The 115,794-nt window shown below is 43.8% G+C and overlaps 2 protein-coding genes and 1 long non-coding RNA gene across 7 annotated transcripts; 1 reads left to right on the forward strand and 2 right to left on the reverse strand.

Moving 5' to 3' along the window:
- Positions 1-11,015: 11,015 nt before the first annotated feature.
- On the reverse strand, positions 11,016-31,491 carry GORASP1 (golgi reassembly stacking protein 1). Its single transcript, XM_048837512.2, has 9 exons — positions 31,331-31,491; positions 23,443-23,523; positions 21,007-21,210; positions 18,020-18,106; positions 17,532-17,662; positions 15,768-15,915; positions 14,917-15,067; positions 14,310-14,465; positions 11,016-13,223 (listed from the first exon to the last, which is right to left on the reverse strand). Exons 1-9 carry the CDS (start codon positions 31,391-31,393, stop codon positions 12,967-12,969), a joined length of 1,278 nt encoding a protein of 425 aa, XP_048693469.1. The 5' UTR covers positions 31,394-31,491; the 3' UTR covers positions 11,016-12,966.
- A 94-nt stretch (positions 31,492-31,585) lies between these two features.
- On the forward strand, positions 31,586-93,258 carry TTC21A (tetratricopeptide repeat domain 21A). Of its 5 annotated transcripts, XR_007354876.2 has the most exons (30): positions 31,586-31,769; positions 33,624-33,753; positions 35,037-35,150; positions 41,563-41,729; positions 43,380-43,502; positions 44,076-44,233; positions 45,036-45,120; positions 46,033-46,131; positions 47,418-47,613; positions 53,678-53,775; positions 54,757-54,957; positions 55,216-55,345; positions 57,135-57,292; positions 57,976-58,191; positions 60,592-60,830; positions 64,803-64,875; positions 65,076-65,186; positions 65,362-65,500; positions 65,817-65,920; positions 70,888-71,076; positions 73,661-73,771; positions 77,640-77,721; positions 78,215-78,365; positions 81,078-81,239; positions 81,773-81,968; positions 83,863-84,087; positions 84,734-84,854; positions 85,240-85,301; positions 91,896-91,963; positions 92,048-92,087. XR_007354876.2 is itself a non-coding variant. In XM_075126023.1 (29 exons), the coding sequence occupies exons 1-28, from the start codon at positions 31,743-31,745 to the stop codon at positions 85,287-85,289; spliced, it is 3,855 nt and encodes a 1,284-aa protein (XP_074982124.1). In that variant the 5' UTR covers positions 31,586-31,742; the 3' UTR covers positions 85,290-85,313; positions 91,896-91,939. The 5 variants fall into 5 exon arrangements, 4 of the variants coding, with proteins under 4 accessions (XP_074982124.1, XP_048693468.1, XP_048693466.1 ...); XM_075126023.1 differs by lacking the exon at positions 92,048-92,087 and having other exon boundaries at positions 85,240-85,313; positions 91,896-91,939; XM_048837509.2 differs by lacking the exon at positions 85,240-85,301 and having other exon boundaries at positions 31,587-31,769; positions 92,048-93,258.
- A 1,405-nt stretch (positions 93,259-94,663) lies between these two features.
- LOC142071230 (uncharacterized) lies at positions 94,664-102,247 on the reverse strand. Its single transcript, XR_012667307.1, has 5 exons — positions 102,173-102,247; positions 98,196-98,268; positions 97,885-97,995; positions 97,571-97,709; positions 94,664-97,254 (listed from the first exon to the last, which is right to left on the reverse strand). It is a non-coding gene; the product is annotated as an uncharacterized LOC142071230 (long non-coding RNA).
- Between the last annotated feature and the right edge of the window lie 13,547 nt (positions 102,248-115,794).

Consider the following 115,794-nt stretch of genomic DNA (forward strand, 5'->3'; position numbering starts at 1 on the left):
GCACCTCGGGCCCAGTGGTCCTCGAGGGCCCGGAGCTCCTCCCGCTTCTCCTGGCACACTCCGCAGAGGGACGGGTCCTCGGGGTTGGCGTCCAGGTGCCTCTCCATCTCTAAGACCTCCCGTTCCAACTGCTCTATCACCGCATTTCTCCGTCGGCTGGTGCCCCGAGTGTAGTCACAGCAGAAGAGCTTGGCGCGCACCTTCCCGAGATCCCACCATCGCCTCACCGAGGGAAAGGCATGCCACTGCTCTCGCCAGGCCAGCCAAAACTCCTGGAAGGATGTCACGAAGCTCTCGTCCTCCAACAGGCTGTTGTTAAAGTGCTAATAGGGCGGCCCCAGTCTCTCTGCACGGAGGGAGACCGTTATGGTGACTAAATGATGGTTGGAGAATGGGGCCGGCCGAATGGCGGAGGAGTGAGCCTGTGAGAGATGGAAACGGGATAAGTAAATACGGTCCAACCGAGAGTGGTGTGACCGATGGGCCTCTACCCGGACAAAAGTGAACGTGGAAGTGTCATCTGGGTGATGGTCATGCCAGACGTCCACTAGGGAGTGATGTTCAACCATTCCTCGGAGAATGTTCGCAGCGGCCGGGCTCGGCTCGGCCCCTGAGTGGTCCCGTTCCTCGAGGGTGGTGTTAAAGTCCCCTCCCAGGACCAGGCACTCGTGCGAATCTAGGGTGCCGAGGAAGTCGGACACCCGCTGATAGAATTGTGGCCGCTTTGGGCTCGTTTGCGGGGCATAAATGTTAACAAGGTTGACCACGAGCCCCTCCATACGGACTCGAAGGTGCAGCAGGTGGCCCGGCACGGCCTCAGTGACCCCTAGCACCTCGGGCCGTAGGGTGGGGGAGAACAGGGTCGCCACTCCAGCTTGCCAAGTCGTGAAATGGCTAAAGTATACCCCGTCCCCCAACTCCAGCCGCCACCTGGCCTCGACGGTTGGGTCCGTATGGGTCTCCTGCAGGAAAGCAACAGAGTACCTCCCTTCCCGAAGGTAAGAGAGCACCTGGGACCTGCGGAGAGCCATCCTACAGCCCCTGGTATTCAAGGTTGCAATAATGAGAGGCGTCATGCGGAGGGCTGGGGGGTTCTTATTGGTGGGGGTGTTCGTGGCCCCTGCAGGTTGCGCAGCAACCCGTGACCCATCCCGTGGATGAGTAAATCTTTTCAGAAGCCGCGGGCCCGCTCGTAGGCCGCAGCACTGAGCTTTCCTTGCCACCTGCCCTCCTTTATAAGGGCCCTTGTGGCCTGAAGAATTTGATCAAAGTCCCCCCATAGCTGAAGAGCCAGCTGTGCCCTATTGCGGGCGCCACGGGTGTGTTCTAGGAACTTCCGTAGTGCATGCCGCAGCTCATGGGGGGGTGGGGTTACGATTTCCAGGGTGTTCCCTGGTGGGGCTCTTAATGCAGCCTCGTGGTCCTCTAAGGCAGGTAGGCAGGGTGTGGACCACCGGCGGGGCGTCTGACAGGCTGGGGTTATTAAATCCATTTCACGCCTTTTGGTGGAAGGGGATGGCGGGGGAAAAATTGCAACTCCTAATGGGTCGCAACTAGAAAGTGCAAAGACTGCTCCCTGGGGGGAATCTGCGGAAGGCAGGAAAGAAATAACCCCAGGGGCAGCAATAGCATTGCAGGAGGAGGTGAATTGGGCAGGGACAGGGGTGGGGGCAGGGGCAGAGGTAAGGCTCTGGGCTTCAGGAGGCGAGCAGCTAAAAGAAGGTGCCTCCTGAGCAGAGTTGAGGGTTAAGGGGTAAGGGAGGGGGCTCCCAGTGACGCTAGGCGCTGGCTCCATGGTGGTCTTGGCGGCCATGGCATCAGGTGGTGGACCACCTTCTGCGGGGCGCTTGCCCGCGAAGGCAATTGGGGGAGGGAGCATGGGGAAAGGGGGGCTGGGGTGAGGTTACCCAGATCAAGGCCAGCCGGCAGTAGATCATCCTCTCCCTGGGTGACCGGGGTCAAATCTAGGGCCTCAATCTCCGCATACACGGAGGAGAGGCCAACTCCCGCTACCCAGGGGGCCTCTCCTCTAGGGCCCGCCTCAACGGTCGCCTCGGGGTTCGCGGGGGGGTTGGGTGGTATCCGGGCAGAAGGAGCTTCCTCAGGGGTCTTGGAGGGGAGGGTCTCTCGTGGAGGGGGGATTCTGCCCTCCAATGCCAGTCTGTCTTCCCCTCCCGACACCAGCGGATGGATCTCGCTCGTAGCCGTGGCAGGAGGCTCGATAGCAGTGCCTCCCTTCCTGGTCTTCTGGGGGGCTTCCACATTGGATGGGTGCAGCGGAGCTTGAGTCTTCCGCTTGCCTCGCTTCCCCTGGACTAGGGTCCAGCCCTCCATAGTGTCGTCTGGGGGTTGGTTAGCAGGGGTCGTGTCGGGGGGCGGAGGCGATTGTTCAGGGGTTCGGGGGGGTAACGGTGAGGCAGCATGAGGGGTGGGGGGTTCTCCTTGGGGCGGGCCCTCTCCTATACCCGGTAATATCTTGGCCACACCCTCCTCCATAGGCTCTGCCGGATTGGTAATAGCAGGGGTGGGACTCCCTTGCTCACCTGGGCGTTGTAGGGGAGGTGTTTCTTGGGCCCAGACGGGAGCAGCGGCGGGTCGAGTAGGAGGAGGGTTGGTTTCAGGTGCCGGGCGGCCAGGGCCGTCGGCAACAACGGGGCCGATGTCCTGCCGGGTCTCGGGTGCCCCTCCCCCCTGGACCAAAGGGCAGTCTCTGCAGACATGCCCCGCTGAGCGGCAGAGGTAGCACCGGGCCTCTCCGGTGGAATAAAAGACCCGCTAGTGGGCTCCTTGGTAAGGGACTAGGAAGGACCCCTCGAGCGCCTCTGCATCACGCACCGCCGCCAGCGGTAGAAACTGCACTTGCCGGCGGAATGAAAGGACGTGACGGAGGGTGGGGTCCTTGCAGCCCAACGGGAGAGGGCTGATGACAGAGACAAGTTTCCCCAGGGTGGAGAGAGCGGGTAACAGGGCAGCATTGGGTAAAAAGGGAGGAACGGAGGTGAGGACGAGGCGAACGCCCAGGTCTTCTAGCGGCTCTAGGGGGACAAACATCCCCCCCCCCCACGGCCAGGCCCTTCTCCACCGCCTCCTGGGCGGCAGCCTCTGAAGCTAAGAAAAAAACGACCTTCCCATACATTTTGCAGGCCGCCACAATAGCCGTGGGTCCTACCACCTTCGCCAACGCCTGCACGTATGCCTCCACGTGGGGCGAGGCAGGCACCAGGAGGCAACGAACACCGTGCCTCCTGGTCAAGGTGGGGAAGGGGCCCCGGCTGCTGGTGATGGTAGCAGAGGCAGTGGGTGGACGAGATGACGAGGCGGCAGGCAGGGGGGAGCCTGCCACCGCCCGGGCATATGTCCTGGGGGCCGGGGGAGGGACGTTCACAGAGCTGGTGGAGGGAGCAGCAGGGAGGGACACCATGGTCAATGACGAGGCCACAGCGGTGGGGGCAGCCCCTGCCATGGAGGGCCTAGTGGTTTTAGCGAGGCCCTTTCCTTTCTTCCCGCCCTGGCCTTTCCGGCCAGCTGGGGGGGGGGGTTCCTAGAATCTGGGGGGGCGGTGGACATAGCAGTGGCAGTAATCGCCCCGGTGCCTCCTGCTGCCGGTGCCCCAGCGGGGGCGGTGGCAGGTGTTTTGACAGTGGTGGTGGGGGGGGGGCCTTGGGGGTTGGGCAGGGGGCGTGGGGGAAGGACAACTGATTTTGTTGGAAGGGCCTCGCCCCTCTCATTCCCCATCATTGTGAGCAGGGAGAGACGGGGAGACACCAGAAGGAGGAGGGGGGAGGGGGAAGCAGATTAACCGCTCCTCCCTGCTGGGCTGCAGGCGGGGGGGGAAATGCCGAAGGGGTTGGACTGGGGGGGGGGGGAAACAAATCGGGGTCTGGTAATAGGGGCAAGCTGTGGGATAAGCAATCCGGGGGGGGGGGGGGGTGCGGACCCACGCATGTTTGTCCAAAGAGTCTTGGTTGGTCGGCTGTTATGTCCGGTCCGAAAGGCAAAGTTCAAAGCGAACAGCTGGATCCGAAGATAGATGGCAGGTTGCCAGCAGGGACGGATGGCGGGGGGGGGCCGTAACAGTTGTAGTAATGGTGGGGGGGTTAGGGGCACCGATGGATCGGGGGGGGGGCTCCTTGCCACACCCCCTATGCCGCCACAAATGCAAGTAAAACACAGTCAAACTCCCCCCCACGAGAGTATAATTCAGAAAATCACTCAGTCTTACGGCCCCCTTCACGATGATTTGTAGCTTCCCTGGGTTATTTTTCCTGTCTTCTGAAATCTTCTTCTCCAGCTGCGTTGGCTGTGTTCCAAGGCTTCCGGCCAGCCAAGAAAAATTACAAAAATAAGCTGACAGCAAAATGGCTGGGTCTGGGGGCTTCCACTCCCCTCTCCGGATAGCAGGTCGGCAATCTTCCCCCCCTCCTCCAGGGATTTCAGCTGATGCAAATAGCTGCACCCGGGAGCAGGCATGGGGGCGGGGGGGTGCTGGCGGCAATTTGGCAGCTGACCAGCACTCAGCAGCAACAGAGAAACGGCAGAAAGATGAAACAAAACAAAAAAGCATCTGGCCCAGTCGGGGTGGGGGGAAACTAAGGCAGGGTCCAAAAGTAAGAAAAATCCAGGCCAGGGGGCTTTAGGAAAGAATAGAAAGCAGATAGCTGAGGAGCAAGCAAAGGACGTTCCGTTTCCCAACAGGGAAGGTTCCAGAACAATCAGGAACCTTCTAGAGACAATTAAGACAGGCTGATTAGAACACCTGCAGCCAATCAAGAAGCTGCTTGAATCAATTAAGGCAGGCTAATCAGGGCACCTGGGTTTAAAAAGCTCACTGCAGTTTGTGGTGCATGTGTAAGGAGTTGGGAGTAAGAAGTGCTAGGAGCTAAGAGTGAGAATGCATACTGTTGGAGAACTGAGGAGTACAAGCATTATTGGACACAAGGAGGAAGGTCCTATGGTGAGGATAAAGAAGGTGTTTTTGGAGGAGGCCATGGGGAAGTAGCCCAGGGAGTTGTAGCTGTCACACAGCTGTTCCAGGAGGCACTCTAGACAGCTGCATTCCACAAGGCTCTGGGCTGGAACCCGGAGTAGAGGGCAGGCCCAGGTTTCTCCCAAATCCTCCCAACTCCTGGTCAGACACAGGAGGAGTCAACCTGGACTGTGGGTTCAGAAAAACGGCCAAGCTGAGGGCTGCCGTGAAGCTCCAAGGCGAGCAAATCCACCAATAAGCGCAAGACCCACCAAGGTAGAGGAGGAACTTTGTCACAGTACTCCAACAAGTTTAAGTCTCAGTACAATGTTTTTATACCCAAGATGACCCCCTACTTTTATCACCCTGATTCATTATATGGTAAATTATGACCAAATATGAAAATCCACATTACATGCTAGATTATATAAAATATTTATCTACTTACTAGCAATAACAAGCTAATCCCATTATCTGACAGGGACTTTCCTTGTTTATCCACACTGTATCTGGCAGGTCATAGTAACTTCATCCTTGTCCTGTACCCAAAGCCGGGATATTCCAAAAACTGAACAGCAGCGTATCTTGTAAACCAAAAAGATTTTGTTTGCACTCCTTTCCCCAACCATTATTCAAAGGTCTTATTAACCACACTAAAAACCGGCTAACAATTATATTGCTTATGGATTACTAGCTAATATGTGATATACATAATCCACTAAATACACTAGGTCCTTACCACCTTACATGAGGTAAGTTCACCTAGTCACTGTTTCACTTCCTTACACACCTCAATGTCATCAGCACAAAATTACTTGAGTGTGTACAAATTAAATACACAGAGCAAATGTGGGGAGGGAAGGAAGATGCTTCTCTCCACTGAAGTAGACCTTTATGTTTGCTTCTACAAGCAGAGATTATTACGGTTGGATTCCCTGCCTCCTGGTTCTTGTGCACTGGCACTGTACAATAACATGTTCCAAGATATTGCAGCAGAATAACTGGGTATATGTTTCAGAAGTTTAAATTTATACAACTTAAACACTGAACCAAATTCACGTGAATGTCTTCCCCATCCCCTTTAAAAAAAAAAAAAAAAAAAAAAAGCTGGTTTTGGATTCTTCAGGCTTAGGACACAGACTTATACTTTGAAATCATTACTTATTGTAACAACTTTTTCTGCCTTCATAATGAGTTTTAAAACAGACCACTTGCCCCAAAGTACTGTGAATTTGAAAATATATTCCAAGCAAATGATCAAAACTGCAGCTCCACCTCTCTGCAGTCTTCCTAGATTGGTTTCGTTTCACACCTCCTCCTAAAACACTGCAACGCAGAAAGAGTTACCCATACTAATTTAGTAACACAAGGCATTTGAACAAATCAGTGACATGAAACAGACATTTATAAAGGTTTTACAAGAACATGAAAAAAAATTCTAACCAAAACAGGAGAAAAAAAGTGAATATTTTATACTGTTTAAGATGTGCATTATAGCAAGTTTAAGCCACCAACCACTCCAGGTGTCATACTTTGATTTTTAGCATCCATATGAAAGCCATTCCCCATTAGTGCTTCCATACACTTAAAAAATTCAGAAGATTAAAACACTCCACTGTTCTTTGATCCAGCTCACACAGTAGGGGAATACACTCATGAATATGTGTGGTGTTTGCTTATCCATGTTATTCAATATCTGGAAGGAACTGCTGTTGTCCTTACGTTAGTTGCTGTTGGAGCAGGTATGTCTGAGGTTTCCCTGAAGTCTGATTCCACTGCAGAGCCCCGTTTACCTCCCCACCTTAGAGTCCTGCTAATGCTGCAGACGGCCATGGAAACTCCCAACAGCTAAACAGGGACTAAGGTGCTGGGAGATGGGAATTATGAGTGTGAGAGGTGGCAAATACTAGGAGTAGGAAACATTGGTGCTTGTATGAGGATGGACCAGAGTGCTTTAGGACATATAATACAGCGGGAGGAGAAATAGGTTTAGCCCCGCTGATTGAAGAGTCTGAAGGAAAGTGACATAGAATCATAGAATATCAGGGTTGGAAGGGACCTCAGGAGGTCATCTAGTCCAACCCCCTGCTCAGAGCAGGACCAACCCCAACTAAATGATCCCAGCCAGGGCTTTGTCAAGCCTGACCTTAAAAACCTCAAAGGAAGGAGATTCCACCACCTCCCTAGGTAACGCATTCCAGTGTTTCACCACCCTCCTAGTGAAAAAGTTTTTCCTAATATCCAACCTAAACCTCCCCCACTGCAACTTGAGACCATTACTCCTTGTCCCGTCATCTTCTACCACTGAGAATAGTCTAGAACCATCCTCTTTGGAACCCCCTTTCAGGTAGTTGAAAGCAGCTATCAAATCCCCCCTCATTCTTCTCTTCTGCAGACTAAACAATCCCAGTTCCCTCAGCCTCTCCTCATAAGTCATGTGTTCCAGACCCCTAATCATTTTTGTTGCCCTTCGCTGGACTCTCTCCAATTTTTCCACATCCTTCTTGTAGTGTGGGGCCCAAAACTGGACACAGTACTCCAGATGAACAGAGGGGAACGATCACGTCCCTCGATCTGCTGGCTATGCCCCTACTTATACATCCCAAAATGCCATTGGCCTTCTTGGCAACAAGGGCACACTGTTGACTCATATCCAGCTTCTCGTCCACTGTCACCCCAGATCCTTCTCCGCAGAACTGCTGCCAAGCCATTCGGTCCCTAGTCTGTAGCGGTGCATTGGATTCTTCCGTCCTAATGACATGTAGTCTGGGCAAGTAGTAATGGAGTACAATAAAAGAGGTGTTTTGGTTACATCTCACACTATATATTTGGATTCTGTGGTTTCCCCAGACATTTCACAAATGTGGAAACATAATTGGTTAAACAACTGCACACAGTGTAACTATTAATGGAATGATGTCAGATTGGAAAGGGGTCTCAAGTGGGATTCTACAGGGGTCTGTTCTGGGTCTGGTATTATTTAACATCTTTATTAATGATATGTATGTAGGAAGAGAGCGCATACCGATCAAATCTGCAAATGACACAAAGCTGAGGTGGGGGGTGTTTGCAAACACTTTGGAGGATACAATGAAAATTCAAAGATAAATTGGAGAACTGGGCTATAGACAACAAAGTGAAATTCAACAAAGACAAATGTAAGGTTGTCAAGGTTCCTTCCCCACTCTGAACTCTAGGGTACAGATGTGGGGACCTGTATGAAAAACCCCCTAAGCTTATTTTTACCAGCTTAGGTTAAAACTTCCCTAAGGTACAAACTATTTTACCTTTTGCCTTTGGACTTTATTGCTGCCACCACCAAGCATCTAACAAATATATAACAGGGAAAGAGCTCGCTTGGAAGTGTCTTTCCCCCCAAAATCCTCCCAAACCCTACATCCCCTTTCCTGGGGAAGGCTTGATAAAAATCCTTACCAATTTGCATCGAAGTGAACACAGACTCAAACCCTTGGATCTTAAGAACAATGACAGGTTTCAGAGAAACAGCCGTGTTAGTCTGTATTCGCAAAAAGAAAAGGAGTACTTGTGACACCTTAGAGACTAACCAATTTATTTGAGCATAAGCTTTCGTGAGCTACAGCTCACACGAAAGCTTATGCTCAAATAAATTGGTTAGTCTCTAAGGTGCCACAAGTACTCCTTTTCTTTTTAAGAACAATGAAAAAGCAATCAGGTTCTTAAAAGAAGAATTTTAATTGAAGTAAAAGAATCACCTCTGTAAAATCAGGATGGTAAATACCTTACAGGGTAATCAGATTCAAAACACAGAGTATCCCTCTAGGCAAAACCTTAAGTTACAAAAAGACACAAAAACAGGAATATACATTCCATTCAGCACAGCTATTTTACCAGCCATTTAAACAAAACAGAAATCTAATGCATATCTAGCTAGATTACTTACTAAGTTCTAAGACTCCATTCCTTTTCTGTTCCCGGCAAGAGCATCACACAGACAGAGAGAACGTTTGTTTCTCGCCCCCCCCCCCCAGCTTTGAAAGTATCTTGTCTCCTCATTGGTCATTTTGGTCAGGTGCCAGCAAGGTTATCCTAGCTTCTTAACCCTTTACAAGTGAAAGGGTTTTTCCTCTAGCCAGGAGGGATTTAAAGGTGTTTACCCTTCCCTTTATATTTATGACAAAGGTGCTAAACTTAGGGAGGAAAAACCAAATGCACAAATACAGAATGGGGGATAACTGGCTTGGCAGCAGCACTGCTGAGAAGGATCTGGGAGTTGTGGTGGATCACAGCCTCAACATGAGTCAATTATCCGATGCTATTGCAAAAAAAGCAAATGTAATTTTGAGTTGCATTAACAGAGGTAGAGCATGCAAGTCAGAGGAGGTGATAGTACTGTTCTACTTGGCGCTGGTTAGGCTTCAGCCGAAGTACTGTGTTCAATTTTGGTCACCACTGTATAGGAAGGATGTAGAGAAACTGGAAAGGATCCAGAGATGAACAACAAGATGATCAAAGGGATGGAATGTGAACCATATGAGAAAAGGCTGAAGGAACTGGATATGTTTAGTTTGAAAAAGAGGAGGTTAAGGGGGCATATCGGTCTTCAAATACTTGAAAGGCTGCCATAAGAAAGATGGAGAAAAAATGTTCTCTTTTGCCACAGAGGACAGGACAAGATACAATAGCAGATTTAGGAAGTTTTTTCTGAGATTTAATCTAACTGTAAGAACAGTAGGACAATGGAACAGACTGCCTAGGGAGGTTATGGAAGCTCCTTCACTGGAGGTTTTCAAAAAGAGGCTGGATAGCCAGCTGTCTTGGATGGCTTAGACATAACAAATCCTGCATCTTGGCAGAGGGTTAGGCTAGACAACCCTTGTGGTCCCTTCTAACCCTATGATTCTATGTCAAGTCCTGTCCAGGTGTTTTTCAGCATGGTAATCCTGCCAGGCAGGGCAGTGGGATGAGTAAATGTTTGGCAAGGAACTCTTCTACTGTTACAGAAAAGAGCACTAGAGACGCCCCCAGCTAGCACATCCTACTAGCTCCAGCATTTGTATTAGCCAGGCGGACACATCTTCTATCTGACAGACCACGTGCCCTTGGGACTTGATAGAGCAACAATATAGTATTTTTCAAACTTGATACTTAGACTGCTAAGCCATGCTTCCATCTTTGTGTACCTTAAGGAAGTTTCCAAGTATTAAGGTCAGAGGAACTTAGGTTCTTGTCTCTCAAATTAAATTCTTCTATGCTGGAAGAGTTAAAATTTTGAAGTCATATTCACAAATATCAATTTAATTTATCTTGCACGAATGTTAGCAGTCTAAATGGTGTTCAGCTGTTCTCAAGAACATAATTCACAGCTTACCTGTTATAAGGAAATCACAAAAACAAGACTTCACATCAGATCTTTCAGCATAAGTGCTTTACAAACAGTGAATGTAGCTTCAACCCACAAATTCTTACAGATGAAGTGCCTGAGGCAGGGGCTAAGATAATCAGTCATTCAGAATGCTAGGGGCTACAGTCCTCTACAGTCAAAGAAAAGTTTGGAGTAGGTCAGAAATTTTCAAAATTCACATTTTTCATCAAATTTCATCAAAATTTTTGATAATTTTTCATCAAAAATGAGAAGAATGACAAGATCTTTGTAATTATCACAAAAAGTTTAAATTCTGTTTTTCAACCAATCCTAGGTTAGCTAATGTTAAATGCTGTGAACACCCAAAACACCATATAAGTAGCTAAGCTATTTATTACTGTTACATTTGAAATTTAAGATTGGGGTTGATATTTCCTGTTCTGTTTTGGAATTCTTAAAAAGGGGCCTCTTTCTATATCTGGGTGCTAAACAGTAGCTCCAGGTTTGTGAAGGACCTTAAATCCCCACCACTCCTTTAGCTGAACTGCAATTAGCTTAAAAAAAAAAAAACCAAAACAACTACAACCTGTTAATGAGAATATGATGCTTGCCTAACTAGATCCTCCTTTACATAAGGGTGGCTAGTTCTTTCACCATGCTCTGAAAACAGAAGGACTGAACAAGAAAAATAAATTGACCAGTAGCTTAAGTTGTATGATCTTTTCTTTATGAACATTGAATATTCACTCATGTGAGCTTTCACTTTGCACATACAGTATTCTGCTAATATAATGTAGTGAGAAACAAATTACTATCATATCAAATTGTAACTGCAAACATTTTAATTGCAAATCCCCTGTACTTAATGCTTGATATATTCTTCTCTATAAAGGGTAAAAATATGTTGGCCATCCTGTTTATACAGATACCATATGTCCTGTCAAACTAGAGTTTAATAAGAAATTGCACAGTGATCTAAGGGACCTTGCAGAGGACCTTCAGCTGATGCAAGCTGTCAGCTCCATTGTGGCTATGACAACCCACACCAGCTCAGAATCTGCCTCCTTGTGTTGTGGCTTCATCTACAACACTCTTCTAAATCCTGATTACTACATGCGAGGACTACAGACAAAGCCATCTGACTAAGACAGCCTGGCTCAAAGACATTATCCTAAATATACTGAAGCCTATGAAATATACAATATCTTATGTAGGATGGTGGAAAAATGCCAGTTAACATTTTCCATTGCTACAAACCGTTTTCCAACTAGGATGCATTTTAGACCTCACTGGACCTCATTCTCTTCATATATATTGGATTTACATCAGCATAAATGACCACAGTGAAGTTATTCCTGATCAACACCTGTATGAGAAGAAGACTGGAACCACTGCATTGTACTTAAAAATGTCAAAGGAGTTGCCACCTAAGTAATGAGAAGGATCCCATGCTGGTAGCTTGACAATTGGCTGAACAGTAATAGCAAATATTCATAAAGTAAAATAAGTGTTTAAAAATATAGGAAGTGTTTGAAAACAAAACAAATCTATAAAAGCAGTATAGATCATTACACTACATATTCTATTCCAGTGTTTTAAACCTATAGATTTATATCTAAAATCGTTAAGAAATGGGAAAATACACAATAGATTAATAAAAACCAGTACCAAGGCTATTCACTGTCAGCCCATTACCTCTAACAGAATATTCATTTAAAATTTTAGTCATCCCAGAATCAAACCACATGCTTCATCTTAAAACCATAGTCTGATTAAACAGAAATCAACTTAGTTAATTTTTAACTCCACAAAAACATTTCCCTTACAACTTCATTTAAAAAAGTTCTTTGTAAAAGACCACGATCCAGACCAATGAACAATCTATTGAATGCCAATCACAGCCACTTGCAGTTCTGTATCACCCAGTATATGTTGCACTGTCTAATGTGCACTATTTCCTGCAAAAATAACTTTATGGCAACCAGTAAATTTACTCCCATTGACTCCCTAAATGAAAGGCAGTGGAACACTTAGTCAGTTCCAATATATAAAGTTTGCATTACTTTCATGTTAATTAAGAAGTCTGTATAAAACAGTTTATTTTGGAACTACATGATCTACAAATACGGTGTGTGTGTTCAGGAAAATTGGGTCAAGATGTAAAAATTGTTTTCCGGGAAGTCAAAATTATGACTAGCATTTTTCTTAAACACTGTAAAAGATACCAGGGAAATAGTCATTAAAATGTAGCTTAATCTTTACATAAGGCAATTATGCCTTTGGATCAACAAATTAAAAACAATTGTAATAATGCTTGTTAATAGAAGAAAAATTAGTGAGTTTTTCCAATCTCCAGCAGATCTTTCAAAAAATATCAATTTTTAAAAATTGAATAGACAAATAGATGCATGATCAATAGACTAATCTGAGTTTGCATAACATTTAAATAAGTTCCATCTATCAAACAATGCTGAGAAGAGATAACAAGAGAACAAGTGCTGCGTACGGGACCTGTATACTCTTACAGCATTGCCTATGCTAACAAAATAGAATAATTGTAATTATCTCTAGAGATCAAAAAGTCAACATTTGAGATGTAGCATGACAGCATATGGCAGACTGCAGATTGACGACATAAGGAAGTGTCCTTTTAGTGCTAGTCTTGTATAGCTTCTTTCAGTTCATGTGTCTTTTCATCGCTGTCAAGTTTCAATGGGTTAGTGGGTGGTGAGCTCTCAAGTAGTTCAGTTTCTTGAGAATCAGAATCTTTTCTTAGTGTTGACTTTGAAGAAATATCATTAGGAAGAGCAAAGGATGGTAAAGGGGACAGTGAAGGCATTAAATGGTCCGACTGTGTAACTGAGCCCTCAGCGTACGTGGTTAGATCTGCAGAGACTGAAGCCGTGGCATGCTCTGAGAAAATAAAAGAGTAAGTTAAACAAACAAACCAAAACTTGTCAGACACCTAGCAGAGACTAATTGTGTGGCTGTATTTCTATAGCATAAGCTTGGGTGCGATGCAGCTGACGGACTACTCTAATACAGAGCAATACAGTGGGTTCCTGATCTATGACTAGAACTCCTCGGCACCAAGGTAATATACAAGGATTGCTTAATGATTCTTCTAAAGCTTTATCATCATCCTTTACAAATTAACAGCTTTTTGTGTTCAGATGTTTAGCACCCACAACTCCCATTAAAGACAAGTGAGCTGTGAAGGCTCGTATTTCTGAAATTCAGACACTCAGAAAGTACATCTCAATATTTTAGGATTAGAAGATGAGCTAAATTAAATATTTTAGTTTACTTTTTTGACATTTCAGCCTCACTACAAAGGGCCCAATTTTGTTTTTGTAAGCTAAAATATTGTCTTTATTCTTGGAATGTTCCCCCCCACCTTAAAAAAGGGAACAGTGTCTTCCTACAAAGAAATTTTCCTTTAAAATAAAAAGTGAAATACTCCTGAATATTTTGAGTTACATTTTCTGTCATTATAAATAGACAGCAGCCTTGCTAAAACATCAGTTTTCCAGCTCTGTGAAAACTGGGCTGCGTAGTATGAAAATCTCCTTGCAGCAAAATTTACAAGATCTGTATGTTCATTCTTGCATCTGGAGGACCTAAGCGCTTGAATGGGGATCCTCACATTTACCACATTCTGCACATAAATATCTCAAAGAGCAAACCATATTCCGGATATTAAAAAACAAAAATAAAAAAACCTTATGACATTGGCCTTATCAAATTTGGAATCCATTAGCTTTAGCTAACCCATTCATTCTTGGCTACCATTTTCCTTGCCTTTTAAATCCTAATTCTACCTCCGTCTCATTTTAACTGTGCTTTCTGTGTGATTTTTCAACTAGCAGGAGGTTTTCCTATGAATAATATACAACACATCCCCAAAAGCATGACTCTGTAGTTCAGTCATGAACCCCACAATCAACTGAGTTGTTACCAATACCAAGCCAACAGGCTAACAACGTTAAACAAACTCACCAAAGTAAGTAGTAGTTCCATCATTAGGTATTAAACTTTCAGTCCCCGCTAAAGATTCTGCAGCTGACATGTTGAAGGGGGCAGAGGAAGTTAAGTTAGGCATTTTCGTTAAGTCAACAATTTCAGGAAATGAAACACCAGACTCATCTAGAAAACCTGAAGGAGGAATCAACAGTGTTGCTTTAAACACAGTATGAAACTCTAGACCATCAAGAAAAATGATACCCAAATTCCTGGAATCAGTGGATTTCTTCCCTCCATACCTCTCTCCCCCCTCCTCTCCCCCCAGCCACAGTAATTGCAAGCAATAGAGCTATTAAAGCACCAAGAAAGAATTCACAGAAGACACCATTCTGATATAGGGCTTGCTCCAAAGTCCACTGAAGTCAATGCAGAAACTCCCATTGATTTCAGTGGATTTTGGATCAGGCCCATAATCAACACCTGAGTGTTAAAGTTCTGCCAGATTTCGAGTAAGAACATCAAAAGCCACACTTATTCTATATTTAAATAAAAAATGGTGGACTGGTGGCTAGGGGAAGTGAGAATTAAACTGCAATCACAAATTTAACTGTATGTTCTGAAGATGAATAACTGAAGTGCTTACCTGGATCCATAACTCTCTGGACAGGAGGGGGAGGAGGAGGGAGAAGTGCGTTTTCCATTGAATATATATTCATTTCTTGACCTGTGGATTCATCCAAGTTCATAACTTCTTCAGAGCTGTCCCTTTGGGAATTAGGTGCCAACAATGGAGCCTAAAATAACAGATAAGTATCCCGTTCATACCATCTCTGGTCAATCTGACAAAGGCTTGTCACTGTGAATGCTCTGCCCCGCTGTTCCCAAAAATACAAATTCAGGGGGTGCCAGCTTGAGCATCCCAGCAGCTCTAACTGCTGAGTGATAAAAGAGGAGAGAGATGGGTTCCAACATGCCCCAAAACCATAAAGGGCATTAAATAATCATGATCAGCACCTTGGAGTGCGTTTAGAAACCAACTGGAAGCCAGTGTATTCTCTGGAGAACAGGTATAATATGTAGCACACAAGAAGCATTGCTAAGTGGGCTGAAATTTCTGACAGAATGGTCTTCAGGGGTAGACCCATGTGAAGCACATTAGCCTCAGTTAGATGGATAACTGATTATGTTTATACCCATAAAGAAAGCTCGCAACCTCTTCACCAACTGCAGATGAAACATGAAGTATTCATAGTACGGTGAATCCAAGAGGATCTCAGCTTGCAATCTTGAGTGATAAAAGGCACAGCTCGATGGAATCTCCTCTGTTGTCATATCCCCCATTCTAGCAGTATCACCTCTCATTTGGCTTGGCCTTCACCAAGCCCACTTTTACTCAAGCCCTTAGCTCATGGAACCTCACCTGTTAGACATTCATAAAAACCCCAAAATAACCTCAAAAGGTACCCTGCAGATATGAACAAATTTCTTACATACCTCTATGTAGCCATTTGTAGATGGCACAGGGGATCTGTCTTCCGACGGCAAAGGTGAAGGTGGTTTGATTTCCTCTTGCTGCTTCTTTGGCATAACAGGCTGTGTTGGAATTCTATGCAAATAGCCATATCCAATACCACATCCTAAACTGCACAACAAAAGCAAAGTAAAAGAAACCTGACAGACTATAGTGTACTTTTCTGCAGCTGACTCTGTAAGTGTTTTAAGTTAGGAATCTCTAAGCAGAAGCCTGGTAGAAATTTAGTTTTCTTGACCTATGGGAAGAAATATGGCATTGCAGGAATTGTAGTCATGATTAAGGCCAGATCCACACTACAAACTTACATTGGCGCAGCTGCACTGCTGTAGCACATCTGGTGAAGATGTACGGGGAGATGTCTGCAAACCAGTAAAGTGCCTGAAACCACTACGGCTTATTTCTAAAAGCAGCCAAGTCAGCAGGCTGTAGATTGGCCAAGTCAGCAGGCTTAGCTTAACCAAGGCAGGAGGGGAGGGGGTCTTTGGGTGCCACAGAAAGGGCAGCTTGACCCCTCGTCCTTCCTGATAAGAACTGTGTTGAAATTGCTGATACATGCATTTTAGAAGAGCAGGATGTGCCCCAGGAACATATATTGGGGCCTCAAGGCTGCAAACTCTGGAAAAACCCACACCTGGTTAATCGATAATCAGAAGGAACCTCTTGCTTGACCATTGAAACTGCTTACTTAACAAGTTTGCTTTAAGGGACGTGTCATTCTATTACTAATGTATAAACAAAGGGAAAAGTTTGAGGTAGTTGGATTCTTTTTGGACTCTTTCTGGATACATCTTGCAGTCCCCATCAGCAGATGGAAGATTTGGCAGACGAAGTCTACCGCTGTGTCACTTGAGAGCCACGCTCAGCTTTGGTAATTATCAAGGGTTGGGGTGTTTTGTGTAAGTGCTTGAGACTAAGTAAAGTTTAGCTTTAAGTGAAGGCACTCTTGTGTTGTCCTGTTTGTGCCAGCCATCTATCAGTCAGACAGCCATGTCTCCCCTGATTTATTTTCTGACACCACCTCGCACAGAGTAAATGTTACCAAGAGCTTTGGGTTGAAAGAACCCCGGGTAACAAAGACACTCTGAGCAGATGGGAGAGAGGTCTCCTGTCGGATTAATAACTCCACCTCTGCAAGAGGCAGTAGCTATGTCAGCGGGAGATGCTCTCCCGCCAACATAGCACTGTCTACTCAGGGGGTTACGGTTGGTATAACTGTGTCCCTCAGGATGTGGATTTTTCACACCAACCGGGGCGATATAGTTATACCCAAATTACTATGTAGTGTAGACCAAACCTAACTGTAGCAATACTGAGGCCACGAAGTACTTCGCAGTTCAGCTTTAGCCTTGTGTGACTCAAAAACTTCAAGAGCTTCATTTCCACCATCCTTACAAAATGCAGGAAAAACCCCAAATTAATTCCAAATGAGAGACACTATTGCAGGGCATAAAGGGTCCACTCCTGCTACTACTGAAGTCAATGGGAATTTTATCATTGGCTTCTATGGGAGCAGGATTAGACCTACATTATGCCAAATTCACACTCCACAGCTGCTCTCCATTATTTAAAACCTCAGAGCAGAGAAATTTTATGTGAGAATGTTGAGGAAAATAAGACTCAACTGAAAAGTGGAAAGCTATAACAACTGGTGATGTTATTTTACAGAAGAATTTATTTACAAAACATACCCTATAATCAGGCAAAGACTAATCACAAATCAATACCTTCCTTCTCCACCCCAGGCTCCATTGGGAGTGACGAATACCTCTCGGCAGGAATCGGTTTCCGTGTTATACACCATCAGCTTCAATGGCTTCCCCTCATGGGATTCAATCAGTGAGAAGAAATCCTCTGACTGATCAAACAAAGATAGTGTGTTAGCCCTTAAAATATGTTATTTTATCCCAGCTCCCTACTTTACAGATATAAGCAGCTTTCAACGAAGAGAACGATCACATTCACTACTCCAAAGGATTAAAGACGACTACTAAATTGCTGGTGACATTTGATCTTGAAAGGCAGCTAATTTCATTGTCTGGTATAAAGAGGTAATGACTAAGTTGGTCATAAAGAGGTGGCTATCATTGCCTCCTCCCGGAGCTACGTAAATTTGGGGGATGTATACCCAATTAAAGCAGTTACAATTCATACTTCACAGCATACACAAAAAACTGCAATAGTTAAATAAAAAAAAAGGAAAACTATGTTCTACCTCCTGAAGTATCTGATCTGATCCAACAATGTAGTCCGTGTGGGGCTGCAGACCAGCTAGAGCTGCAGGGGAAGCGGGTTCTACGTCCTGTAAAGGAATGATTCAGGTCACCTGCATTCACAGCTGAATAAACTGTCCAACAATTAGAGAGTGAAAAATTTAACTCAAGAAAAATGCAAGGTAAAATGATTTGTGTTTAGATTAGAAAAATATCTGAGAACGCTGCATTTGAGTAGTTCTTTGTACTCTTGAGTACTCAAGATTCATAAATAAAGACCAAACTTAAATTTCACCAGTTCACAACCCAATCCTTGTTTTAATCCAAGTGCAATCTCTTGCTAACCCTCAACAGACATCTCACCAAGAGAAGTCAAAGATTATGAGATGAAACTAGCTTTTGCTGGGGACCCTTCCCAGTCTCTTTTGGCCTACTCCCTAAACCAATATTAACATTTACTTTAAAAATAAAGCTTTTCTGTGCTCTTCCATCTCCATATTATTTTAATGAAGATCAGTCAAGCTAAAGAGACCAATCCAACTGGAATGCATTTACTTTGCCAGGAATTCTTTACCTGCCAATAAAGAGACAAACAAGGCGGGGGTGGGGGGGGGAAATGTTCAGCATCCAGAAAGAGGATCTTGGGCTAAGACATTAATAACTGCCTACATTCGTGATCCCGAGCTCAAAAGAAGTCCCTCTTACTGAAAAATTATATTTGCATAGGCAAATCCTTAGGACAGTTCCTGTTCTTCTCTTAGCTGACTTCAATGGTGTTACTGCTTTGGCATGCAAAAATGAACAGTAAATTAAATGCTCCATGTATCGGGAGTACTAAGACACTAATTGGCAACTCCAGCATCTCGAGGCTTCACTCTCCGAACGATAGTTCTATGGTCGTGAGCATATTTTACTGCATCTTTCAGGTTGACAATGACACTCACATTCCCATCCAGAGAATGCTCATGAAGAAGCTCCTAACATTTATCAGAAAAAGCATTCACTAGGCCCCTAGAAATCAAAGTGGCACGTTTTATCTGAAAGTAAATGAGAAATGATATCACTGCTTTAAAGCAATTCCAGGGATTTGCCATCAGGAAATTAACTCCATTGATGTGAGGAGGGAAACGGACTATGTCAGTGTCTTGCAGAAAGCTTTAAGGCAAAGGTTCTTTAAACTGTGGTACATGAACTTGTAGGAACTGATAGACTGCCCTCTTACAGTGTCTCTCCTTTAAGGGGCTCTGGGACCTAGAGCTGACCAATCTGTGTTCTATAGCATGGCCCCTTTAAGGAAACAGGAATTCAATGGAGCAGTAGGCTAGCTGGTGTTAATCAGGTAGCTACCTCCTTAAAAGGATAAAACCCAGCTGATAGGTGACTCCCAGGAAAAAAAGACAGACTGGAGAGGGAATTACAGGGGAGTATCAAGTCAGGAGAGAGGTTCCCTGCGGTGTAAACTAGAACAGAGACTGGTGGGCTGGGGAAGCCTGCCTGAATTACAGCCCAGCCCCAGGAAGGAGGGCTGAGGAGCCCTGGAACCAAGGAGAAGAAGTGTGTGAGTCCAAGGATCAAGGGAGGCTCCATGGAATCAGAACATAAGAATTGCTATACTGGGTCAGACCAATGGTCCATCTAGCCTAGTATCCTGCCTTCTGACAGTAGCCAGTACAAGAGTTTCAGGGAGAGTGTACACACAGGGCAGTTAAGAGTGATCCACCCCTGTCTTCCCCTTCTGGCTTCTAGCAAACAGATTTAGGGTCACCTGGAAGCATGGGGTTGCATCCCTGACCATCCTAATAGCCATTAATGGACCTGTACTAGGTAATTTTATGGAGGACTTTTTTGAACCCAGTTACACTTTTGTCCATCACAACATCTCATGGCAATGAGTTCCACAAGTTAATTGTGCATTATGTGAAAGAGAATGGAGCAAGAACTTGGATTCTGGTGGTCTGGGCTGGCGAAACCTGCTTGAATCATGGCACAGACCCATGAAAGGGCTGCGGAATCCCTTAATCAAGAGGAAAGAGTTGTGAGTCCAGGGGCCGAGGCAGGAAGAGTCCTGTGAGAAAGACTCTCCAGAGGCAAGGGGGTTGCAGTGGGAGTAGTCCCCTGGCTCAGAGGAAACGGGAAGGGCACTGGCAACAAGGGTGAGTTGGTCCTGCTTTGAGCAGGAGGTTGGACTAGATGACCTCCTGAGATCTCTTCCAATCCTAATCTTCTATGAGATTACGAATTGGAGCTGCCTGGTGCACAAGTTAATCCCCACCCCCATGCAGGAAACGGTTTTTATGTCTCATGAAACTTCTGCAACAGGACAAAATGGAGACATAATTTTTTCCACATGGGGAAAAGGGGCGTGTGCGTGTGAGCGCGCACGTTCGTGCATTCGTTCCGAAGCAGGCACAGCAAGGACTTGAATCCATGTCTCTTAAAGCTGGCATGTTCCAGTTTCAAATCAGCATTTTCTGATGAAAACCAGTTTAGTTGAAAAATTCCCACCCTGCTTTAAATATCACGTCCTCTAACCTTCCCACCAAGATTTTCCCAACCAGATTCCCTTCTCTTCTAACTCCCCCAGGCAAAACTCCACCAGCCAAATTCAAAAAACTTATTTTATTCTGAGTCCATAAATACTTAAGTCTATTAAGGCCTAAAATAAATATGCACAAAAAGGAGAAATATGCATGAGGTACTTCAAACATTAATAGCATCTGGGAACTGCTGCATTAAGGTACCAAGTTTATATGCTGAATTGTTTTCATAAAGTAAGTTTTTCAAATGAGTGCACATATCCATTCCACTTCAAGCATGTGTGTGCCCAGTGTACCTGTGCTGGTCTACACTGGTGCACTGGGCGTGCGCACACCTGAAGTGGAATGGACATGCACAACACATCTCGAAGAACAAGTGACAGAACAGGTTAGTAACCATTTTTACTAAGCTAAAGCACACAGCCTGAGTACACAGATGTTTCTTTGCTCACCAGAACATGCCACACGTGTTCATTGGCTCCTTGGAAAGTGCAGAACCTCACACTGGCTCCGAGAAGCCCTTGTCCTCCCCACATGTTGCTAGGGATCACCTCCACCTCGCGCACTTTCATCGTTTTGATGTTGTACACCTCCAGCTTCACTGCCTTCTCGGCATTTGCCTTCAGCAGATCTTTCAACATGGTGTTTTCTTTATTCTGTGAAACACAGGAAAGGAAAGATTTGTTTCTGACAGTGTGTAGCTGGATCTGGAATGCAAAAACATCAATGAAGAGGCAGATTTTCAATATCTAGAACCAACAAAGGTGGGGACCTAACTTCTACCCTCCATAACAACCCCATCAGCACTACTTCGTTTGGATGCATGAACTAGTGTAACCGATTCTAATCCTGGGTAAGGTTATTCACTACTCACATCCATCAGTATCACTCCCGCCACCCCCTTCTTTTATAATGCTGTTATAACAATTTTGGTCAATTATACTAGTTCTGAACTATGTCTACATTACAATAAATAGCAATACTTTATATGGTGACCTTGATCTTTTTCCTTACCTCACTAATGCAACCATTTTGCAAGTCTTGAAGTAGAATTCTTAAAACAAATTAGTAGTGACTAGTTATAACTTAGCTAAATGTTTACTAAATGTTTACAGATGGGCTTTTTAAGAACAGTTTTTAGAAATATCTACCACAATTTCACTATTTCCACATGTTTAATGCAGTACTTGCCCCTCACTGGAAACAGCCATTGTACTGACAGTTTCCAATAGAAGATCCAGTCTGATATAGGTAAGACAGACTTAAAAAGCCCCTCAGCTTCTATCTGAATACAAGAAAGCAAAGGATCTTCAAAATTGTGAGGGATTTATTTAAACTTATTTGTTGATTTTAATGGTAAAACTGATTTTAAAAATAGAATTGTCCCCACCACAGCTTTGAAAGTCTCCTCTTTCCTCAGGCATTCAAACAGGAACTGCACTCCCTGCATGAGACTGGCCACATGGCAGCTTCCCACTTGTTAATGATTCATTTTCATGTTCATATGTAACCAAGTGTTTACATTTGTTCAAACAAGTGTCGAGTTCTAACAACCTAAAAACCGGGACTTTCATCTCGTGCCAGAAAAACGCTAGAGGAAATGCCAGAGGATACTCTACCAGTCCTTCAGGGAGTCAAGAGGCATAGAAGTTGGACGACACAGGATCCAAGGGGACAGCTAGAATGTCACATGGGGAAGATTTTTAAATGTTATTTTAACTTTTATGTAGGCTCAGGTTTACAATGTAGGGACTTTGTTAAACAGTTTACTACAGAGGCAGTTAGCATTAGTGACTTATGGGACTTATAGTACAATGAACCACAACTCTATCTCATAAAGACCCCAGGGTGGAAGGACTCAATAGACACCAAATACACACACCATGGAGCCAGAGTCCTATAAAATAGGGAAGGGAACAAGAGTAGGAGGCTCTCCTGAGAAGTTATTTTTCTTCATTGTTTTAGAAATATCTGACAGCCTGATCCAAGTCCCATTAAAGTCAAAGGAAAGGGTCCCCTGATTTCAACAGGAGTTTGATCAGGCCTTAACTAAGGCCTGGGTTTGCCTCATGTAGTTCTTCTGACAGTCACTAGGAAAAATAGAGGTTTCTATAAAAAACAGCATGACAAAATAATTCAGGCAAAACCACCCAGTTCCTCTCCTGTTCGCAACTCTAGCAAAAATACACAAACATTTTCGTTGGTTTCTCTTCTGCTCGAGTGAGGATTGCTCAGTGGAGGAACAGTGATAACTCCTCCAGCATCAGCACATTCATTTACTTCCCAGTGCAAGAAAGATTTCACACCTATCACTACGGTGCACCTCAAAACCACTCTGTTAGAAAAGGCAACAGAGATCTGTTCTTTCAAAACAGGAGTTTTTAGGTTCTATCCCTATTGCTGACATCAAGTTTCAGGCAGCCATAAAATATGTAGCCTGGAGGGAAGTGGGAAGTCCAAGGTGATCATAGATTTCTTACAATATTTTCACCCTGCGATTCAGGCTGTATGAGATATTCGCATCAGTGTTACAGAAGACACTAATGAATTCAGAAGAAATGAGCTGGATGGTCTCAATCTAGCTTCCCATGGACATGTGTCCACACTGTGAAAAGCAAACATATTTGCATCAGTTGGCACGCTCAGCATGAAGGCCAAGGATGGAATGAGCCTTCAGACCACAAAATAACTTCACCCACAGCTGATCCCTCTGGGTCAGGGTTTTGGCACACTGGCAAGAAAGTGTAGGGAAGCTTGCATGGCTGCCATTCTGACTAAAGACAGCATCAATCTCCCAGAGCTAAGTAGGCCAGCACCTTTCAAGAGCACAAAATTAAAATAAAACAATTAATTTCTTCTTTGAAAATAACTTGTCTTTAGCCACTTACTAGCCTGGTATGTCCTATTGTGATGATAAAGTCAAAGAAAGGTTCCAACCCGGCCTGCTGAGCGGGAGAGTTTTCTTGAACCTGCAAAATTACATATTTTAAATTACAATAAGAAAAATCTACAATAAATATCACCAAGTGACAGTGTTATAAATACTGGATTCACGAATAAATACATTCGGGATTGAACCAAATGTGGGACACCACTTAAGAGACCTTGGAAGCGTTCTCAGAAATTTGAATTCCCTTTCCTCAATTGTTTGAGCCATGACACCCATATGGGCCATCTGTGGAATAGTCCTACTAGACAACAGGTGTCAATTAAACTTCAGCAGGTGAAACTGAAACATTGTATTTTCTGCAACTTTAATGGCATTGCAGCTGACAAAGTGCAGGTATATTCTGGCCAGCATTCTTCTACGGTGCACACTTTAAACCAGGGGTGGGCAAACTTTTTGGCCCGAGGGCCACATCTGGATACGAAAATTGTATGGCGGGCCATGAATGCTCACGAAATTGGGGGTTGGGGTGTGGGAGGGGGTGCAGGCTTCGACTGGGGGTGCGGGCTCTGGGGTGGGGCTGGGAATGAGGGGTTGGGGGTACAGGAGGGTACTCTGGGCTGGGACCGAGGGGTTTGGAGGGCGGGAGCGGGATCAGGACTGGGGCAGTGGTGTAGGAGGAGGTCAAGGATGTAGGCTCCGGGCGGCACTTATCTCAAGCAGCTCCCAGAAGCAACGGCATGTCCTCTCTCCAGCTCCTATGTGGAGGCGCAGCCAGGCGGCTGTGCGCGCTGCCCCATCTGCAGGTGCTGCCCCATCAGCTCCCATTGGCTGTGGTTGCCAGCTAATGGGAGCTGCAGGGACAGTGTGTGGAGTCCCCCTGGCTGCCCCTACATGTAGGAGGTGTGTGGGGGTGGGGGACACGAGCTGTTGCTTCTGGGAGCCGAGCGGAACCCCGGCATGTGCAGAGTGAGGCAAGCCCCTGACCCCACACCCTGGCTGGAGCGGGGCAAACCCTTGACCCCACTCCCTAGCTGGAGCTCAGGGGCAATATTAGAGTGTCTGAAGGGCCAGATGCGGCCCCTGGGGCCATAGTTTGCCCACCTCTGCTTTAAACCAAGGGAATGAGAAGATAGTACCAGGTGCATTCAGGAAACATTATCCAGTGCTGGAAAGTACCTGGTGTATCTGCTGTTTGCTGTGAAATGGTTAACAAAGTGCTGAATACAGTGGTGTACACACTACTAAATGAATCCAGTTCTTTAGCTTGTGTTGAGCAGGTCAGACAAGAGGATCTACATTCCTTTTGGTCTTAACATCTATGAATTAAATAATCTTGTTGTAGTATTGATATCTCCACTCACTCAGTGCTTAGGACAACTACATGTTAAGAACTGCATAACCGACATCAATATGTTTAAGTACTGTTAGCTGTCTGTGGTGCTTTCCAGTTGGGTAACATGTCATACAAATGACAGAAACCCTGCCCTAAGAAACTTACAAACTAAGGCCCTGATTCTGCAACTGGATCCATGCAGGGACCCACTGAAGGCAAGGGAGCTCTCAACAGGGGTTTGTCTGCATGGAGCAGGTTGCAGGATCAGCACCTAAGAGCCACTCCTCCAGCCTCTACAGATACCAAGAGCAGGCCCTTTAAGGGCTAACAATACAGTATACAGAAGTGCCGCAAAGGGGAATGAGTGGTACATGGTCACTGAACACTTCACAGAATAAGTTGATGTTCAGTAGTTTTTTTGCAATTAATAGCTTGTGCGTATTAAAAAGTAAGAAAGTCATTAGATCATGTTCATTCAGCTTTAGATTAGAAACATATGGATAAAGATCAGAGGGGCAGTCGTGTTAGTCTGGATCTGTAAAAGCGGCAAAGAGTCCTGTGGCACCTTATAGACTAACAGACGTCTGTTAGCCTATAAGGTGCCACAGGACTCTTTGCCGCTTTTATGGATAAAGAGATTATCATGGATACATAAGTGCTTATAAGTTCTGACCCACAGAAGTTAATGAATTGCTGTAAGCTATATTAATGAAAGCATGAAAGAAGTCACAGCGTGTTGATTTTCAACAGCTGTACATGTGAGAGAACAAATGTATAATATAAACCAAAAACGGTATAGAATATTTATCAAAATGCAGTTCAGACAAGGATACAAAAGAGCACAAATTGACATTAAACACAGCATCAAAACCTAGAATATACAGGTACATCAGATAGAAAAAATGTTTCTACTTAGATGTATGATTAGTTCAAGGTAAAAATGCAGTGCCATATCAAGGTTGCCATGCCAACATTGCTTATAAGTGAACAGAAAAGTAAACAGACAGATAAGTCACATGCCCTGTTGATTGTGAGGTCACAATTCCCCTGGAACAAAAATAACTGCCAGCCTCCTTACTTTACTTTACATCGAAGGCCTGTGAAACCATGATAGCTCTATTTCCTCCCTAAAACAAACACTACCAGGCTGCTTAAAGTAAAACTTAGCTCTAGTCCAGAGGTTCTCAAGCTGTGGTCCGTGAGCTCCATTCAAGTGGTCCAAGGATAGTTCCCTCTAAGGTGCACGCCTGGGCGGCCACACGCGAGAGTGAATGAAGGGCCACCCACCTAATTAGTGGAGCCGCGCAGGCATGGCTCCACTAATTAGGTGCCTGGACCCTGGAGAAGACGCACATGTAAGGTGAGGTGGTGGCCTTGGGGGGGAATAGGGAGTAGGTGGGAGGGGGCAGTGTTGAGAGGAGGGGGTGGGGGGAATTTGGGATGAGCAGGGCTGCAGTGGCCAGAGAAAGAGGTGAATTTCCCCAGCTCCAGGGCTGCGGCTGCCGGGGAGAGACGGCCCTCCTTCCCAGCCCCAGCTCAGGAGCTGCCGCGGTGGGGGAGAGAGGGCACATCCATCGCATTACAAAGGCAAGACAACTGATATTAAAATATGAGTCGTGTGCTTTTATTTGTAGAACAAAAAAGATTATTATTATTATTAAGGGTTTTTTTTATATAGCGCTTTTATCCAAAGTGCTTTACAATAGTTAGCTAACGGTACAAACAACATTTGGAAAGATCATTAAGTGGTCCGCCGAGACCCTCAGCAATTTTCAAGTGGTCTGTGGAAAAAAAAGTTTGAGAACCACTGCTCTCATCTACACTTAAAAGTTTTTCAGCTTTAATTCTGCTAGCATAGTAGATGCAGTGATACCACTCAGAAGGTACAGCTTATTCCGGTTCTGTATAACAAAATAAGCTGTACTGATATAAAAGCGCCTTATGTAACTGGGATAAGTGAGTCTACACCAGGGCTTTTACTGGCATAAGTGTCACTAAAAAAAGCAAGCCATTAGAAACATATTTTGAATTGATGGCACATTTGTTGGCAGATAGACAACTCAGAGCTGCATCCCCTAGTCTCTGTGGATCAGCTCTCTCATGCCTCTGAGAACACCCACATGAACCAAAAGATCCATCAGTTACAACAGGATATGTTGTGGTCACAGGCAGTTTAACTTACATTTTTACCATTGGGGCTTTTTGGGCTCCCAATCCTGCCTCTGAGGTGCTCAAGAACAAACAGCGAGCTATCTGGTTATGGATCGTCCTCTTTAACGTCTTGACGGTGGATGTATATTCTTGATGTTTCCGGTGGATGCTGCTGTGGTAGAGTGGCTACATCATTTACCTGGCATCTAATTCATTGCTCGTGCTGTCAGTAGCCATATACCAGAAACAGCAGCAACACAATTATGCAGTAAAACTTTGTAAGCGTAGTTCCCAGCCTTACAAATATGCAATAATTAGCCAAGGTATGTCACTTTTAGCCACCATGACAGCAGAGGAACTAGAAGCCTTCACAATAACGGCAGGGTTTGTTTTCTGCTGAAGTGGGCATGAGGGGTTTCAGCTGTAAATACAGTATAAGGAGTCTTTCAATTAAGGCCCATTCAGCTGGTGTCATATGCTAGCTATTTAACAGTACAGTAAACGTTAAGATGTGCACAGAAGTGCGTAAATGGAAATTTACACATTTCAAGATGCACTGTTCAGCCTGTCACAATGACAAAACTCTACAATATTTATGGGTCAAAAAGGTGCCATTGTAAAATACGTGCCTGTCTTTTTGCTAAAGTTCTGTATGTCCAGCTAGTAGCAGTCACATCAGTACACAGACCAGTGGCGGCTGGTGAACTTTGGGGCCAGTGGGGTGATTTATCAGATCAGCAGGGAGGAGCTGGGGGGATAATAGGAGGAGCTGGGAGGAAGATCTAGGCATTAGAGGAGCTGGGGGAGGCCCAGAAGAGCAGGGACCACCCTACAGAGCCCATCCTATTCCCATCCCCTCCTCCCTGTGGGGGGGCCCACTATCTGGTTTCAGCTCCACACCAGCAGTTTTGGCCCCCATATTCCCCTTCCTAGTCCGGGCTCCCTCTGCACTGACCCTCCAGTGAGCGCCCTCTGCCAGGCCCAGCACCAGGGCCTGGGGGAGTTCCCAGTCAGCCCAAGCCTCTCCAGTGGAAGGAGAGAGGAGAGGGGAGGGTGAAGTCCCATCTGGGTCCTTTCCCATCAGAAAGACCAGGATTGGATGAGACCTCCACCCTGCCCCCATGCCTGCTATAGCCAAGGAGGGGTCTGCCTCACTACCTTTGTTGTACCACTAGACGCACCCGGGCCATGAAGTCTGTGCTGGTGATTGGACTGTGTACATTATTTACTCCTGAGGGAATTCTTCACCAAAAAAATATAAATTCTGCACACAATATTTTAAAATTCTGCAAATTTTATTTGTCAATAAATAAATGTGGAGGCTCCAGCATGGCAGTAGGTAGCACAGGCCACTGGTTGCACTGAGGTGGGAGATCACCCTGCACCCTTGGGACATGGACTCGGTAGTGAAGCTGTACCCAATCCTGACACAGCGCAAAGGCCAGGTCTGTCTCAGAAACACCCCAGGGCCCTATCCCTCTGCACCAGGAATACTACGTGTGAGCTAGCAGGCTTAGGCCAGCAGGATCCAAGTGTAGAGCGGCTTAGTGTGGGGGGACCTATGTGTGGGGTGAGAGGGTTCTGTGTGGGGTAATCTGGGTGTGGGAAGCTCAGTGTGGGGTTCCAGGTACACGGACAATGGGACTCTGCGGGGCGGGGGAGTGTCACGGTGAAGGTGACTGGAGCTCAGTAGGAGGGGGTCTGGGTATGGGGGGATTGGGCTCTACAAGGGGTCTGGGTGCTGGGGAAGTGGAGCTTAGTGGGGTGGGGGTCTGAGTGCAGCTGGTTGTAGCTCATTAGGGTGCCGGGGGACTCAGCAGGGGGTGGTCTGGGTACAAGGGGGCCTGGTGCATGGTGGTAGGGCTCAAAAAGGGGGGGGGCTGGAGGTGTGACGTGGGGCTTGGCAGGGGTGTGTGTATTTAGGAATGGGGGGTCCAGATCCACAGGATTTGGGCAGATGGGGGAGCAGCTTCCCATAGTGACCCCTCCCTCCTGTGGCTGAGGAGTGATGGGGCAAGAAGGAGGGGGGGTGCAGAGCCAGGGGAGGTTTCTGGGGGGTGGTCTGAGGGGTGGCCCCTCCGTGCAGGGAAGTGCACTCCTTCACCAACCCCAGTCCAGCCAGGACTAGCAGCTGAGTCCGGCGCAGGATAGGAACCACTGGCCTAGACATCCCCAGCCCTGCGTGGGGACATTTTAGCATGTGCTACATTCACCACAGCCTGCAGCTTGGGGTGAGGAATTCTGCCTGTGCCACAAGAACGTCCTGCTGTTAAATATGAATTGCAGCATACTTAGTCTTGCGCTGTCACTCTATAGATAAAGTGTATATGAGAGAATGTGTATGTCACTAAATACGCTGGTGATTCACATGTACACACACACATCCATGTATAAATAAATTAAAAAAATACAAAGTGTGTACTTGCCTACTTTGTTGGGGGCAGTGCCATAACACTCTCTACACACCAGTCGCCACTGACACAGACTATTCACAGTAAGGAGCCCTTCTCTTTACCTGCTCTTGATGGTAAAACAACATTGAAAGTTCTGCTCTATTTGTTTCTTGGCATAGGGACTGCTTTCGTCTCCTCTACAGGGGACAGCACTTTGTTAACAATTAATAAATGATAAACACGTTTGAGATTAGGAGGATAAGAATCACGTTATTCCTCATATAAGGAGGGGTTGAATAAATATACATTTGTGTTATTCCATCCAGAAATGTGCTTCAGGAGCCAAGGCCTCTCCAGACTCCATAAACACAGCAGAGAACAAAGGCAAAGCAGATTACATACAGATAATTGATGCACTGGCCTAAAATTGTACCCTATTCCTGTTGATACTGTACAGCTTCTTTATTGAGACACATGAACAGCTGATTAACTGTAAAGAAGCATGTAGCAATAATATGTGAACTCTTATATTGTGAGGTTGCCATATACCAATAGTTAAAAGACAGGTGCATTGTTATGCAAATTAGCCTGACATCTATGCTCCAAGACACACATTCAAAACAACCCATGTGCCAGCATCATGCCATACAAAAAGAAAAGGAGTACTTGTGGCACCTTAGAGACTAACCAATTTATTTGAGCATAAGCTTTCGTGAGCTACAGCTCACTTCATCGGATGCATACAATAAATTGGTTAGTCTCTAAGGTGCCACAAGTACTCCTTTTCTTTTTGCGAATACAGACTAACACGGCTGTTACTCTGAAACATGCCATACAAAATAATTGTTAAGGACTGCCGGGAGAAACCAATCTCCTCAAATGTATTATCTTATGGTCTGAGCAGAGATTAATTCCTGTCTAGAATGATGCATCTTTGTAATGTTAAAAATCACCAGACAGAAGTCAAAGCTCATATCAAGGTAATTTTTAAGATTACCTGTAACTCAGAAACCATTTGAAAAAATTTAATCAAAATTTACGTAAACATTCTCCTTCACTTTCAGTGTAAATCCAACAAATTTCAGGCCAAGCCTATTTTCCAATCCATAGTTATAGGGAAGCAAAACCAGCCTTTTATAATTGAAGTTGATTGCAAGGATAATGGGGAGATGTTACTGCCCCTCGGTATGTAGAGCAACAGATGTGTATGGTGCTTCACAAAACAATTAAGATGTCCTAACTTTGCCAGGAGAGTTAAATAGGAAGATCAGGCCAAACCCCTCCTTTAACTCCAATAAATTTAAGGTGTACAAACATCCAGCTGATGCCTTAAAATTGAGTTAAATGATTGCCATGCTGTTCTTCCTCTTCCTCTGTGTCCTGGCACTTCCAGAGGAAGAAGGGAACAGGTGGAGGGTTGGAAGATGAGGAGGAGACACCAGCACAAGCCAGCAAATATTTAATACGTATGCAAAGTCTGACAACGTTTAATGCTCAGTAGCATTTTGGGGTGGAACCTGCCTGGGGTATTTCCATCGTCCCCCCGCAGGGGCAGGGCTTATTCCCCATGAACCCTTAATGCGGGGCTGAGCCTTCCTGATACAGAACGTATGTCCAAAAGGGCACTGCATGTCAGGGCGGTCGGACCCTGAAGCCTCGGGGGCGGTGAAGCGGGGACATTTCCCAAAGATCCCGACCATCGAAGCCAGGGAGACTCCTCATCTCCTTCACCCCTGCCCAGGGGCTGCACAATGGGAGGGACGTGTCACAGCGCTGATCTCCCTCCCCTCGATGGGGCTGTGTCCCCGGCCCATCAGCCCCAGGGCGGAACCGTGCTCCTCTAGTCTCCCAAGGATCTCGCCTTGGGATGGGTCCCGTCCCAGTCCCCCCCTTAGCCCCTCCCCGGGGCCAGATCCCGGGTCCCCCCTGGCCCCTCCCCGGTGCGAGATCCCGGGGGACTAGATCCCGGCGCCCTCCCAGGTCCCCGGGGCAGATCCCCCGAGCCTTACCCCGTGCACATGAAAGCCCTCAGCGCCCCCGGCGGGGATCTCAGAGCTAGAGCCCAGCCCCATCGCCGCACTCCGGGAGCGGCGGCCGCTCAAGGCTCCGGGGCCGCCACCTCCGCTCTGCCAGCACCACAGACCCGATCAAACGAGTGCCGAACCGACCGCTCTGAGCGGCTGCTCAAGCCTGGGTAAGGGGTGGGGCTATGCTCTGGTAGTTGATAGGCTACGCGCCCGTCACGTGACAGGAGACGCGCTTAGTAACGGGGCGGGGCTCCTTGTAACTCAGGACGCGGCGGGTGTCCGTTGGAGCCGTTGAGGTTCAACTAGTCTCATGCGCCCCGCCGCCCCCCGCGGTTGCCCCAGCCAGGAGCCCGAGCGGCCCCGCCCCCGGCAGTGAGGCGCCCGAGCCGCCGCCATGACCGAGCGCGACCCCCAGCCCATGGTACAGACCGCGCCGCGGGCGAGGCAGGGGGTACGGGGGCGGGGGGCGCACTGGGCCGCGAGCGATGGGGACACGGGAGGGGGCCCGAAGGTGGGCCGGGAGCCGGCAACCGGGGAGGCGGCGCTTGCTCTGGGGCACGAGCGAGGCGCGGCTGAGAACGGGAGACAGGCAGGGGCGCGGGTGGTGCTGAGCCCGGTGACGGGGCGGGTGTGGTACGTGGGGCATCGGGCGGGGGCTCGCCCCCGCCGGGCTCTTCCTCCCTCCCCCATCCTAGCTTCTTCCTCCCCCCGTCTCACCTGACCTGCCCGGCCCGGCCCGGCCCGGCCCGGCCCTGCTGGTGTGTGCTCCGCACCCGTGTCACGCCGGCCTTGACTCCCCTCCCTGGCAAACTCCCCCTCACATTCACGTTCCTCACCCCCACCTCTAAACCGGCATAACCCTGCGTCCTGCCCCGCCCCGCCCCACTCCTCCATCCTGCTTCCGCGGGGCTCTCCTTTTCTTTCTCTTCCCTCCCCCTGCCAGCCCGCAGCTGCAGGCTTTCCACCCCGCTGCCCCCAGGGCCGGAGAGAGTGGCTCTGTTCCTGCCGGCGAAATGCTGCTGTCTTCTCTTCCAAACCCCTTCCTAGTGTGCATTTCAGCCGGATTCTTCTCCGCTTAGCCCGGTGTATGTAATCATAGAAACATAAAGTGTAGCGCTGGAAGGGACATCAACAGGTCATCTAGTCCAATCCCCTGCAACCAAGGCAGGACTATGTAATAACAGACCATCCCTGGCAGGTGTCCAACCTGTTCTTGGAAAAGCTTCCAGTGATGGAGATTCCACAACCTACTTAGGTAATTTGTTCCAGGGCTTAACTACCCAGACATTTTTTTTTTGAAGATTTTCCTAATATCACACCTAAAGGTCCCTTGTTTCAATTCAAACCCATTGCTTCTTGTCCTATCCTCATAGGTTAGGGAGAACAATTTTGCACCCTTCTCTTTGTAACAACCTTTTACATAGTTGAAAACTGTTGTCAAAACCCCCCTCAGTCTTTTCTCCAGATTAAACAAACCCAGTTTTTTCCATCTCTCCTCATAGGTCATGTTTTCTAGACCTTCAATCATTTTTGTTGCTCTTCTCTGGACTTTCTCCAATTTGTCCACATCTTTCCTGAAATGTGATGCCCAGAACTGGACACACTACTACCGTTGTGGATTTATCAGTGTGGAGTAGAGTGGAAGAATTAATAAGTAATTCCATTTACACGCTGAGAGCTGATTAGCTAGTCAACAGAGGAAACTGATGACTTCAGTAGAAATAAATTCAGTGGTTTCTGTCTGGCTTCCAATTGACAGGTGTCATGAAAACCCATTTACACTGTTAGGCTCCTTTTTTGTCAGTCTGATCGGAAACATCAGGGATTAGATGGGCCTGGAGACTCAAATATATCCTCATCCTGGAGAAGGTTTATAATCTGAGAGCCTGATCCAGCATCCACTAAAGTAGATGGAAGGACTCATGTTGGCTTCAGCAGAGCTAGATCAGGCTTTAAGCCCACAAACTGGAAGAAAAAAAACACAGAGCAATAAGTGTTTTTTGGGTTAGCATTTAGAGTTTCTTGTGTTAATGAATTATGTAAAGTATGACTTTTACAAATATTCTGTGCCCTTTGTAGCCATCTCTCTGCTGTCATACTGATATCTTAATATCTGGCTTTCAGTTTATGAAATAAGGATCATAATATGATCAACAATCAGCAGCAACTCCCTTTCTTTAGTGAAAGAATTTCCTCATTTCACATATTTTTCAAATTAAAAAGAGTACACTTACTTAAATAAAAATTAATTTTCCTGCTCTCTTCCTCCCTCCAGGCTTATATTATATATTATGCTCAAGAAAAATATTTCAACCATGTAAGGCAATTTGCAAATTTAGAATTGGACAAATACATCAATGATCCAGTGTTTCAGTTTTTCAAGGCATATGGAACCTTACATTTAGGTAAATAAAAAGAAGAGATGATTGTTATATTGGTAAGGAAAAGCAACAATTGAATTTACTTTACTTTCCACCTGTGTTTTTTATTCTCTTGTTTAAAACGGATTATTTTACTTCTGCCTTTTACTTTTACTTTTCAATAACAGATATGTTCAGGAAGAGATAGATGGCCCACTGGGTTTAGCTTAAATCACTTCCAAAGTGATAAAGTAAACTAGAAAAAGGTACTATTTATACCGGAATAAGAGTGTCCACACAGGGAGTTATAGAAGTATAACTCTAGTGGCTTAAATTCACACATTGCCTTATATTGCCTTCCTGTGCAGACAATCCCTAAACCTCAAATTCTGTTTCCAGCACAGTCCCAAGCTGGTGTCACTGGGCTGGGCATGTCAGTGGGGTAAGGAGAGAGAACATCTCCTCCCAAGGCAGTCAGTCTGCAGTTGCTACTTCAGCCTTACGGCTGAACAAGGCTCTGTGGTTTCATATATGCGTGGTTTGAATACCAGTTTGTCCATATGGCTCCTACTGTTTCATACGGTACATAATAAAGATCAGATAGAAAAGAGAGATACTATCCCCAATCAGTATTAAACATATCCTCCCCAGCCCCCAACCATGGGGTCTCCCCGACCTAGATACCCACACCCCTTCTCCCCAAGAGCCCGGGTGTGAGCCCCCGCCATCTCTTGCCCAGACACCCATCCCCCTTCCTACCCAGAGAAACAGCTTCAGGCTGGGTCCCAGGCTTTCACAAAGTTTCCTGTGAGCTGCTCTCACCTTCCCTCTGGGCATGCTGGGAACTGCAGCTGCCACAAACCATCTAGCTGCTTTTCCCTCCCCCCAGCAGTGTCTTCTATAGTATGTGTAAGCTAAGCTCTGCCAGGTCCAGTGGCCCATAATGGCAGCTAGCAGCACTGCAGCCCGTTTCTGTAGGGGAAAGGAAATTTGGTGCATACAATGTTAATTTCTGCAAATTCTGCATTGCACAGTGGCGCAGAATTCCCCCAGGAGTAAACAGCAAATCAGGCTAGTAATGAGACACCTGAACCTGGATCACAAAATATATCTCCATAGTACCATATTCCTCAGTGTTCCAATGTTCCCAAAGCTAGTATACATACTAAATATACAGATATAAACAGGGTAGCTCCAGTTCCAAGGACATGTAATTGAAATGTACTGCTCAGTTAGCCTGAGTCTTTGAGCTGGGTATACAGCGAATTCTTTGAGTGATCATTAAAATGTGAAAATTAGTGAATCTGCTATCTGCATTGTCTTTTCAGGTCAAATACAAGATGCTATCTTACAGCTCGAGAATGCCAGGAAATGCCACTCTGATGTTTCATTATGCTGCCTTTTAGCACTCATTTATGCACATAAAATATGTGAAAATGTTGGTGAGTTTTTCTTATCTGTTAAATGTCATTCATCACAAACTTACAAAAATCAGAAAGTTGACCAAATCAGTGGTCTTGTGCTGCATTCACATATTTAGGTCAAATGAAGACCAGAGGGGGAAAGTAGCCTGAGAGTATTTTTATGGAAATATATGCGCTCTAACTGATGTCTATTAAAAGGATTCTAACTGATTGTTAAATGGAATAGCACCAAAAAGAAATATTGCTGCATTAATTGCTAAACTTACTGACAAGGGCAACCTGTCCCCAGCCACTCATTATCTGCCTGACAGGCTGTTTTGAGAATTAATTAATTAGTTTTTACAGCACTTTGAACTTGTAAAGCGTTATATATTGCTAGGTATTGGAGAACTTGGGGATTTCACAACCGAACAAGGTGTGTCTTTTGAGATAACTATCTCATTATAAAATCCTCATGAAGACAAGGCAAACAGTAGTTTTACCATGATGTAGCTAGCCGAGATATACCCTAGATCAGGAGTGGGCAAAAGTTTTGGCCCGAGGACCATATCCAGATATGGAAATTTTATGGGAAGGCCATGAATGCTCACGAAACAGGGGGTTGGGGTGCGGGAGGTGGTGAGGTCTCTGGCTGAGAGTGTGGGCTCTGGGGTGGGGCCAGAAATGAGTTCAGGGTGCGGGAAGGGGCTCTGGGCTGGGACAGGGGGTTGGTGTGTGTGTGTGAGGGCTCTGGCTGGGGATGGGGATGAGGGGTTGGAGGTGCAGGAGGGTGCTCCGGACTGGGACCGAGGGGTTCGGAGGGCAGGAAGGGGATCAGGGCTGGGGTAGGGGGTTGGGGCCCAGGGAGGGGGTCAAGGGTGCAGGCTCCGAGCGGCACTTACCTCAAGCAGCTCCCAGAAGCAGTGTCATGTCCCCTCTCTGGCTCCTACGTGGAGGTGCAGGCAGGCCCGTTTGCAGGTGCCACCCCTGCAGCTCCGATTGGCCATGGTTCCCGGCCACTGGGAGTTGTAGGGGTGGCACTTGGGCATGGGGCAGCATGTAGAGCCCCCTGGCTGCCCCTACATGTAGGAGCCAGAGGGGGACATGTTGCTGCTTCCGGGAGCTGCATGGAGCCACAGAACGCGCGGAGCGGGGCAAGCCCCCAACCCTGCTCTCTGGCTGGAGCACCAGAGCGGGGCAAGCCCCAGATCCTGTTCCCTGGAGGGAGTTCAAGGGCCAGATTAAAACGTCTGAAGGGCTGGATTCGGCTCCCGGGCCATAGTTTGCCCACCCCTGCCCTAGACAAACCTCCTATGGTATGCCTTGACCAGTTACTTGCCTTGAATTAGCTATCTTATTGTGAACAACACATCTTTTTTTACTATTGACAACACATCTTTCAGGACTGGTCTTCTGAGTTCATGGTGATCTGGTTGTTTAAGCATTAGGCTGGAAATAATTAGACTCTCCAAGAAACACCTAGAAGTTCCCTACATTAAATCCTGCCTAGTTTGACTATACCTTTCACCCTTGCAAATTAGGTGAGTACTTGCAGTTTTTGAGGTGTGGATCTTTCGGATGAAATCTTAAAACCTATATTCTGTCTGCTCTTGTGGACATTACCAGTCCCACGGTACCTTTGCAAGAGTGGGTGGTTGCCTTGGTTTCATTTGCCAGAATAATCCCTCCCTTCTCTCCACACACACACATCCCAGCTTCTGTGCAGCATATTGTGCACTCATTATCTGACTAGTAGCTGACCTCTGACCTTAGAAATAGGCTATATAATTGCTATATGAATGTAGTTAATAAAGCACGTTGGGATCCTTGGGGATAAAAAGTGCTATATCAATCTTATAGTAGAACCTCACTAATTCGCAGTTTATTAATATGCAAAACTAATAATTATCCTCCAAATCATAATTTTCATCTGACATCTCAGCAGAGATTTCATAGCAGAATGCAGTAAGGTGACCTCATATTACTATAGCTATTATTACTATAGCTATGTTACTTTATAAAGCACATTGCTGAATATTTTAATATTGATTATTTGCATTATTGCATGCCTGGGAGTCCCAGTCATGGACCAAGACCCCATTGTGCTAGGTGCTGTACAAACACAGAACAAAATACAGTCCCTACCCCTAAGAGTTTACTATCTAAATATAAGACAAGAAACAACAGATGGACAGACAGACAGGGGAGTTCAAAGAAACAATGAGACAATATTGGTCAGCATCATGGGCAGTGGTCTTAGCACACCAGCAACCTAACCACTGTCAAGTTTTTATAGGTCTCACAGGAAAGGAGAGGAGGGGTTTGAATGAGTTAGCTTTGTAGATGTTTATGGGGAGCTTCCCCCAAGTATGAGCAATAGCGTGGGAGAAAGCACAAAGGTATTTGTTTGAAAGTGTAGCAAATGGGTGATTGAGGCTGACTGAAGGCGGGAGTTGCCCTTTTGATACTGAATGAGAGATGATAGGTAGGGTGGGGAATAGGTCATGAAGGGCCTTGAAAATGAAGACGGATTATTTTATGTTTGATATGATAGAGAAGAGGAGGCCAGTGATGGGATGCAAAGAGAGGGGAGACGTGGTCAAATCAATGGGATAAAGATCTTTGCATCAACCTTCTGAATGTATATCAGTGGGTAAGACTGCATTTGTCAAGGCCAGAGAAAAAGGTGCTGTAGTAATTGAGACGTGAGATGATGAGAGCCTGGATAAGAGTTGTAGCTGCGTGGATGGATAGGAAGGGCCATGCTATGCAGAAAGAATCATCAATATTTTGACATAGCTTGGACTTGAGGACCTAGAGACAGGTCCAAGTGGAAGATGACATCCAGGTTATGGGCTTCAGTGACAGGTAGAATCGTGGTATTGTCCCCAGTGATCAAGATAGAATGTAGTGAAGAGGGCTTCCAGGGGGAGATTAAGAGCTCTGTTTTAGCTATGTTGAGCTGATGGCTAGACATCCACAAGGAGATGTTAGAGAGACACGCTGAGATTTTTATTTGGATGGAAGCAGACAGGTCTGGAGTAGAGAGGTAGATCTTTGAATAGTCTGCATAGAGATGGTAGTTGAATGTGTGTTCGCAGATGAGATTACCCAAAGAAAAGATGGAGAGAGAGAGAAGGATGGGACAAAGAACAGAATTTGTGGAATGCCCCCAGGAAAGCTGAAAGGTGGGGGATGTCCTCCAAAGAACAAGCTGTGAAGTAGGAGACGACCAGGAGAGGATGGAGTCATGAAAGCTGAGGGAGGACAAGATTTCATGAAGTACAGGATCAACGGCATCAAAGGCAGCTGACAGGTCAAGGAACATGAGGCTAGAGTACTGGTTCTAAGATTTGGCTAAGAGAAAGACATTAGCGATTTTGGCAAGAGTGGTTTCAGTTGAGTGCAAGGGGTGGAAGCTCTATTGGAGACGCTCTTAGATGCAACTCTGGACAGCTGTTGTAAAGAGTGTGTTCAGTTAACTGAGAGGTGAAAAGGAGATGAGACAGTAATGGAGAGGCAAGTAGGGTCAAGAGTGACTCTTTTAAAATGAGATTGACTAAGCATGTTTGTCTTGTGTGGGGAAGAAGCCAGAGGACAGTGAGGGAGATTAAGGAGAAGAGTAGTGTAGGGCAGGGGTTCTTAATCTTTTTCTCTTGGAGGCTCCCCTCAACATGCTATAAAAAGGGTGAGCCCTCCAGGGCTCAGTGGGGGCGGGGAGGACTTGGGGCTCCGGGCCGGCAGGGGCGGTCCTTCATAGGTGTAGTTTGACTTTTATTTTGAGGGGGCAAGGGCCGGCGGGGCTTGGGCCAGCTCTACACAATGTGGTCCAGGGAGGGAGTGACCCCTCCACTCCCTGACTCACCTCAGCAGGCCACCCAGCGGGGACACAACGAAAAAATATAACTCAGAGGGTGGACTCAGTTCAAAAAGTTTGAAAACCATTCAGGGTGCAGGGAGAGGGGTAGCTCTGTGTCAGTAGGGGGTAGCTCAGGGTGCAGGGAGAGGGTAGATAGAAGCTCTGTGCTGGGAGGGCTCCCTATGCAGTGGCTGCTCTCCAAGGGCTCTGCAGCCCTGAAGCTGGGTCCCCCCGCCCAGGCAACTCTTACTGGCTGCATGAGTAGTCAAAGAGGGGTGGGAGCTGAGGAGCAGCCGCAATCCTGGGCACCAGCAGCAAACGTGGGAATGCCACAGCTGTCCGCTCTATGGCACCACCAGCCAGAGGAGCAGCTGCTCCACACTGCCTAGCTCTGGCTTCTCACCTACAACCTGGCCAGAGGGCAGGGTCTGAGGGGAACTGGGGGAGATGAGGAGGGAGAGGAGAAGCCGGAGCTGCCCCCGGGACTACCCCACTCTGGGTAAAACACTGCAGCTTGGGGGGGCAACACCCTGCCCATGGGCTCAGGGCTTCTGCCCGCGGAAGCGCTAGGGCTCAGGGCTTCAGCCATGCGCTGCTGCTGGCTTCATCCTGGGGGTGCACCCTGAGTGGGGTGATGGGGTGATCCCAGCTTCAGTTGGGGGGGTGCCAGGGCTCCTGACTTTTGTCCTGCACCGTGGCCAGCTTCTGATGGGGTGGAGGGCATTGGGGCTACCCTGCTACTCCCATCTTCAGCCTTGTGGGAGGGGCACTGGTGCTCCCAGCTTCAGCCCCACGCCGCTCCCAGCTTCAGCCCCACGCCACTCCCAGCTTCAGACCGGGGGGACACAGAGGGTCCCAGCTTCTGCCCTGCACCGCTGCTGGCTTCAGCTCTTCACTGCGCCACTGCAGGCTTCGGAGAGGGCCGGGTGCCAGGGCTTGGGGCACCGGGTTTCAGACGGCGGGCCTGTGGCCCCCCTGAAAGGTCTTGCAGACCCTTGGTTGAGATGTAGGGTATGAGAATGTGTGCAAGGGAGGTCAGGAGATGGGGCCACTGGGGTAAGTGGTGGGGTTATAGGAAGAGAGCAGATGAGAAACTTCTGAATCTGTGACCAGGGAGAAGGAGGAGAGAGTTGTAGGGGGCAATACGGGAAAGAAAGGCAAGCCAAGGGGAGAGGCATATTTTGTCAGTTTTCCCTTAAAAGAAATCGGCCCGTGCAGAGGGAGAAGTGGAATTAGGAAGAGGGAAAGGTTTGAGGAGTGAGTTAAAGGTTGTGAAATGGCAGCTGGGATTGCAGGTGTGAGATTCAGTGAAGTAGAGTTGATTAGCCTGGAAGATGGTAGAACTGAAAAAGGAGAGAACAAAGCTGTAATGGAGGAAGTGGGCCTGGTCACTGCATTTTTGCCAGAGACTCTCCACAGCAGGGAAGCAGGAGTGTAGGAAGTGGTTTTTGGGGGTGAGCCAGGGTTGGGGGCTGGCAAGGTGGACCTTTCAATGGGAGAGGGGGACAAAAGATGTAAGAGTGGAGGAGAGTGAGGAATGGAGTGAATCAGCAATGATATCAGTGGGGAAAAGATATTGTACTATGAAGAATTAAACTACACAAATTAAAATAAATGGGTAAATTTTATTTTATTATGCAGTAGCCTTGATGTTATTAAAATTGATTACTCTCTTATTTGCTCATTTGTAAAATTCTGTAATCCACAATAGGTAGCCCAGTCATTAGTACACATTAGCAAGATTCTATTCTATTACTGTTAACATCAAACACAAAAATGAGTGGGAGCATTCCACAATGTTAGTACATCATTCAGAGCACTATTTGTTGTTAATTGTTAACATATTTATATAATTGTTAAAGAACAAGAACACAAAGTAGATGGAACAACTAGAAGGAAAGGAGTAGGGAAAGAAAGAAAATATGGAGAGGGAAAGAGGACTGTTTATAGAAAGATAAGAGGAGAAAATAGAGCGGCATGAGAAAGCCAAGAGAAGGCAAATAGGCTTAGATTATAAAATGATTTCACTAATTGTTTGGACAGTTCCAGGAGTCATTAATCTGTTTTATTGTATTTGGTACCAAGCAGTGTGCAAGATTATTTCATAATACCAGGGAGAGAAAGGCAGGGAGCTAATATTAAATCTAATTGGAGTTATTTGCAGAAAGATATTGCAAGATATTGAGCACCTTCTATTCATGTTAAAGTGAATGGGATGGGAGTGTACTGTGCTCAGTACCTCCAGGATTGGGCCCAAATCTCACACATGTTGAGGGGAGAATAGAGCCTACAGTAATAGAGAATGGTGTGCTACTTTTTTCAATTTGTCTGTATGCAAAAAAATAACTCCAGTTAAAATATACCAGTTCTAAAAGGAAAACAGCCTGCTATTTTTTGCCCTGATTCTGCAAGCCCTTACTTGCATGATTAGCTTTGAGTTCAATGGAACTACCCATGTGAAAAGTTATCCACGTGTATAAGTGTTTGCAGGATTGGGGCCTTTGGTTCATTTGGCTACCAAATACCATATTTTGGCATTATATAAGTTCTATATATGTTTTAAACATTTTTGGTTGGGATATTTGCTTTCAGATCGTGATGCTGTTTTGGAGCTGGAAAACAAATTAAAGGAAACCCGGAAGACCGCAGGAATTAATGCATTATATTATGCAGGAATGTTTCTGTGGTTGATGGGTAAAAATGATAAAGCAAATGAATACATTGACAGAATGCTGAAAATGTCTAATGGATCTAGAGAGGTAATGTATATAAAGGTTTTTCACCCATAAGACAAATGTCTGGCTGAAGTTCTTAATATTTAAAATTAAATGTAATCACAGTTTTAATTAGATGGTAAAAAATAAACCGGCAAAACATAGTCTACTATCCTTAAACTTAGATTTACCTAGATGTAAATATCTTGTTTCATACACAAGCTGAGGTGAGAGCTGTTTGATGCTGTTTTTAGAACAGTTTGAAGTGGATGTCTCCACCTCAATCCAAAGCAATATTTTTTTGCAAAGGAAAATAACTACATGCTGAGTTTCCACCATGAAAAATGGCACTGGCTTTACTCACTGTGTACAAATACATTTGTGTACACTTTGAACAAAAACATTACTACTGTGTGCAAATATATTGTTTGTTGTAAAAACTGATGAAACAATTTTCACAGTACACAGATGATCAAAACACTAGTGTGTGTGTGTGATGCTACTGACTTGAAACGAATGAAGCAAATTGTTTCATCGCGGTGCTGTGGAGTAGGACAACTATCACACAAGTATGCCATGATGGGCCATCTTCTATTGTAAATGTGAGGTCGCTCCACTGACATCAGTGGAGTTAATCGATGTAACTGGGCACAGATTCTGTCCATAATTACACAGCCTTCATGCAGATTACCTTGGACTGTGTGCAATTTCTGGGAAGGCCCAACAGCCTGTGCTATAGAGAGGCAAACTCTATACTTTGATGAAATTTTTTTTGGAGGAATTCAGCCAGGGAAGACTCAAGATTTTTCCTTCTCTTGAATTCCCTCCCATGGATTTCATCACAGAAGAAAGCAGACTGGCCACAGAAGCAATATTGAACATGCAAAAAATTAGACAAGCTGGTCACATCTGTCACATGTTAACACATGCCACAGGGTGTGGATATTTATATATTGAAGTTTTGATGGATACACAACAACAGGTGGATGACAAATCCAGCCAAATTTCTCAATAAATATAATAGTTGAGGTTTTTTTCTGAAAATTCTCATCCATCTGTTGATGTGTTGCATCGGAGAATTTAATAGTTTTGACTCCTAATTAAATGGTAAGACAACAATTGCGGGGGGGCGGGGAGTGTGTTCTGGTTTTATCCATATATATTGCCAGTGGAGGATGACCCTTCTAACCAAGATTGTGTGCAATGGCTAATTCAAATATTTGCCAGAATACTGACTTTGAGAATGTTTGAGTCTTGGTCTGTCATTTTTCTTCTGTCAGTAATAACAAAAATCCATTTTATAATCAAGGTAAGGCGCTGAAGGGTGTGCTTCATTGTGCTTAAATGGCAGCTCTTGGTTGGCTAGGCACTTGACCATAATGTTCATTGAATTTTAGTGAGGAGGATGCTCTTGTAATTTTAAAGACAGGTGTATTGTTATTAGGCTGCATCAGTTATTGCTATGTATGGCTGAAAGTGATGCTGCTTTCTGATGTTATACCTCTTGTGGCTTAAAATAATTTTCAAAGGTGGTTAGAGATTGTGAGAGGTATCTTTTTATTATTTTTATGCATTTAAATATTTAAACAAAAATAAATGTACTTGAGACAAGAAATTAGGACTTTTCACTGCATATTATGATTTGCCTATTGTGTAACTTAAAATATATGGATTTTTTTTTTTTTACCTTCACAGGGTCTTGTGCTTAAAGGATGGGTGTACTGTACATCTGACAAACAGCATGCTGTTAAGAAATCTATCAAATACCTTGATGAAGGGATACAAGACACCACCGATATATTTGGGATGATGGGAAAGGTATGATTGTTAATTCTTGGGGGGGTTTTAACTCTATTTTATACTTTCCTTCTTACTTCACTCATTGTCATTGGACTTCATTTTTGACAGAGAGGACACAAGACAACTTCCTTTTCCTGTGCCCACACATAGCATTGTTGACCCCTAGGTTGCTTTCCAGAAATATACAACCTGTTTTCAAAGTGATTTAGGCACCTAAAATGCAGATAGGTGCCTTGTGAGATTTTCAAAAGTGCCTAAGCAGGTTCAGTGCCTAACTCCCATTAACTTCCAGCTCCTCCCTTGCTAGTCCTGGCCATGAAAGTGGGTAGAGAATGGAAGATGCTGGTATGCAGTTCTCTAAAATGGTTACTGGTGAGTCTTGTGATGACTGTGTGGGGAGGACTTGGAGGCCCTGAATTTAATCCCCCTTCTTGTTGGCTCCAGTGATAAGTGATCTGGATCTTTTGCTGGTTCAAGTAACGAAGCAGATGGTAATTAGCTACCAATTTAATGATATTCCTTTAGCATATTAGTACAATCTGCCACTTTTCTGAATCAATGAGATTGTTTTTCTTTTTTTTTCCTCCATAGGCAAGATATTTCATGATGCAACAGAACTATTCAGGTGCTCTGGAAGTAGTTAACCAAATAATAGTCAATTTTTCTGGTTTCATACCAGCATATATCCTCAAGATGAGGCTATTTTTAGCTCAGCAAGACTGGGAGCAAACTTTAGAAACTGCACTAAGGTAGGGGATAATAAAAACCAAACAAACCCAGTACAGACTAAGATATGTGATTTCCTTTCTAAATTCTATTACATGCCTCTATAAAGTTGTAACACATATATTTGTAAAGTAAGGGTATATTTCTTCTTCAAATTCATTTACTCAAAATACATTTAACAACTTAAAATATTTTAAGCAATTTTCTTCCATGAGGTCCCAGACTAATTTTTCCTGATATTAAGCACAGTTTCATGGTAACTGAAGTGTGTGTCCCTGGGACAGCATTTGTTATTTATATCAGAGTGTAAATTCTCAGATTATGTATAGTAGCAAAAAAGCCTATCCAGCAGTGTCTCAGAGCTCAGGTCAACTGTCTTAGGCTTGTAGGGCTTGTGATATGGGACTGAAAATAGCCATGTAGACATTCATGCTCAGGCTGCAGCCATGGGCTCTGAGATCCCCCCCCTCTCAACAGATCTCAGAGCCTGGGCTCCAGCCTGAGCCCGAATGTCTATTCAGCTATTTTTAGCCCCGTGGTGTGAGCCCAAGTCAATTTTTGATCTGAGCTCTGAAACTCACTGTCATGGGGTTTTCTTTGCTGTGTAGATGTACCCTTCGGTACTCTAGAGCCACCGTTTTTCCTACTTTCTATTTACCACAATTAGAAATGTATCGTTTATGAAGCTTTAACTCAATGATTAGATTATCTTTCAACATCAGAAAACAAGCTGAATCTATTAAAAATAACTGTATGTACTGTATTCTGTTTTGTTTTGTAAAACTTACAACTTACATATAATACATATAATAATTATTGTTTAAGAATCCTGAGTAAAGATGGGACCAATATAGATGGACTTCAAGCTAGTATTGTAAATGAGCTTTCAAGAACTGGAAACTTGAATGCTGTGAGTATTCTATATTTACAAGTATTTGAAGTATAAAGTTGAGGCCTTGATTTTTTTGTGATCCTTAAAGACCTCATGGTATTTTTTCAAGAGAAGTGGTATGAAGAGGTTCTAATCCTAGAAGACACCCCAATACTCCATGAATCCCAAACCATCCTCTGTCACTGTAGGAGCATATCCTTATATTTCCAATATCAGTATTTTGCACTTCAGAAACCTGGAAGGAGTCTAAAGATGGGATTGACACAGGTCAGCTTTGAAGACTTCATTCCAGCATCAAGTGTGAATGAAAGTATAATACTGATATTGGAAATATAAGGATATGCTCCTACAGTGACAGAGGATGGTTTGGGATTCATGGAGTATTGGGGTGTCTTCTAGGATTAGAACCTCTTCATACCACTTCTCTTGAAAAAATACCATGAGGTCTTTAAGGATCACTTCTAACTTCTAACTTCTGTTCTGCAGTTAGAATAAAATTCATCCAGCAGCACAATGGTGATGGAAGACTGCAACAGAACATTCGTAATTCTGCTGTAGAACAGAAGTACAGGGAGAGTTCACAACATTGTCCTGTGACATAGCTGATGTAGGCTTTTGTGGAGTAGGGGTTGGAGAAGGCTGATGAAGAGACAGAGGAGAGATCAGTGGGTTCATGATTATGAAGCCCATGGGCTTGAGTAGCAGCCACTGAGTCCTGTATCTTGCCTGCTGACTTGATGATGGATTCTATACTCCATCCCAACACAGTCCCCTACACAAAACCAGTCTACGCAGACTTCATTTGGTGGTCATGAATTTTACCCTGTGTAACATTCAGAGGACTCTTGTGTAAAGAATGGTAGTATTATCTGAATTATTGTCTCTAATTTTGAAATAAATTCATTAGTTCATTAAATTTTTTTTCTGCAGGCATCATTTCAACTTAGAGATTTTATTCATTCTTTGGAGACTAAGGAACCTCAAAATGCAGACTTACATCTTCGAAAAATCCTTGTGGTCAGTAGATTGGTAAGCATATTTGTTTAAAAACTGATAGTAATTATGCATCTGTGGAAGCAACTACATAGTTGCAGTTGTAACTAGTTTTCCATTATAGGTCTATTCTGGACCTCTCTGATTCAGTCTCCAAAAAAGAAAAAGAAAAAATCCTTTCCAGCTTAAATGTCCTTTGTGACATCTGATGAAAGGACTTTTTTTTTTTCCTGTAAAGTTTTGGTGCAATTGCTCAAAACATCTGAGAGAGATGAGAGTTTTGAAAATGTAGGTTTTCAGTTTGGCAAAAGTCTTAGCTTTTTTTAAAAAAATCACCTCCAAATGTCTCTGTCTATTAAATTAGTTTGTTTTATTCATCTGCACTCGGTAAGAGCTACTTTCTTTGAGTGCTTTGGGGAACATTACATGGTTAATATTAGAATTACTTGATATGGGCATTATCATGCCACTCTAACTCACATTGGTTAGAACCTTACTCCACAAATAGTCCTTTTTGCCTCAGTGGTGCATACTCACAGACAAAGGTAGTGCTCAACAGGAGTAATTGTGACAGTATCTGGCCTATGGATTTTAGAACCTGTTCATTATTATGTTTGTTAAACATTTACATTGCTGTAGTGTCTGGAGACCTCAATCAGGTTGTAGCCACATTGTGCTGGGCACTGTCTAAACATAGAGAAAATGACAGTCCTTTCCCCCAGAGAACTTACAAACTTAAGGGTCTGACTTTTCTGCAGAGTTCATAAAATCTACAATGCTAAGAAGTTTGCAGGGATAACTTTGAAGAAATGTTGCAAGCAGAAGACCGAGATTCATTAGTTAGCACAGTGTTATCTGGCATAGCTATTATCTAGAATATGTCAGTCACATATTCAGACAATTTCACAGGAAATAATTGCACATAACAGAGGAACCAGCATTTTTCCTTGACAACTTCTACCCAGACCTAGAACTCAATGATTCTGGCTTTGTTATAGGTGAAGTGGGCTCACCCTTAATATTGGAGACAAGCTCTATGAATAATACATAATATGTTTGGCCACCCATTGGATATTCCTCAGAAATGAAGTCCCAACCACATTGACTTCAGTAGAGCCGTGATTTCACTCCAAATATTCCATTTGCCGCTTGGTATTCCAAGCCAGTGGGCCTATTTTATTGTTAACTATTTTGTAGATTTGTTATATTTAAGTACTTATTTTCCCTCTATTTTATCTTGACTGAATTGGAATTTCTTGTGAAATTGTTTCTTTATATTCTGTACATTGTTCAGTAGTCCATGTGAATTTTGTTACTTTCAGTGTGGGAAAAATCAGCAAATCTTGAAGCTAATATATGGATTTATTGAACGCTCGTATACAAAATTAAAGTCTTCAGATGCATGTTTTGCTAATGAACTGGGATATCAACTGATTCTTCAGGGGAAGTGGAAAGATGCTTCTGTGTGGTATAGAAGAGCCATGGAGCTGGATGAAAGCAGTGTAGATGCTCTAACAGGTAGGGTTGGTTTGGTATTTTTAAGAGGACTCTGATAATTTTAAGCTCTTTGGGACAGAGAATTTGCCTTCCTTTATGTTTGGAAAGTGTTAGCACATTGTGGATGCTATTGGAAACAATAGTAATATTTCAAGACACCAGCTACTTCAGTTTTTTTTATTAACAAATATAATATCTGAATGCAACTGGGTTTGATCAATGTTCTTGGTTTTCCTTTTTTGCATTAACATTTGTATTTTTACATACACTCATATATATGGAGTATGTGGGCCAGATCCTTGGGCTGGGCTAAGTCCCTTTTGCACTGCTTCAGTGGTGCAAAAGGGGTTTATAACTGCCCCAAAAAGGGCAGGTGGGGGATTCTTCTACCAAAGGGGAAAATTTGATATTACAAGCCCATAAGGTCTTTTGTATGTTTGCATAGATACTAATGTCATCCACACCAGAAAAATCTGAAAACAAGTCATCCCTATCTACTAACTGCAATAAAGTTTTCAAATGTGCAGGAGTTCTATGAACTTACAGGCTATGAAGGCCTTTACTCATCACTTCAATCGCAGCTTGTGTTCACATCCACTGAATCTCCTCATGAAGTCTCTGTTTATTATGCTTCTCACAGTGTTTCTCCATCTCCTCCTGGTAGCTGTACAGTATCTGCAGCTTCTGCATTTCTAAGTGCAACCTTTTCAGTTCCAACTCTGTTGGTGCCATTGTTGCTCATGCATTCCTGCATCTGGGCACTACCTTCCATACTCCTGAACAGCTTTACCTTAACCTGAGAGATTTTCTGGTTTTGTCCTTGTGGCATCTTCCTCAAGGCACCCAGACGTGTTACTCCAGTGCCTCAGCAAGTAAGAGCTATGCGGCTGCTAAGCTGTGTATCAGCCTCCTGACTCACCAGCTTGTCTGCCTTGCAAGCAAACTCTTCAAGACTATGCCAGTCTAAAATCTTGCCTTGCACTTTCCTGTCCCCAAGTTCCCCAGCAATGTTTCCATGCAGTATCCAGTCCCTCTCAAAAGGGGGACTGAAACTATAAAATCCGGGGCAAACACCCCAAAACATTCCTCTCTCTCCCTCCGCTTTGCATTCACTGTACATGAAGAGACAAAAGAAACAGCCTTTGGACTTTGGGGGAGGGTTGCTGACCTAAAGAGTTTGGTCGTAAGACTGCTGTTAAAACATGTGGTGAGAAAACTTTGCTTTGAATCTAATATAGTTGGTTAAGTTAGGCACCAGTAAGTGTTTTATCTTTATTTTTCATGTAACCATTTCTAAACTTTCTACCTCATTACATGTACTCACTTAAAATCTATATCTTTGTAGTTAATAAACTTGTAGATATAATACAGTGTGTTCAAGTTGAAGTGTCTGGGTAACTCCTTTTGAGGTAACAAGTTGTGTGCATATTATTCCCTTAAAGGAATAATGGATGTGACATATTTGTACTGTCCAGGAGAGGGCTGGGCCGTACAGAATGTACATTTCTGGGGAAAGATCTGGGTCTGGGAGTGTGTTGGGTCACTCTGCAGCATAACCGAGGCTGGTAAGAGCCAAGGGGCGGCTGGCTGGCTGGCTGGCTGCAGCGCGCACGCACACGCGCGCACACACACACACACACACACAGCTGGGAGAGACTTACATGCTGGAGGCTGTTTGTGAGCAGTCCAGGTTGGAGGCTACAGCAGCAAGGCATTGTGAAGGGCACCCCAGGTTACCGGGCAGGGGTGGTACAGATACTCATTAGTCTGGATTGTACCCTGGTATGTCACACATGCCCAGTGCAGATGGAATCTTTGGGAATTTAGCTGCAAAGTTCTAGTAAGTCACTACTGCGCAGGTGCGAACTACAATTTTTCAAAGGCTTAAATTTAACCAAAATTGGGCAGATTTTAACAGGAACAGCAAAAGACACATCCCAGACACAAAGACCTGCCCCTTGCCAATTTCAAGTCCCTGTTCCAAAGCACAAGCAAGAGCTTCTCAAAGAAAAGGTTGCTATGTTTTTTTAACATTGAGAAAACAGCATATTTTTCCTAGTTTTGCTCTTAAAAATTGTTGACATTTAAATTTTGAAAAAATTCAACTTGAAGTAAACACCCAGAGTGGAAAATTTCAGCCCAAATAGTTAAATTTGGCAAAGTTATAAGCAACTGAAAACAAGAGTCTTAAATTGGGAAGTGTTTGGACAGCCTTAATAACGGGCGGAGCTAGCGGTCTGACTTATAATGCTCTTTTGTTAGAGCTGCAGTCTTGTAAGTGCTGCAAATCTCAAAAAGAAAAGCATGCCTAGGGCCCAATCTTGCAATGTAGTAATAGCTCCTTTATCACTGAAATCAACGTCAGTTGAGGGCACATAACACTTAGTACCTTGCAAGATAGGCCCCAGTTCAGCAAAGCACTTAAACAGTTATTTAACTTTAAACTAGAGCTGTTAATTAATTGCAGCTAACTCACGCGATTAACTCAAAAAAATTAATCGTAGTTTTAATCGCACTGTTAAAAAATAAAATATCAATTGAAATTTATTAAATATTTTGGATGCTTTTCTACATTTTCATATAAATTGTATTCTGTGTTGTAACTGACATAAAAAGTGTACGAAAACAAAACAATGTAAAACTTCAGAGCCTACAAGTCCACTCAGTCCTCCTCGTTCAGCCAATTGCTAAGACAAACAAGTTTTTTTACATTTACAGGAGATAATGCTATCCTCTTCTTAGAATCATAGAAGATTAGGGTTGGAAGAGACCTCAGGAGGTCATCTAGTCCAACCCCCTGTTCAAAGCAGGACCAACGCCAACTAAATCATCCCAACTGGGGCTTTGTCAATCCTGACCTTAAAAACCTCTAAGGATGGAGATTCCACTACCTGCGTAGGTAACTTATTCCAGTGCTTCACCACGCTCCTAGTAAAATAGTTTTTCCTAATATCCAACCTAGACCTCCCACACTGCAACTTGAGACCACTGCTCCTTGTTCTGTTACCTGCCACCACTGAGAGCAGTTTAGCTCCATCCTCTTTGGAACCCCCCTTCAGGTAATTGAAGGCTGCTGTCAAATCCTCACTCATTTTTCTCTTCTGCAGACTAAATAAGCCCAATTCCCTCAGCTTCTCCTCATAATTCATGTGCCCCAGCCCCCTAATCATTTTCCTTGCCCTCCGCTGGACTCTCTCCAATTTGTCCACATACTTTCTGTAGTGGGGGGGCCCAAAACTGGACGCAATACTCCAGATGTGGTCTCATCAGTGCCGAATAGAGGGGAATAATCACTTCTCTCGATCTGCTGACAATGCTCCTACTTTTGTAGCCGACATTGCAAGGTATTTACGTGCCAGATATGCTAAATATTCATTTGTCCCTTTGTGCTTTGGCCACCATTCCAGAGGACATGCTGATGACACTCGTTTAAAAAAAAAAAAGTTAATTAAATTTGTGTCTGAACTCCTTGGGGGAGAATTGTATGTCCCCTGCTCTGTTTTACGTGCGTTCTGCCATATATTTCATGTTGTAGCAATCTTGGATGATGACCCAGCACATGTGGTTCATTTTAAGAACACTTTCACTGCAGATTTGACAAAACGCAAAAAAGGTACCAATGTGAGATTTCTAAAGATAACTACAGCACTTGACCCAAGATTTAAGAATCTCAAGTGCCTTCCAAAATCTGATCAGGAGGGGGTCTGGAGCATACTCCACACTCTGGTGCGGAAACTACAGAATCCGAACCACCAAAAAAAAAAATCAACGTTCTGGTGGTGGCATCTGACTCAGATAATGAAAATGAACATGGTCCACACTGCTTTGGATTGTTCTCAAGTAGAACCCATCATCAGCATGGAAGCATGTGCCCTGGAGTGGTGGTTGAAGCATGAAAGGACTTATGAATTTTTAGTGCATATGGCATGTAAATATCTTGCGATGTCAGCTATGACAGTGCCATGAGAACGCCTGTTCTCACTTTCAGGTGGCATTGTAAACAAGAAGCGGGCAGCATTATCTCCTGCAAATGTAAACAAACTTGTTTGTTTGAGTGATTGGCTGTACAAGAAGTAGGACTGAGTGGACTTGCAGGCTCTAAAATTTTACATTGTTTTATTTTTGAATGCAGTTTATTTTGTATATAATTCTACTTTTGTAGGTTCAACTTTCATGATAGAGATTGTACTACAGTACCTGTATTAGGTGAATTGCAAAATACGATTTCTTTTGGTTTTTTACAGTGCAAATACTTGTAATCAAAAATAAATATTAAGTGAGCACTGTACACTTTGTATTCTGTGTTGTAATTGAAATCAATATATTTGAAAATCTAGAAAATAACCAAAATATTTAAATAAATGGTATTGTATAATTAATCGTGTGATTAATCGCACTATTCATCGTGATTAATTTTTTAATCGCTTGACAGCCCTACTTTAAACACATTTTAAAATTCCACTGAAGCTAAGATTCAAGCACATGCCTAAAGTTAAGAACATGCAAAAGTGTTTTGGTGATTGTTCAGTTTGGATAATAATGTGGAGCACAGATCAATTTAACATTTTTTTTATCAATTTAGAAAGAACTTTTTTAGTATTTGCCCACACGGACTGTACTATAGGTATGCATATGCCCCATGCACATCAGATCAGATTTGTTCAGCAGTGGCCTGTAAGTCTGCACTTGTGCCCTACATGTCCTCAACCCCTCACGCAAGGGCATAAAGGATGGAAAGGGACCATCTGCCACTCAGTTCCTTCTTACAACCTGTGGCAGCAAGATAGAACTTCCTTTGTGTCCTATTTACCCTGTAGCTGTATCTTTCTCATTCTTCTGACCGTTAGTGTTAGTTCTTATAGTTATTAGTACCTAGTTAGGCCATTGGCTCTTTTAACAAAGTTGGGAGGAATTTTAGTTTCCTCACGTTACCTTGGTACTATACTTAGCTTCCATCACAGGGATGGTGCCTAAGTCTCCAGATTTTAAAATCCTTCTAGCCTGTGTGGCAGCTATCCCCTTAACTGATGTGTATGTTAAGTGTGTTTCTGGCCTTAGAGAGGGACACGTCCCTGAAAAATATTTGCTCTGTAGATTTTTTTCCAATGTCACCTAACAGGCTGGAGACCTCTGATTGAAATTATTTTTGTTAAAGTGCTAAATAAAAGGTGTGCCTGGTTCTGAGACCCCTTTGTGAAAAGAAGCTCCTGTTGCTTCAAAACTCTATTTAGCCAGTGGTCCTGGATCCTGAGTTTCCTTGGACTCGAAGACACCTAGCACCTCAACAAAGTCTACTGACATGGTCACACAGATCCCCTTGGGTCAGTCAGTTGCTCCTCCTGTCCATGGTAGGAAAGAGTACTGCTCTAAGACTGTGTCCTGGCACCAATCACTGTCACCAGTTTATAGAGTTGCTTCTTGATTCAAAGTCAGCAGGGGTTTGTCTCCCTCCAGAGAGGTTTGACACCACGAGTCGTCTGATATCAGATCTTAAGATTCAGCCAAGGACATCAGTGAAAGTCTCTCTCAGACTTCTGGGTCATGTGACCTCTTGTACAGACATGACACCGCCGTGTTATGTCTCTGTCCACTCCAGCGATGACTAAAGTTAGTCTATCAGCCAAACAGATGGCGTGAATCTGCAAGTAGTCATACTGAGAAGATCCTATCACCACTACTCTGGTGGAAGGATCCACTAAATGTCTGCTACGGTGCCAATCAGAATGAGATCTGTATGAAAAAATACCTGAAGAAAAACGGTTACTTACCTTAGAGTAACTGTGGTTCTTCAAGATGTTTTGTCCACATGGATCCCATAACCTGCCCTTCTTGCTAATGCAGAGCTCTTTAAACTTGGGATTCTGTATTGGTGAAGGAACTGAGTGGAAGTTGGGGCTTCGCTGCCCTTTATGCCCTTGAATGAAGGGCTCATTATATACGCAGGGTGCACGAACAGCCCAATGAACATTGCTGGTCCAAAGAATCCAATCTCATGCACACAGGGTGCTTGTGTACCTTTTTTATTGTTGTGGTTAAATGTCCTTTTTATGTATTTCTAAGCACTTGACATGTTGTTGTATTACAGGTATTATTTGGTGCCAGGTGCTGGAAGGGAAGCTGGATGAAGCAGAGCACCAGCTGGAATTCTTAAAGGAAGTTCAGCAGTCCATTGGAAAATCTGCGGTTAGATATAGAAATACAATTGTTTTTCTTTATTTTTGTTCTTCATTTCTACACATGTTCCAGGCACATTGAACGCCTTTAAAATTCTGTGCAGTTATGCTGGTGTAAATCCAGATTAACTTCATGGACTGACAGAATCTGTCCCACAAACATTAAGAAAATATATTAAATCAATCTTCAGAACTAGACTGTCTAAAAACTTTCTCAACTCCATTCCCCCACACAATTCGTCCTCCTTGGGAAAAGCAGTCTTGAAGTCTTGCTAAGTCTTGAAGGATGTTCTGAAGGCTACCAAATCTGGGCTCTAGATGATCAAGGTGAGAAAAATGTTCCAGAATCAAGGATCCTGCACAGAAAACACTACTGCCAGCCTCCTTTCATTTAGTCAGGGTTGTTAGCTGCAGCTATGATTGCAATTGCTTTTGTAGCACATGGGGAAAGAGACAGTCTTTTAAGCAGATAGTCCCTGCCATTTAGGAATTTATAGGTCAAAATCAATGTCAGTGTTCATCTGGAAATGGATGTGCAGACCCTGGAACACACATGTAATGTGCACCCATTGGGGGATGCTTCTTAACAAGTGGACCACATTCTGCTCTAGCTGTAGTTTCTGAATGCTTCTAAGGTGCAACACCATCTGTGGTTCAGTCATGCAAGATGCTGAGTACTTTACCCCCAGTCTAGCAAAGCACTTAAAGCACATGCTTCTCTTATGATTTAGTAGTGTTTTACACTCATTTGTTACTTATTTGCGTGGATGTAAATGATTATACAAAGCCCTAAAGGTCAAACATTTAGACAAGGGATAGGATAGTTCCCAAAATAAAACACACAATTTGATGTAAACGGATATAAGTAGCCTAAAACTACCTTCAGATGATCACTCTGTGTTTGCCCTGAAATCCACTGGAGTTATGTGCACTTATCTAAAGACAGCATTTGTCCTAATATAGTAAAATATGGGAATTTTCCTTTTCACAGGTTCTAGTTTATCTTCAGGCAGTTATTGCTTCAAAGAAAAACAAGAATGAACCAGTTGCAACTGCCCTTCTGAATGAAGCTGCAGAACTTCATTTTTCTGCTTTGCATGGCCTTCCTCTGAGCATGGAATACTATGAAAAACTAAACCCCATGTTCCTGATTGAAATCGTGAAGGAATATTTAGTCTTCTGTCCCAAACAGGTGGGAATTATTTTAGATTAAATATTTAGTATTGATTTATTATCTGTTTATATTTAACTTTGATATTGTAATTTAGAAATCTAGATGTTTAATTTCTGCAGAATACATGCCCATAACTTTCATTGATCTTATGAGGCGATATATGTAGAAATGGAGGAGAGACTAGACACCAATATATTTTTTTTTGAAATGGTACTCTGTATATTACACTTCTGGAAAATATGTAGTAAGGCCAGTCTAATTCTTAATTTTTCATAGCCTAGGTCACCCGGTCAAATTGTATCTCCTTTTCTTAAACAAGCAGCTGTAATTTTGAATCCAGTGGTTAAAGCTTCTCCTGGTATGCTGGAGCCTCTTTATCTAATGGCACAAGTTAAATATTTATCAGGTAAGACAAGACCATGTTGTTAAATCCAAATAAAAATAAAAATTTACATGCTAAGAAATGATTAAGCTTAAGACTCATTGACTGCTAGAACACATTCTGAAAATTTGGGTTAAACTGAGTTAGTACCTCTTGATGTATGCAGTGTTGTTGTATCCATGTTGGTCCCAGGACATTAGAGAGAAAAGATGGGTGAGGTAATATCTTTTATTGGCCCAGCTTCTGTTGGTGAGAGAGACCAGCTTTAGAGCTTACAGACTTCTTCTTCAGGTCTGGGACAATCCCACCAACAGAATTTGGTTCAATAAAAGATATTACCTTGCCCACCTTGTCTCTTAGTACCTTTTGATGTATTATGCTTCTTTGTGTCCCTCAGTTTGTCCAATGAAATTACATTACACCACAAAATTTGAAACATAGGTGGATTTTGACACTGGCTTATGCAAGTGGCAGTTTTCAAGGGTAGGAGTAGTAAAATATTTAGAAATTTGTCATTAGTTGGTCTCTGATAATGAAACTGAGAGAGAAGAAAATGTGATCATTAGGAATATATTAATTATTGGGATTAAACCAGCCATTATCACTATTTCTCAAAAGTGGAAAAAAATGCTAGTATCTGATGAAAATACTACTCCTGTTTCATTTCCAACTAAATATTCCCTTGGCCTTATGGGCACAGATCCAGTCTCCAGAGATTGTAATGAAAGAGCAAAAAATGTAAATAACTGCCAACGGCTATATAAGACATTTGTGCCATTGAGTGTCTGCACTGAATGAGGTGGGTCTCTGTGGGAGCCATTACTAGCCTGGCTGGAACTACACCATCCTTTAATTAAATTATCTGGAAAAATGCCCCTTTATTTAAAATTATTCCAAAGCAGTACTGGAGAACAGAAGAACTGGAGAGCTACTTCATTGCTGAAGTCCAAGTTGTGACACCACCATATAATCACGGTGGGACATCTTTATTTCACACTGTAAACTGAAATGAGATTTTGCACCTATATGTTGTCACTGAGACTCAACATACTCATATATTCCTCCAAAGTATGGGGTTTATATTTGTATAGGCAATAGTTAGAGAGTTCCCCTCTCAAGGGATTTATTATCATTTCTAAATTGATGCCAAGACACTACAGTGATGAATGTTTTGAAGTAAAAATAATAATGTAAAAGCATGAGGCAAAAGTCATAACAATGCCAAGATATCATACCAGAACTATTTTGTGGTTCTCTCCTACTCATTAAACATCGTATTTCCAGTCTTCTCATTTGGGGAAAAAACAGAAGGTTGTTTCTTCTCTCCTTTGTCGTCTCTCCCGTTCTTGGTTGCTGGGAGAGAAGTACAGTAATATTCTGGTGATTCTTACTCCAGGAGTCAGAATGCTATTTCCCTGCGTCACACAGCAGGGCTTCTCTGATTGATGCTCCTTTAACTGCCAGAGATCCAAGCAGAGCAAATGAGTTTTCATCAGATCTGCAAAGTCAGTAAGAACTACATGTAAGACTGTAAAGAATACCACCCAGCTGTAGAATATATTTGACAAACTGGCACTTTGTACATGCTCTGTACATCATGTTTTATTTATGTTATGCTCTCATTCTTAAAGAGGAATTATATGCTTCATAGGTTAAAGGCTCTGGCTCTTTTCTCATACTGACATACTGAGATACTGACAGCATCATGACACATATCAGACATTACATTTGCGGTATATTCACGTTGCTTATTTAAGACAGTTTATAAGAAAAGCAGGTCAAAAACAAAAGAAAATGGTCAGTTGTTTTTCAGGTGAGTTGGAAAATGCACAGGGTACTCTGCAACGTTGTCTAGATTTGGACCCTACATCAGCGGATGTCCATCTTCTAATGGCCCAGATCTATCTGTCTCAAGGAAATTTCAGAGAGTGTTCTCATTCATTGGAGTTGGGGGTCAGCCATAATTTTCAGGTAAGAGCTAGTACTGACTTCAAAAAATCTTTTTACTGGAAGTATTTGTTCACAATATACAATACACTGTGTGAGTTAATCCCTTATATGTTGTACTAAACATTTTCCTCTTAGGAAATATCCTTAACTAACTTACACTCCACAGAAGTGAGAAATGCAGATATACTGATACCAGCTTCAGCAGTGGCATACACCACCATACGCCATTTGTTCACTTTTGTATGTTAGTGCTTTCAGAAGAGTCGGTACTCCCCAGTCAATGATCTTTCATGGCTGTCTCCTTATCACCATATCAAATGTATGGGAGGAGCTACAGTAAAGGGTGTGGTCTAATGTTCTGAGATTGATCACTTTTATTCTCCCTATCTGTAGTAACAGATGCCTTCTTAACAGACAGGGTTACAACATTTATGATCTTGAGATATTTTCTTAGTTTTATTTTTGAGTGAACATTCTTGAGTTGAGAGCAATTTATCTATATCAGAAGGACATCTATTTAGCGTTCCAAGTCAAAGTGGTTTCAGTGCACTTGACAATTCCACAGTAATGGTTTCTCGACAACCAGCAATTGAGAATAGACTTTTGAGTACTTGCATAAGTAATCATTGCAGGATCAGGCTCTGGTTGCAAAGTAACTGAATTTTTGTCATGAACATACAGCATACACTTACTACTTTTTTCAGGTTCGTGATTATCCACTGTATCACTTCATCAAGGCCAGAGCACTGAATAAAGTAGGAGATTATCCAGAAGCCATAAAAATTTTAAAAATGATTATCAATTTACCTTATATGAAGAAAGGTGAAAGTAAAAGAATCTTTGGTACCAGTATAACAACCGATGAATGGGTGTCCATATATCTGGAACTTGCAGAAGCTCTTCGACTCAATGGGGAACTGGTAAGAAATTGAATGTAAACTACATTTTCAGTAAGGAAAATGTCATAAATTTTAATTAAAAAGTCAGGAGCCATTCTGATTAGGTAAATCTAGAGTAATGAAACTCGGTAAGGAAAACAAAACTGGCCATACATTAATAGAGCACAACAAGAATGATGTTTGTAATCTAGATTAGTTGCTAAAATATCTCTTGAAAGATGTTGTGAAATTCATTAGGCAGATATGATATTTTATGATTGTAAATTGACCCATAGGAGTCTTTTCTGTGTCCGGTCTGTGTCTGTCTGACCTTGTAGGAAAAGGAGACATCTAGAAGAAGGTACAGAATCAATCTTCTTGGGCCTCCCTAAGCAGTTTTGAGGGGGCAGTCACACAGAAACTATACTTTTCTTACACAGTAAAAGAGTCTTAATTTTTCAAACTATAGGGATTTTGAACCGAACAGCACAGTTCCTCTCCAAAGAAGAAGTCCTTTTGGTATACAGTCCATTTGTTATAGCAAGCTCTGCATATATTTTATATGATGTGACTATACTCTGTACATTTTAAGAATTGTAGAGTTAGTCCAAGTGTCTCATTAGGCTCATAACTTCACTGGGCTATGAAAATTGCCCTGTTCCTTAGCAATGCAATGAAGATGATTCCAAATGTCACTGAGGGGATAGTTAACATTCACTTTATCAATTATCCACTATATATTATGTTATTATTGTATGTAATAATATTGTCCTCTATATACCTGTGAGGTACTTGATGGCAATTAATCTGAAAGCATGTGTTTATACAGAATATGCCAACATTTTAGTGGTTTCCCCTAACAATACTGGGTGAAATTAATGGGAGTTTTGCCATTGACTGCAATGGAGCCAGGATTTCACCCACATTGAGTGTAGTGTACGATACATGCTAAGTACTTCACTACATAGAACAGACAGTATAAAATAACAAGTGGTTTTATATATATGCAAACAAGTTTTATATATGGATCCTACAACTAATAGCTGAGAAGTTGTGTGACTAAAACTTTCCATCTCACCCTCAAAAAGCTATTTAAATATTCCCACAATAAGTAGTCATTCAAAAAAGGCCATTTGTAGTTCTAACTAGAAACAAAAATTGAATGACCTAATAGGTACATTTTAATTCCTAATTTCAAAGTTAAAATACCTATACTATTTGGAAACAGTAGTATAGCTGTCATCTTGTGTATTATGTGTGTATACATTGTCCTCAGCTTAGTCTAGAACCTGATCCTGAGACGTGCCTTTCACTGTAGTGTGAGCTGTAGGCACTCAGTGTTTCTCGGAATCAAGTGATTAGAATGTGCTTTGGGCACAGTCCATAGTGTCCTCTGTAGTGCTCATTAAATTATGTGTAGTAAAACTTGTCACCAGTCATTTAACTGAGATATGTGGCAACTGCAGTAAATCCAAAATGAAGTGCCTTCTGACACACTTAAAAAAATCAGGAGAATAGACAATGAAGAAAGTCTCATGATTTGTTGGTGCCTTTTTTCCTTTGGTAATAATAGCATCAACAGCTTCCAGTGTCATTCTTGTCTCCTCATGGAGAATTAGTCTATGCTGTTCTGAAGTGCTGAACATTCCCTCTCTTGCCAATTAAAATATATATTGCTCATGAGAAAGTTTGCCATTAGAGTTGGGACAAATTGGTTAATTGAAATAAAGCATCTCAAAACAAAAGGGTATTAGGTTGAATATTTTCCCTAAATACCTACTTTCAAATTGCTGTCTGCTATTCAAAGTTAGATAGCACATATTGTCTGAAATATTTACATAATTTACAAAGGAGATAACTTGCTTATATATAGTAAATTTTAAAAATAGACTATATCACAAACATGCAGGTTACTCAGTTATTAGCTGAATAAAGCCTTAACTTTATCAATAGTTATCTTTTTTGCTTAAGGAAACACTTTTATTCAATGCCAGATATAACACTGCATGCTGTCAGACTTTAAAGCATCACACTATTCTTTATTTGGATTGCAGAAGTGCATAGAGACACCAGTCATAGACTAGAATCCCACTGTAGTAAGCACTATACAAACACACAAGCAAAAGACAGTACATGCCCTGAGGAGCTTACAATCTAAGTATAAGACTGAACATATGGATACAACAAACAGACAGGGGGAAACACAAGGGAACTGTGAAGGTAACAATGAGACAAAACTGGTTAGCACGAAAAGAAAAGCAATGGTCCCACTGTTTGCAATATTACGGTTTTGGATTCAATTGAACCTCCAGTTTAATATGAAATGAAAATGGGTTTGGCAAGGCCAACTGCTTTTAAAATGAAATACATTTTGCACTAGCTAATCCTTTGATGGTAATAGAGTAATTTAGTTAAAAGTTTACTTATTTTTTAATATTCCAGCATGAAGCTACTAAAATTATGCAGGATGCCATTAATGAATTTAGTGGAACTCCAGAGGAAATCCGCATCACTGTTGCTAATGTAGATTTGGCTCTCAGTAAAGGGGAAGTGGAAATAGCGCTAAGCATGCTGAGAAATATCACCCCAAGCCAACCATATTATACTGAGGTTAAAGAAAAGATGGCTCAGATATACCTTCAGATACGGAAGGATAAGAGACTATACATTGGATGTTATTGGTAATATTGTTTAAGATTAAATATGTTAAAAATGTTTACATTTTCAAATATTTTATTTTAAAAAGACAATGGCTTTATATACAGAAAAAAAGCTGACAATATAGAGCAAAACCAATTTCAGAGCCTTTTGGAAGCATAGTCTAGGAGTGAAAGTACAGAACTGTGAATCCAGAGAACAAGGTCCATTTCCACAAGTCACGTTTTAATTTCAGTGTTGTTTGTCATAATCATTCATATTTTTGTTAAGATAACAAGACCTCTAAGAATCTTGGGGGAAAGAGAAAAAAATAGAAACAGTTGAGAATCTTAAGGAAATACATTAATATTTAAAAATACCACAACAAACATTGTTATGACATAAAATATTATGCTAAACAGTTGGGGTCAGATTGTGCCACCTTTCTTCAGGTACTACTGAAAACAAAAGGTCAGTTTTTGGAGTAAATTAGTACTCAGTGGGAGTACGGATGGCAGAATTTGCCATTTAATCACTAGCCAAGGGTATATATTTCCCTCAAAATTGGCATTAAGGGTCAGATATTTCTATTTCAGAACTAGCATTTTATTTATTGGAAGAAGCTTTCATCTTCAGCTAAAGAAGACAAAAAAGCTTTTCTGGCATCAGAAACATAAAATACGTACTGATTTTGACTATTGGATAACATTGGTTTTATGGGGAAAAGAACTGAAGTGGGGAAGACTAAATGCCAGATTCTGTCACTCTCACACTGAGTATGGCCTTCCTCCAAAATTAGACCGTTCAGTCAATAGGACTGCTGACAGAGAGCTCAACTATGTCTTTGCCATTAGCCCTGTGTTATGGGCAGTGCTTTGCTGTGTTGCCCTAGGAGTAGCTTGAGCAGGGAGCAGGAAACAGTGATTCGCAGAGAGAGCATTCTGTGTGGAGGCTGTACCTGATGCAGCATACGCTCCCTGAAGCATCAAGTACACCCACAGTGTTTGGCGTGCTGGGAGAACAGAGCTAAGGCTCTGACCTCTCTCTGCTCCCTCTGGCTCACCTGTACGGTTAGCCTGTATCCCCTCCCATGCTAATAATGATGATTAAGGTAAATGGCAAGAGGAGCATCTTGCACTCCCTCATGCCACCCCATTGCCTGGGTCACAGTTTTGAGTAAGATACTACTCAAAATGAGAAAAGGGGACAGAATCTGGACCTACAGAAATAGAAGTAGACATCATGATTCTATGATTAAATAATTATATATCCCGAGTGATAAATCATTCATTTAAAAGCTTTCTACTGTCACACAAATGGCAAAATCCTCAGTCCAGCACCTCTATAACCGAAAGAGATTTTACATAATCGTTTTAATGAATTTCCATACACATTAAAAGCATTAGAGATATGCACTTAATGATGTTCAGAATATAATTTTTTTCTCTATTGATAACTGAACTTTGGCATGTGGTTTTTCACTCATAATCTAAGTAATACATGTAAACAGGCCACATAATATGTTTGCCCAGATGCACTAGCTTATATTTTCCAAGTTTTAACTCTTTTTGTTGTTTCTTCCTCAGATTCGAAATATGCTGGAATTCTGGTATTATTTTTTGGGGGGCTTGTCTATATGAACAGTTGGTGCAGGTCAAGATGGGATATAAATCTGCTTCACTCTAGATTGCTGCCTATTAACTGTCCATGTGGACCCTGCTGCTGTGGACTAACAGTTCAGTAGTGCACTTTGATACACTGCTTCAAAGCGGGATAGATCAGTGTGCACTAGGGAACTTTTAGGGTGTGGCAGTGAGCGCCACACAGTTAGTGTGCAGCAGGCTGGTGTGGGGTAGATTTATATCCCATCTTACTGCACAATACTGTTTATACAGAAAAGCCCTTATACAGGAAGGAAAGGGGATAGTTGGGATTACTGCTAAATTATTACTCTTTACTTGCTAAAACTTGTGCTCTATTTTCTCTCTCCACTCCCCTCAATCTAACCTGCTTGTTTGTCTCATCCATCTGTCATGTCTGTCTTTTGAATTGTAAGCTCTGTGGAGCATGGAATATCATTTTCTATATTTGTACAGTGCCTAACCCAATGGGGTCCCAACCTGCTTGGCTTCTAGGCACCATAGCAATATGCATATTATTAAGTAGTAATAATTTCTCACTGGTATTGACAATGCCTCCAAGTTTGGTGCCATTTACATTTTTTCCCTCTTCCAGATCCCCATCAGAATATTAAATAAGATAGAACCTAATAAAATTCCTGTGCAGTATGTTCCTAGGCACCTCCCCCGCCCATTACATATTTGATATATTGCTTTTTATCATTTTCCTTTGTTTATGGTCCTTTGGCTATTTTTGAGTGTGCAACAATGTTCAGACAAGCAGAACTGAAATTACTTTTGTGTGTAAGATTTCCTGTATGAAAAAGAGTGGGGAGAATTCTTTTGTTTGGTAATAACAGCACCTTTGCTTTGAGGAGCTCAAACTTCTCTAGGGCTTGGGCCTGCATCATTAGGGGTAATGGAAGTTTTCCCATTGACTTGAATGCAAACAGGATCAAGTCCTTAAAAGCATAGAAATGTTATGTCTATTTTATACCAAGGCACAGAGAAGTAAAGTGATTTCACTCAAGGTTACACTGCAAGGGTATGACACAGTGAGAATGAGAACCCAGACCTCCACACTCCCAGTCCCTTGCTAAGTCACAGTATCTCCTAATATTTGATGAAGATGTCTGCTTTGGTGAGGGAAAAGAATATAAGATCATAGAAGTTAGAGGAGAAAGAACTCTTAAAATCCACCCCCCTTCAAGTGCATGATATTGTTCTGCCTCTAAAGGACAATATCTGATATTAAAATCATCTAACACACTTAATCCTAGCCAGAAGGACAACATACCTTATAAAGAGCCATTATGTACAGCTAGTGTATGCTTTATTCATATCCTCCTTGGACTATCACCAATATTTTCAGCTCCCCAAAAGACTTTTGAGTTTACCAGAGATTGTCAAATCAGTAAATCCCCCTATCTAGGGCAAAGTGAAAAACAGAGATTTCCCCTCCATTTACCCACTTCGCTTTTTTCCTGCCTTGCCTTGCTCTTTTGTGCTGAGTTTATTTAATTTTCTCAACTAGATATAATAGACTGTCCTCCACAGTAGTGTGGTCTAGCCTGAAGAATAATTATTCTGGAATAACTATTTCAGTATATTTCCAAGTGTAGGCAAGCCCTTAGATTAATCTCTGGGGGATAAACTGCTTGAATTTACCCACTCTGAAGTTTTGTCAAATTCTCCCATTACTGCACTATAGTAGCAGTGCAGCTTCACCAGTGCTATGAATGGTGGGAGCACTAATGTAGTCTGAGCACAGGTGTTTTTTTTACTACCATGTAGTCTAGATCTGTTCTGTTTAGAGTTAGGTGATTTAGTAACAAAAAGACCCGCATTTGGTGCATAATATGCTGCCATCCTTGCTAACCCCTGTGAACTTGCCCCAGTGGTAGTGCATTGATGAGAGAATTTGGCAAAAACCTCACAGTAGATACAGCTGGGGAGAGGTTGCCTTTTTCTATTAGTTACTTTTGTGTGTGTGTGTGAAGAGGGGCTAGAATCAGACTGTGGTGGTGGAAACTTGTTAACAAGTATACTTTTTAAATTCAAAACGTACAAACGTCTTCGAACTATTTTATGTAACCATGAGTTCCTATCACTGTTATCTTCAACTTTCCATCCCAATTCTCTCAGTTTGTTTGCTGCACCAGTGTATTGCATCTTGTCTTCATTCAGATTGCGCAAGCATTTTGGGGCAGTGGCTGTTGAAGTCATTGGAGCTACTCTGACTTACACCGGCTGAAGTTCTAGCTCTGTTTTTTTAAATGACAGAACTGACTTTATTTTCTTGAGGATTCATGTATTTTTCTTACATTTCATCCATTAGATTTCAAAATTTGTTTCTTATTGTCTTGATTCTAAATGTTGTTCTTACTTTTTTTGTAGCGAACTGTGTGAACAATTGCCAAGTCCTCATACTAGCCTTCTCTTGGGAGATGCTTACATGAATGTTCAAGAGGTTAGTATAAATTTGTTTAATAAATCTGTAGTAATTCAAACAAAAATACATTTAACTGAAAAGCTGGATTTAAATAATAATCAGTTAATAACTAGCACTTATATAGCATACAATAAATGTTGCTGAATCATTGGCAAAAATATTCCTAACTTCTAATATTACACATGAAAATAACTCCCACTTCTGTCACTTACTTTTAGCCAGAGAAAGCTGTGGAAGTATACGAAGCAGCTCAAAGAAAGAATCCTTTAGATGCAACACTGGCCAGAAAAATTGGACAAGCATATGTGAAAACTCATCAATATAGCAAGGTCTTGAAAACAAAGGATTTATTTTATTCATTGAGCATTTAAATCATAAGAACAAAGAAATAAAGAGAAATAATCAAATAGATGACAGAAGTTATATATGAATGTTTCATTTTGACCTACTGTGTGTAATTCTGTATTTGGGATATTATATTGACCTCTTTAAATTTCCTTGCAGGCTATTAATTATTATGAAGTAGCTCTAAAGATGAGTGAGCAGGACTTCTTGTGCCATGATCTTGCTGAACTCCTCCTCAAACTCAAGAAGTTTAACAAGGCAGAAAGGGTTCTGAATCAAGCTATGGACCATGACTCTGGTAGCATTATTCATCCTTTCTATTAAGTTTGCTCTGTGTAGTATCAAAGCCTGTGAATCATTTTAAAATATACAACATTAATTTCTTCATAAATAATTATTCTAATTAATTATATTTCTAGACTGAGTACACTTACGCGAGCATTCAATAAATATTTAAATTGCCTTGCATGAGGGCACTCTCCCAGGCTTTGTTTTACACATTTGTGGGTGACACAAAAATACTTCATTGTGTACTCCAAACATCAATTCTTGTTTCTGATATCCAGAAAAATGTCAGACTAGAAAGATAACATATTACCATTTTAATCTTTCAGTTAATGACTTGCCTTCCATGATGAAGGATGTCAAGAGCCTGATTTTACTAGCAAAGGTTTACAAAAACAATAAAAAAGAAGAAGTGATGGGAATTTTGAACAAGGTAATTCATGAGGTTATACAAGCCATATACAATGCTAGAGATATTCCCTAATCATTTATCAGTAAAAATAGCTTAACTTCTTTGAGTAGATGCAGCTGTGTATCCTACGTATCCTACGTAGGGTGCTGAAGCCACAGAATTTTGCCTAGCAGTACCTGTAGGAGCGCAATGCTCACTCTTTGTGGCCTCCAGTTGTCCCATCCAGGTCTGACAGTTCAGGGGCAGAACCCATCCCTAGTGCAAGTGACTGCTTCATCATTGTCCCCCGATGATTTGATGGTACCAGGCTCCCCTTTTCCCTCAGTGCCTGAGGACTTCAAGGCCTACCAGGACCTTTTGTGTGACGTGGCTGCTATGTTGGGCATCTAGGCAGAGTTCCTGCAGGAGAATATTCACAAACTATTGGATATTCTCCAGCTGTCTGCCCTGGGGACAGTAGCCCTTCCTATTAAAGATATATTTATGAAGCCTGTAAAGGTTCTTTGGAGTAATCCGGTTTTTGTGCTGCCTGCGGTGAAGAGTTCATAGAAATGCTGTTTGGTACCTATGCAGGGTTTGGGGGGCTTCTATTCCCACCTGGTCCCCAATTCCCTGGTTGTGACTGTGGTGAATGATAGGACCCAGCAGGATAGGTATAAATCTACCCCCAAGGACAAGGAGTCCAAGAGGCCTGACTTAATGGGTAGAAAAATCTCAACCTCCTCTTCCCTACAAATGCATATTGCAAACCAGCAGGCATTATTGTCAAAATATGATTTCATTAATTGGACAGCTATGTCTAAGTTTGTAGATCAGTTACCTGAAGCCTTCAGGGAGAAATTTTGAGTGTTTGTAGCTGAGGGCTGTTTGGTGGTCAAGACATCCTTGCAAACTGCTTCGGATGTGGCAGTTACATTGGCCAGAGTTATGGCTTCAGCAGTAACCATGCAAAGGGCATCTTGGCTGCAAAATTCAGGCATTGCACCCAGTGTGCAGCAGGTTACTGAGGACCTGTCCTTTGATTGATCAGTTCACTCACTGATGAAAACTTGAACTCATTTAAAGACTCAAGTTCTACCCTATGCGCTCTGTGGGTGTATACTCCAGCAGTGCAGAGATGCCATTTCGATAGTTAGCAGCAGCACCAACAGTACCACTTGCAATGCTCCTTCGGGCCGTCCTTCCCTCCCTTGAGGCAGAAAGACTACTCCAGAAGGGGTCATAGATCCCAGAGGCAGAGGCCTTTGGGTCCTTGGTTCGGCCAGTCAACTTGTTCTCCCCCGGTGTCTTCCAAGAGTCTGTTTTGACTTCTTTGTCAAGGGCAGTAATCCAGTCGTGACCTCTATATACCCGTCCCCTGCATTTGGGGACCGACTTGCTCATTTTCAAGATGTTTGGGGCTCAACTGCCCTGGCAGCTAGGTCCTAAGCACCATCAGGTTGTGTTATGCCATCCAGTTCCTTTCCATCCCACCTCTCCACCCTCCTACCCTGTCCCTCTTCAGAGACCCCTCTCACAAGGCACTACTCCTTGGGCAGATTCAGTCATTACTAGAATTGGGAGCTGTGGAGGAGGTCCCTCTGCAGCTCTGGGGCCACTGATTTTATTTCCAGTATTTTCTGGTTCACAAATCCAAAGGCAGGGTGAAACCAATTCTTGACCTCCACAACCTCAACAAATATATCAGATATGTGAGATTCCAGATGATCACTCTATCGACTATCCTCCCGTGTTAAATCAGAATGACTGGTTTGCTGCTCTGGCCTGTCAGGATGATTATTTTCATGTGACAATTCTTCCAAGCCACAGAGAGTTTCTCCAATTCGTTGTGGCACATGGCCATTATCAGTATACCATACTCTGCTTTGGTCTGTCCTCTGCTCCCTGGGTTTTTACCAAATGCATGGTTGTAGTGACAGTGTACCTCAGGAAGAGGGGAATTCGTATCTTCCCATACCAAGATGATTGGTTATTGAGGGGCAAATTGAGGGAAGAATTTCTGTCCCACATACATGTCACACTATGCTTACTTGATTGCCTGGATCTCATTCTCAATGGAAACAGGTCACCATTGGTCCCCACTCAAAGAATGAATTGGTTGGGGCCTTAACAGAGCTACAAGTCTGAGAGTGCTTCTTCCAATGGACCATTTTCAGATGATTTGTCATCTGTCTCTGAAGCTGCACTCTCAGCCTTTAACTACTACTACTACTGAGGAAATTCTGCACCAAATAAAAATTATGCGCATGGTATTTTAAAATTCTGCAAATTTTATTTCTCAATAAATAAATGTGGCTCCAGCACGGCAGTGGGAGCACAGGCCACTGGCTGCATTGAGGTGGGAGATCACCCTGAAGTCCCCACTTCCCCCAGTACAGGGACTCGGCAGTGAGTCTGCACCTGACCCTGACACAATGCAAGGGCTGAGCCTGCCCCAGAAATGCCCTGGGGCCCTACCCCTCTGCACCAAGTACACCAGGTGTGGGTGGGCAAGCTCAGCCCAGCAGGATCCAAGTGTGGAGGGGCCTAGTGTGGGGCGATCCATGTGAGGGGTGAGAGGTTTCAGGGTGGGACAATCGGTGTGGGCAGCTTAATGGGAGATCTTGATCCACAGGAGCTCGTTGCAGGGTTCCAGGTGTGGGAGCAGTGGGACTTTTCAGGGGATCCAGGTGAAAGTGGATGGGGTTGGGGTCCGGGTGTGGGGAGATGGGGCTCAACGGGAGGGGGTCTGGGTGTGGGGGATCAGTAAGGGGTCCAGGTGCTGGGGGAGTGGGGCTTGATAGGGTAAGAGTCCAGTGCAGCTGCTGGTGATCAGTGGGGTGGGGGTCTGGTGTGGAAGTCTCATCGGAGGGGTCCAGGTGTAGGAGGATACGGCTTGTCAGGGTTCAATGGGCCTGCTTAACGGAGAGCCCCAGCTGCTGCCGAGGGGACACTGCATGCCAGGCTCCCACTTCCCCCTGCGATTCCCCGATCCCCTTTTTTTCTCCATCCCCCTCTCACTCCCACATTTCCCTCCCCACTACCTTTCCTCTCACCCCCTTCCCTCATTTCCCCCAGCCCCACCGCGGGCACTCACTGTTCCACAGAAAAAAGGAATAGGTTTCAGAGTAGCAGCCATGTTAGTCTGTATTCGCAAAAAGAAAAGGAGTACTTGTGGCACCTTAGAGACAAACCAATTTATTTGAGCATGAGCTTTTGTGAGCTGTAGCTCATGAAAGCCTACACTCAAATAAATTGGTTAGTCTCTAAGGTGCACAAGTCCTCCTTTTCTTTTTGAGAAAAAAGGAAGGCTCCCAGCACACAGAAGTGCAGCACGACTGGCACTAGGACCTAGGAGGCCGCATTCAGCTGCAGAGTCAGCGGAGCCCAGATGTAGCCTCCTTCAGCTGGGCAGCTCTGTACTTGCAGAAATGAGGGAGCAGTGGCAAATAACTCTGTGCTCCCCTATGCCTTGCCTCTGTTTGGGGGGGGCAGTCCCCCCTAAATGTGACCATCGTTGGGCCTTCCCCCCCAGACAGCATCCTTTTGCTTCCCTGCCATTTTCTGCAGGGAATCACAGGAATTCTGCAGAGGAGGGGCATTTTTGTCATGTATGCAGTCACACAGAATACCCCCAGGAGTAAACTACGGCTTGAGGGTGCCTAAGGCTGTTGGGTCACATGGCTGCTTGCATGCAGGTAGTCCAATTTTCCAAGTTACATCTTCACCCTTTCCAAATGTGGCTGAGGACAGTTTATCATCCACCCATCATCCCTTGGACAGTTTGGTCCAGCTCCCTGTGCCTATCTTGGACTCCTTACAGTGGTGGATAGCTCAATGCAATTAATGCCAGGGTGTTCCCTTTGTTTGGTCCCCACTGACCAGAGCCATTGTCACTGATGCCTCCTTGGTAGGCTGGGGAGCACGTCTGGGGTCACTGAGAGTTCAGGGTCAGAACAGGAAACTACATTTCATATGGAGCTTTGGGCCACTTACAACACTTCATGCCTTTTGAGATCACATTGGGGCTCCATGGTTCACATTCTTATGGACCATACCACCACAATATATTATGACAAAGCCTTGGCTGGGATGATTTAGTTGGTGTTGGTCCTGCTTTGAGCAGGGGATTGGACTAGATGACCTCCTGAGGTCTCTTCGAACCCTAATATTCTGTGTGAACAGACAAAGAGGAGCACACTCAAAAGTGCTGTGTCAGGAAGCAATCAGGCTGCTTCTTCTCTTCCCCCCCCCCCCGGGTTGAGGGTGGCTGATCACTCACTTGGGGCCGAGAATCAACACACAGATCACCTCAGTGGGAATTTTGCCCTGAGTTGCAAGTGGTCTCTGAAGCCCAGTGTCTTGCGGTCCATCTTTGCAATTTGGGGCATCCCTGCAATACATCTGTTCACTATGAGAAACATCAAGAAATGCTGTCTGTTTTGTTCCTGAGAAGGCCTCAATCCGGGCTCCCTGACTGACTCCTTTCACCTGAGTTGTGAGTGTGCACTCCTATATGCTTTCCCTCTGATTCCAATCATCTTGCAAGTAATCCTCAAGCTGACCCGTGCCAAGGTCATCATCTTCATTGCTCCAGCGTGGCTGAAGAAATATTGATTCTCCAACCTTCTGGTATTGTCAATTTGGCCTTGAGAATATTCACCTGTTGCATAGTAAAAGAGCAGATGCACCAAGCCATTGCCTACAGTAGCTAATTGTATGCACCAGAATATGAAAAGGTTATAAGAAACGGGAGTAATTTAACCAACTAACCTAAAATCCAATATTGCAAAATATTAAGATAACTTCATTACTTTTAAAAAAGAAAGTAGCTGCAGAGAATGAAATGGAAATTGGACTTACAATATAACAAAAACCTTTTTGAAACATCTTAAGTAATTTAGCAAGTATAAATTTTAGACCTCCTGCTGCATGAAAAACTTCTAAAATAGTTACTCCATTACTGTTTGAGTTATAATCTCTCTTTGTATATTTGTTTATTCAATAAGGCCATTGACATACAGTTGAGAATACTGAAACGTATCCCTCTGGAACAACCTGAATTGATCCCTTCTCAGAAGCAGTTGACATCATTGATCTGTGTACAGTTTGCTGAGCAATACCTAATCGAGAAAGAGTATGTACAAGCTGTTAAATGGTATAAAGACGCACTATCTTATACTCAGACAGATAGTAAAGTAAGTATTGTCTTAAATCCAAGTCAGTATCTATTCAACAGTACTTTAAGTGCACGTTAAGTTGGAAAAATAGTTGTGTTAACCACTTTGTTGTTTGAAGGGTGTGATGAGTCAGCAGTGTGCCCTTGTTGCCAAGAAGGCCAATGGCATTTTGGGATGTATAAGTAGGGGCATAGCGAGCAGATCGAGGGACGTGATCGTTCCCCTCTATTCGACATTGGTGAGGCCTCATCTGGAGTACTGTGTCCAGTTTTGGGCCCCACACTTCAAGAAGGATGTGGATAAATTGGAGAGAGTCCAGCGAAGGGCAACAAAAATGATTAGGGGACTGGAACACATGAGTTATGAGGAGAGGCTGAGGGAGCTGGGATTGTTTAGCCTGCAGAAGAGAAGAATGAGGGGGGATTTGATAGCTGCTTTCAACTACCTAAAAGGGGGTTCCAAAGAGGATGGCTCTAGACTGTTCTCAATAGTAGCAGATGACAGAACGAGGAGTAATGGTCTCAAGTTGCAGTGGGGGAGGTTTAGATTGGACATTAGGAAAAACTTTTTCACTAAGAGGGTGGTGAAACACTGGAATGCGTTACCTAGGGAGGTGGTAGAATCTCCTTCCTTAGAGGTTTTTAAGGTCAGGCTTGACAAAGCCCTGGCTGGGATGATTTAACTGGGAATTGGTCCTGCTTTGAGCAGGGGGTTGGACTAGATGACCTTCTGGGGTCCCTTCCAACCCTGATATTCTATGATTCTATGAAAATATGTTTGAATATTTAGACTATAAAAACTACCGTGAGTGAATTCTTAAACTTGCATTTCAGCAGAACAGCAGCCAGAAGAAAACAAATCACATGTAAGAAGGAAATATTGGTCCAGGCTCTTATTAGCACTTTTTCATTTATTTATTTTATCAAATTCATCCAGTTACAAAAAAACATGGAGCATATGTACAATAAAAAAAAAAGTGGTTTTTTAAGAGAAATTAAATACCAACCCCTACCTCCAGAAAAAAAGCCCTTTCCTATTATACATTTTTCTTAAACTTCTGAAGCACATATTTCTATTAGCAACAAAGAGAGGGCCCAGCCCTATAAGGTTTACATGTGCAAAACTCCCGTTACAGTTTTGGGGGTTAGAGTCTCAGGTCCACTAAGCATTGCAACTTGGTCTTGAATATGATGATAAATTCCCTCTGTGCAGGCAGAACCTCAATTGAAGTCCTTGGGAATTTTGCCAAGTTAGATGCCAATGTTCCCTTTCTGCAAGAAGGGTGCAGTAATGAGCACAACTTTGGGATGCTGTACACTCTCAACTTTATAGTTTCATAGATTCAAGGGCCAGATTAAGAACATAAGAATGGCCCTACTGGGTCAAACCAAAGGTCCATCTAGCCCAGTATCCTGTCCTCTGACAAAAAGAAAAGGAGGACTTGTGGCACCTTAGAGACTAACCAATTTATTTGAGCATAAGCTTTTGTGAGCTACAGCTCACTCTGATGAAGTGAGCTGTAGCTCACGAAAGCTTATGCTCAAATAAATTGGTTAGTCTCTAAGGTGCCACAAGTCCTCCTTTTCTTTTTGTGAATTCAGACTAACACGGCTGTTACTCTGAAACCTGTCTTCTGACAGTGACCAATGCCAGGTGCCCCAGGGGGAATGAACAGAACAGGTAATCATCAAGTGATCCATCCCCTGTCGCTCATTCCCAGCTTCTGGCAAACAGAGGCAAACAGAGGGGACCACTAATGGACCACTGTTGTCATCTAGTTTGACCTCCTCTATAACACAGACCATAGAACTTCCGCAAAATAATTCTTATAGCAGATCTCTTAGGAAAAACATCCAATCTTGTTTAAAAATTGCCAGTGATAGCGAATCTACCATGACCCTTGGTGAATTATTCCAGTGATTAATTACTCTCATTTTTAAAAATGTATGCCTTATTTCCCGTATGAATTTGCCTAGCTTCAGCTTCCAGCCATTGGATCAAGTTAGAGCTTTATCTGCTAGATTTAAAAAACAATTATCAAATATTTGTTCCCCATTTAGGTTCTTATAAACTGTAATCAAGTCACCTCTTAGCCTTCTTCTCTTTGTCACCCCTTCAACGGACTTCACTGAGAGCTGATGGCACTCAGGCATGTCACAGGATCAAGCATCTGCAACTTCCATTTAAATGAGAACAACATTAACCTATGCATGTTTTCCTGGAGTAAATCACACTCATTTCCAAAGGTTACATGGCATGTACTGTGACTTTTCTGTAACTGTTTTGCCCCACATCAACTGGAGCTGTTTATTTCTAAGAGAAATAATGCTATTCTCATCATTTGGGACAATTAAAATTAGACAAGACAAAGCACTGAAGAGCATACTACTGTATGGAGCATTCCGCTTTATCAGAAGGATGATGTAAATGTTGTTATGGGACAAATTTATCCCTGAGGTCACTTCACTGAAATCTTTTCCATCTCTAGCCTCTGAGATAGGATTCTCAATCAAGAAAGAAAAAATATATATGACTCTCGATATCAATTACACTGATCATTGAAATATTTCCCTTCTTTAATTACTTGTCCTTATTCTCCCAGGTACTATTGCAGTTGGCTTGTCTTTATTTGACACAAGGCGATATCGAGTCATGTGAACATCATTGTGCTCTGCTTCTTCAAGATGACAATTGCAACGAAATTGCAACAATGGTATAAATGGGTAATAGTTAATCATCTACAGATCAGATTAAAGAATTGTTTTCAATTTTTAGGCTATTCTAAAGACATTCCTCTATGTATTGGCATATGTCTTATGTCCAAGAAGCTACACTGCAATTGGTAGCAAAATAGGTTGCATCTACTAATGAAACTTTTTCCATGAAGAATCAGAGGAAAGGGAGGTAAGGGGAAAGTAAAAGGCAAATGTATACCTCCCAAAAAGCAATCTGCATAAGAGCAGAAAAAATATTAAACATATACTTACCTATGAGTAATGGAAAAGTGTTTGCTTTTTTGAGGGTAATCGTATACTTCTATCAATTTAGCACAGGGCAAAGTTTCTCTGATTGGCAGTTCAGTCCATGTTTCACATGGCACTAAGTTTCATGTCAGTGTTGTATTGCATATAAGTGAGATACAAGGCTTGCTTACATTGTGGAAGAATGTGCTATAGCAGTTGTGATTTCTAAAGTGCACAAATGTGTTGTGCATTAAGTGATCCATGTATATACCCTGCTGGTGCAAACTAAAGGTTCCCTAGTGTGCTTTAACTGTTTCAAACAGCACTATGTTACTGTGCACCAGCAGGGTCCACACGACCAATTAATGTGAACACATTAGTGTGGTTGAGATACCACACCCCTGTAAAGCCCATTTCCCCACCAGGTAGACAAGCCCTGAGTCATTAGATGAAATGGGACACCTGAAAATGAGTTTGGATCCCCTCCAAAAATGCAGTTTACTGCATGATAAGTCTGTATGATTATTATTACTTGTTTCATTGTGACTTTTAATTTGTTATGTTGAAAAATACCCTTTGATATTATTCAAAATAACAGTTCAAGAAAAACAAAGCCAGCAGAAAACACTCAGGTAAACATTCACCCTTCTTCTACTCTTTTTCTTTCTACCTTTCCCCATCTCATTCATTTTCAGCCTTCTTCAGCTCTGCCAGCTTTATAGGTTCTCTCTGAATCTCAAAACCCTTCCATGTGGGATTCGATCTAGGAAATAGCAGGGTATACCTTATTACTGAAGTGCATGTTTTAGCCATGTGATGGGTCAATCAGTGCAGTAACTACTTGTACCAGGAATAACTTGCTTGAAGAATTCAGTCCCAACACAGACACTGATCCCATAAACACATACACATGTGAGTTACCTTAATGGAAGTTTTCTTTGAATTAAGTATAATAATGAATAATACAGTAGTAAAGTAGCCATTGTGTTATTTATTTCAATATTCAATTCAGGTTTTTTTTATATTGGCTCCATTACATTTATTACACTTCATTTAGTATGCTGAAGATTTTCACTGTGGCAATACCGAACTGCATGGTGGAAGCTGTCTCTGATGAAGCTAGAGATTTTGGCAGCTTGGGAGGGGACAGCTGGGCATTTGGGCTCTTGGAGAGGCAGCTTGGGGCAGTGGGATAAGAACATAAGAATGGTCCTACTGAGTTAGACCAATGGTTCCATCTAGCCCAGTATCCTGTCTTCTGACAGCGGCCAGTGCTAGGCGCTTCAAAAAGGATAAACAGAACAGGGCAATTTCAAGTGATCCATCCCCTGTCAGCGAGTCCCAGCTTGTGGAATTCAGAGGTTTAGGGACACCCGGAGCATAGGGTTATGTCCCTGACCATCTTGGCTAATAGCCATTGACGGACTTATCCTCGATGAATTTATCTAATTATTTTTTGTATGCAGTTATATTTTTGGCCATCACAACATCTCATTGCACAAGTTCCGCAGATTGAATGTGTACTGTGTGAAGAAGTGCTTCCTTTTGTTTGTTTTAAATCTGCTGCTTATTAATTTCATTGGGTGACCCCTGGTTCTTGTGTTATATGAAGTGATAAATAACACTTCTCCATTCACTTTCTCCATACCATTCATGATTTTATAGATCTCTGTCATATCTCCCCTCACTTGTCTCTTTTCTAAACTGAACAGTTCCAGTCTTTTTAATTTCTCCTCATATGGAAGTTGTTCCATACCCCTAATCATTTTTTTTTTTGCCCTTCTCTGTACCTTTTCCAATTCTAATATATCTTTTTAGAGATGGGGCAACCAGAACTGCATTCAGAATTCAAGGTGTGGGCATGCCATGGATTTATATAGTGGCATTATGATATTTTCTGTTTTATTATCTATTCCTTTCCTTATAGTTCCTAACATTCTGTTATTTGTTGTTGTTGTTTTTTACTGCCATTGCATATTGAACAGATGTTTTCAGAGAACTGTCCACGATGACTCCAATATGTCTTTCTTGAGTAGTAACAGCTAATTTAGACCCCATCATTTTGTATGTTTAGTTGGGATATTTTCCCCACGTGCATTACTTTGCACTTATGAACAATGAATTTCATCTGCCATTTTATTGCCCAGCCACCCAGTTTAATGAGCTCCCTCTATAGCTCTTCACATTTAGCTTTGGATTTAACTGTCTTGAGTAATTTTGTATCATCTGCAAATTTTGCCACCAAACTGTTCACCTCCTTTTCCGGATAATTTATGAATATGTTGAACAACACAGGTCCCAGTACAGCTCCTTGGGGGACCCTGCTCTAATGATCTTTGGGTTCATTAAATAGCAAACAAGTGAATGAGAAAGGAATAAAACTTTAATAGAACAAAGGGGAAAGCATCTCTGGTGAACTGCTGCACGCAGTCATATGATGTCCCAATCCCCACCTTCAGGGCACATCTCTAAATTCCGGAGAATTTCTAAATTATAATCTTCTACAAACCTATCTCTACACCTGCTATTTACCTCTCTCTCCACTGTGCAGACTGACCATTTATTCCTACCCTTTGCTTCCTATCTTTTAACCAGCTGCTGATCCATGAGATGATCTTTGCTCTTAACTATGACTGCTTAGTTTTCTTAAGAGCCTTAGGTGAGGGACCTTGTCAAAGGCTTTCTGAATGTCCAAGTAGACTATCTCAACTGTATCACCCTTGTTCACATCCTTGTAATAGATTGCTGATGCATGGTTACCATTTACAAAAGCTGTGTTGACTCTTCTCCAATATATTGTGTTCATCTATGTGTGTGATCATTTTGTTCTTTACTGTAGTTTCAACCAGTTTGCCTGGTACTTAAGTTAGGCTCACTGACCTGTAATTGCAAGGATCGCCTCTGGAGCCTTTTTTTAAAAATCAGCATTACATTAGCTCTTTTTCAATCATCTGGTTCAGAGGCTGATTTAAACAGTTCTGAAATTTCATTTTTCATAAGCATGTCAGTACATATTTCTGCTAAATGACCAGCAGGAAAATAGCTAATACCCTTAACAATGAAATGATCTTATTTATATTTCAGAGTTAAAACAACCTATTTAAATGAAGGGGGCTGTTCACATCTCTCAAAACTACTGTTTCATGTTTGTCTGCAACTAAAAAGGCAGCACCACATCAGTTTACACTTAGTTTGTTTTCTAGATTATTTCAGCAACCATAATTATTAGAAATATTTTTAACTGAAAGCTTTGATTTTTGGAACATAATTCTTTAGCAAGGGGTGAATTCTATGGCAAAATGCACAGCTGCAGAATCAGAGAATACCCAGGGCCCTAGAAGTACAAATGAGAGAATTGGGCCCAAATCCAACAAGAGGCAACATCTGGTCTTTACATTCAAGTGTCTATCTGAATAGTGCATAGTTATTTTATTGCATATTTCATATTTTCACTTGGTACATTGTTTAATGCTAGTTCATGCTCAGCTATTTTTAAAACATATCCTTTTTTGGTTGTCAGGACTATTTTCAGAAGGATAAAATAACTTTTACATTTCTGGTTCTTTTCAAGGAATTCAACTCAGTCACTTTTAATGCAGTTTTTTTCTGCTCTGTTAGATGATGGCAGACCTCATGTTTAGAAAACAGAAGTATGAACAAGCTATAAATCTTCACCAAAATGTTCTGGATAAAGCACCAGGTATCTACTTTTAAATAAGGTGGAGTTTTTTTAGATTCACCCTATTTTTAAAAGGTTAACTAATGAAAATATGTGACAACTCTGTTGTCTTAATTTCATCTATAAGACTTCCAAGTAGCATGTTCTGTTCATTAAAAGGAGCTTCTATAGTCCCACAACACTTAAAGGAACAAGATGAATGGGTCTGAAGCTTTGGGATGGAGACTATGCCTTGGCACTTCAAAAGAACAGGAAAAGTTGGTGGGGATTGGGTTCTCTTGTGTGTCTTTGAAGCTCTGCCATTTTCCCTTTTGAAAGCCTTAGTCTCTTCCCAGCTTTGAATCCTCCAGGCATCATTGCAGTACCCTACTGATAGCTGCCTACAGCAAAACATGGCCTTTTTTCACATTTTAAACTAAAGTGTAAGCTTAACATGGATTCGGATAGCCTGAGTTTTTTCAATACAAAGGTAAAGTTTACTTTCTTACTTTGTTACATTGTTATGTCATTTTAGATAACTTCTCCGTCATGGAAAGGTTAATAGATTTGCTAAGAAGAAGTGGTAAGCTTGATAAAGCTACATATTTCTTTGAAATGGCTAAGAAAAAGTCAACTCGAGTACTTTTGGAGCCTGGTTATAACTACTGCAAAGGACTTTACTGCTGGTAATTTGTACTGAGTAGTCTTTAGCAATGTTATAGATACCCTGATGAATAAGGCTATGCAACCCCTGTATAGCTTATGTGTGCTGTTTCAGGTTCATTTTGAGAACTGCGCCCTGCAATTTGGTTTGGAAGAACTGGAAGTGAACCAGCATCTCAGGTTTGCTGGGAAGTTAAAGTTCTAATACAAATTCAATTTTCTACTGGGCTCAAGGCTTTTTGTGGGAGAGGGCAATGTTGGAATAGAAAAAGAAACTCAGGTGAACATAGGAAAGTAGTTGGTTGTATGTAAGAACCTGAATAGAATAGAACAAAGTAAGTTGACTTGAATATATCAGACTCAGTACAAGAGAGTTGAGGTTTGATTGTAAATATTTTACATGGCTCTAAAACCAAGGAGTGAAATCTGGCCCCTTTGATGTCAATGGCAGAAGTCCCATAGACTTCAGTGAGGCCAGGATTTCACCCAAGATATTTGGATATAATATATTAAACTTCATGTTCTGAGTGTCAAATAATGAAGAATAGTTTCTGCTTTATATAACACCTTTTCATTTGGGGATCTCAAAGCACTTTTCAAACATGTGAGCCCCACAAAGCACCTCAGATAGATATTTTACTTGTTTCACAGATTGATAAATCAAAGCAGCACTTAGCCTCCTTACCTTGAGGTCTGTCTCTACTTGAAAATGTGACTCTAAAAATGGCATTGCAGGGTTCCATATATACTATGTTTCAGTGATTCAAGTATCAAACTAGCACAAGTCAAAAGATGTTTTTCTACTAACTGTTAGCCCTGCAGACTTAATCTGGGATCTGGCCGATCAAGCTGGGTTCTTTCCTTCTCATGAATAATAAAGGTTCCATAGGCCGAAATGCTCCTTGTTCACATCTGTGAAAATGTACTGTAGTCAAATTATACCCTCAGTAATATCTGTGCATCCTGATTATCAGAAGGGCGTTCCACAGGTGTAATTGATTGGAACTTAACAAATGTGTTGATGCACAAGTTGGAATACAATGCAAAACTGACTTACTCTTAGCTGTGATGGCTTTGTAGTGCTAAAAGGAAAAAGGCAATAAAAATATTTATTCTGTAGATATCATCTGTGCAGGATTTTCAGTTCCTGGGTCTTGGCTTCCTAATATGATTGTGGTGGAATTTACCTACCTCTCAAGATTTTTTGACCATCATGGACAGCAGTAACAGGGTAGGGCATGAGCCAGGCCCCCTACTAACTGTTGTGCGCTACTCCTTCCCAAGTAAAAATGCTGCCCACCAGTTATTCCAGTCAGCAGTCAGCAAAGGAGGTCCTATTCTTTATTCTGTATAGATTCATATTCCACACTCATCATGGTAGTATCTGACCACCTTCCAGTAGTGCATAAATAAGGTTAAGATTTTGTCACAGATATTTTTAGTAAAGTCACGGACAGGTCACAGGCAATAAAGAAAAATTAACGGAAGCCTGTGACCTGTCTGTGACTTTTACTAAAAATATCCATGACAAAATGGGGAGCTCAGCTGTGGGGTCCTCACACCACCCCGCAGCAGCAAGGCAGCTGCAGGGGCCTGCTTGGAGCTCCGGGGCTCCCACCACCTTGGGGGACTTGGAGCTCCGGGGCCCCCCACTGCCTGTGGCAGCCGGGAGCTGCAAGGTACCCCTGCCACCCACAAGCTCCAGGGTAACCCCACGGCAGCTGGGAGCTCTGGGGTCCTCCCACTGCTGTCGGCAGGGGGACCCTGCAGCTCCCGTCTGCTGCGGGCTGAGGTCACTGGAAGTCACGGATTCTGTGACTTCTGTGACCGCCGTGAAAAAATCGTGAAAAAATTGACTAACATCTTGTATTCTCCCCTAGGGGGAGAATTTTGAGCTCAGTGGAGCGTTTTGTTTCGTTAGGATTTTGTTTCTGGTATTTTTGTTTGTTCATTTTTTAAGTGTACATGGTCTGTGCAACCTCTAGCATTCCAAGATTCCAGCAATGCTCACTGAGGCCCCAGTTCAAGTATGCACCCCTATTCAGGAAAGAATTTAAACACATGCTTAAATCCCACTGAAGTCAATGAGATTAAATATATGCTTAAAGTTAAGCATATACTCAAGTGGTTTCCTGAAAACGAATTAATTTAAGCACTTTCTTAAGTGCTTTCTTGAACTGAGTATCTTTTAACTTCCCTTTCCTTCCCTTTCCTTTTCCTTCATGTTAGGTCTGGTACGGTTGCTATATAATTGAGGCCTTTGCCAGACTCTGATAATATTAGCAAAGAACAGAACCACAACCACATTTAAATAATATATTCATATAACATTTTATATTTATGTGGCTTTCTGTACCGTTAGTTTGATTTTACATTAATATATCAAAAAAAGACAAACACATACAGGAAAACAGGAATATCATCCATAGAACAATAAGTAATAAGAATCAGTATACATTACAGTAAAAGAATCGACACACACAAGAATATCAGTACAATATAAAGTAAACTAAACAAGTATCTGGTGCAGATTATGCACTTTTTTATTCCTATTTTTCATAGAATCCATATGTAGAAATGTTCTGTACGTATAACAAATATTACAAGATTTTTCCACGCTGACAAAGGCCTTTTTCATTAGTGCTTTTATGTATATAAATATGGAAATGTTAATGTTAAGATTGATGATCACCCTACACTCTTGCAACTGCATATTACGTATTCTCTCCAAACAGGCACATGGGACAGCCCAATCAGGCACTGAAATATTTCAACAAAGCTCGAAAGGATAGTGACTGGGGCCAGAGAGCCATCAACAATATGATTCAGATCTGCCTAAATCCTGATAATGAGATAATAGGAGGAGAAGTGTTTGAAAGCCTCAATGAAGAGAACAGGTAAAAGAGAAACCCAACACTTATGGAAACAGTTTGTAATAGAGATATGTAATAGAATATCAAATTCATTTTCCATTATATGTCTAAGACTAGCATAAAGCTCTGGTAATTTCTTTCCCCACTACATGTGTAAAGAGAGGCTAAACACAGTATTTCAGTTCAGCTGTGCACTCTATGCTATAGTCACTAACAGAAAATAGAAACATTTGCCATATTTGTGGGTTTAAAAAGAAGGAGATGAATTTTAATGTTCGTGGAAAATACTGGACTGAGAGACCTGGAGGCTGAAGGCCTGTATTTAGACACAGAATAGATACATGGGGAGTGGCAGTTTAAGGTGCTTCAGCTCTGGTCTGGAAGGGACAATAGTCTGTAATCTAATATGTGTGAATTATGAGGTATTTAGAAGAAGAAATGCAAATCTGCTCTGTTAAATATGGTGCTATTAGAATTAAAAGATATTGCTTTATCATTAGACAGGATTTGACACTCTAGGAATCATCATGTATGATGTTCAATGATAATTTTAACAGTAACTTAAAAGAGAAGAGAGAATCTGAGCAACATGGGATACGCACAGCTGAGAAACTGCTTAAAGAGTTTTATCCTCACTCACAAAAGGGACAAAATCAGATGAAGATGTTACAGAACTGCTGTCTGGTGGCCACAAAAGACAAAGTTAATGTGGAGAAAGCCCTCAGTGTATTTGTAGAAATGGCCCAAAATGAGGTAAGAAAATTCTTCAATTCATCTTAGGTTCCCTTCTGTTGTAAAATGCTAATAGATAACATTTTGGTTTTTACTAGGAGTATTTTCAATTGAGTGGCCACCCATTTTCTCCATAATTTTAAAACGATAAGAGCTTTGAAATTAATTTAATAGGCATAATAAGGTGTTACTGTTTAATGTGTGTTTTGTTATTTCCTTGTTAAAGGATCAGTAAGAGAGAGAAAACTGCAAGCTGCAACATCAGCAGGATAGAGATGAAGCTGTAGAATGTCTGCTTAACTTTCTTTTTGTTGTCATTCTGCCAGCATCACTGTACTTTGATCTCAGAAGGAACCGTTTCTACAAAGTCAGTGGTTGAAATCCTAGCCTCACTGAAGTAACAGAGTTTTTCCCATTGACTTCAATAGAGGCAGGATTTTACCCAAAGTTTTGAAAACTTAATGGACTAAATTTTCAAAAGGATACATGTTATTTGCAAATTGTGGAAAAATAGCTAGTCACTCTTAATAGATGTACAATTGTACAGGCTTTTCAACAACTGGTACTCAGTAGCAAAGCTGCTACAGCCAGAATGGAAATAAGTGGTAGTAGGATATATATTGTACTTTCAACATAGTCTGGAGTTAAGTCAGATCAAGTTATTCTTAATATTATGAAAAGAATATAGCTAAGGTTTTTTTCATTTTCATTGATGAATGCTTTAATTATATGAAGTGCATGATTAAATTTGGATTATTGAGGTTTTGGCTAATTAAGGGAATTTTCATTGTAGTCAACTAAGTGTTGGGAACAGGAGTTTGATCCTACATGCTGCTGAGCACTTTGGTCCTAATCAAGTGAATTATTTATGACCTGCTTAATTGTAAACAAATCAGTACTCTTATTGACTTCCCATGCATGCTTAAAGTTTGCTAAATAGGAGGTAAAATGCTCAGCACTTTGCAGAATTGAGCCCCAGACCCCGGTTTGGTTCACAAAGCGCTTTGGATAGTTGGGGGTTGGATAGTCAAAGTTGTGCTGTATTGCACTGCACAACTGTGCTAGCACTCTCTGACAACACCCAGCTCCAAGGGACTGCATCATTGCAGTCATGTGTTTGCTGCCATGGCCTCCTAGGATATGGAATGTTTTTCCCCTTGGTATTTTCTATACTCACTTTTAAGAAAAAACTGAAAACTCTTCTTTTTCAAAGGTTGTTTTTTATTGTGACCACCGTTGGCCTTCATATGTAGAACATTTTCCTTTTACCTTCCTAGCTTTCTGGTTTTGAGTTTACCATTTTGTTTGTTTTTCATTATATTAGTGGGGGGGGGGTTCTGTTTTGTACTGTGCTTTGTTATTGTACACACCCATCCTAGGTGCTTTCATGGGGACAAAGAGGGGACGTTCTTTGTAAACATATTAGAATGTCATACTTAAATTTGAGGTAGTTTGTTTTTAACAATTACCTTGTCACCCCAAATACCAATACCCCTAGGACCTCAGTTTTACAGTAGGATCCACACATGGATCTTGGGTGTGCTTGGAGTCCCATTGACTTCTCATTCTTAATCATCATCATAATAAAATACTTAACTCTCATATAATGCTTTCATCTGTAGGTCCATCTACACTGTATGATCATAATGGTCTGTCTAAATGGATTCAGTTGCAAGTATTGGGGTATTAGATTGTCATCTCTAATTGTTTATGGCAGACTAGATAACATAAGGGAAATACTAAAGTTTATTTAACAGTCTCTTGACAACCATGTTGTTTTTAATAATCCAAATGAAATTTGGTTTAACAATGAAAGCTGTTAACTTTTAAAGTAAGACAATAAAACCAGTAATGTTTCTAGACCTTGGAAAGAGCGTAATGTTTAAACAATAGTATTTCTGCTTTTATTTCTTAGAGGGAAAATGTTCCAGCTATTTTGGCAATGGCCCAAGCCTATATGATTCTAAAACAGACTCCCAAGGCCAGAACCCAGCTAAAACGGTTAGCCAAAGCTAACTGGACTTTGTCTGATGCTGAAGAGTTAGAAAAAAGTTGGATGTTATTGTCTGATATATACTGCAAAAGCGGAAAGTATGATCTTGCAACTGAACAACTGAAACGCTGCTTACAATATAATAAGGTGAGAGGAAAAGGAGGTGTTTACAAGGAGATCTTGAAAGGTCAGAAAACATTGTGACCGGTTAGGGATTTGAACACAAATAGAGTTTTTCATTAATAGCCATTTACAATAACCCCAAAAGTAACAGCTGTAATTTAGAACCTGATCTACAATAAAAGTAGGTAATGGATAATAATTAATTTAATGATAGTTAATGGCAAAATCTTCATCACATTGAAATTGGTGAGAGTTTCATTATTGATTTTACTATTGTGACCCTAAACACACACACACACACACACACACACACAGTTAATGAAACATTAAGATTGCACATTTTAAATCACAAAAAGCCAGGAAATACAAAAGTTAAGCTCACAATGGTAATATTAACTTGGTCATGTTGCACATTCTGTGTTTTAGTACACATCTTGGTATTATCTTAAGAATAAAACATCAAGCTATACATTTAACAAGAAAACCAGACATAGGAAACAGTGCAATTTTAATTTATATTTCAATGGAAAATATAATTTGAGCCCTGTATTTACAATCTTGATCACAATTTAAATTCACTAAGATATGAAAAATCAATGCTGTTATGACATTTGGGTATGCTAAGTATTCTCAATAATGATGTAACATTTTGTGGTTTTGGTTTTTTTAGTCTTGTTCAAAAGCTTATGAATATATGGGTTTTATCATGGAGAAAGAACAGGCCTATAAGGATGCTGCAACTAATTATGAATTAGCTTGGAAATACAGTAATCAAGCAAATCCTGCTGTTGGTGAGTTGAGAAAGTACTGTTCTAGCTCAAGTTCCACCTGAATATCCAGCACATTTATTCCTGAAAGTGTAACAAATTGTGATGATGATATAGATGCTTCTGCCCCCAGTTACACCTATGCAACCAAACTGAAGATAGTGGTGTTACAGAGATGTAACTAAGGGCAGCATTTGATCCAGAATGCTGCTAAGAGTTTATTGACAGCTAGTTTTAATATTGCATAATAGTGTAAGAACAGTGAAAATCTGCAGAAGGGCCAAGTACAAAATAGTTGCATGTAGAGGAGTGCAAAAGAGATCCATGTAGAGATGGAGGTATTAGCATATTTGGAAAAGATTTCTTATAAGTTGAAAGACTGAAAGGAAGAATCCCTCTTGGTTTCCAGACCTACTGCATATGACTAATGAAAGTTATACACTTTGGGCCAGATCCTGAGCTGCTCATGAGGTGAGTGAAAAGGTAACTTTAAGACATCTTTTCTCTCTCTCATTCCACAAGTCACCATATACTGGCTCAGTCCCCCAATACAATGTATATTATACCAGTAGCTCACAGCCCCATTGAGTTGTTCCAGCAGCTGAAATCACTAAAGCATAGGGACATATCAGCCATGCCCCTTTTCCCTGGCCACACACTCTATTCCAGGCTCTGAGAAGCTGGTGATATTGGGGCCACTATGCTGGGTTCTCACCACTAGAGGATTCCCTACTAGCTCTTTAAGATGAATTTAAGGCTGTTTTGCACACTATAGGACATGGCTTGAGACTGCAAAGTTCTCCAAATCTTGCAGGATCCAGTCCTTCTTCTTCGAGTGCTTGCTCATGTCCATTCCATGTTAGGTGTGTGCTCACCACATGCACCGGTGCCGGAAGTTTTCCCCTCAGTGGTATCTGTAGGGGACCGGCTCTGGTGCCCCCTACCCTCAGTTCCTTCTTACCTCCAGTGCCAGTGCTGGAAAGTTCCTTTGCTTCGGCAAACCTTTCCTTCTCTAGAAACTGTTTGTTGCGAACTTTCTATCATAAATAGTTATATCATTTAGTATTAGTTCCCTTAGTGTGTTTTTAGTTAGTGTACCAGATGGGACCTAGCCTTGGGATGGGGCATGACCCAGTCCCCGGGTTTTAAGAACTGTGACCGTTATAGGAAAACTATACTGGTCAGTGATCCACACATTAGTTATTTAAGGTATTTAGGGGAGTCTCCTATTAGTGTCAGGTGTCACATCTGCAGGAGCTTTAAGCCTGGCATGAAGAAAGAGTGGGACATCCAACTTAAAGCACTCCTTATGGAGTCGGCACTGACACCGGCACTGGAGCAGCCGAAATCGGACTCCGTGCTCAGCACCATGGCTTTGGGTGGAGCGCCCTGCTGGTGCCGTCATCCACCTCCCCAGCACCGGCTAGTAAGAAGAGGAAGACTGGGAGAGGTCAGTCTCCTGCTCACAAGGACAAGGAGAGGGCAGGAGGCAAGCCTAGACCCACAAAGTGTGGCTCATCACCTCTAAGTGGGAATCAGGCCGCATGTTCGGTTGAGTGGGTTAGCCCATCCTGGGATGCGCCCACTATCCCGGATAGCAGCATGGGAGTCTGGCACCTGGCGATGCCGTTGACCCCAGAGGCCCTGCATGTGGCACAGGATATCTTGTCCCTCCTGGTGCTGATAACACCGGTAATGGCAGCTCCCAAATCAAGGGGTAAGTCTGCCTTTGGACCACCCCCTCAGTCCCTGTCAGTGTGGCGCTGCTCGTCACCCCAGGGAGCATCCTGCCAGCGCTCACCCGCACAGAGCCACTGCGCCTTGGATGTAGGGCTGCCTACTAGTCAGAGCCCTCAGCGCCGGTCTCCGGATTCTGGCTATTGTTCTGCGGGCTCTAAGAATCTGAGTCCGGCAAGGTGGTGTAGACCTACCAAGGCATGCACAACCCTGCGACCCCAGTACCGGGAGCATTGTAGCAGCTCCCCTTCGAAAGCCTCCATCGGGATTCTCAGTACCAGGAGCGTTGTAGCAGCTCCTCTTCAGATCAATGCTGCTTCTGCGAAATCCTCCATCGGGATTCTCAGTACCGGTCACCAGCCTACCGACATAGGTCGCCGTGCCTGTGTCAACACTCATCATCATGGCATCGGTCATGCTCTTGCTCCTGCTCTATAATTCAGCACTGGTCAGGAAGTGTTCAGCGTAGATTGCTGGGGTACTGTTGTGGATCCGCTGAACGCCAATGCCAGTCATCGGGATCTCGACACAGTAGGTTGTCGCCCGCGTAAAGATCCCACTTGGAGCACGACAGTGGGCACAGCTGGAACCGAGACAGCTGGTTGGCCTTGGTAAAGTCCTGGTCTCCAGAACATGGCCCTCCATCCCTGGGCTCAGAGTTGGACCAGGAACCCCTGCAGGTGGGTCAAGGTCCTCCACTGGCGGCACCAGTCCTTCCTGCGGCACTGGCGGGACTATCTTGGCCCCAGGGCCAATGGCCTATGCCATGGCACCCTTGAAACTCGTGGGGGTTCCTGCAGCCATCCCAAGGGCATAAATTGGTGTCAGGAGGCTCCGACAAGTCCTCTGCTATGGTCTCCTGCCTGCCTGAGACAGAGGCCACCATGCCCGGGGCACCCCATATGCAACAACTGGGGGACGAAGGCCTGGCTGAGCAGGTCACAGAGGTCATGATGCCTGCTGCACCTGCATCGTCCTTCTCATCCCCTGATGAGGACATCATGGGGCTTCCACCTACGGTCCCCCAGGACGATGCCAAAGGAGGGTAGCCTCGAACTTGGGGCTAGAAACCAAGAAGCTGGAGGAGCCCTCGGACACCCTCTTCAACATCCTCAACTTGGCAGCCCTGGCTAGACTCGCACTGCCAGTACATGAGGGGGTGGCCAAGATTACCAAAGCCCTCTGACCCCCTCATCGCTAATCCCAATTTCCAAGCGTGTGGAGCGCAAGTACTATGTGCCTGCAAGAGGGTACAAATACCTTTATACCCACCCTGCCCCGAACTCATTAGTGGTGTCTGCAGTCAAAGAGCAGGAAAGGCAGGGACAACCGGGGGCTACTCCCAAAAATAAAGAGGTAAAGAAACTGGATCTTTTTGGGAGGAAGGTTTATTCATCATCAAGCCTTCAGCTGAGGGTGGCGAATCATCAGCCATAACAATGAGGAGGGCAGCATGGCTGCAGTCCTCAGGCTTGTCATTAGAGGTCCAACAGTCCATCCAGGACCTCCCCTTCAATGGCCAAGCTCTGTTTGCGGAGAAAACAGATGACAAGCTGCGTGGGCTAAGGGACTCACGCAACACACTCAAAACCCTGGGCCTGTACACCCCAGGGCAGCAGAGGAAGCAGTTTAAGCCGCAACCTCCCCACCAGCAGCGTAGCCAGCCTAGGCAGGATTCCTTCCAGAAAAAGTGCCAGGGCTACAAACACCGTCAGGGCCCGCAGCTCTGTACCTTGTCACAGGCTGGCTCTTCCTGCTCCCAGCAGGGGTCAAAGTGGGTATTTTGAGGGTGCACCCAAGGGCGACATTCCAGCCACTGTCCTGGATCCTGCCCCTCTCCACTTCTCCAACCACCTTTATTTTTTCCTCCCAGCCTGGGCCTCTATAACTTCAGACTATTGGGTCCTCAATACTGTGGTGCAGGGCTATACCCTTCAATTTGTTTCTACCCCCTCCTCACTCCCCGTCCCTCTTCAGCTACCCCCTCACAAGAGTTTACTGCCTGAGGAGGTGCAGGGCCTGCTGCAGGTGGGAGCCATGGAAGAAGTCCTCCTAGATCTCAGGGGCAAGGGGTTCTACTCCCGTTACAATACCTTCTGATCCCGAAGGCCAAAGGGGGCCTAAGGCCCATCCTGGAGCTGCAAAACCCCAACAAGTATCTCAAGAGGTTGAAGTTCTGCATGGTCTCCCTGGCCTCCATCATCCCCTCCCTGGATCCAGGAGACTGGTATGCTGCGCTTGACTTGAAGGATACATATTTTCATATAGCGATCTTTCAAGGACACAGACATTTCCTCCACTTCACGGTGGGATTCGCACACTTCCAGTTCGCAGTGCTTCCCTTTGGCCTGGCAACGGCACCAAGGGTGTTTACAAAATGCATGTCAATGGTGGCGGCTTACCTCAGGCGTTGGGGTATCCTGATCTACCTGTACGTCAACAACTGACTGGTCAAGGGTCACTCCAGGCACCAGGTCCAAATCCAGGACACCATCGAGATGCTGCTGACCACATGCGGGAGGCCAGGCCTGTTGATAAATGAAGAAAATCAACTTTAGTCCCTGTACAAAGAATACAGTTTATCGGAGCGGTCCTTGACTCCACCAGGGCAAAGGTGTTTCTACCACACGACAGGTTCCAGATGATGGGGGACCTCATTGCCGGTGTTTCTGCGTTTCCTCTCATGATGGCCCGGATATGCCTATTGCTGCTGGGCCACGTGGTGGCATGCACGTCCGCCATCCGCCGTGCAAGGCTCTGGATGCGACCTCACCAGCAGTGGCTGGCTACGGTCTATGCCCCATCCAGGGATCACCTGGACAAGGACATCACCATCCCACCGGAAGTACTCATTGCAGTGGTGAACCAACCCTGGAGCGGACCTCAATAGCGTCCTGTTCAATAGCCCGCGACCTTTGGTATCACTGATATCCAACGACTCAGACCTCGGCTGGGGAGTGCACCTCGGCGCGATGTGGACACAAGGCATGTGATCCGCAGAGGAGAAGACGTTGCATATAAATGTCAAAGAGCTCAAGGCAGTTTGCCAAGCCTGCGCGGTTTTTCTCCCGGCCGAGTGGTTTGCGTCCTGACGGCCTCAATGTTTTACATCTAGAGGTAAGAGGGAGTGCGCTCATCGGCCCTTTGTCAAAAGGCACTCTGCCTATGGGATTTCTGCATTCGGCATGCGATCCACCTGGAAGCCTATCACCTTCCCAGCATCAGGAACATGCTGTCAGATCACCTTAGCAGATCCTTCTTTTTTCACAAGTGGTCGCGCCACTCAGAAGTGGTCCAGATACTTTTCCAGAGGTGGAGAACTCCCCGAGTAGACCTGTTTGCCACCAGGCAGAACAACGTTTACTCCCTGCAGGGCCTCAGCAAGGATGCTCTCTCGGACACCTTTCTCCTGTCCTGGTCATGATTCCTGATGTACGCGTTCCTGCTCGTCAACAGAGTCCTGTCAAAAATCAAAAGGGACAAGGCTCGAGTCATGATCGCCCCGGCATGGGCATGCCAACATTGGTTCAGCACGCTGTTGGATATGGCAGTAGCCTCCCCGTGGCCGCTGCCCAACCGCCCAGACCTTCTCTCGCAAGATCATGGTCACCTCCTGCACCCCAACTTCACCTTTTTTGAAAGTAGAAAACCCTCCACTAACGCGACTTACCTGGCGAAGTGACAAGGTTCTCCCACTGGGTATCTGAGCATAGTGTCTCCCCGACGCACTCTTCTCTGTAGTCCATTTTGGAATATCTGCTCCTTCTGAAGAATCGGGGCCTGGCCCTCTCTTCTATCAAAGTTCATCTAGCTGCCATCTTGACTTTTCAGCCGCCAATCCAGGGTAAATCGGTGTTCTCGCACGAGATGTCAGTCAGGTTCTTGAAGGGCCTTGAAAGGCTCTTCCCTCCCATTAGGGATCCTGTCCCACAATGGGACCTCAATCTGATTCTCTCCAGACTCACGGGTCCGCCCTTTGAACCCTTAGGCTCTTATTCCCTTTCCCACCTCTCACGGAAAGTTGCCTTCCTTGTGGCAGTGACGTTGGCTAGATGAGTGTTGGAGATTAAAGCCCTGACCTTGGAACTGCCGTATATGGTCTTCTGCAAGGACAAGGTACAGCTGAGACCCCATCCAGCATTCCTGCTGAAGGTGGTGTCTTCCTTCCATATCAACCACGACATCTTCCTCACGGTGTTCTATCCTAAGCCTCACAAGACCAGAGAGGAGAGGTGATTGCACACCTTGAACGTTCATCGTGCCTTGGCGTTTTACCTGGAGCGCACTAAGCCCTTTCATATGTCAACATAGCTCTTCATCGCGACAGCAGACAGGATGAAGAGCCTTTCCATGTCTTCTCAGAGTATTTCCAACTGGATCACCTCCTGCATCCGGACCTGTTATGAGTTGGCACAGGTCCAACCTCTTCCTCTAGTGAAGGCCCACTCAAAGAGAGTGCAAGCGTCCTCGGCGGCCTTCCTGGCACATGTCCCCAACCAGGACATTTGCAGAGCCATGACTTGGTCTTTGGTTCACATGTTTACGGCACACTACGCCATCACCCAGCAGGCCAAAGATGATGCTGGGTTCAGCAGAGCTGTGTTACAAGCTACACATCCATGAACTCCTACCTGCTTCCGTTGGTACTGCTTGGGAGTCACCTAACGTGGAATGGGACATGAGCAAGCACTCAAAGAAGAAAAGCCAGTTACCTTTTCCATAACTGGTGTTCTTTGAGATCTGTTGCTCATGTCCATTCCATGACCCGCCCTTCTTCCCTGCTGTCGGAGTTCTGACAAGAAGGAGCTGAGGGTGGGGGGAGCTGGCGGCGCTCCTTATACTTCAGCATACGCATGCCACTCTAGAGGGCGCCAGAGCTGGTCCCCTACGGATACCACTGAGGGAAAAACTTCCAGCACCAGTGCATGTGGCGAGCACACACACCTAACATGGAATGGACATGAGCAACACATCCTGAAGAACACCAGTTATGGAAAAGGTAACTGTTTTTTACTGCAAGCTGAGTTAGGTCCAAAGGGTGTATAAACCCTGTCTACTTACCAGGGACATTTCTTTTAAGGACTTCTGACTTTTCATTTTGCTAACATCATGCATAAATTAATCCAGTTAAAATGCCCTTGTAGAAAATATTTGCACCACAAGTTATAAGTAAATTATTTTGATGCAATTCTATTATATCATATTTTAACATGAGTTCATCAGAGTTATTTGCCTGAAGTGCTATTTAATAAATGTTAAGTCTTAAGACTATCTGTAGTTTTTGTATTCAAATCCAATGAAATCACAACTTTTCCATCCCTTCTGCAGGTTTCAAACTTGCTTTCAATTACCTGAAAGATAAGAAATATGTGGAGGCAATAGAAGTTTGTCATGATGTAAGTTCTACAGAAAACTTTTAATTAGATAATGAAATAGATTGTGCCTAATTTATTGATTTTCCGTCTTTTCTTTTTCACTAGGTTTTGAGGATATGCCCAAGTTACCCAAAAATTAGAGAAGAGATTTTGGAAAAGGCTCAAGCAGCTCTCAAACCCTAGAAATAAAAGTCTTGATAATATGAAATGCTTTGATATCAGAAATATGTCAATAAGCACTAGAAATAAAAACATATTGAAAGTAAAGATTATTATGCATTTTAGATGTTCCAATTAGTACAAAACTCAGCCTTGCCTCTTTGCAGAGAGTACGCTGCTGAAACTTGTGGAAATGAACAGCTATTAAGACTCAGGCATGGCCATTAGACTTTGTATATGGACTGACAAAGGAGAATTGTAAATTCAGCAGAAGTGTATCCTCTTTATCTTATCTACATTATTTACTGGATTCAGTTTAAAAGAAAATAGAGTGGGCCTGATTCTCATTTTTAATAAGGCCCCTTTCTATCATTCTGTCAGAGTGAAGGAGTCTTAAAGTGAGAGTTAAACTATGTTTACATATACTTTAAGGCCCCTTTACCCTGTCAGAGTGGTGTAAAGAGGCTTTACTGTAAATGGGATTCAGGCTCAATATATTTAATTTACAATATATCCAAGTACTTTAAAAAATATTTTAAGTACAGAGTTTAGGAAAGTTTTGAAGGTTCCCATTATGGCATGCCTGTGGGACTCACTTGCCTAGTGAATGTAATATTTAAAGTTCTTTTCAAAGAAGTGTGTATCTCTGTATGTATTAACTCTATAGTGTTTACCCAATGACTGGTTATTCAGATCAGACACCACTTTAGTGTTTTATCAGCAGATATGGTTTAGACATTTATATTAATAAGACTAAGCCATCCTTTTGAAAAAAAAATCTATGAATCTATGCTTTTAAAAAATGAACTAGTTTTTGAACTTTATTTTAAAGCTTCTTCATTCATTTATTTTATTTTACTTTTTTTAGTCACTTAATGAGAATTCATTTTAAATATATATATTTTTAGATATAATGTAATTTTTCTCCACAACTTACTCTAATTCAGGAGGAGCATTGCTGCAAGAGAGAGAAATGTCATTTTTATTCACAGCTTCTTCAAATAATCAAACAATTCAGATCAGTTATATTGAAATAAATAATTCATCCTCCAACAATAAAAGCAGAAGGCGGGACAAGGAAAAGTAATTTGTCCCTTTTCCTTGGTTTATTGATGATTTAGACCAATATATAAAGTAAATTAAACTGATTAAAGTTTTGTCTGTCTTCATTATTATGTATCAACAAACTCTTTTTGCTTATGTAGTTATAGGGTTCTGTTAGAGGTGGATAAACTCATCTTGCGTAATTTGGATCCAACTTTAATATTGAGTTTGAAAGTTCAAACCAAGCTTGACTGATTGTGAGTTTGCATTCCACTTAGATGAGCCTGTGAGAAGAGGGTGCAGAGAAAGAAACTTGAATGAAAAATGAAATGCCAAATGTAGGTTACTTATGTAACTCTAGCTTTTGGCAGGGATCTTCTCTCACTAATACATAATTCTGGATCTGATTTAGGAAAGCAGGTAAACATGTGTTTAAGTTCATCCCTATCAGGACAACACGTAAGCACGTTTAATTCTAGCACGATTAAAGTTAAGTATGTGTTTTAAGTGCTATCTTGAATAGAGACGCTTTACTGAGTTGGGGCCATAAAGAAGGAGAGGAAACAAAGCTTTTACTGCAACATAGAAAAGAGTCTGAACTGCAAAGTTCAAATTCAGACTTTTTGTTCTGTCCATTTTATATTGAGAGGTTTTCTGTGATTATTGGAGTTGGATGTGAGGTTTCCCAAGGTCTGGGGGTATTTGGATCCAAGGTTTTGATTTGAACTTATCTCTAATTGTAGATTATGTACCAATACACTATATCTACTAAAAAAGAAAAGGCGTACTTGTGGAACCTTAGAGACTAACCAATTAATTTGAGCATGAGCTCACGAAAGCTTATGCTCAAATAAATTGGTTTGTCTCTAAGGTGCCACAAGTACTCCTTTTCTTTTTGCGAATACAGACTAACATGGCTGCTACTCTGAAACCTATTCCTTTTTTCTGTGGAACAGTGAGTGCCCGCGGTGGGGCTAGGTAAGGTGGGGCTGGGGGAAATGAGGGAAGGGGGTGAGAGGAAAGGCAGTGGGGAGGGAAATGTGGGAGTGAGAGGGGGATGGAGAAGAAAAGGGGATCGGGGAATCGCAGGGGGAAGTGGGAGCCTGGCATGCAGTGTCCCCTCGGCAGCAGCTGGGGCTCTCCGTTAAGCAGGCCCATTGAACCCTGACAAGCCGTATCCCCCTACACCTGGACCCCTCCGATGAGACTTCCACACCAGACCCCCACCCCACTGATCACCAGCAGCTGCACTGGACTCTTACCCTATCAAGCCCCACTCCCCCAGCACCTGGACCCCTTACTGATCCCCCACACCCAGACCCCCCCCCCCGTTGAGCCCCATCTCCCCACACCCGGACCCCAACCCCATCCACTTTCACCTGGATCCCCTGAAAAGTCCCACTGCTCCCACACCTGGAACCCTGCAACGAGCTCCTGTGGATCAAGATCTCCCATTGAGCTGCCCACACCGATTGTCCCACCCTGAAACCGATCGCCCCACACTAAGCCCCTCCACACTTGGATCCTGCTGGGCTGAGCTTGCCCACCCACACCTGGTGTACTTGGTGCAGAGGGGTAGGGCCCCAGGGCATTTCTGGGGCAGGCTCAGCCCTTGCATTGTGTCAGGGTCAGGTGCAGACTCACTGCCGAGTCCCTGTACTGGGGGAAGTGGGGACTTCAGGGTGATCTCCCACCTCAATGCAGCCAGTGGCCTGTGCTCCCACTGCCATGCTGGAGCCACATTTATTTATTGAGAAATAAAATTTGCAGAATTTTAAAATACCATGCGCATAATTTTTATTTGGTGCAGAATTTCCTCAGTAGTAGTAGTAGTTAAAGGCTGAGAGTGCAGCTTCAGAGACAGATGACAAATCATCTGAAAATGGTCCATTGGCAGAAGCACTCTCAGACTTGTAGCTCTGTTAAGGCCCCAACCAATTCATTCTTTGAGTGGGGACCAACGGTGACCTGTTTCCATTGAGAATGAGATCCAGGCAATCAAGTAAGCATAGTGTGACATGTATGTGGGACAGAAATTCTTCCCTCAATTTGCCCCTCAATAACCAATCATCTTGGTATGGGAAGATACGAATTCCCCTCTTCCTGAGGTACACTGTCACTACAACCATGCATTTGGTAAAAACCCAGGGAGCAGAGGACAGACCAAAGCAGAGTATGGTATACTGATAATGGCCATGTGCCACAACGAATTGGAGAAACTCTCTGTGGCTTGGAAGAATTGTCACATGAAAATAATCATCCTGACAGGCCAGAGCAGCAAACCAGTCATTCTGATTTAACACGGGAGGATAGTCGATAGAGTGATCATCTGGAATCTCACATATCTGATATATTTGTTGAGGTTGTGGAGGTCAAGAATTGGTTTCACCCTGCCTTTAGATTTGTGAACCAGAAAATACTGGAAATAAAATCAGTGGCCCCAGAGTTGCAGAGGGACCTCCTCCACAGCTCCCAATTCTAGTAATGACTGAATCTGCCCAAGGAGTAGTGCCTTGTGAGAGGGGTCTCTGAAGAGGGACAGGGTAGGAGGGTGGAGAGGTGGGATGGAAAGGAACTGGATGGCATAACACAACCTGATGGTGCTTAGGACCTAGCTGCCAGGGCAGGTGAGCCCCAAACATCTTGAAAATGAGCAAGTCGGTCCCCAAATGCGGGGGACGGGTATATAGAGGTCACGACTGGATTACTGCCCTTGACAAAGAAGTCAAAATAGACTCTTGGTAGACACCGGGGGAGAACAAGTTGACTGGCCGAACCAAGGACCCAAAGGCCTCTGCCTCTGGGATCTATGACCCCTTCTGGAGTAGTCTTTCTGCCTCAAGGGAGGGAAGGACGGCCCGAAGGAGCATTGCAAGTGGTACTGTTGGTGCTGCTGCTAACTATCGAAATGGCATCTCTGCACTGCTGGAGTATACACCCACAGAGCGCATAGGGTAGAACTTGAGTCTTTAAATGAGTTCAAGTTTTCATCAGTGAGTGAACTGATCAATCAAAGGACAGGTCCTCAGTAACCTGCTGCACACTGGGTGCAATGCCTGAATTTTGCAGCCAAGATGCCCTTTGCATGGTTACTGCTGAAGCCATAACTCTGGCCAATGTAACTGCCACATCCGAAGCAGTTTGCAAGGATGTCTTGACCACCAAACAGCCCTCAGCTACAAACACTCAAAATTTCTCCCTGAAGGCTTCAGGTAACTGATCTACAAACTTAGACATAGCTGTCCAATTAATGAAATCATATTTTGACAGTAATGCCTGCTGGTTTGCAATATGCATTTGTAGGGAAGAGGAGGTTGAGATTTTTCTACCCATTAAGTCAGGCCTCTTGGACTCCTTGTCCTTGGGGGTAGATTTATACCTATCCTGCTGGGTCCTATCATTCACCACAGTCACAACCAGGGAATTGGGGACCAGGTGGGAATAGAAGCCCCCCAAACCCTGCATAGGTACCAAACAGCATTTCTATGAACTCTTCACCGCAGGCAGCACAAAAACCGGATTACTCCAAAGAACCTTTACAGGCTTCATAAATATATCTTTAATAGGAAGGGCTACTGTCCCCAGGGCAGACAGCTGGAGAATATCCAATAGTTTGTGAATATTCTCCTGCAGGAACTCTGCCTAGATGCCCAACATAGCAGCCACGTCACACAAAAGGTCCTGGTAGGCCTTGAAGTCCTCAGGCACTGAGGGAAAAGGGGAGCCTGGTACCATCAAATCATCGGGGGACAATGATGAAGCAGTCACTTGCACTAGGGATGGGTTCTGCCCCTGAACTGTCAGACCTGGATGGGACAACTGGAGGCCACAAAGAGTGAGCATTGCGCTCCTACAGGTACTGCTAGGCAAAATTCTGTGGCTTCAGCACCCTACGTAGGATACACAGCTGCATCTACTCAAAGAAGAAGTTAAGCTATTTTTACTGATAAATGATTAGGGAATATCTCTAGCATTGTATATGGCTTGTATAACCTCATGAATTACCTTGTTCAAAATTCCCATCACTTCTTCTTTTTTATTGTTTTTGTAAACCTTTGCTAGTAAAATCAGGCTCTTGACATCCTTCATCATGGAAGGCAAGTCATTAACTGAAAGATTAAAATGGTAATATGTTATCTTTCTAGTCTGACATTTTTCTGGATATCAGAAACAAGAATTGATGTTTGGAGTACACAATGAAGTATTTTTGTGTCACCCACAAATGTGTAAAACAAGGCCTGGGAGAGTGCCCTCATGCAAGGCAATTTAAATATTTATTGAATGCTCGCGTAAGTGTACTCAGTCTAGAAATATAATTAATTAGAATAATTATTTATGAAGAAATTAATGTTGTATATTTTAAAATGATTCACAGGCTTTGATACTACACAGAGCAAACTTAATAGAAAGGATGAATAATGCTACCAGAGTCATGGTCCATAGCTTGATTCAGAACCCTTTCTGCCTTGTTAAACTTCTTGAGTTTGAGGAGGAGTTCAGCAAGATCATGGCACAAGAAGTCCTGCTCACTCATCTTTAGAGCTACTTCATAATAATTAATAGCCTGCAAGGAAATTTAAAGAGGTCAATATAATATCCCAAATACAGAATTACACACAGTAGGTCAAAATGAAACATTCATATATAACTTCTGTCATCTATTTGATTATTTCTCTTTATTTCTTTGTTCTTATGATTTAAATGCTCAATGAATAAAATAAATCCTTTGTTTTCAAGACCTTGCTATATTGATGAGTTTTCACATATGCTTGTCCAATTTTTCTGGCCAGTGTTGCATCTAAAGGATTCTTTCTTTGAGCTGCTTCGTATACTTCCACAGCTTTCTCTGGCTAAAAGTAAGTGACAGAAGTGGGAGTTATTTTCATGTGTAATATTAGAAGTTAGGAATATTTTTGCCAATGATTCAGCAACATTTATTGTATGCTATATAAGTGCTAGTTATTAACTGATTATTATTTAAATCCAGCTTTTCAGTTAAATGTATTTTTGTTTGAATTACTACAGATTTATTAAACAAATTTATACTAACCTCTTGAACATTCATGTAAGCATCTCCCAAGAGAAGGCTAGTATGAGGACTTGGCAATTGTTCACACAGTTCGCTACAAAAAAAGTAAGAACAACATTTAGAATCAAGACAATAAGAAACAAATTTTGAAATCTAATGGATGAAATGTAAGAAAAATACATGAATCCTCAAGAAAATAAAGTCAGTTCTGTCATTTAAAAAAACAGAGCTAGAACTTCAGCCGGTGTAAGTCAGAGTAGCTCCAATGACTTCAACAGCCACTGCCCCAAAATGCTTGCGCAATCTGAATGAAGACAAGATGCAATACACTGGTGCAGCAAACAAACTGAGAGAATTGGGATGGAAAGTTGAAGATAACAGTGATAGGAACTCATGGTTACATAAAATAGTTCGAAGACGTTTGTACGTTTTGAATTTAAAAAGTATACTTGTTAACAAGTTTCCACCACCACAGTCTGATTCTAGCCCCTCTTCACACACACACACAAAAGTAACTAATAGAAAAAGGCAACCTCTCCCCAGCTGTATCTACTGTGAGGTTTTTGCCAAATTCTCTCATCAATGCACTACCACTGGGGCAAGTTCACAGGGGTTAGCAAGGATGGCAGCATATTATGCACCAAATGCGGGTCTTTTTGTTACTAAATCACCTAACTCTAAACAGAACAGATCTAGACTACATGGTAGTAAAAAAAACACCTGTGCTCAGACCACATTAGTGCTCCCACCATTCATAGCACTGGTGAAGCTGCACTGCTACTATAGTGCAGTAATGGGAGAATTTGACAAAACTTCAGAGTGGGTAAATTCAAGCAGTTTATCCCCCAGAGATTAATCTAAGGGCTTGCCTACACTTGGAAATATACTGAAATAGTTATTCCAGAATAATTATTCTTCAGGCTAGACCACACTACTGTGGAGGACAGTCTATTATATCTAGTTGAGAAAATTAAATAAACTCAGCACAAAAGAGCAAGGCAAGGCAGGAAAAAAGCGAAGTGGGTAAATGGAGGGGAAATCTCTGTTTTTCACTTTGCCCTAGATAGGGGGATTTACTGATTTGACAATCTCTGGTAAACTCAAAAGTCTTTTGGGGAGCTGAAAATATTGGTGATAGTCCAAGGAGGATATGAATAAAGCATACACTAGCTGTACATAATGGCTCTTTATAAGGTATGTTGTCCTTCTGGCTAGGATTAAGTGTGTTAGATGATTTTAATATCAGATATTGTCCTTTAGAGGCAGAACAATATCATGCACTTGAAGGGGGGTGGATTTTAAGAGTTCTTTCTCCTCTAACTTCTATGATCTTATATTCTTTTCCCTCACCAAAGCAGACATCTTCATCAAATATTAGGAGATACTGTGACTTAGCAAGGGACTGGGAGTGTGGAGGTCTGGGTTCTCATTCTCACTGTGTCATACCCTTGCAGTGTAACCTTGAGTGAAATCACTTTACTTCTCTGTGCCTTGGTATAAAATAGACATAACATTTCTATGCTTTTAAGGACTTGATCCTGTTTGCATTCAAGTCAATGGGAAAACTTCCATTACCCCTAATGATGCAGGCCCAAGCCCTAGAGAAGTTTGAGCTCCTCAAAGCAAAGGTGCTGTTATTACCAAACAAAAGAATTCTCCCCACTCTTTTTCATACAGGAAATCTTACACACAAAAGTAATTTCAGTTCTGCTTGTCTGAACATTGTTGCACACTCAAAAATAGCCAAAGGACCATAAACAAAGGAAAATGATAAAAAGCAATATATCAAATATGTAATGGGCGGGGGAGGTGCCTAGGAACATACTGCACAGGAATTTTATTAGGTTCTATCTTATTTAATATTCTGATGGGGATCTGGAAGAGGGAAAAAATGTAAATGGCACCAAACTTGGAGGCATTGTCAATACCAGTGAGAAATTATTACTACTTAATAATATGCATATTGCTATGGTGCCTAGAAGCCAAGCAGGTTGGGACCCCATTGGGTTAGGCACTGTACAAATATAGAAAATGATATTCCATGCTCCACAGAGCTTACAATTCAAAAGACAGACATGACAGATGGATGAGACAAACAAGCAGGTTAGATTGAGGGGAGTGGAGAGAGAAAATAGAGCACAAGTTTTAGCAAGTAAAGAGCAGTAATCCCAACTATCCCCTTTCCTTCCTGTATAAGGGCTTTTCTGTATAAACAGTATTGTGCAGTAAGATGGGATATAAATCTACCCCACACCAGCCTGCTGCACACTAACTGTGTGGCGCTCACTGCCACACCCTAAAAGTACCCTAGTGCACCACAGCAGCAGGGTCCACATGGACAGTTAATGGGCAGCAATCTAGAGTGAAGCAGATTTATATCCCATCTTGACCTGCACCAACTGTTCATATAGACAAGCCCCCCAAAAAATAATACCAGAATTCCAGCATATTTCGAATCTGAGGAAGAAACAGCAAAAAGAGTTAAAACTTGGAAAATATAAGCTAGTGCATCTGGGCAAACATATTATGTGGTCTGTTTACATGTATTACTTAGATTATCAGTGAAAAACCACATGCCAAAGTTCAGTTATCAATAGAGAAAAAAATTATATTCTGAACATCATTAAGTGCATATCTCTAATGCTTTTAATGTGTATGGAAATTCATTACAACGATTATGTAAAATCTCTTTTGGTTATAGAGGTGCTGGACTGAGGATTTTGCCATTTGTGTGACAGTAGAAAGCTTTTAAATGAATGATTTATCACTCGGGATATATAATTATTTAATCATAGAATCATGATGTCTACTTCTATTTCTGTAGGTCCAGATTCTGTCTCCTTTTCTCATTTTGAGTAGTATCTTACTCAAAACTGTGACCCAGGCAATGGGGTGGCATGAGGGAGTGCAAGATGCTCCTCTTGCCATTTACCTTAATCATCATTATTAGCATGGGAGGGGATACAGGCTAACCGTACAGGTGAGCCAGAGGGAGCAGAGAGAGGTCAGAGCCTTAGCTCTGTTCTCCCAGCACGCCAAACACTGTGGGTGTACTTGATGCTTCAGGGAGCGTATGCCGCATCAGGTACAGCCTCCACACAGAATGCTCTCTCTGCGAATCACTGTTTCCTGCTCCCTGCTCAAGCTACTCCTAGGGCAACACAGCAAAGCACTGCCCATAACACAGGGCTAATGGCAAAGACATAGTTGAGCTCTCTGTCAGCAGTCCTATTGACTGAACGGTCTAATTTTGGAGGAAGGCCATACTCAGTGTGAGAGTGACAGAATCTGGCATTTAGTCTTCCCCACTTCAGTTCTTTTCCCCATAAAACCAATGTTATCCAATAGTCAAAATCAGTACGTATTTTATGTTTCTGATGCCAGAAAAGCTTTTTTGTCTTCTTTAGCTGAAGATGAAAGCTTCTTCCAATAAATAAAATGCTAGTTCTGAAATAGAAATATCTGACCCTTAATGCCAATTTTGAGGGAAATATATACCCTTGGCTAGTGATTAAATGGCAAATTCTGCCATCCGTACTCCCACTGAGTACTAATTTACTCCAAAAACTGACCTTTTGTTTTCAGTAGTACCTGAAGAAAGGTGGCACAATCTGACCCCAACTGTTTAGCATAATATTTTATGTCATAACAATGTTTGTTGTGGTATTTTTAAATATTAATGTATTTCCTTAAGATTCTCAACTGTTTCTATTTTTTTCTCTTTCCCCCAAGATTCTTAGAGGTCTTGTTATCTTAACAAAAATATGAATGATTATGACAAACAACACTGAAATTAAAACGTGACTTGTGGAAATGGACCTTGTTCTCTGGATTCACAGTTCTGTACTTTCACTCCTAGACTATGCTTCCAAAAGCTCTGAAATTGGTTTTGCTCTATATTGTCAGCTTTTTTTCTGTATATAAAGCCATTGTCTTTTTAAAATAAAATATTTGAAAATGTAAACATTTTTAACGTATTTAATCTTAAACAATATTACCAATAACATCCAATGTATAGTCTCTTATCCTTCCGTATCTGAAGGTATATCTGAGCCATCTTTTCTTTAACTTCAGTATAATATGGTTGGCTTGGGGTGATATTTCTCAGCATGCTTAGCGCTATTTCCACTTCCCCTTTACTGAGAGCCAAATCTACATTAGCAACAGTGATGCGGATTTCCTCTGGAGTTCCACTAAATTCATTAATGGCATCCTGCATAATTTTAGTAGCTTCATGTGGCAGACCGGCTTTGAGAACCACTGCTCGAGTGGAGACTCAGCATAAGCTGACAAAAGGAATTCCTTCGATAGCATCGCTACACGACCTCCCTGAACTACTTTAGCTAACCATCAGAGGAGTGAAGTTCTGGAACAGCCTTCCAAGGGAAGCAGTGGGGGCAAAAGACCTATCTGACTTCAAGATTAAACTTGATAAGTTTATGGAGGAGATGGTAAGATGGGATAATATGATCTTGGCAATTAATTGATCTTTAACTATTCATGGTTAATAGGCCCAATGGCCTGTGATGGGATGTTAGATGGGGTGGGATCTGAGTTCCTACAGAGAATTCTTTCCTGGGTATCTGGCTGGTGAATCTTGCCCATATGCTCAGAGTTTAGCTGATCGCCATATTTGGGGTCGGGAAGGAATTTTCCTCCAGGGCAGATTGGAAGAGGCCCTGGGGGGTTTTTGCCTTCCTCTGCAGCATGGCTCATGGGTCACTTGCTGGAGGATTATCTGCACCTTGAAGTCTTTAAACCATGATCTGAGGACTTCAATAGCTCAGACATAGGTGAGAGGTTTTTCGCAGGAGTGGGTGGGTGAGAGTCTGTGGCCTGCGTTGTGCAGGAGGTCATAATGGTCCTTTCTGACTTTAATGTCTATGAGCCTATGAGAAGCACTCTTCTGTGTCAGCACAGTTGCACCTACGATGGAGGCTTTGCTGCCCGGGCTACGCCTGCTAGCAGGTGTGGGGTTTTTTGCTTGCCTTGCCAACATCGCTATGCCGACAAATCTTAAGTCTCAGAGTCAGCATGTTTGCAATCATCAGAGCCCCTGGAAATTTCAGAGGGCACAACATGGTCAATGTATTTTTGACACGTGCCTTAACCATACTTAAGGGGACATATTTCAAGGAATCCCTGTTGAGGTTAAATCAAGAGGTGAAATCAAGAGGGCCAAATCGCACCTGGAGCTGCAGCTAGCAAGAGATGTCAAGAGTAACAAGAAGGGTTTCTTCAGGTATGTTGGCAACAAGAAGAAAGTCAAGGAAAGTGTGGGCCCCTTACTGAATGAGGGCGGCAACCTAGTGACAGAGGATGTGGAAAAAGCTAATGTGCTCAATGCTTGTTTTGCCTCTGTCTTCACTAACAAGGACAGCTCCCAGACTGCTGCGCTGGGCATCACAACATGGGGAATAGATGGCCAGCCCTCTGTGGAGAAAGAGGTGGTTAGGGACTATTTTGGAAAGCTGGACGTGCACAAGTCCATAGGGCCGGACGAGTTGCATCCGAGAGTGCTAAAGGAATTGGCGTCTGTGATTGCAGAGCCATTGGCCATTATCTTTGAAAACTCGTGGCGAACGGGGGAAGTCCCAGATGACTGGAAAAAGGCTAATGTAGTGCCAATCTTTAAAAAAGGGAAGAAGGAGGATCCTGGGAACGACAGGCCAGTCAGCCTCACCTCAGTGCCTGGAAAAATCATGGAGCAGGTCCTCAAGGAATCAATCCTGAAGCACTTACATGAGAGGAAAGTGATCAAGAACAGTCAGCATGGATTCACCAAGGGAAGGTCATGCCTGACTAATCTAATCGCCTTCTATGATGAGATTACTGGTTCTGTGGATGAAGGGAAAGCAGTGGATGTATTGTTTCTTGACTTTAGCAAAGCTTTTGACACGGTCTCCCACAGTATTCTTGTCAGCAAGTTAAAGAAGTATGGGCTGGATGAATGCACTATAAGGTGGGTAGAAAGTTGGCTAGATTGTCGGGCTCAACGGGTAGTGATCAATGGCTCCATGTCTAGTTGGCAGCCGGTGTCAAGTGGAGTGCCCCAGGGGTCGGTCCTGGGGCCGGTTTTGTTCAATATCTTCATAAATGATCTGGAGGATGGTGTGGATTGCACTCTCAGCAAATTTGTGGATGATACTAAACTGGGAGGAGTGGTAGATACACTGGAGGGCAGGGATAGGATACAGAGGGACCTAGAGAAATTGGAGGATTGGGCCAAAAGAAATCTGATGAGGTTCAATAAGGATAAGTGCAGCGTCCTGCACTTAGGATGGAAGAACCCAATGCACCGCTACAGACTAGGGACCGAACGGCTAGGCAGCAGTTCTGCGGAAAAGGACCTAGGGGTGACAGTGGACGAGAAGCTGGATATGAGTCAACAGTGTGCCCTTGTTGCCAAGAAGGCCAATGGCATTTTGGGATGTATAAGTAGGGGCATAGCGAGCAGATCGAGGGACGTGATCATCCCCCTCTATTCGACATTGGTGAGGCCTCATCTGGAGTACTGTGTCCAGTTTTGGGCCTCACACTACAAGAAGGATGTGGATAAATTGGAAAGAGTCCAGCGAAGGGCAACAAAAATGATTAGGGGTCTGGAACACATGACTTATGGGGAGAGGCTGAGGGAATTGGGATTGTTTAGTTTGTAGAAGAGAAGAATGAGGGGGGATTTGATAGCTGCTTTCAACTACCTGAGAGGTGGTTCCAGAGAGCATGGTTCTAGACTATTCTCAGTGGTAGAAGAGGACAGGACAAGGAGTAATGGTCTCAAGTTGCAGTGAGGGAGGTTTAGGTTGGATATTAGGAAAAACTTTTTCACTAAGAGGGTGGTGAAACACTGGAACGCGTTACCTAGGGAGGTGGTAGAATCTCCTTCGTTAGAAGTTTTTAAGGTCAGGCTTGACAAAGCCCTGGCTGGGATGATTTAATTGGGGATTGGTCCTGCTGTGAGCAGGGGGTTGGACTAGATGACCTCCTGAGGTCCCTTCCAACCCTGATATTCTATGATTCTATGAAGGAGGAGTGAGACCAAAAATCCTCCTATGACTCAGAAGCTGTAAAGGATTGTGGGATTTGGGTAACAGCAAGATTTTTTGAGCCATTTTGGGGTGGGCTGGTGATACCGCTGGTTGAGGAGCATGTGGTGTGGGAGCTTATGCTGTTGGATGAGGGTGCTTATATGGTGGAGGGCTGGTGTTGCTGTGGGTGGGCTTTGGGGGTGAAGGTTTGGTTCTTCTGGGTGGGGTGCTGGTGTTGCCAGGTAGGGCAGTTGTGGGGTGGGGGAGACTGGTGTTGTCAGCTGGTGCTTTTGGGTGTTGGTGGGGGAGACTAGTGATGCCAGATGGGGTACTTGTGGGGTGGGCAACTGGTGTTGCTGGGGATGGACTTGTGGAGGGAGGGTAAGCTGATGCAGCTGCAGGTGGGCTTGTGTGATGAGGGTGAGCTGGTGCTGCTAGGTGGGTGCTCATGGTGTGGGGGTGGGGCTGGTGTCACTGGGTAGGAGGGGCCTATATAATTGCTTGTGCAGTGTTGGTGTGGATTGTTGAACAGCTGCTGTGTTCCTCACCAGAAGTGGCTGTACATGGTGGGTGAAGACAGTCCTGCAGTTCCCTTCAAATCCTTTTAAAAATCAGAAAATTAAAGTGTATTTTTGTAAAGCCAAACATATGGGGAAAACCCCATTGGTTTCCAGATCAAAACAGCAAAACATGCAGTTTAATACAGTAATGAGTATGACATTTTACCTAGATGTGGACTATAGGAGGCTCTCACCTCTAATCTTTATATTAGAAAGACATAACTGACCAAAAAAAATGTACCACGGTGAGTGTGTCTACCTGGTAAAAAACCCTGCTGCAGTGAGTCTCGGAGCCTGGGTCATCAGACTCAGTTAATATATGGGAGAACCTAGAAAATATTATCAAGTGCAATCAAATAACTTCATGATTTTAAAATTAAAATCCATCACTACAGATGCTCTCCAGTGCTCTTGCAACTCTTGCAAAACTTCTTCACTTCTTCATCTTCATTTGTACTTGCCATAATATACAAGATTTATCTATTTGCAGATCAGAAATGATCTCTCATTGATAATAATTGTATCTAAAAAGCAGCTCCCTTATATAGCTGTGAGTGAATTCAATGCAGGATATGCATGCACTCTTTCATCATTTAGATCCAAAGTATTTTCTTCGAGATTTGGCCTTTATATAGTTGAGCAAAAATAAATATTTCTTTGATGTAATGGTGCCCTTCAGTGGCTCGTTTGGTTAATTACAAGTATAAATGCTGTTATACAGTTCCAGATGAGTAATGCAGATATTGGGTGGAATACACAAAGGTCCACATCATGCCCTGGGGCTACGCAAGCAGCTATGAGATTTGGACAGAATAGGAGAGTGCACAAAGAAGTTAATGAGCTGGAATGGAAGTATTGGTAAATTAAACAGCAATTCTGCAGTTTTAAAATGTTCCTCTCCTATACAGCAGAAAGGGATTTGGCTACGGGTGGGTGTGTAGCTTCCCCACATACTCCAACAAGCTCCACTGTTTATAGTGTAATTCATCAGAAAATGAATCTGTTACCTCCAACTCCAGTAACAGGGTTTGATTGTTTTTTTCCTCTCATTTCATAAACTCAATATCACCCCTGATTGGTTCTGACTCATCCTTTAAGCTGTTTAAAGCAGTTCACAGAAGTATTGTGTTGGTAAGAATACATATTGTTACACAGCTCCTATTATCGGGGATGGTGAATTCTCACATCCCAACACCTCAGTGTGTATTATTCATTATCACAGGACTGAAACAAGAGCTTCTCTTGCAGCCTTTGCCCTAGGCCTGCCCTCGCCACTCCACCAGCAATTCCAGCCTAGAAGCCATTCGTCTCCCTCTGTCACGCTGGTCTCTGAGCCTTTTATCACCATGCCCCTCCTGCATGGAACTCCCTCTCCATTCCAGTTCAGCAAGGGCCTGATCCTGCTGACATCAGTGACAAAGCTCTCATTGAGTTCAGTGGAGCAGGCTCAGGCCCCAAGCCACCACCTTCTCATTCAAATGCCGCCTAAAATCTGACCTCTTTTGCCCTTTCCACAACAAGTGATTTAATAATGATTTTTTAAAAATCCAAGCTAGCTCTTTCTGCTGGATTTCCCAATGCCAAGTTAGTTTTCTGTGTCTGCCTTTTAAGGCCCAGTCCTGCAACCACTTTACAAGGCACGTAAGCAGGTTGGGGTCAGAGGGATGATGCCGAGATGTAGCGTCGCTCATATGCCAAAGTGTTTGTGGGGTTGGGGATTTAAGCCCCAATCTTGAAAAGATTTATGCCACGTCTACACACCCACTTTTTTCAGTATAACATAATGTCACATCAGAGAGGGAAACAAACCCATAAATTCTACCGACAGAAGCGCCGGAGTGCATTGTGTTATGTTGGTGGGACAGCTTCTCCCACTGACCTAGCGCCCACCACTCACAGAGGTGGTTTCATTATGGCAACGGGAGAGCTCTTTCCCACTGGCACAGAGCGGCTACACGGACACTCTTACGGCGGCACAGCTGCATTGGTACAGCTCTGCCGCTGTAAGCTTGCTAGTGCAGACAGCCCCTTAAAGACATGCTTAACTTTCCAGGCTGTGAGTAGTCTCCAGTGAGTCCCATGCAATTTGTTCCCAGTGCGTCAAGTTAAGTATGTGTGTAAATCTTTGAGTGAAGCGTGTGTGTAAATCTTTGCAGGACTAGGGGCTTGCATTGTAAGCTCTTTGGGGCAGAGACCATTGTCATTTTGTGTCTTGTACAGCCCCAAGCGCACTGTCAGAACTTATAATGAACCTTAATTTGGCTGAAAACCGTACCAAGGACAAATTGATTTATTCCGCATTAGCGTGTGTAACTGAAGTTGCATTCTCAATTCTCAATAATGAACTACATGATGTTAACTCACTAGTTTAAAAAAAATGGTGTTTCTTCTACTGATGAATTAGCTGGATTTATCTCTGATGTGTCTTTGTCATCAAGAGCCGTCCATCTAATGTACTTATATGGTTGCATTACTGTAGCACGTGAGCACCTCACAATAGTTAATGTATTTAAATGGGGATGGGGAACTAAGGCGCAGAGAGAAGTAATGACTTGTGCAAGGTCACAAAGGAAATGTCTTTAGAGCCCCAGACTACTATGCTAGCCATTGGACCCTCCTTCTCTAGAAGAAGATTCCCTGCCTAAAACCTAGAACCACTGAGAAAATTAAACCGCTTGAATTTGTAAGTGAGCATGACATGCCTCCTCGTTTCATTCTCCTACACACTTGATTGGGAATAAAGGTGGGGGCACATTCTGTTCTCAGTTATAGTAGCATGATCCCACGGACTCCAGTAGGGAGCCATTCTGCACTGGCAAGGCAATGGAAATTGGTGATGAAAACATCTCGTCTATAAATTGCATGAAAACAGGCACAAACGGCTGGCCAAGGCTACACAAAGTTTTTCTCATCTGCATTATTGTTTCAGAAGTATGAGTACAAAGGGAATCAGTTCCTATTCACAGAGAAACATGAGTGCACGAGATAAGGGGAGAGAAAGGGATCACTTTTCTCCTCTCTAATGGATCCCTATCCCAGCTAAGGGCTTGTCTATACTTACCGGGGGTTCGTCACATGGTGATTGATGCATTGCTGGTCAATTTAGCGGGTCTAGTGAAGACCCGCTAAATCGACCGCAGATCGCTCCCCCGTCGACTCCCAGACTCCACCTGAACAAGTGCAAGGGGAATCAACAGGAGAGCGTCTCCCGTCGACATAGCGTAGTGTGGACCCCACAGTAAGTAGATCTAAGTGCATCGACTTCAGCTACGTTATTCACGTAGCTGAAGTTGTGTAATTTAGATCGATCTCCCCCATAGTGTAGACAAGGCCTAACTTTCAGAGAGGTGAAGGCCAGAAGGGACTGTCATGATCATCTAGGCTGACCTCCTGCCTAACACGTGCCATTGGACTTAATTGGATTAATTGGATTAATCACGTGATTTAAAAAATTAATTGTGATTAATCACACTGTTAATAATAGAATACCATTTATTTAAATATTTTGGATGTTTTCTACATTTTCAAATATATTAATTTCAATTTCAACACAGAATACAAAGTGCACTGTGCTCACTTTATATTTATTTTTGATTACAAATATTTGCAATGTAAAAAATCCCAAAGAAATAGTATTTTTCAATTCACCTAATAAAGTACTGTAATGCAATCTCTTTATCCTGAAAGTTGAATTTACAAATGTAAAATTAAGTACAAAAAACCTGCATTCAACAATAAAATAATGCACATTATTTTGTTTTTGAGTGCAGTTATGTAACAAAAAAGAAATCTACATTTGTAAGTTGCACATTCACGACAAAGAGATTGCACTAGGGTACTTGTATAGGTGAACTGCAAAATACTATTTCTTTTGTTTATCATTTTACATTGCAAATATTTGTAATAAAAAATAATATACACTTGGATTTCAATTACAACACAGAATACAATATATATGAAAATGTAGAAAAACATCCAAAACATTGAATGAGTTTCAATTGGTATTCTATTGTTTAATAGTGCGAGTAGAAGAGCAGTCCCTTAGCCTTAGAGTAGCTGTTATCAGTTAGTTTACATACAGATTGCGGACACTTAAGTCAGTAGGTGCTTGGAGGCCTCCACCACCTGCCCCAGGCCACGGGGCATGCCGCAGGCCCACGGCTTCAAGGCTTACGCCACGTGCCGCAAACCTATGCCAGTTAGTGTCCCCCATGACTCGTGTCTACGTTGCCTGGGGGATGGACATCAAACTGAAAGGTATAGGATTTGCAAGGCATTTAAGCCCAAGGACAAGGAAAGAAAGAGATTTTCACCTAAAGCAACAGTTGATGGAGGCTGCATTGCAGCAGCTGGGCCTGGAGCACCCGATTCCAGCTCAGGCTTCCTCGCTGCGTAGTGCCCTGGAGCCGTCGAGAGACCCGGCACCGGCTAAGCACCGTAAACTGTCGGCCCTGGAGCACCAGGCTAGGCCCTGGCACCAATCGTCCTCCCTGGTGCGGCCCCCGGCGCAGTCTAAAGGAAGGTGTGGTCATTCCCCCACAGGAGGCTGGCGCCTCCCAAGGCCCCGAGAGCCGACAAGAGCGGGAAGGCCGCGGTACTGGTGCTGATGCAGGCGGTCCTGGCAGCACAAGCCCCACCGAGCCCAGATCTAAGTGAGCTCAGTGTGGACGATGGGCTCGAGGGCATAACGGATCAGCCCTCCATGCCTGGCACCTTTGAGGCTGCAAAGGACCTCGTTGAGCTGTCAGCGGTGAGCCCTCTCTGGTATGGGGAGAACCCTCCGGCGCCCATGCCTCGGGCGCCGTCGAGGGGTAAGCCGGCAATGGTGTGCCGCTTGAGGACGCTGTCCCGGCAACGCTCCTGGAGTTGGTCCCGGTTGAGCTCCAACTCTGCAGACTTGCACTTGCCAGCAGCCCAGAAGGAGGTTGCGGCACCGGCAGCGGGTCGACGTGAAGAAGCGCCAGAAAGGGCACGCCGCTCTCCAGCACTGCCCAGAGACCGGCACTGGGAGGAGTCGAGACGGCCCTCACCAGCAGTCTCCTGCAGACGGTCCTGGTCTAGGGAACGCCGGCACCGGTCCCGATCCCAGTCCCGGGGATACCAGTACAGCTCCCGGTCTCGATCGGCGTTGCTGCAGTCCGGCGCCAGCTCCGGCCGCTATAGCTACCCACACTGGGGCCCAGAAAGCAGGGACCCTCAAGGGAGCTGGCAACCTCAATAGGGGCCGCCAGGCCATTGGCCCTTCTGGACCCCCGGGTCTATCAGGAGCACCAAGGGGCTCCACCCAGGGCAAGTTACTCGGTGCAGCGGTCCCAGTCCCCGCACCGACGCCAGACGGTGCCAGAGGCAACAGTATCCAGGCCTCCAGCATCCCCCCAGCATAGACCAGAGAGTCCAGCACCGAGCTCGGTGCTGTCCAATGGACTCCTGCCCCTTCCACGGGATATGGGGAGCAGGAGGAACAACCAGAGGGGGTCGAGCAGCAGCTAACCTCCTCGTATTCCCCCGATGAGGCGGAAGCCCACCAGGAACTGTTGTGCAGAGTCGCCCAAAATTTGGGGTTGCAGGCCAAGGAGACGGTTGAGCAGGAGGACCCCATGGTGGACATTTTGAGCCCCGAAGGTCCATCCAGAATAGTGCTCCCGCTCATTAAGACCATCCAGTCTAACTATAAGACTATATAGCAGACCCCAGCCTCCAGCTCTCCAACAGCTAAAGGAGTGGAGCGTAAATATTTTGCCCCATCTAAGGGCTATGAGTTCCTGTTCTGCCACACGAGTCCATACTCCCTAGTGGTGAATGAAAGAGAGCGCCATCGTCAGCAGGCTCCGGCCCCTAAGGCCAAGGAGGTAAAACGCCTGGACCTTTTTGGTAGAAAGGTGTACTCATCTGGGGGCCTTCAGTTGAGGATTGCTAACCAGCAGGCCATCCTCAACAGGCACAATTTTAGCTCCTGTGCGGCAGTGCGGAAGTTTAAGGACAACCTCCTGCAAGGTTCCCAACAGGAGTTCACGGCCCTGGTAGATGAGGGCAAGGCAGTAGCCAAGACCTCTCTCCAGGCCTCCCTGGATTCGGCAGACACGTTGGCTAGAACAATCACATCAGGGGTGGTCATGAGGCGCCTGGCGTGGCTCCAGGAGTCAGGTCTGCCCCCGGAGGTCCACAGTACACTCCAGGACCTCCCCTTCGAAGAGTCCGGCTCTTCTCGGACCAGACAGACGCAAGGCTGCCTAGTCTCAAGGACTCGGGAGCTACGCTCAAGTTGCTGGGTATGCACACCCCGGTAACTCAGAGGAAGCCCTTTAAGCTGCAGCCTCCCCCTCAAGGCCAGTACCAGCCTCATCACAGGCATGAGCCTTACCATAGGCGAGGCAGGGATAACAGGCAATGGCGCGATAATAATAATACGCCGGGCCAGAACCAAGGTCAGCACAAACCCCAGCTGGGCATTAAGCCAGGCTTTTGAAGGTGTGCTTGAGGACAGCGTACTAGACCAGTCACTGGATCCATCCCTTTGTTCCTGAACCGCCTGTCCCGCTTCTCCCGTGTGTGGTCTACCATTACATCAGACCGTTGGGTCTTAAGCACGGTGCAGAACAGGTACTCACTGCAGTTCGCCTCCCTCCCCCCTTCCCACCCGCCTTTTCCGTCCCTCTTCAAGAACCCCTCTCATGAGTATCTCCTAGAGCAGGAAGTTCACTCACTGCTAGAGGCAGGGGCGGTAGAGGCGGTGCCTTATGGCCTATGGGGAAAGGGGTTCTACTCCCGGTACTTCCTCATCCCCAAGGCCAAAGGGGGCCTTCACCCCATCCTAGACCTGCGCGGGCTCATCAAGTTCCTGGTCAAGGTCCGGTTCCTCATGGTCTCTCTGGGCACCATCATCCCTTCCTTGGATCCAGGGGACTGGTACGCCGTCCTCGACATGAAGGACGTGTACTTTCATATCGCCATCTTCCCAGCACACAGACGGTTCCTACGCTTCACCGTGGGCCGAGAACATTATCAGTTTGTGGTTCTCCCGTTTGGTCTAGCCACGGCCCCAAGGGTGTTCACGAAGTGCATGGCAGTGGTGGCGGCCTTCTTACAGAGGCAGAGAATCCGGGTGTACCCGTACCTTGACGACTGGCTCCTGGTGAGCTGATCCGAAGCGGAGGTGCTGGGCCATGTGGAGGTGGCCCTGAGATTGTTCCACGAACTGGGGCTCCTGGTCAACGTCCCCAAGTCCACACTTGTACCCAAGCAGAGAGTAGAATTCATAGGGGCGGTCCTTGACTCAGTGCAAGTCAGGGCAAGCCTTCCAGTATCCCGATTCCAGGATATCCAACAAGCAGTGGCCTCCCTGCACCAGTTTCCAATGACAATGGCCAGGTGCTGCCTGCAGGTGCTGGGCCACATGGCAGCATGCACGCTCGTGGTCAGGCATGCCTGACTAAGACTCAGAACAGTGCAGGCGTGGCTCGCTCAGGTGTACCGGCCAGGCAGCGACCCCCTAGACTTGGTAGTGACAGCCCCAAGGGATGTGCCAGACTCTCTGCTGTGGTGGCAGTCCCAGCCTGTGGTTTGCCAAGGCATCTCCTTTGCCGCCCCACTTCCGGACCTGACGCTGGTAACAGATGTGTCAGACCACGGATGGTGGGCTCATTTAGGGGACCTCATGACGCAGGGGTTGTGGTCCAAGGCAGAGCGGTCGCTCCATATAAATGTGAAGGAGCTCAGGGTGGTTCATCTCACCTGCCAGACCTTTCCCACCACTCTGAGGGGTCATAGCATGACAGTTCTGACAGACAACATTACTGCCATGTTTTATATAAACAATTAGGGCGGGGTTCATTCCTCGCCAGTCTGTCGCGAGGCTCTCCTCCTCTGGGACCTTTGCATAGCCCATGCAATTCACCTCGAGGCGTCCTATCTCTCAGAGGTGCGGAACAAGCTGGCGGACTCCTTCAGCAGGTCGTATCACATGCACAAGTGGACGCTCAAAGCGGATGTCGTGCTTTCGCTATTCTGCAGGTGGGGGTTTCCCCGGGTAGACCTGTTTGCCGCCAGGGACAACGCCCAGTGCCCGCGGTTCTGCTCATTCTAGGGCCACAGCCTGGGCTCACTGGCAGATGTGTTTGCGATCCTGTGGAGAGGGGGCTTGATGTATGCCTTCTCCCCGCTCCCTTTGGTGCACAAGGTCCTGCTCAAGGTGTGCAGGGACAGGGCAGCAGTGATCCTCATCGCTCCAGCCTGGGCCCACCAACACTGGTACACATCGCTCCTAGAGCTGTCGGTGGAGCTGTCGGTAGTCCTGCCCCTACACCAGGACCTCATTACACAGGACGGCGGGCGGCTTCTCCACCCCAACCTACAGTCACTGCACCTGACGGTGTGGAGGCTCTGTGGCTAAATGCCCTGGAGAGCCAGTGCTCCCTTCCTGTGCAGCAGATTCTGCTTGGCAGTAGAAAGCCCTCTACTAGGGCGGCCTATATGGCCAAGTGGAAAAGGTTCTCGTGTTGGTGTGAGCCCCGACAGGTGCAGCCAGGCCAGGCCCTGGTGCAAGCCATTCTGGAGTACCTCCTGCACCTCAAGCAGCAAGGGCCAGCCCGGTCCTTGCTCAGAGTGCACCTGGCGGCCATCTCCACCTTCCATCCGGGGTTCTTGGGGGGCTCGGTGTTTTCGCACCCAATGGTGGGACTGTTCCTTAAGGGATTGGAGAGGGTGTTCTCGTACTCCCACCCCCCGGTCCCTCCATGGAACCTTAACCTGGTCCTTTCTAAGCTCATGGGACCCCCTTTTGAGCCCCTCGCTACCTGTTCTCTCCTCCACCTTTCCTGGAAGATGGCATTTCTGGTTGCCGTTACCTCGGCCAGAAGGGTGTCAGAAGTGAGGGCCCTCACCTCTAAACTACCATACACGGTATTTCACAAGGACAAGGTGCAGCTCCGGCCATACCCCAAGTTCCTCCCTAAGGTGGTCTCCCAATTCCATCTGGGCCAGGACTTTTGTCTGCTGGTGTTCTTCCCGAAACCCCATACGGACCCGAGCCACCGCAGCTTGCACACCCTGGATGTGCGTTGAGCACTGGCGTTCTATTTGGAGCGCACCAAGCCCTTTCGCAAATCCGTGCAGCTGTTTGTGGCTGTAGCTGAGAGGATGAAAGGCCTCCCGGTGTCGGCACAGCGGATTTTGTCTTGGATTACAAGATGCATCCGGGCGTGCTATGAGCTCGCAGGTGTTCCGGTCCCAGCGGTCACGGCCCACTTGACCAGGGCGCAGGCAACTTCCCCGGCGTTCCTGTCACAGGTCCCGATCCAGGAGATCTGTAGAGCAGCCACCTGATCCTTGGTGCACACCTTCACAACCCACTATGCGGTCAACCAGCAGGCCAGAGAGGACGCGGCAGTTGGCAGAACTGTCCTCCGAGCAGTTGTTCCTTAACTCCTACCCTCCTTCAGAGGTAAGCTTGTAATTCACCTGATGTAGAATGGATGGGAACAAGCACTCAAAGAAGAAAAAACGATTACTTACTTTCTCATAACTGTTGTTCTTCAAGATGTGTTGTTCATGTCCATTCCACCACTCACCCTCCTACCCCTCTGTCAGTGTCGCCTGCAAGAAGGTACTTGAGGGGGTCGGGCCGGCAGGGGTATATATGCACAGCACAGTGGTGCCACTCGGGGGGCCTGCCGGCCCACCAGGAGCCACTAAGGGAAAAAGTTTCCGATGCTCGTGCACGCACACCTGATGTGGCATGGACATGAACAACACATCTCGAAGAACAACAGTTACAAGAAAGTAAGTAACTTGTTTTTTTTATGTATGCTGTTAGACAATTGTTATGATTCACCCTGTTGGTGGTTGCATCTCAATAGTGGGTGAAATGCCATTATCAGTGAAAGGGCCAAGTTCTCTCATTTACATGAATGCAAACCCACTGGTTAAATTAATGTTGCACAGGTGTAACTGGGAGAAGAATGTGGCTGCTAATTTCCAAAGAATTTTGGGATTAAATGCAGTATATACAGGTAAGGTATTAAGTTAATATTATGC

This window comes from Caretta caretta, chromosome 2 (assembly GCF_965140235.1).
Source record: "Caretta caretta isolate rCarCar2 chromosome 2, rCarCar1.hap1, whole genome shotgun sequence".
Lineage (NCBI taxonomy): Eukaryota > Metazoa > Chordata > Testudines > Cheloniidae > Caretta > Caretta caretta.

Bases quoted from the DNA above. Each gene is read 5' to 3' on its own strand.
- GORASP1 (XM_048837512.2), bottom strand. From the start codon at position 31,393: ATGGGGCTGGGCTCTAGCTCTGAGATCCCCGCCGGGGGCGCTGAGGGC. The intron at 23,524-31,330 runs GTAAGGCTCGGG...GTAATTTTGCAG, and splicing joins AGGGCTTTCATGTGCACGGG to GTTCAAGAAAACTCTCCCGC. The intron at 17,663-18,019 runs GTAGAACATAGT...TTGTTTGATCAG, and splicing joins CAGATCAGATACTTCAGGAG to TCAGAGGATTTCTTCTCACT.
- TTC21A (XM_048837509.2), top strand. From the start codon at position 31,743: ATGACCGAGCGCGACCCCCAGCCCATG. The intron at 45,121-46,032 runs GTGAGTATTCTA...TTTTTTCTGCAG, and splicing joins GAACTGGAAACTTGAATGCT to GCATCATTTCAACTTAGAGA. The intron at 81,240-81,772 runs GTAAAAGAGAAA...TAATTTTAACAG, and splicing joins AGCCTCAATGAAGAGAACAG to TAACTTAAAAGAGAAGAGAG.